Source organism: Macaca mulatta, chromosome 14 (genome assembly GCF_049350105.2).
Source record: "Macaca mulatta isolate MMU2019108-1 chromosome 14, T2T-MMU8v2.0, whole genome shotgun sequence".
NCBI classification, from domain to species: Eukaryota; Metazoa; Chordata; class Mammalia; order Primates; family Cercopithecidae; genus Macaca; species Macaca mulatta.
In genome coordinates this window covers 8552196-8665156 of record NC_133419.1, presented here as the reverse complement: position 1 = coordinate 8665156, position 112961 = coordinate 8552196, and the positions used below count along the sequence as shown (strand labels likewise).

General features: G+C 52.7%; 7 protein-coding genes and 3 long non-coding RNA genes across 43 annotated transcripts; 5 read left to right on the top strand and 5 right to left on the bottom strand.

The window, feature by feature from the left end:
• Positions 1–1488: 1488 nt before the first annotated feature.
• Positions 1489–6181, bottom strand: LOC144334118 (uncharacterized). The gene is made up of 2 exons (XR_013403568.1): positions 5817–6181; positions 1489–4365 (listed from the first exon to the last, which is right to left on the bottom strand). It is a non-coding gene; the product is annotated as an uncharacterized LOC144334118 (long non-coding RNA).
• A 2450-nt stretch (positions 6182–8631) lies between these two features.
• Positions 8632–11985, bottom strand: AP5B1 (adaptor related protein complex 5 subunit beta 1). Its single transcript, XM_015113681.3, has 2 exons — positions 11454–11985; positions 8632–11354 (listed from the first exon to the last, which is right to left on the bottom strand). Exons 1-2 carry the CDS (start codon positions 11601–11603, stop codon positions 8868–8870), a joined length of 2637 nt encoding a protein of 878 aa, XP_014969167.3. The 5' UTR covers positions 11604–11985; the 3' UTR covers positions 8632–8867.
• A 4431-nt stretch (positions 11986–16416) lies between these two features.
• Positions 16417–18627, bottom strand: LOC114672231 (uncharacterized). Its single transcript, XR_003722474.2, has 2 exons — positions 18124–18627; positions 16417–17231 (listed from the first exon to the last, which is right to left on the bottom strand). It is a non-coding gene; the product is annotated as an uncharacterized LOC114672231 (long non-coding RNA).
• Positions 18068–28515, top strand: OVOL1 (ovo like transcriptional repressor 1). 2 transcript variants are annotated; one of them, XM_015113654.3, is made up of 4 exons: positions 18068–18528; positions 25293–25510; positions 25800–25989; positions 26307–28515. In XM_015113654.3, the coding sequence occupies exons 1-4, from the start codon at positions 18366–18368 to the stop codon at positions 26600–26602; spliced, it is 867 nt and encodes a 288-aa protein (XP_014969140.1). In that variant the 5' UTR covers positions 18068–18365; the 3' UTR covers positions 26603–28515.
• Positions 20370–69016, bottom strand: LOC106993192 (uncharacterized). Of its 6 annotated transcripts, none has more exons than XM_077962394.1 (6): positions 66528–69016; positions 60491–60781; positions 59132–59250; positions 36554–36676; positions 35196–35305; positions 20370–20723 (listed from the first exon to the last, which is right to left on the bottom strand). In XM_077962394.1, the coding sequence occupies exon 1, from the start codon at positions 68755–68757 to the stop codon at positions 67123–67125; it is 1635 nt and encodes a 544-aa protein (XP_077818520.1). In that variant the 5' UTR covers positions 68758–69016; the 3' UTR covers positions 20370–20723; positions 35196–35305; positions 36554–36676; positions 59132–59250; positions 60491–60781; positions 66528–67122. The 6 variants fall into 6 exon arrangements, 3 of the variants coding, with proteins under 3 accessions (XP_077818520.1, XP_077818519.1, XP_077818521.1); XM_077962393.1 differs by having other exon boundaries at positions 59132–59257; positions 60495–60781; XR_013403562.1 differs by lacking the exons at positions 59132–59250; positions 60491–60781; positions 66528–69016 and adding an exon at positions 51282–51527.
• Positions 69017–69194: 178 nt separating this feature from the next.
• SNX32 (sorting nexin 32) lies at positions 69195–93903 on the top strand. 5 transcript variants are annotated; one of them, XM_028833223.2, is made up of 14 exons: positions 69195–69354; positions 88570–88674; positions 89029–89139; positions 89259–89380; positions 89533–89656; positions 89847–89951; positions 90151–90256; positions 90422–90497; positions 90733–90772; positions 91555–91641; positions 91720–91879; positions 91959–92044; positions 92361–92463; positions 92820–93903. In XM_028833223.2, the coding sequence occupies exons 1-13, from the start codon at positions 69319–69321 to the stop codon at positions 92412–92414; spliced, it is 1212 nt and encodes a 403-aa protein (XP_028689056.1). In that variant the 5' UTR covers positions 69195–69318; the 3' UTR covers positions 92415–92463; positions 92820–93903. The 5 variants fall into 5 exon arrangements, with proteins under 5 accessions (XP_028689056.1, XP_077818537.1, XP_077818538.1 ...); XM_077962411.1 differs by lacking the exon at positions 92361–92463 and having other exon boundaries at positions 92820–92994; XM_077962412.1 differs by lacking the exon at positions 92820–93903 and having other exon boundaries at positions 88570–88632; positions 92361–92786.
• Positions 74478–84475, top strand: LOC144334126 (uncharacterized). Its single transcript, XR_013403578.1, has 3 exons — positions 74478–74872; positions 82756–83083; positions 83430–84475. It is a non-coding gene; the product is annotated as an uncharacterized LOC144334126 (long non-coding RNA).
• Positions 93898–112658, bottom strand: CFL1 (cofilin 1). 8 transcript variants are annotated; one of them, XR_003722472.2, is made up of 12 exons: positions 111782–112658; positions 111350–111467; positions 111075–111123; positions 110262–110468; positions 109640–109762; positions 109233–109349; positions 108972–109091; positions 107630–107749; positions 107415–107541; positions 106981–107176; positions 105919–106190; positions 105550–105821 (listed from the first exon to the last, which is right to left on the bottom strand). XR_003722472.2 is itself a non-coding variant. In XM_015113672.3 (11 exons), the coding sequence occupies exons 1-11, from the start codon at positions 112171–112173 to the stop codon at positions 106029–106031; spliced, it is 1731 nt and encodes a 576-aa protein (XP_014969158.2). In that variant the 5' UTR covers positions 112174–112658; the 3' UTR covers positions 105550–106028.
• LOC144334117 (uncharacterized) lies at positions 96139–99554 on the top strand. The gene is made up of 4 exons (XM_077962444.1): positions 96139–96289; positions 96402–96512; positions 98749–98864; positions 99305–99554. Exons 1-4 carry the CDS (start codon positions 96254–96256, stop codon positions 99414–99416), a joined length of 375 nt encoding a protein of 124 aa, XP_077818570.1. The 5' UTR covers positions 96139–96253; the 3' UTR covers positions 99417–99554.
• MUS81 (MUS81 structure-specific endonuclease subunit) lies at positions 99556–105548 on the top strand. 17 transcript variants are annotated; one of them, XM_015113669.3, is made up of 16 exons: positions 99556–99967; positions 100052–100181; positions 100429–100514; positions 101083–101181; positions 101334–101402; positions 101567–101652; positions 102182–102322; positions 102527–102619; positions 102717–102838; positions 102921–103018; positions 103609–103725; positions 103828–103923; positions 104125–104253; positions 104328–104431; positions 104920–105003; positions 105095–105548. In XM_015113669.3, exons 1-16 carry the CDS (start codon positions 99833–99835, stop codon positions 105159–105161), a joined length of 1656 nt encoding a protein of 551 aa, XP_014969155.3. In that variant the 5' UTR covers positions 99556–99832; the 3' UTR covers positions 105162–105548. The 17 variants fall into 17 exon arrangements, 14 of the variants coding, with proteins under 14 accessions (XP_014969155.3, XP_028689054.2, XP_077818508.1 ...); XM_028833221.2 differs by having other exon boundaries at positions 104875–105003; XM_077962382.1 differs by having other exon boundaries at positions 102918–103018.
• Positions 112659–112961: the final 303 nt, after the last annotated feature.

Genomic DNA, 112961 nt, shown 5'->3' with positions numbered 1-112961 from the left:
GTTGATCACACTGAGTGAATCTTCCCACATTCCCAGTGGGCTCTTCCAATGTGCAGATTTTTTGCTCCTGGACAGTTTTCTTACAGTGTTAAATATTAGTGCTAGTTTAGTTGTTTATTTTTTCTTCAGGGACTCCAATAACACACATGTGATTCCTTCTTTGAGTATATTCTGTTTCCATTACTTTCTTTGGACCCAGCCTACTTCTTTATCTCATTTTCATTCTCTTGCTTGGTTTCCTATGTTCCTTTAATGCTCCTTATTAAATTTTTATTTGAATTTATTCTCCCTTGGGCATCTTGTAATTTAATCTTTACTTCTAGATAATTTTGTCTGTTTATTCCATTTCTTTCCAGAGTTCAATCAAATCTATTTTCATTTCTTCCTCTATTTTGTCTGTTTCTGTTCTTTGTTTTTAAATTTCCCACCCAAAGTGGTTTTGCATGTCTTCAAATGCTTGTTTTGCATGTATTTGGTTCTGTTTAGTGTTGTATTGCAGCTTTCTTCTTCTTCATGGCTGTTGTTTCAGAGGTTTGTGTGAATTTTCCTTGGTTCATATGTGATGAAGTTCATTTTCTGATATTTTGCAATAACTGTATGAACCTGTCTTTTCATTATTCATTTTTGTGGTATTGGATGTTTTACAAGATCCCTAGATAATGCGCCCTCTTCTGGCAACATTATGAAGTCCAGATGCTTTAGTGAATTTGTTTTGCAGGGGTGGGGGTTGTGGGTCTTCTTTCTTTTTTTTTTTTGTCTTGGAGGGCAATTAAACTTCTCCATTTGCTTCCCTAGTCACACTCAAATGCCAAAGGACACTTTTCCCTTCTTTTGTGGGTAGTTGCTCCCCAAGGATCTATGTGTTTCCAAGACTGTGGCTTCACATTTCACCTGTAACTTTTTTTTTGAGACAAAGTTTTTGCTCTGTCACCCAGGCTGGAGTGCAGTGACAGGATCTCAGCTCACTGCAACCTCCACCTCCTGGGTTCAAGCGATTCTCCTTCCTCAGCCTCCCGAGTAGCTGGCACGTGCCACCACACCTGGCTAATTTTGTATTCTTAGTAGAGATGGGATTTCACCATGTTGGCCAGGCTGGTCTCGAACTCCTGACCTCAGGCAATCCACCCGCCTCGGCCTCCCAAAGTGCTGGGATTACAGGCATGAGCCCCGTGCCTGGCCTCATGTGTACTTTTAAATCCTCCACATATTGTCCCAGCTCTGACACTACTGCAGACACTTTTGAACATTTTCAGGCTCAAGGTGTACTTAAGTGTTTTTGGTGAGGTCTTAGATCAAGCTTAAGCCCTTTACAACTCCCTCCTCTCCTTTGTCCCAGTTTTCCTCAGCCAGTCTTGTGGCAGGTGGGGCTGGAATGGGCATGTGGGAAGAAAAGTCTGAGCTGTCACTTGTTTTTCCTTTTTCTCTCTTTTTTCTTCTCCTTCTCCTTCCTCCTCCTCCTCCTCCTTCTTCTTCCTCTCTCTCTTTCTCTTTCTTTCTTTCGTTTATTTCTTGTCTCACTCACCCAGGTTGGAGTGCAGCCTGGACCTCCAGGGCTCAAATAATCCTCCTATCTCAGCCTCCCAAGTAGCTAGAACTACAGGTGCACACCACCACGCCCAGCTAATTTTTGTATTTTTTGTAAAGACAGGTTTTTGCCATGTTGCCCTGGCTAGTTTCGAACTCCTGGGCTCAAGGAATCTGTCCACCTCAGCCTCCCGAAGTGCTGGGATTACAAACGTTGAGTCACTACGCCCGGCCGGGTAATTTCTATGTTATTTGTTTTTCTTGTTCTTTTTAAGTTTGAGCATTCTTGTCTCCAAGTTATCCTGAGGGCTTGCTGTTGCATAATTTTATCTTTTCTCCTCATTCCATATTGTTTCTCTAGGCGACACTGGGGACCTACGCTGCTACCATTGTCCTCCTACCTGAAAGCCTCTGACAAAATATTGTCTTCCCATTCCATTGAAGGTTTAGAGGCCTCAGTGTCCAAGGGAGAATGCTGCCAGGAATTGACACTGCATGGTTTTTTTGAACTGGAAGGCTGCCCCCGTCGCTTTGCCTGGGGGCCAAGAGCTCTAAAAGGAAGACTGACCCTGACTGTCCACCAAGGAGCTGCTGCTGCCACACAACAGAGACAAGGAGTCCGTCGTACCCAGGGGATCCCCGAGACATCTCTGAGGATTGCTGGGTTCAGTGACAGTGTTAATGAAAGCCTCAAGTGACCCAATACAAGCAGAATAACCAAGGACTCAAGACCCTTCAGGAATGAAGTTTGGGTCACCTCATTAAGTAAAGGAACTAAAGGAACATGAATGGGTATGGAAGAAAGAAGCTGTAAATATCAATCCAGGGTCAACAGATAAAATACAGGATGCTCAGTGTCAAAAAGGAAAACTTTAGCCCAGGTAAGTTTCACAGTGTTTAACTGAGCAAAGAACAATTCAAGAATTGGGCAGCCTCTCATGCCAGAGTGGGCTCAGAGATGCCAGTGTAGCCACGTGGTGGAAGATTTACGGACAGAAAGGAAAATGAAGTACAGAAAACATAAGTGAGATACAGGAAACAGCCAGACTGGTTACAGATTGGTGTTTCCCTTATCTGAACACAGTTTGAACAGTTGGCCACCTTTGATTAGCCAAAACTCAGTGACTGCCACAAGTGTTGGCTACAGTCTGCTTACAAGTCCATTTAGGTTATAGTTCACAATGTACAGAGAAACCTTTAAGCCAGACTTAAAATATGTAAGAAGGCAGCTTTAGGCTAAACATGATTTAACACTGGTGATAGCCCGGGCACAGTGGCTCACACCTGTAACCCCAGCACCTTGGGAGGCTGAGGCAGGTGGATCACTTGAGGCCAGGAGTTGGAGACCAGTCTGGCCATTATGGCAAAACCTTGTCTTTACTAAAAATACAAAAATTAGCCAGGTGTGGTGGCACGCACCTATAATCTCAGCTACTCAGGACGCTGAGGCACGAGAATGGGTTAAACCCGGGAGGCGGACGTTGCAGTGAGCCAAGATCACGCCACTGCACTCCAGGCTGGGCAACAGAGCAAGACTGTCTCAAAAACAAAAACAAAAACAAAAACAAAACAAAAAGCCACCAATTATATCTGAACCTTGGAGAAACACCTATTGGTTTTTTAGTATAAGTATGTCCTATTAACAACTAAAAAAATTCATTGTTTCTCCAAAATTCAAATTTAAATGCAAATCCTATATAATATTTTTATTTGCTAAACCTAGCAACCCTAATTAGGGCCTTGTAACCCATTGCACAAACGATTCATACTTTCTTCCTTCCATGTAAAATAGAGATTAAGCAATATCTTTCCCCTTGTTTCATATAAAGTGTATTATTGATAATTGTTAACTAAAAAAAGAAACTCAATATACACAGTTTATAAATTTTGAAAGGAGGAGACTTTATTTCTTATAAAGGGTTAGGCTGGGCTTGGTGGCTCACACCTATAATCCCAGCACTTTGGGAGGCCAAGGCAGGAGGATCACTTGAACCCAGGAGGCCTTAACCAGCCTGGACAACATAGTGAGACCCCATCTCTACACAAAATTTTAAAAATTAGCCTGGTGTGGTGGCATGCACCTGTAGTCTTAGGTACCTGGAGGCTGAGGCAGGAGGATCACTTTGGCCCAGGAGTTTGAGGGTGCAGTGAGCTATGATCGCACCGCTGCACTCCAGCCTCAGAAAGGGAGTGAGACCCGCTGGGAAGCATGCCTCCAGTCAAGACCAGAGACAGGAACTTCAAAGGAGGAGGGGTTAGGGTAGGAGCTTCATGCTCAATGGATTGACTAAACATACCTATTCAATAGGTTACATGAGGAGCTATGAATATTCATGAAGGTGGTTCTGACACACGCATATTGAACAAACATGCATGTAACATACAACCCATGGTCACTCTGGGGTGAAGACTTAACATTTACATGTATTATAATTAGGCCCTATATGGCAAAATGTCTTTTCAGGACATGAAGACATGCAAGTGCAGGAGCTCTGTAAGCCAGCCAGAACCAGTCCATGGTGGGTGGTCATCTTGTCGGGAAGAAATTACTGAAATCAGTCTTGTCCAACCAAAGCTGTAGTTATGGCTGGTGAAACAGTGGCTAGAGGTCAGTCAGTCAGCATCTGGTGGAGCTGAAAATGTTTTTAATATTGCTTATCTCAAAGCCAGTGCTTGGGCCGAGTGCGGTGGCTCACGACTGTTATCCCAACACTTTGGAAGGCCGAGGCGGGTAGATCACCTGAGGTCATGAGTTCAAGACCAGCCTGGCCAATGTGGTGAAACCCCATCTCTACTAAAAATACAAAAATTGGCCGGGCACGGTGGCTCAAGCCTGTAATCCTAGCACTTTGGGAGGCCGAGACGGGCGGATCACAAGGTCAGGAGATCAAGACCATCCTGGCTAACACGGTGAAACCCCGTCTCTACTAAAAATACAAAAAATTAGCCGGGCGAGGTGGCGGGCGCCTGTAGTCCCAGCTACACGGGAGGCTGAGGCAGGAGAATGGCGTAAACCCGGGGGGCGGAGCTTGCAGTGAGCTGAGATCCGGCCACTGCACTCCAGCCCGGGCGACAGAGCGAGACTCCGTCTCAACAACAACAACAACAAAAATACAAAAATTGGCCGGGCGTGGTGGCGGACACCTGTAATCCCAGTTACTCAGGAGGCTGAGGCGGGAGAATCACTTGAACCCAGAAGGCAGAGGTTGCAGTGAGCCAAGATCACGCCACTGCACTCCTGCCTGGGTGACAAAGTAAGACTCCGTCTCAAACAAAAAAAAAAAACCAAAACACACAAACAAAAAAAAAAGTGTTTGTTTTTAAGCTTTTTAGCTGCTACAGAAAAAAAAAAAACCAAAAAACCCTTGTGCAGTTAGAACATAGTTTATTCATAAGTGGGGGGCAGGGGAGGCAGAGTGTGAAGGGGGGCCCTACATGACTTAACCCTTGCTTGGCATGGCCTTAGGTCCTGTTTACAATTTGGTATCTTATGCCACAGAGTCTGTTCTGTCCATCTCATGATCCCTATTTTGTTCATTCATGCTGGGCAGTTGTGTCTAAACCATAAAGGGATGGGGTATAACAAGTTGCATCTGACCTCCCAGCCTGTCAGGGCCAGGAATTAGGTTTTTTCTGAGGTCCCCTTGGCCACGAGGTGGCGTCTGTTCAGTCGGTGGGGTTTTAGGATTTTTAGTTTACATAACTAATTTGATAATCCAGGGCATTTGTTACAGCGTATCAAGGTGAGATTATGACTCAGCTATTTAGCACCTCCATGGCAACATGTACTTCCCCAACTGTCATGGCAGAGGAAGAGAGGGCTGGAAAAATGAGCACTGGCAATGACATACTGTGCCCCAAAACTGACCCCCTTCACATTTTTCGTTTTTTTCTTTTTGAGAGGAGTCTCGCTCTGTCATTCAGGCTGGAATGCAGTGGCCCGATCTCAGTTCACTGCAACCTCCACCTCCCAGGTTCAAGCGATTCTCCTGCCTCAGCCTCCTGAGTAGCTGGGATTATGGGCACGCCACCACGCCCAGCTAATTTTTGTATTTTTAGTAGAGACGGGTTTCACTATGTTGGCCAGGCTGGTCTCGAACTCCTCACCTCAGGTGATCAACCCGCCTTGGCCTCCCAAAGTGCTGGGATTACAGGCATGAGCCACCCCGCCCAGCCCTTGACCCCCTTCACATTTCATTAGCCAGAGCTGGACTTGTGGCCAGACCTGCCTTGAAGGAGGCAAGGAAAGGTATGTGAACATGAGCAACATCCACACAGGTGGACAAAGTGACCCATGTGACTTTGGTTCCCTCTCTTTAGGAAGAATTTTTGGATGTACTTGGGACAGTTACAGGCATGCTGCTATTGCCATGATCTTCAGGAAGCTGAAGTGATGAGCAGCAGTGTGTGATTCTGAGAACACAGAGGGCTGGGGTCTAGAAGCTATCTCAGGTGGGCTCACTCAGTGCCATCCTCCCTCTTGGTGCCTCCCTAGGAATGCTGAGAAGATGCAAAACCAAAAGCTTTTACTCCAACATTGCTTAGCCAAGCTAAACACATGCATTCCCTATGATTTAACAATTCTGCTCCTAGTATGTATCACAGAGAAATTGTCCCATGGGTCCATAAGGGCATATAAGAACGGCCATTGCAGCACAGTTCTGGTTGGGGTCGGGGGAGCTGAAGGTCATGTGGTGTCCACCACTGGAGGAATGGATGGATAAAATGGGATGGATGCACAGGTGGGCAGATGGGTGAAAGGATGGTCAGTCCTCACGTGGACTAGTTACCTTACTCTTAGGCTAACAACTAGCATCTCCAGGCAAAAAGAAAACGTTTCTGGATTCCCTTGCCACTGGAGTTCTGTGGAAGAGAGAAATGGAGTCCACTAATGAGATGCCCTTTGAAGGATGTGGATGGAGGAAACAGGGCCAAGCAAGTTTGCCCTGCGGGCCCAGCCTTGGGGATATTCAGTCCTTCTGCAGCAGCATCAAGCTTCTGGCTTTGTGGGTGTCAGGAGGCACGAGTGGCAGTTGCACCCCAAGTCCCAGGGCCCAAGCACAGCTTCTGGGGTGCTTAGAGGGGGTGGATGGCAGGCAGGACAGTATGTTCTGATCTCAGCTCCAGTGGGAGCCTCCTGGAGGCGACTTCTCCAGCCTTCCCATGTACTTTGTTAAGTACCCTGATTCCCTTAAATTCCCTTCTGCCAAAAACAGCTGGAGAAGTTTCTGTTTCCTGAAACTGACCCCTTCCTGATTGGGAAATGACTTGCCAAGGTGACAAAGCAAGTTACTGTCACATCTCAAATTTGACACAGGCCTCCTGACTACCTATTAACAGTCCCACTGTCCCAGGCCGGTTTTTTGTTTTTTGGGTTTTTTTTTTTTTTTTTTTTTTTTTTTTTTGAGATAGAGCCTCGCTGCCGCCCAGGCTGGAGTGCAGTGGCGTGATCTTGGCTCACTGCAACTTCCGCCTCCCGGGTTCAAGCAATTCCCCTGCCTCACCCTCCCAAGTAGCTGGAATTATAGGTGCCCACCACCATGCCCGGCTGATTTTTGTATTTTTGTTAGAGACAGGGTTTCGCCATGTTGGCCAGATTGATCTCGAACTCCTGGCCTCAGGTGATCCACTCACCTCAGCCTCTCAAAGTGCTGAGATTACAGGCATGAGCCACCACACCCAGCTCAGGCCCGTCTTTCCTCTCCTAGCCTGCCCCAGTCAGAAGGATCAGGAGGGGTAAAGCTGGCCCATGGGGAACCTGTGGCTGGGAGCCCATGAGGCAGGGGCAGCAGAAGGTGGCAGAGAGGGTTGGACCTCTGTGACCCTGGCTGTCTGCTCTGATGGCATGGTAATGGAAACCTGCTACCAGATGACAAAACACTATTACCAAACAGCTGGGTGACCTTAGGAAAATCACTCAACCGCTCCTGCCTACAGATTTCCTCACCTGCGGGGCCCTGCAGAGCTGTTGCAAGGATGAAATGAGGCAACGTACATGTGCCTGGCAGCAGAGCTGACCCCACACAGCTCAATCCTCAGTGTTGGCATGTTTGGGGAAAAAAAACAACTAGAGGAACTAGTTCTTCTTACCTGGGAAGATTCCTAAGCACAAATTAGATTTCTTAGGGGCTGAGATTAGAAAAAGCTTAGTCTCAGCTCCTAGACCTTATTAGCAGGCCCTTCCTAGAGCTGGCTCTAATCGGCATAGCTTGGGAAGCTCTCTTCCTGGGGAAGAAACCACCTAGCCACTGCGGCCTTTCTGTTTCTGGCTTAGGTCCACTGGCCTGCCTGGCGTGAGCTCCCTGGGGCAGGGAGCCTGCAAACCTTGGGAGTGGAGAAGCGCTGGCTTGGCCGGGTGTGGTGGCTCACACCAGTAATCCCAACACTTGGGTGAGGCTGAGGCAGGAGAGTCGCTTAAGCCCAGGAGTTCGAGACCAGCCTAGGAAACGGGGAGATCCTGTCTGCAAACAATACAGTGGTGACTCACACCTGTAGTCCCAGCTACTCAGGAGGCCAGCTGAGATGGGAGGATCACCTGAGCCTGGGAGGCAGAGGCTGCAATGACCCCTAATCGCACCACTGCACTCCAGAGCCAGAGTGAGATCCTGTCTTTAACCTCCCCCAAAAACAAAGAAAGAAAAGTACTGTCTGATAGGTCAGGAGGTCCACACTAGCTCCAGCCTCCTTCCTAAATCACTGGGAGGCCTTGGGCAAGGCCAGACCCTCTCTGGGAAGCAGAAAGGAGATTTTCCCCCTGCCTCCTGGGCAGGGATTGTGGAGAACGCTAGTGCGTCTGGGTGAGAAGGCACTCTGCAGCTCTGCAGTGCTGGGTTCTGTCTGGAAGCCTTCTCAGGGCCTATGACCCTGCTACGGTTTGAATGTTTGTCCCCTCCCACACTCATGTTGAAATGTAATTGCCACTGTAACAGTGTAAGATTAGACCCTAAGAGGTGGTCAGGCCACGAGGACTCTGCCCTCCTGTGTGAACTCAGGCTGCTATCTTGGGAATGGGTTCGCACTCCCATTCTGTCCAATGTCATGGGATGATGCAGAAGGGTCCTCACTGGGCTCCGGGCCCTCAACTGTGGACTTCCCAGCCTCCAGAGCTCTGAGCCAATACATTCCTGTTTATTATAACTTACCCAGTCTCAGGTATCTTGCTAAAGCAGCAAAAACAGACTAAGACAGACCCTCACCCCCATGAGCCTGCTCCCAACCGGGGCCCAAAAGAAAACAAGCCAGCGAGGGCACTGGGGAATGCAGGGTTTTGGGGAAAGAGCTACAGGAGTGTGCCTTGGCCCCCACAAGGGCCACAGTCCTGCCCCCACCTGGTCTCCCGGGGCTCAGAGAGCAGCCGCCAGCCCACGGAGGTAGTCCCCCGCCAGGGGCAGCACAGCCCAGTCATCAGTCCGCAGGGCCACAGGCACTCCGTCTGCCAGGGCCGCCTCTAGCCGCAGCAGCAGCTTTGAGTTCGGGGGCAGGTGGATCGCTACATAGTAGCTGGTAGGGGGCTGGGCCACCACCACGAAAGGCTCCAGGTGGTGGGACACCAAGCCCTCCAGGCCCTGTGGCCCAAGTGGACACCACACACGACTCTCGGCACCCTCTGGCAGGCAGGAATCCCAGAGCTCCTCAAAGAAACCCAGCCCAGCACCCCCTGGGGGCTTCGGGAAAGGCAGAAAGAGGTCGGCAAAGTTGACGAACAGGGGTGGCAAGTGGGCATGGCACGTGAGACCAGAGGATGTGGTGTAAAGGGCGTGGACATCCAGCCGTGCGGGGGCCGGGCATCGGGGCTGCAGCGGCAGGAGCAGAGGGCGGGCAGGGCGACCAGGACACAGGCAGGGCACATGGACAGCCTCCAGGGGTGCATACAGCTGCCCTTCTACACGGAAGCGCAGCTCCAGAGAGTAGATGGGCTCCAGCGCCTCCGGCTGGAGCTTCAGCACTGGGAGTGGGCCCTTGACCCCATGGGACCCCACGCTCAGCCGTACCAGGGCCGGGGCCTCCTGCACCATCAGTGCTGCCACAAAGCCCTGGTTCTCGGCCACCAGTGAAGAGGCCAGTGCAGGTGGGGCAAGCGAGGGGCCCAGGGCCACCCCCAACTTGGGTCCAGCCAGGTGTGCCAGGAGGATGTAGTAGAGACGGGCATGGTCACGCCCATCAGGGTCCTCCAGCTGCCTGGCCAGCACCTGCAGCAAGTCAACCAGGCCACCCCTCACCCCTGCCCGCAGCAGCGCCCGGCAGACCCGCAGTAGGCCCTGCTGTAGGTCCCAGTTCGTGCAGTGGGCAGCTGCGGCCTGTAGAAAGTTGAGAGTAGCACTCTGGGCATCTCCATCTGCCACCTTTGCCAGCATTTTCAGGTGCCAGCAAAGAGCTTCATCCCTGCCCGGCCTGGACACCACCTCCTGCCGCAACACCACCTTCAGGGGCTCCCTCAGCTCAGAGTCCACCTGATCCAAGAAGTCCACAAAGTGGGAAGCCAGCATGGGCCGGACTCGGTATAGCTGGGCCAGTCCGTGGATCAAGGGGGTCAGCACTGTAGGTTGCCCAGCCAGGCAGCGGGTCACCAGATATGAGGCCTGGAAGCAGACAGTGGCCAAGGCCCGGGGGCCCTCATCCAGGGCTGCCCGCTGCCGCAAGCCAGCCAGCAGCTCTTCCAGGTAGTGCCGTGGGCTTGGAAGCTGGCCTTTCTCCTCTTCTTCATCCTCAGCACAGAGCAGGCATAGCAAATGCAGGCGGGCCAGGAGAGCCATCGGGTCATGCAGGAGACTGGGCAGGAGACCACGGCATAGCTGAGGCCCTAGCAGCAGTGGGGCAGCCTCCTCACCTTCGGGACCCAGCGGCCAGTTCTCAGGGAAGCTCAGGAGGCAGTGCAGGTAAAAGAGATGGGTGGGCGGAGGCAGAGCAGGGTGCTGGGCAGCCAAGGTGAGCCGGCGGAGCAGCAGTGCTTCATCCTGGGCTGTGAACAGGGCCTCACCAAAGGCCGCCTTAAGGGCAAGCACGGCGTGCAGCAGTGTCAGCTGTGCTGTGCCTAGCAGCCGTACCAGCTGCGGCTTGAAGAGTGCGGGTGGCTGTCCCTGCAGACCCCGCAGGGCCCAGCCCAGCAGCCACAGGAGCTGGGCCTGGGCCACAGGAGTGAGCAGATAGGAGGTGTCCAGGAGCTGGATCACCGCAGCCCGCAGCTCCCGCGCCTCCTCAGGGCTGTGCTCTCGTGCTGTAAGACTACGCTCCCCCTCTCCCTCCTCAGCTGCCGGCCAGCTGGGTGCTTGGGGCTGAAGGCGTCCATCGCCCTCCTCCACTAGTGTCCAATCCCAGGGACCACCCCCAGTTGGGGGGACCTTATCCGTGAGCAGTCCCCCTAGGCCAGCCCCAACCCGGGACTGGAGCACCAAGGTGTTGCGCAAAGCAAGGGCCAGCAGCAGGCTGAGCGGCTGGACGGGGCCTTCCTGCCCCAGCAGGCCCCGTAGCAGCCCCAGGGAGCCCCCCAGCAGCCCGGGCTTGCAGCTCTCTAGCTCTCGCAGGCACTCGCAGGCGGTGGCCTGCAAGGGGCGCTGTTCCGAGGCGGGGACAAAGCCTCGCCCCAGATCGCTGCCTGCGGCCAGGCCGAGCAGTAGGGGCAGGAGCCGGCAGGAGGCGCCCGAGGTGGGGCCCAGCGCGCCGCCCGCCGCCAGGGCTGTGGTGGCCGCCAGCAGCAGGGGCCGACGGAGAGCTGAGGGCCGCGGGGGTAGGAGGACCAAGGTGTCCAACAAGGAGATGGCGGCCACCTCGGCCGCAGAGACGTCGGGCCACAGCTGGGCAGGGTACTCCAAGCTCAGGGCCAGCAGGGAAACCTGGATAGGGGATTAGGAGGCAATCACGAAGATGAGGTTCAGGACTCGGCGGGCTGGGGTGACTCTGCGGGCAGGGGCAGGGGACGCGTGGGGGCCTACCTTGGTCTGCTCGCTCAGCTTCTCACTCCTCAGGTCGCCCAGCAGGTCCCGACCCAAATCCTCCCCCTCGGGACCTGCCATGAAGGCGGACGGGCTGGCCCGGAAGGCCCCCAAGCGCTGGGCCCAGGCGTCCCGGCTCAGGGGCCCCATCGTGAGGCGCGCGGGCCCCTGCGCAGGGAGAGGGACCCTCAGGCCGCAGCCACCAGGAGCGCGGGCCCGCCGCCGACCCCGAGGGGCTACGGTCACTCCCGGCCGCCGCGCAGATGCCGACGGGACCCGCGCCCGGCTCCCACGGTGACACCAGGGCTCTCAGGGCCGACGCCGGGGCCCCCGCGGGACGGGACAGGAGCAGGGCGAGGGAGGGTGCGTGCCGAGAGCTCGTTAGGCCGCCGCCCTCCAGCCCGCGGCCCGCACCGAAACCACAGCGCCACCCCGGCCCCCGGCGCCCGCGGTAACGGGCCGCGCTCGCCGCCTGACTCAGCCGCCGCGGGCGCTCAGGCCGGCCGGCTCCTTCCGGGCTGGCGGCGCGGGGCGGGGCGCAGCGCGGGGGCGGCCAAGGCCCGGCGGGGTGGGGTGGGGCGGGGCGTAACGGGGCCACCGCCTCCCGCAGGTGCCGACTCGCCGGTTTCGCGGGGGCTGACTAACTGTCCCGCCGTGTAGGCCCCCTTCCCCGAAACCGCCTCAGGCCCAGGCAGGAAAGGCGGAGGGGAGTGGGTAGGGGCGGCGGAGCGGGGTGGGCCTGGGCCCCCGATGCCGGGTCCCGCGGCGCAGGGCTGGGATCCCGCGGCCCTCGGCGGACAGCGGCCGGGCCCCACCAGCGCCCGCCAAGCCGCGCAGGGCGGCGGCCAGCGCGCCCCCCGCCGGCGCCCGGGCGCACCGCACCCTGCGCCAGATGCGCGGCCCCGGGGGGCGTGGGTGCGGGTCCTGGGGCTCCCGGAGTGGCCGCTGGGGGTGAGCAAGCTGCGGTCGCAGGGCGCCCGCAGGAAGAGCGCCCCAGCTGAACCGGTCCGGCGGGCGCCGCAGGGCTTGGCTTCGCTTCCCTGACGCCTGCCTGGGCCCCCCGCCCGCTCGGCTTGGGGGCGAGGAGCCGGCGCCGCGGTTGCGGCCCGCCAGGAGCTGCTGACCTTTGTTTGCCCGAGGCCGCGCTGGCGGCCCGCAGGGGTCGTGACGGCGACGGTGGGGCAGGGCCCTAAGTCGAAAACAACGGGATCCATACTCGGGAAGTGCGGGCTGTCAGGGCCTGGCCGGTCACGGGGCTCGAGGCATGCCTAGCGATGGGGAAAACAGGCCCGGGAGGAGGGCGGCCTTGCCAACCGAGACCTGGGGCCAAGCAGGGCCGGAACTCAGCACTCTCGACTTCAGTGGGCTGGATTCTGGCTGTTTGGGGGCATTCGGGGGTCTGGGCCGCCGCCTCTCCTAGGCCAGAGGCCCAGGTTACAGGTGCCCCACAGACCACCGGTTTTCCAGGGCACAGAACCGCCGGCGCCCAAACCCCACCACCCACCTCTAGCTCTAATTAGCCGCTTTGAAGATGAAACAGGCCTGAGCCCCCATGCAAGCCACTGCCAACTGGCCTCTCCCTACCCCATCCTGCTCCAGATGGGAGGTGGTGGAGAGTTGAGGGGTGGAGAGTGCCAAAAAGGAGGCTGTCTGGGTGCCCTCGGGGATGGAGAGATAGGGACCCACCCGGAGGGACAGGTCCAGCCAGAAGGCCCGGTCCCGGCTCCTCTAGGCCCTGGCTCCACAGTTGACTCACAGGCGGCAGCCCCAAACCACTTCCCTCTAGGTGCCTCAGTTTCCCCATCTATAAAATGTGAGTGATAACTCCCACCCAAGAGGCTGTGGGGTGAGGCAGCCTGGCTAATTAAACCCAAGATGAAAGAGGGCAGGATGAGAGCAGCCCTGGGGAGGGGAGGCAGCCTGCAGTAGGAGCCAGTCTGGTTTCCCTGTCTGAGCCCAGAGGGTGCTGGTAACTGCACATCCCCGGCCCTCACCACCCTCACGGTGAGGCAGGAATGATTATTAAACCCCTCGCAGAGTTGAGGAGACAGGCTTCCAAGGGTCAGGAGGCCTGACACTGGCTCTGGCCCCGGCTCAGCCTCTGACAGCGTGGCCTCTGCACACCTCCTGCCTGAGTGTTGGCTCCTTGAGGCTGAGGGTCTGGAGGGAGGGAACCCACTTGTGGTCTCCAATGCTGCAGTGGACGAATCTGCATGGACTTACTGAGGCTCACAGCACTCAAGTACCGAGGGTGGGTACCAGATGAGGAAAGGGAAGCCCACAGAGGTGCGGTCACTCAGTCACAGAGCCCCTCAGAGGTGGAGCCTCGACTTTCACAAACAGCCCCTTGTTGCATCTGACCTGGTCCTCCCCCTACACCAGGTACCCTTGGCCCTCTTGGGTGTCCAGGTCCCTGGGTGGGCCCTGTTCTCACCTGACTGTTCCCCTATGGGCGGGTGGTGCTGGCTCTGTCCCTGGCAAAGCCAAGCATGGAGCTGAGCTCAGACTGTCATCAGACTCACCCTCGACAGCAACATGCCAGCCGAGGGCCCAGGTGTGGGCCACTGCCGGATGCTGAGCTGGGAATTCCCCACTCCATGCCCTGTCTCATTTCTCCTCCTGCTGAGTTTCTGTCCTCCCCATGCAGCCCAGTTATGGGCAAACACTAGACACAAGGCTTGGAAAAGGGAAAGTCAGTTTCCCAAGGGTTCTGAGCCTCAGTTTTCTCATCTGTAAAATCGGGCTACAACAAACACACCCTCGCGGGCCTGGCTGCTGGAGATACAGGAAGGCTTAGGAAAGAACGAGTCGATAGGCAAAGTCATGGAGATAGAGCAGATAGTGGGTGCTGGGCCACGGAGAGGGGAGACACAGTGACAGCTAATGAGTACAGGGTTTTCTTTGGGGCGATGAAAATATTCTGAGATTTAGTGGTGCTGGTTGTACAGCTCTGTGAGGTTACTAAAAACCAGTGAATTGTACATTTTATAAAAGGGTGAATTTGATGGTATATGAATTCTATCTAAATAAAGCTATTTAAAATGGCATTTAAAAAGGGGTCCCACGCCAGACCAGCAGAGGCACAAAAAGTAAAAATAAAAAGGGGCCGGGCACGGTGGCGCAAGCCTGTAATCCCAGCACTTTGGGAGGCTGAGACGGGTGGATCACGAGGTCAGGAGATCGAGACCATCCTGGCTAACACGGAGAAACCCCGTCTCTACTAAAAAATACAAAAAACTAGCCGGGCGAGGTGGCGGGCGCCTGTAGTCCCAGCTACTCAGGAGGCTGAGGCAGGAGAATGGCGTGAACCCGGGAGGCGGAGCTTGCAGTGAGCTGAGATCCGGCCACTGCACTCCAGCCTGGGCGACAGAGCGAGACTCCGTCTCAAAAAAAAATAAAATAAAATAAAAAAATAAAAAATAAAAAAAAAATACAAAGGGGTCCCTCAAGTTCAGAACTTGCAGTGGTGGGGAGGAGAACCAACAATAAACAAGGAAGACAAAACAAAATGCCACAGAGTGAAAGTTGTGGCAAATAAAATAGGATAGTGGGACAGAGGTGGCGGGGGACAAGGATTTAGCTGGGGTGGATGGAGAGGCCCCTCAGGAGAGGGGACATTTGGTTGAAACCTGAATGAAGGAAGGTGGCCAGTAATCCAGTAGGGAAATGTGTTCCAGGCAGAAGGAGCATCAGGAGGAGGGCCAGATCTGGGAACAGGCCAAGGCTTGTTCAGGGGATGCAGGAGACAGCAGTGTGACTGGCATACAGGGACCCAGCTGGAAGGGAATTGGGAGGTCAGGGGCGGCCCCAGCACGCCAGGCCTCAGCCTCTTATTCCAGCTGCAGTGAAGCCACTGGAGGGTATGAGCCGAGGAGAGGCCTGGCCTGGGTTTTAACAGCACCTCGTGTGGCCCACCTGCCTCTCCAACCTCAGCTCCCCTGCCCTTTCTTCCCCTCACCGCACAGCCAAGTTGCATTTGGGTTCGTGGCACACACACTAGACTCACTCCTGCTTTGTGGCCTTGGCATCAGCTGTTCCTTCTGCTGGTCATTGTCTTCTCTGCTCTGCACAGCTGGCTCCTCCCTCTCATTCAGGCCTCAGCACCCCTACCTGCCACCATCACATTCTCTTGCCAAATGTTTTGTTTGCGTCTTATGCTTATGCTTACTTGTTTCCTTATTTGTTTGCCTTGCTTTGTAGAATCTCAGTGCCTGGCACAGCAGGTTCTCAGAAATTAAGGGATGAATTTAGGGATGAATGAATGCCATGTAGCTGGCACTGTGCTGCTAGATGAAAAGAGATATGCTGCTAGATGTGAACAGAGCAGAGGGCGCCAGCCTTCATGGCACTCACAGTTCAACTACATGTTTCCCCGCCGTCACATACATCGTCTGTCTCCTGAGCTGCCCAAGAAGACAGCCACACCACACACCGCGGCCTGTGGGTCAAACCTAACCCACAAAGATGTTTTGTTGGACCCATTCCATGTTTTAAATTTTTTTGATTAGCTGGGTGTGGTAGTAAACACCTGTAGTCCCAGCTACTCAGGAGGCTGAGGCAGGAGGATCACTTGAGCCCAGTAATTCAAGATTGCACCACTGTGCTCCAGCCCAGGTGACCTAGTGAGACCCCAACTCTTAAAATTATTTTAAAAATAAAAAAATTGAGCTAACGTTTAAAAATTAAGTCAGTTTCACTTACAAATCTGGACTTCTGGCTTCTCTTGGAAAATGGAAAGCTGTGGCCATGTGAGGTTTGTGCACCTGAATGACAGGATTGTGGCTGCCTTTCAGATAGGCACATTCTCTCCAGTTCCCACCCACTCTCTTCTCCCCCTGACCACCAGGGTCAGTTGTCTTTTGTCACTGAATTTGTAGTATTGTCTTCCTGTATCTGTGTCTCTACCAAAAGTTGGACTGTGAAAGGTGAATGGGTCACGGGAATCAAGAAAAGAGGATATTCATTCATTCAACAAACATTTATTGATAACCCACTTTGTGCCAGGCACAGCTGGGGATATAGCAGTAGACAACACTGCCTCCCACCTCGGGCCCCATTCCACACCCTGTAACCACACCTTGTGCAGGGAGGGGTTCCCTTGGCCGGCTTCACTTTATTTACCCAGTGTCCTGTCCTTCTGGACACTGGAGTTGCTCCCCTGATGGGGAAGACTGCACCTTGTGTCTAGGGACATCTGTGAAGACTTCACCATAGTATCCACCGAGCACCCACTGTGTACCAGACCATCAGGGGGTGGCACGACAAAACTGCTCAATCAATACTTGTTGAACGAATGAACTAACTGCACCTCTCTCCTGGACAGAGAGTGGTTTAAGGTTGTTTCTCCTGGATTCATCTCAAAAGATAGGCACATACCAGGTGTTCACTTAATGTCAGTTGAACTCAAAGGTCTGGCTGGGATCAGAGTGGAGGTCACAGCCCTTGGAAAGGCAGGGGAAGAGGCAAACGCGAACGCCCCATCCCTGCCCTTAAGTAGGTCAGCGAGTGAGGGAAGCCCAGCCAACCCCAAAGTGTCACGATGGGATGGGAGCGTGGGCTTCATGGAGGCCTCTGAGGAGCGGGGGCATCCCTCCACATGGGCCTGGGGCCTGAGGAGAGTATGAAGAGTGGCTGGGGGCGCGGGTCCCAGGCTGAACCTCAGCCCAGGGCAGGCCGTGGGTAGGAAGCTCTCCGCGGTGGCTGTAGCAGGTCAAAGGCGGCTGGGCCTTTCCCGGTCTGAGGTCCCCAGCCCTCCGCACTCCACCAGCCTGGCTGCACCTGAAATCCACCCATTTGGGACAAGGAGAGTTTTTGAGGGTGCATAAGTCCCAGTGGCCAAGACGTGGGGGTCTGTCGGGCTCTCGGCGCACTCCGCGCAGTTGAAGCCACTTCCTCCGTGAAGGCTTCAGGGCAGAACGCGGGTTCTCTGCCGGGTACTCGGTCGCGCGGTCCGCGCCTCCCCACACACCGGCCGGGGACGCTCCTGCGGCCCTGCGTGCTTTTTCGCACGAAGCCGGCGCCCAGCAAACACCCACCGGCTGAGCCACGAGTTGCTCAGCCAGGCCTTTGGGATCCCACGCCGCCTGGGCCCAGGCCCGGTTCAACAAGTGCGGACCGGGCCGCCCGTTCCCGCCCGGCGGCTTCGCGCCTCCCCAGGAGCCTCGGGCGCGCCGGGTTGGGCCGGCCCCAGTTGGACGAGTTTCGTGTCATCACCCGCGGAGCGTGCCAGCGCCGGTGCAAATAACGTTGCCCCCTCCCTCCCTGCTCTGCTCCCTCCGAAACCCCTGTTTGCAAACGCCGGTACGCCTGGCTGGGAGGTCCCGCTGGAGCCGGGCCCGCTGGGCAGCCAGGGGCAGAGTGCCCGACGCCCGCCCCCCGCCCTGCCCGGCCGCCCCGCCCGGGCCGCGAGGCCACCTCACCCGCAGCGGAATGGAAACCGGTTCGACAGGTAACAAATAGGTGGGTTGTCACCGTTATTTCCCAACGCATGCGCCGTCGCTCCCCAGGCCACTCCAAGCTAATTAGATCAGATCACCGCCCCCCACCCCCCCGCCCCAGCCACCAACACACACCGCCGCGAGCCAATAAAGCGTCAACCCGTCCGTCCGGCTCGCACTTTAAGACTTCCCGAGCGGCCGCGGGGACGCCAGTCGAGCCGGGAGACGCTTACCTGCCGCTTCCCGGTGCACCTGGCCTCAAAGGACCTCGTTTGCAGGGAAGACGGCGACACTCTGCGGAGTTGGAACCGGCGCGCGCCGTCCGGGCTCGGACCTTCCCCGGAACGTAGGGGCGCCTTAGCGACTCCTTCCCTGCTGTGCCCCGTTCCCGGCGTTCAGCCCGGCCCCGCAAAGGTGGGACGGTTCCCGGCTTCAGTTACGGAAGCGGCCCGTGTCCAGCGACGAGGGTTCGAAAATGCCCCGCGCGTTCCTGGTGAAGAAGCCGTGCGTCTCCACGTGCAAGAGGAACTGGAGCGAGCTCCCAGACGAGGAGCGCGGCGAGATCTACGTGCCAGGTGAGGCAGCTGCCCTCCGGCCTGGGACGCCCGCCACGGCGTCGAGGCTGCGGGCGGGCGCAGGTAGGTCCGCGGAGCCGGACGGCAGGCGCGGTGTGGGCTCCGGGGCTGAATGCGGCCGCGGCCCAGGCTGGGTGGGCCCGCGGCTCCCGACCCGGGGCACAGGGGGCGGGGGCGGGGCCGGCGGAAGAGCGCCGGTGGGGGCGGGGGCTGCATGGTGGAAGCGGAGCCGCTCCCAGAGTATAGGGGGCGCGGAACCGCTTACCCCCACCCCCTGAACCGCGGCACAGAGGAGGCAGTGGGGTGTGTCACCGCTCAGGCGACCCTCGGCTCCGACGTCGTAAATCCAGAAAACCGGGATTTGCATGAGGCGGGAGGAGGGCACTGGAGCGATGCCACTTTGGGGGGCGGGGAGCGAGCTGGAGTTTCGGCCGAGATTTGTGTTAAAAGACTCTGAGCTCCAGCCGCTCGCACAGGTCCTTCCTCCTCCCCGACAACACTGGTGGCCGGGTCGGAGTGAGGGTCGAGCCGGTGGGGGGTGTGGGCCCCCAAATTTTCGTGGGGCTCCGGCTCCTGGTCCCGCGCAGTGCGCCGAGACGGTAGGGCAGGCGCCCGCTGCGCCCCTCTTGCCCTTAAAGCAGAGGTGGGATCGGGTCTCACGTCTGCTAGAAACGCACTTCCTTCACCTTGGCGGAGGACACAATTGCATAGAAAGCAGCTGAAGGGAGCCCACCCCACAGCGGGGGGCCAGGCCCGGGGAAGCTGGTGTACCCAGTTATTTTTGGCAAACGCCTAGACAGCGTCGACTGTGAATGAGTAACCCGAGTTGCTTCTTCCTCCAGCGGCATCTTCCCCTGGACGCCCCAAGAACACTCCTATCCCTTCTGTCCTCCCCAACCCCCAACAAAGTCTTTGGTCTGGAGAAAGCCTGCTTCCTTCCGAGCGCCCCCTCCCCAGGCCGTGGGGGCGGGGCGGGGACGCTCTGAACGCCCAGCCCAGCCCCTCCGAGGGGGGAGGGGGGAGTAATTAACCAACTGACTTTGACCCTTGATCTGCAGACTCCCTGGCACCGCCCCAGGCCTTGTAGGAAAGTGGGGAAATGAGGGCAGCAGTGAGGGGCCCTGTGAGGGCTCTTGCTCAGTTTCCCTCCTGAATCAGCTGTTGAAGACAGTGTGGTGAGGTCTTTGTGGCCTGTGGTGCTGGCAGGATGTTTCACAGCTTAACCTGATCTCAAGGGGACCCCTCTTTCACAGTTCCTTAAAACAAGGGAATGTGCCGGAAGACCCTGATAACCTCATTGGGGAAACTGAGGCAAAAAGGGACGTGAGTGGCCTTCTCACCTGTGGCAGATTAGGGTGTGGGCTCAGGATTCTGTTTATAGCTTCTTGTTTGGCCACCATCCCTGGTGAACTGGCTGGTTCTCTACCTGGGGGTTTGTGGGGGCACGCACAGGGCCGGAGCCCCCTCCCCGCTCGGCCCTCCGCCCTCACCTATGTTTGACTTGCTGCTTAGCTGCTCCTTGGAATCTGATAAACTGAACTTGGACCGTGGTAAAGGTGAGCTGAACTCCGAGCCAGGCTCAGTGTGATTTTTTTTTTTTTTTTTTTTTTTTTTTTTTTTGAGACAGAGTCTCGCTCTGTCGCCGGGGCTGGAGTGCAGTGGCCAGATCTCAGCTCACTGCAAGCTCCACCTCCCGGGTTCACGCCATTCTCCTGCCTCAGTCTCCCGAGTAGCTGGGACTACAGGCGCCCACCACCGCGCCCGGCTAATTTTTTGTATTTTTTAGTAGAGACGGGGTTTCACCGTGTTAACCAGGATGGTCTCGATCTCCTGACCTCGTGATCCGCCCGTCTCGGCCTCCCAAAGTGCTGGGATTACAGGCTTGAGCCACCGCGGCTGGCCTGTGCTGTTATTTTTAGTTTTATTTCACATCCCAATCAGTAACAGATCATGTGTTGACTTTTACAAAGAACAAAGAAATTCCGTTTGTTGAAATCATTGACTTCTTTGTGTCCTAGCGATTTTCTCCACCACAGTTCTAGTGGCCACAGTGGAAGTGGCAGGGGAGACTTATGCCCCAGGGGCTGTCCCATCAGGTGCAGGGGAGGGCCTCTGGGTGGTCCGGGCCACCGGCTGCCACTGTCCAGGTGAGGGAGACCTGCCGGCTTCTCTGTAGGCTCCTCCAGGATGTGTGACGGGAGTCCAATCTCAAGGATGAAGAGAGAATTTGTCCTCATCTCTCTGGCAAGGAGAGAATCCTGTGGGTCAAGTAAAGGGTAGAAGATAGAGAACTTAATTTTGCCTCTGAAAGCCGTGTGGCCCACTGAAGAGTTTTCCCAGAGTTTTTGGCAATGAGAAAGGGAGTGTCCACAGTCCACGCTCGGGTGCCTCAGATGGCTGGAGAGTGGGGGTGTGTTTTGTGCTGGCCTGTCCCCTGGCGGGGCCATTCCATCACCAGCCAACCATGACCCCAGAGCCAGCTGGGCACGTTTCCGTTCGCCTCACAGATTCCTGGAACGTTGTGACCAGCTAAGCGTTGACCCTATTTCCAGTGGAGGGCCCAGGAACGTGGGAGTGTTTGAGTTCTGACCTTGCTGCCAGGTTCCTCTGAGACCCTCAAAGCCTCCCAGAGACCACCTGGAAGGGGAAGGTTTTACTGGCCAGAGGTGCTGGGCCCCAGCCCGACAGCACTGATTCCAGGGCCCGAGTTTGACAATCACATCAGCCTCTCTCCCCCAGGTAGAGTTCTAGAGCTTCTCATTCCCAGGGCAGAATCTTTCCCCTGGGAAGAGGTGAAGACAGCTCCATGCATGCGCCCTGGAGACTCGAAAGGATTACTGGCTAGGAAGCCACCTTGAGCCACCGCCCCCCCCACAACTGCCCTCCCCTCGCCTTCCTTTGTTATGTCAATATTGACTTGGAGTGACAGGGAGTAATGCCTGGTTCCTTGAGGATAAACCCAGGCACCTGTACCCAGGGGGTAAATTCTACCTCCTGGACTGACCAGGGAAGGGCTCCAGGAACAGGGTTGAAGCTGGTTCTCCCAACCCCCCAGCAGAGCCCCACCCCCTGCTGAGTGAAATCTCCAGGTCAGAAGGCACCTGAGGACAGACTGGAAGCTGGAGTCAAGGAGCATCCCAGGGCCTCTTCCAGGCTTCCCAGCCTCCCCTCTGTCACTGGGCTGGCCACGGTCTGCTCTGCCACTAGCCTGGTGGACACTCGAGCTCAGGGAGGCCAGCAAGCTGGGCGGTGGGACACTGGAGCTTCCTTCAAGGAATGCGGCCCAGCCTGGCTCTACCGCTAGGTAGTGTGGGCACTTGGGCAGGTCTCTTTCTAGCTGGTCAGGAAGGCTGAGAGTGAGCTTTGGGGCCCGAGGATGCGTCGGGGGTGAGGATGGGGAGAGCTCCAGCCTCCGATGGGATGGTTACCCTGTAGTGGTTCCTTGGCCGTGTTTGGCAGCGAAGGAGATGTTTGCTGTGCTTGCCAGGGAGTGGGGCTGGGAGAGCGGACAGCCACACAGTGGATAGAGACAGAGGAGCAGGATGGGCCTGGGCAGCAGCTAGCTGAGACTCCTACCTGTCCGCCGGGATCCTGTCACCCAGGCTGCTAGGCTGTCTGTGCTGAGCTTGGGTGTCCTGAGGCGGAAACCTGGCAGAGGATTTGTCCTGGAAAGAACAGGTGAGGGCAAGTCCTTTGGCCGCAGGGAGGATGGCGAGGGAAGCTGGCCATGGGTGAAGTCGGGGCTCCTTTGTATCATCGGCCATTTCAGCAAGTCCTGGATGGAGTCCCACAGGGACACTGGGCCTGTGCCCGGCTGGGTGGGGGCTGCCACAGGAAGCACTGCCCCCACTGTTCTGGGCGGGCACCCTGGCAGGAGGTCCAAGGCACAGTTTTAACTTCTTTGTGGATACCCAGTGAAAAGTGGTTGGGAAAGAGGGAAAATATACTGTCTGAAGGAACTTCTGGAAGTTCACAGTGGGAACAGAAAGAGCAGAGACTGGCCCATGCGTTTCTGGGCTGGCCTGCCTCTGGCTGGTGCTGGGTCCTTTTGGATGATTTGCTAGCTGACCTACAGAGAACAGAGGAGATGGGCACGGGGGCACCAGCCCTTCCTGATAAGGGTGTAAGGCTGCTGAAAAGCAGCTGCACTGTGCTGACATGCCGTCTCACCTTCAGAACTGGGCTGACCCCCATGTTCCGGGGCAGCACCCATGTGGTCAGCGGGGCCCAGGAGGGGGTCATCCTTGCATCTGCTTCATTTGCTCTCTCCAGACAGCCAGGGACAGGCCTCATGCCCAACATCTGGGCCAACAGCTTTCCATCCAAGAGATGGAGGACTTACAGAGGCTAAGGCAGGAGACAGGCCTCGATGGGCAACTGCCCTGGACACGGTTCCTCGGTGTCCGTGCCTCTGCTCTGGGCCTGGCCCTAAACATTGTCCAGGTAGAGGCAAGTTGGGCTAGCAGGAGGGGACCCATAAGCCCCCAGGCAGTAGGAAGAGGGCCAGGCTAGTTTGGCCTTGCCATACTCCACAGCTGTGGGTGGGTGATGAGTGGTCACAGCGCCACCGCCTTGCCGGAAACATCTAATTAGGGACAGAGAGCACCACAAGCAGGGCCCAACCAGTTCTGCTTCCTGCCTCCTGCCACTCAGCGACACTCAGTGCCAGGTGGCACGCCAGTGCGCACTCCCTGTTCGTGTGGCCACAGGAGGGACATGCTCATGGGGGTGGCAGGGAGACAGGTTTGGCAGGGTGGGTGGGATGAGGCAAACATCCCCACCCTGGCGGCGGGTGGCCGCCCGTCCAGCCTCCTCTGCCCCTCTCTCACGGTGGAGGTGGACCAGAGAGCCAAAGCAGGCAGGCCCACTCTCTCTGGCCCCGGTCTCCCAGCACCAGCTCGGCCAGGTTTGTGTGGAACAGCAGAGGCGGGCAAAGGACACAGGTCTACCTCCCAAATGCATGGATCTCAGGACCCTGACCATGAGCCTTCCCTCTGGTGGAGGAGAACAGCCCAGAGCAGCCACTGTTGTGGGCTCAGCCCGTCCCTCATCTGCTGTCTCCTGCTGTGGTGCGGCTGGGGGACCTCGCTCACACCATCCAGTACTGACAGGCAGAGGAGGGTAGGGGTTCCTGTTTGTCTCCACCTGGATTGAGAAATGGAAAATGTCATCCAGCTTTGAATTCTCAGCCAAGGTCTCCAACAGCTGGTGAGCCTGCATGAGAAGCTCACCATTGCCCCTGCCCACCCCCAGCCAGACAGCTCCTGTGGCAGGGGAACAAGCCGGGGTAGACAGCCAGACCCCGACACTCAGGCTCAGAGAGAGGTGCAATGCCAGCCCAGAGGCCAGGCCTGGGCCAGGCGCTGGTGAATCAACCCTAGGAATGAGGTGGCCCATTAAAGGCCCCCGGACAGACGGACGCCAGTGCCTGCAGGACGGGTTCTGGGCGGCGGCGGGCGCATTCTTCTCTCTCAGACCTTTGTTGTGTTTTGAGGGGGCGAGGGCTGGGGCCTTTCCCGAAACTTCAGCACTGTCAAACGCACCCTTGCTCCACAACCACATTCCTCTGCTTCCCCCACGTCCCTGTCCTCTGGGAGAAGAGGTGAGGGTAGCAGCCCTCCTGCCTGGGCCCTTGCCCGTTCTCTGCCTCGCCGACTGCGGGGCTGCAGGGTGCACAGGGCCATGCTCCTGCTTCTGCAATCCCACATCAGCCTCCCTCAGAAGCTCACTCATCCTGTAGGTCATAGGCCCCTGGTGATTTTTCCTTCTGAAGCTTGGAGGATGTCCTTAGCTTACGGGTTTCAAGTACTGAGCTCAGGCTCTTTGGAAGAAAAATATTAAGTTGAAAAATTTGCCCCAGCTCTGTTGGCTTTGAGAATTGTCTCTCTGTGTCCCTCAAGAGTGCTCTCTTTCTGGTCGTCTGTAGTCAGCACCGGGCTTAGGGTCTGAAGCCAAGCCTCCCTGGCCCGCTCGGTGTGAGGTGCCTGCCGTGGGGCGTGGCTGCATCCAAGGGCTGCCAGGTATCGGTGCTGCCGCTGCTGAGGGAGCCCAGCCCGACATGCCCCAGCGAGCGGTCCTGCCGAGGGGGAGGGTTGCATAAGCCTGGGCAGGCCGCCGAGACTGTTAGGCTGCATCCACCTGCAGCTCCCTGACCTCCTCCCTGTTCCACCCACCTGGCCTGTTTCCCCGCAGAGCTGGGACCAGCTGGGAGTGGAGAGCCTGGAGCCCTGGGCTACAACAGCAGGGACCGGCCTGCTGGGGTGGGGGTGGGAGGCAGGGCTAGGACCACCCACACCCCCAAGACCAGCAGCCAAATCTGTCGGAGGAGAGGCCTGGAGCGGCCCAGACCACCGGGGACCATTCTGATGCAGCTCCAAGAGCTGTCCCTGGGCAGAAGGTCTCCACTGGCTCATGTTCAAAGCCAGGGTGCAGGAAGGGGGTTCGGCCACAGAGGGCTCTGGCTCCCAGTGCCCTTTGTCCCTGTAGGAGAGTGGATGAGGCCTGGAATTCAGAGGGACTGGCCCAGGTGGGGCAGGCAGACAACTCCAGAGGGATAATTGGCAGGGCAATTCGGTCCTCCCAGTTCCGCTAAGACACAAATTACTCAGCGGGCAGTGGCGCTTGGCTGGCATCACCTGCAATTACCTTAATAGGGCAGGAGGGCGGTACAGCAGTGGTGGTCGGGGCAGCCCCGCTCTGCCACACGTCTGCGATGGGAGGGACGGAGTCTCCAGGTTCCAGCCATCTCATGGATAGGGAAGCTTCCAGAAACCCCGCTGGATCCTCTCTTCTCTACCAAGCCCCTCACCTGTGTGTTCTCTCCCCAGTCAGCCTAGGCTTCTGCCCACCACAACCCTACCGGGAGCCGGAGCCCTCTGTGGCCGAACCCCCTTCCTGCCCCCTGGCTTTGAACATGAGCCTTCGAGACTCTAGCTACAGTGTGGCCCCTGGGCCCTGTGTGGTGGCCCAGCTGCCCTCTGAAGACATGGGACCCTTGACAGACCCCCAGAGCAGAGACCATGGCTTCCTGCGCACCAAGATGAAGGTAATGCCACTCACGCTGTCTCTGAGGGCCAGGGGCGTGCGTGTAGACCTGTGTCCAGCTCGTAAGACATGGCACAAATGAGATGTAGGCAGAGACTGACCTGGGACCTGGGCCAAGGTTTCTGCAGAGGAGTGCCGATCTCCGGGCAGATGGCACAGAGCTGTGGCCTCTGGGAGGTGGGCACCACCCTCCTCAGGGGCACTGGGGGCTGGCATCCACGTCTTCCCAGTCTGCCAGCCTGTGGCCCTGACTTCTGGAGGTCTGTCAGCAATGCTGTCCTCACCCACAGGTGACCCTTGGGGACAGTCCCAGTGGAGATCTGTTCACCTGCCACATCTGCCAGAAGGCCTTCACCTACCAGCGCATGCTGAACCGCCACATGAAGTGTCACAACGACGTCAAGAGGCACCTCTGCACGTACTGCGGGAAGGGCTTCAATGACACTTTCGACCTCAAGAGACACGTCCGAACTCACACTGGTAAGCAGAAGCCCGTGGCTGGGAGAAGCACGCCAGATCCACCCGGCTGCGGCCGTGCGGGAAAAGCCCAGCACCCCCGCTCTCCCTCGGTGACGGGCAGCCTGGGAGGGCATCCCGGAGCTCAGGGCCCAAGTCCTCCTGAGCTCATCAGTTAGGAGTTTTGATTTGAGAGTCACTCGGGAAATTGGTGTTGGACAGGCCCCCGTCCATCCCTTGGCCCGAGAGGCAGGGGTCCTGTCCTTTCTGTGTCCAGAAGCAGCTGACAGCCTCCCAAGTCCCTGCCAGGTCTCTGATGCTGGCCCCTGTCCTCCCCGCAGGCGTGCGGCCCTACAAGTGCAGCCTGTGTGACAAGGCCTTCACGCAGCGCTGCTCTCTGGAGTCTCACCTCAAGAAGATCCACGGCGTGCAGCAGAAGTACGCGTACAAGGAGCGGCGGGCCAAGCTGTACGTGTGTGAGGAGTGTGGCTGCACATCTGAGAGCCAGGAGGGCCACGTCCTGCACCTGAAGGAGCACCACCCTGACAGCCCACTGCTGCGCAAGACCTCCAAGAAGGTGGCCGTGGCACTACAGAACACTGTCACTTCCTTGCTGCAGGGCAGCCCCCACCTGTGAGTAGCTCGAGCCCTGGGGGTGCTCCCAGAGGCCCTGAGAGGGTCCAGGGTTGCCTCCCAGCTGCCTGGCCAGCCCACCCTCCTGCGACCTCTCACCCGAACACCAGTGATCAGGACTGGAGCCCCCGTGCCTTGGTCTCCCTTCTGGGCACACGTGCTCACTCAGGCCCAGCAATGACCTCTGCTCATTTCTGCATTTTTGACTTATGGTCTGAGGCTGCTCTGAGCCTGGGAAGATGTGCCTATGTCTGGAGAAGGGATGAGGCCAAGGCTGCCTTCAATTAGAAGCAGCCACCCACAGAGATAGGCACTGTGTGCCTGGCAGCAGGACTTCCTACCCAGAGGAAATTCGAGCTAGGATCCCACTGCCCCCGCCTCTCAGCACAGGGCAGGGGCTGCAGGTCCCCAGTGGACAGCAGAGTCAAAAGCACTGGCAAAGGGCACCTCTGCAAACAACCGCGGTGGGGGCTGGCAGCGAACCCCCCACCTGGCAGGGCTTCCTCTAATGCTCAGGGTTCTGGAGGGCTCTGTCCTTCCGGCAAGGAGAGGCACACATGTGTGCCCAGCCATGTGTGTGTGCGTGTGCTTGTGTGTATGCACTGCTCTGTGTGCGCGTGCATGTGCACGCACAGGAAGCCTTTCCACATATCACCTCATTTCTAAGAAATAAACTGCAAGGTGCCAAGAAGGTTTTATTTCCTTTTTTTTTTTAAAGATGACAAATGTACAGATGTTAATATATTTTTGGTGCCAATGGCGATGTTTTTAAGAGCGGGACGGAGCTGGCTTTTCTCCATTCCCATGCGCTTCTATTTATCCTGGACATTTCAAACCTCCTCTGTGCCTTGGCTCTGGGCAGGGGCTGCCCCAGCCCACCCCCATTCTTTGTACGTGCTGAGACAGTCACTGGAAGATCTTCCTCCAGCGGTGCCCTGGATGGCTGCTCCTGCAAACAGCACGTGGCATCTTCTGCTCTTCCCTCCAGGCTCTGCCCTGCACATCCTGTCAAGGCAAGCCCCAGTGACCTGGAGAGCTGGCCTGATGCTGAGGGTGTGGCCTTCTGGGGCTTTAAGGGGCAGCAGGTGGGACGAATGACGATGTCCATCCACTACCTGAAGCACTAGGACACTCTTGCAGGGCCAGGCTGGAAGGCCGGCCCTTTTCTTGGTTGAGTCAAAAGCCCTAGCACAGTGGCAAAAAATGGGACAGAATGACGACCAGCACCTCAGAAACTTCCAGAGGAAGGAGAGGATTTGATGGCTATCAAATTGTATCTGTTGCCTTTTTTCTGACTTTTTCACCTGGCCAGGCTGGCGTTTGGAGTGCCTGTGGGGAGAGCCATCCTGGCTGGCTGGCTGGCTGGCTGGCTGGCTGGCTGGCTGGCTGGCTGGCTGGCTCCCTTGCTGCAGCTGGGAAAGGGATTCTGGGTATAAAGGGGTGTGTGTCTTGTGGGCCAAACGGAAAGACAGGCAGGGGTCAGAGCCAGCCTGCCAGAGGCAAAGGCAAAAGTAGTCCCCAGAACACAGCCAGCGGGGCAGCCCCTTAAAGCCAAACCCCACCCGAAGCAGAACCACTTTGGCCTCCCCTGCCCAAAATGGGTAGTGTCTACACCTCCCTGGGCTCAGGCTCAAGCCCAGCCCTGGGCTGACCTAAGAGGAAAGCGCCTTCCTGGACTGCCCTCTGAAATGTGTATAGATTGATTCTAAAAACTCTTGTTTCACTTGACTTTAGAGTGTCTGGGGAGCTGCCATATTCTGAAAGTTACATAGCACACAATAATGTTATCTGGAAGCTCTGTTTTTGTTTACATTTCTGTATCCCTGGGTTGACTGCCAATCCGAGGCCGTCATGAAGCTCTGTGTTGTCTGTTTTATTTTATAACCTTCCTCTCAACTATTAAAATTAGAGATCTAATGTTTTCTGTGTTTTGGATGTTTTTGTCTTATGGGTCCCTTTTTCCCCATGCAGAGAAGTAATCGAAACGATTGACGCATTCTTATCCAAACCTTTCCTCGTTTCGGTCACCGGGGGCGCCCTGGTCAAGACAAGAGCCTGGCCCAGATAGCTTAAGTGACCTGCCCAGGGCCTTGGACAGTCACTGCCTGCTGAGTCCTGGTTCAGCATTCACTGCTCTCGGCAGTGGCAGCAGCGGGGTCCCCTGGGCTCCGTCCATCTGCCTCATACCACCCTGCATCCTGACTGGTGGCCTCTGCCAGGCTGAGACCACCAGGCTTTATGTAGTCACCCAGGGATCCAGTCTTGGCCTACCAGGAACCCCCCCCAGGGTTAGACCATAGGAGGAGCCACAGTCCCAAAAAGAGGGTGCAAAGCTCACATCACTTGCGGTCAGACACTTAGGGACAGCCACACTCTGTGTCCACACACCTAGGGACGGCCACACCTCTGCCCACGCACCTAGGGACAGCCACACTCTGCATCCAGTCACCTAGGGACAGCCACGCTCTGCATCCACACACCTAGGAATGGCCACACCTGTGTCCATGCACCTAGGGACGGCCACACCTATGTCCATGCACCAAGGGACGGCAACACCTGTGTCCATGCACCTAGGGACAGCCACACCTGTGTCCATGCACCAAAGGATGGCCACACCTATGTCCAGGCACCTAGGGACGGCCGCACCTGCACAGCACTTGTGCTGTGCCAGGCACACTCAGAAGTGTGTTACGTGTATTGGCTCACTTGACTCAACTCGCTTCGGAGGCAGGTTCTGTGACCACCCCCACCCTGGTAGAGTGAATTTGGGCAGCTGACACAGTGTCTCACGACTGATCAGCAGTGGAGCTAGGATGCTACCCGCCCGGCCTGGCCCAGGGTCTGCTCAGTAACGCTGCTCATGCTATGGATGGAGAAAGCAGGAGGGGACGTAGGGTCCCTCTAGGAAATTCAAACTAGGAGGAAATCTGGAGCTTGCCTGGCTTTCCCTGTCGCTTACCATGATTGCTCTGGGAGACTGATCTCTTTGGGGCCCCTGGTCCCTGAGTCCCAATTTGTTCTTTTCCACCATGGCCTGGCCAGATGGATAAGAAAGCTACAGGCCTGGGACACTGGTCTTGTTCCAGGAGGCGTGAGAAGGGTTGGTACCAGGCGCTGTGAGGTAAGGGAAGACACCCTTTTCCAAGGCTCCCTGTAGTCAGCCCACAGGACTAAAAAGGGCCCTAACCCATCTTCTGTCTCTAAATAGCTGGGCATGAAGGATTTATCTTATCTAGAGAGAACTCTCTGTGAAAGGCCAACTAGATCCCATTTCCTATCCCAAGACATGCAGCCCCGTTGTTGGGAGCCCAGGGGACTGCCCACCACATGAACTTCAGGAGGCAGCACATGCCTCCAGGAAGCCGGGGCAGTGGAGGGGTGGAAGAGGCTCCCTCTGAGCCTCTGCACTTCCTCCCACGCCTCAGATGAGCTCAGGTGGGTGCTGTGCCCTGTGTCACCCAGACGAACTCTTCCCTAGCAGGGTGGGGCCAGTCACATTTCCGGCCCAGAATATTCTCCAGGCTCTGTTGGATGGCGGCTGTGAGGGAAACGAGACGTGTACAGGGCTCTGCTGACTGGGAAAAAGAGAGGAGATTAACCCAGAACAAATGGTGTGGCCAAACTACAAACACTATGGAACCCAAAAGCAGTCTTTTGCATCAGAAAGAACAAAGGCTTCTTGGAAGAGGTGGGTCTGCAGCTGGGCTGGAAGAGCAGGAGGATGTGAGTAGAACAGAGGAGGAGGTGTTTCAGGGAAGGAAAGTGGGCTCAGACACCAGGGGAGAGGAGTGAAGCCAGGAGCGGGGTGGAAGGCGTCCCTGTTTCCACTAAAGCCGATGCCTCTTCATTCAGCCAGTCACACCGTAGGCATTTTTTGAGTCCTGCCTAGGTGCCAGCGAGAACTGGTAACTATACAAGATTCTGAGACACAGGAGAGCTGGGGGATGTAGCCAGACGGCCTTATCAAGGATGAACGGAGAGTCCTATTTTTATACCTAAAAACAAAACAACCAAGTGCAGGGTGGGAAAAACAACAGTAAGTGCCATTAAGATTTATATTCTGGCCCGGTGCGGTGGCTTAAGCCTGTAATCCCAGCACTTTGGGAGGCCGAGACGGGTGGATCACGAGGTCAGGAGATCGAGACCATCCTGGCTAATGCGGTGAAACCCCGTCTCTACTAAAAAATACAAAAAACTTGCCGGGTGAGTTGGTGGGCGCCTGTAATCCCAGCTACTCGGGAGGCTGAGGCAGGAGAATGGCGTAAACCCGGGAGGCGGAGCTTGCAGTGAGCTGAGATCCGGCCACTGCACTCCAGCCTGGGCGACAGAGCGAGACTCCGTCTCAAAAAAAAAAAAAAAAAAGATTTATATTCTATCTTGGAATATTTTCCAATATATATATTTTTTGAGATGGAGTTTCACTCATGTCGCCCAGGCTGGAGTGCAGTGGCGTGATCTCAACTTACTCCAACCTCTGGCTCCCAAGGTTCAAGTTACTCTCCTGTCTCAGCCTCCCGAGTAGCAGGGATTACAGGCACCCACCACCACACCCGATTAATTTTTTGTATTTTTAGTAGAGACAGGGTTTCACCATGTTCGCCAGGCTGGTCTCGAACTCCTGACCTCAGGTAATCCACCCATCTTGGCCTCCCAAAGTGCTGGGATTACAGGTGTGAGCCACTGTTCCCCGCTCCATTTTTTTAATAGTGAATATATATTATTTTTACAATCAGAACAAAAGGTTATAAAACAATTTAGGTTTTTTCAGTGACTTGAAGTTCAACAGGTCAACAGGAAAATGGGGAAGTCCCTTCCCCCACCACCCAAAAAAGAGCTAATGATGGCTGAGAGTGGTGGCTCACAGCTGTAATCCCAAAACTCTCGGAAGCCAAGGCAGGAGGATCGCTTGAGCCCAGGAGTTAGAGGCAAGCCTGGGCAACATAGGGAGCTCCTGTCTCTACAAAAAAAAAAAAATTACAATTAGGCGGGGTGTGGTGGCTCATGCCTGTAATCCCAGCACTTTGGGAGGCTGAGGCGGGTGGATCTCCTGAGGTCAGGAGTTCCAGACCAGCCTGGCCAACATGGCAAAACCCTGTCTCTACGAAAAATACAGAAATCTGCCGGGCATGGTGGCACACTCCTGTAATCCCAGCTACTCAGGAGGCTGAGGCAGGAGAATCGCTTGAACCTGGAGACAGAGGTTGCAGTGAGCTGAGATCGAGCCACTGCACTCTAGTCAGGGTGACAGAGCAAGACTCTGTCTCCAAAAAAAAAAAAAAAAAAAAAAGCTGGGCATGGTAGCATGTTCCTCTAGTCTCAGCTACTCCCAGGGCTAAGGTGGGAAAATCGCTTGAGCCTGGGTGGTCAAGACTGCAGTAAACCGAGATTGCACCACTGCATTCCAGCCTGGGTGACAGAGCGAGACCCTATCTCCCAGAAAAAAAGAAGAGCTAATGTGATTTTGGACAATATCAGAAGTGTGGCACCAACAGCCAAGGCTGCCTCCCTCTGCTTGGTCAGGCACCCATCAGTGGTGCAGGGGAAGAGCAGGGCCTCACATCAGGAGCCTGGTCTGAGCCTAGCCCCTCTGTCACTGTCTGCGCAATCCCGGGCGAGTGACCACCTCTGTTTCCTCATCTATAAAATGAGGTGGGCTCCTAAATCCAAAAGTTCCAGTTCCTCTCTACTCTAAAGACTCCATAAAAACCTTTTTTTTTTTTTTTTTGAGACAGAGTCTCACTCGCTCTTGTCACCCAGGCTGGAATGCAATGGCACAATCTCGGCTCACTGCAACCTCTGCCTCCCAGGTTCAAGCGATTCTCCTGCCTCAGCCTCCTGAGTAGCTGGGATTATAGGCTCCCGCCACCATGCCCAGCTAATTTTTGTACTTTTAGTAGAGATGGGGTTTTGTTATGTTGGCCAGGGTGGTCTCGAACTCCTGACCTCAGGTGATCTGCCCGCCTTGGCCTCCCAAAGTGCTGGGATTACAGGCATGAGCCACCATGCCGGGCCTCATAAAAACTCTTGAAGGCACTTGCTGGCAAACTGGCAGAGGTGAGAAGGCTAAAGGCTGGGAGGCTGCCCTGCAGGAGGGTCCAAGGGCGGGGAGGCCAAGAGAGCGGTACAGGCAGTGGGAGACTCTTCCAAGCGCCCCAAGCCCCAGCTGCTGGGAAAGGCTGCAGGGCTGCTGGCCTGGCTGGGGGTCATGTGCTGGGACTCACTAAAGGGACCTAATTCTGGCGCTGCAGGTGGGACACAGCCACAAAATCCTCTACGGTCAAAGTACGCTGGCCGTGACTTCCAGGCCTGCTCATCAGATCCAAGAAGGTAGAGCTAGGGAGAAAACGCTGGTGAGCCGAGTGGGATGGAAAAAACAGCTGAGCGGACAGCAAGACCTGCAGCAAGGCGGCTCCCTGAGCTGAACCTGGACTCGCTGTGGGCAGGGGCTCCCCTCTCACCCTCTCACTGTTCTCTGGGTCCACTCCCTCGGGCGATGGCAGCCACCTGACCCAGGATGTCCCACTCTTTTCACAGCCAAAGCTCTCCTCCTGAGCTCTGGAGTCTCTTTGGCTCCTGCTCTCCCACCTTAGGCTCCAGGGCCTGGCTCTTTCAGTCCCTGCAACCAACCAGTCAGCTCCCAGTTCACCACCCTCCCCCAACACCCCAGCTCTCCCCTGCAGAGGTGGCATGGGGACAGCGGGGGCGGCAGGCAGGCTGCATGTGGGGGCTCAGGCACCTCACCCCTGTGGCGCCCATGCTGGGGGTAGGTTGACTCAAGTGTGGAGATTGGGGTCTTGGGCAAGGCTGCTCCCTTGTAACTTAGATCTTCCAGGTTCTGTTTCCTGATTGTAAGAGCTGGGTATCAGTGCCTGATTTCCTCCATTCCTCACTTTCTGTCTCTCTGTGAAATGATTCCATATAGTCCTACTTTGATCAATCTTTTAAAATAGAATAAAGGCCAGGCATGGTGGCTCACACCTGTAATCCCAGCCTTTTGGGAGGCCAAGGCGGGCAGATCACGAGGTCAGGAGATCCAGACCATCCTGGCTAACATGGTGAAACTGCGTATCTACTAAAAATACAAAAAAAAATTGGTCGGGCACAGTGGCTCACGCCTGTAATCTCAGCACTTTGGGAGGCCAAGGCGGGCGGATTATGAGGTCAGGAGATTGAGATCATCCTGGCTAACATGGTGAAACCCTGTCTCTACTAAAAAAAATACAAAAAAATAGCCAGGCGTGGTGGTGGGCGCCTGTAGTCCCAGCTGCTCGGGAGGCTGAGGCAGGAGAATGGTGTGAACCTGGGAGGCGGAGCTTGCAGTGAGCCAAGATTGCGCCACTGCACTCCAGCCTGGGCAACAGAGCAAGATTCCGTCTCAAAAAAACAAAAACAAAAACAAAAAAAATTAGCCAGGCATGGTGGCACGTGCCTGTAGTCCCAGCTACTCGGGAGGGTGAGGTAGGAGAATCACTTGAACCCAGGAAGCAGAGGTTGTAGTAAGCCGAGATCACGCCACTGCACTCCAGTCTGGGTGACAGAGCAAGACTCTGTCTCAAAAAATAAAATAAATAAATAAAAATAAAATAAAACAGAGTAAAACACAAAGAAAACAGGTCATTTAAAATGTGCTCAGAGGCCACGTGCAGTGGCTCACGCTTGTAATCCCAGCACTTTGGGAGGCGGAGGCGGAAGGATCACCTGAGATCAGGGGTTCAAGACCAGCCTGGCCAACATGGTGAAACCCCGTCTCTATTAAAAACACAAAAATTAGCCAGGCATGGTGGCACGCACCTGTAATCCCAGCTACTTGGGAGGCTGAGGCAGAGAATCGCTTAAACCCCGGAGGCGGAGGTGCAGTGAGCCGAGATTGTGCCACCACATTCCAGCCTGGGCAACAGTGTGAGACTCCGTCTCAAAAAAGAAAAAAAAAAAAAAGACCAAGAGTTCTTGGGGCAAGATTTGGCTTTGGGGGCAGAAGTAAATAGTCCTGTAATAGCAGCTAATCATGACTTGCACTACCTGAGCTCCTACTACGCGTCAGGCCGAAGCCGCTGACATCACCTCTAGTCCCCAAAACAACCCTAGAAGGTAGCTATTATTGCTGCTATTTTTAGGCAAAAAAACTGAGGCTCAGGGAAATTAACGATCTTGCTCAAGGTCATATGGTGAGCAAGTGATGAAGCTGGGCTCTGACCTGACGCCTGCTAGACTCTAAAGTTTGGGCTCTTGTCTCTCAGGTCCTCAAGTGCTTATGAAACTCCTTCCCATTCAGTTCTTCATTTTGTCTCCAAACACTCAGTCTCTGCACCCACTCTGTGCCAGGGGCAGTGCTCAGGTTTTGAGGATGCCTAAGATGACCTCTGTCCAGAAGGTCACCTTCGAGTGGGGGAAACAAACACGGCCCAGTCCAGGCAGCGGAAGAGGAGGGTAAGAAGTGCAGGCTGGAGGGGGCCAGGTTGCCCCAGGATGCAGAGACTCCACCACCACAGACTCCACCCTCCAGCAGGAATCTCTTAAGCTCCCGAATGTACACCCCATGTCAAGAGAGTTGAGAAAAGACAAAGGAAGAAGAAATACTAACCTGGGTGGGCACCTACCTGCCATCTGTCTGTCATACTGCACATGGCATCTCATTTAATCTTCCAGCAACCCTGAGAGGCTGGCACTGTTACTGTCACTGTCACTTTCTAGACAAGGGCAGTCAAACCTAAAGAAGTTAAGAAACAGCCATGGTCAGCCCACGTTCCCTGCAGAGCAGAGTGTCCCGGCAGCCTGGGCTTTCTCTAGAGCATGCCACTGTCTTCCCAAGAATGTGTGGAAGTAGAAGGAAAGAGAGTGGGGACACCCCGAAGCCCGACTGCAGGGAACTAAACCCAAGACCCGGAGGGAGACCACAGGTGCCCAGGGCTGGCCCCGCCACACCCTGCCAGGTGTGTTTGCTCCTGCTAATGTCTCAGCCATAGCTGTCTCTTAAATGTCCCAGACCTGGAGGAAGGGTGAGACGGAAGTGCAGGAAGGAAGATGCTGGGGGATCCGGAGTGAGCGAGGACATTCCAAACCCACAGGAGCTCTGGAAGGAACTCCCAACGTCCGCCCCCGCCATGCCCTAACTCCTCCCTGCAGTTCCAATTTTCCAAAGTAATGATCTTGGTGGGTAAGAAACTCATCCTGTCCTCACCGCCTCGGCCTTGGCAGGGCTAGTCCAGCCAGCTCCCTCCACCTCTTCCCCTTGAGGACTCCAGGCAGGTAACAGGCCTGAGCGCCTCCCTCCCCAGGCACAGCGGACAGACGGACAGACGAGACCAGGACTGGAAGGACTTGCGTCCCTGTCACCAGTCGCACAAATGAAGCTGCCAGCGATAATAACAGGGCAAGGGCGCGCTCACCAGCTCTCAGGCCTTGCTAGAGCATGGGCCCTGGAGGAGTGGGGTTCCCTGCGTGCCAGACTGGTGCCTCCTGCCCTCCCCAACCAGCGCACTCTCCTCTGACTCAAACGCCCCCTAGGCGTTTGCTCCCCTTCACTCCCTTCCTGGGAGTTCTAAGAGGTTCCTGCCAGGGTTCTCTGAAGCTTTGAGTAGGGACCTCTGTGGGGCCACCACAGCCCTCAGGCCACAGCCCTGTAAGGGAGGCGGTGGGTGCTGGAGTCAGGGCAGAGGGGCTGCTGAGAGCTGCCCTGGCTAAGTTTCGTGCCCAGGTGAGGAGGAAGCATTCCCTAAGGAAGCCAGGAGCCCTCTAAGAAGTTTGATTTGCTTGGGGTTTGAAATTTCAGCCTTAATATAAAGAGTTCCTACATATCTGTAAGAAAAATAAAATGCGGCCGGGCGTAGTGGCTCACACTTGTAATCCCAGCACTTTGGGAGGCCAAGGAGGGTGGATCACCCGAGGTCGGGAGAACATGGAGAAACCCCGTCTCTACTAAAACTACAAAAAATTAGCTGAGCGTGGTGGCACATGCCTGTAATCCCAGCTATTCGGGAGGCCGAGGCAGCAGAATTGCCTTAACCCGGGAGGCAGAGGTTACGGAGAGCCAAGATCGCACCATTGTACTCCAGCCTGGGCAACGAGAGCGAAACTCCATCTAAGAAAGAAAGAAAAGAAAGAAAAAGGAAGGAATGAAGGAAGGAAGGTAGGGAGGGAGGGAGGGAGGGAGGGGGAAGGCAGGCAGGCAGAAAGGCAGGAGGGAGGGAGGCAGGCATGGTGGCTCACGCCTGTAATCCCAGCACTTTGGTAGGCAGAGGCAGGCAGATCACTTGAGCCCAGGAGTTCGAGACCAGCATGGCTAACAAGGCAAAACCCTATCTCTACTAAAAAAAAACCCACAAAAAATTAGCCGGGTGTGGTGGTGTGCACCTCTAATCCCAGCTACTCAGGAGGTTAAGGCACAAGAATTGCTTGAACCCAAGAGGTGCATGTTGCAGTGAGCCAAGATTGCACCACTGCACTCCACCCTGGGAAATAGAGCAAGACTCCATCTCAAAAAATAAAAAAAAAAAAAGAAAAAAAAAAAAGAAAATGTGTACCATGGGAAGCTGGCAAACAGTATGGATTAACTATTCATAAAAGAGCTTCAAATGATAACAATTATATGAAAAAAGTTTTGGGAGGCTGAGACGGGCGGATCACGAGGTCAGGAGATCGAGACCATCCTGGGTAACATGGTGAAACCCCGTCTCTACTAATAAAATAAAATAAAATAAAATAATAAAAAAAACTAGCCGGGTGAGGTGGCAGGCGCCTGTAGTCCCAGCTACTCGGGAGGCTGAGGCAGGAGAATGGCGTAAACCCAGGAGGCGGAACTTGCAGCGAGCCGAGATCCGACCACTGCACTCCAGCCTGGGTGACAGAGCAAGACTCCGTCTCAAAAAAAAAAAAAAGAAAAAGAAAAAAAGAAAAAATTCAACTTCATTCATAATCCAAGGAATAAAAATGAAAATTAGGTATGTTTTACCTATAAACAAGTCTATCAAGGCCCAGTGTCATGGCTCACACTTGTAATCCTAGCACTTCGGGAGGCTGAGGCAGGCGGATTGCTTGAGGCCAGGAATTCAAGACCAACCTGGCCAACATGGTGAGACCCCCATCTCTTTAAAAAAAAAGAGCGCAGTGGGTCACACCTGTAATCCAGCACTTTGGGAGGCCGAGGCAGGCAGATCACCAGGTCAGGAGTTCGAGACCACCCTGACCAACATGGTGAAACCCCATCTCTACTAAAAATACAAAAACTAGCCAGGTGTAGTGGCATGGGCCTATAATCCCAGGTACTCAGGAGGCTGAGGCAGGAAAATCGCTTGAACCCGGGAGGCAGAGGTTGCAGTGATTCAAGATCATGCCATTGCATTCCACCTAGGCAACAGAGCTAGAGACTGTCTCAAAAAAAAAAAAAAAAAAAAAAACCAAAAAAAAGCCTATCATAAAACTAGTTTTAATATTGAAAAAGTAGAAACAATCTAAATATTTAACCTGAGTACATTAAAAATTATAATGAAATAAGCTGGGATTATAGGCATGAGCCACTGCGCCAGGCCAAGAGATCGGTCTTACATAAAAATCAAGGGTTCTGCCCGGGTGTGGTGGCTCACGCCTGTAATCCCAGCACTCTGGGAGGGCGAGGCAGGCGGATCACTTGAGGTCAAGAGTTCAAGATCAGCCTGGCGAACATGGTGAAACCCTCTCTCTACCAAAAAATACAAAAAAATTAGCCGGGCATGGTTGTGTGCTCCTGTAGTCCCAGCTACTTGGGAAACTGAGGCACAAGAATCACTTGAACCTGGGAGACAGAGGTTGCAGTGAGCTGAGATCACACCACTGCACCCTAGCCTGGGCAACAGAGTGAGACCCTGTCTCAAAAAAACAAACAAAAAAAACTATAATGAAATATGTGTAGCTCTTAAATATGATGACATAAAAATATTTCAGGAAAATGCTTACAATATACTAAGTTTAAAAGCAGGTTCCAGCTGGGCATAGTGGCTCACGCCTGTAATCCCAGCACTTTGGGAGGGCAAGGCAGGCGGAACACGAGGTCAGGAGATCAAGACCATCCTGGCTAACACAGTGAAACCCCATCTCTACTAAAAAAAATACAATTAGTCAGGCGTGGTGGCGGGCACCTGTAGTCCCAGCTACTCGAGAGGCTGAGGCAGGAGAATGGCGTGAACCCGGGAGGCGGAGCTTGCAGTGAGCCAAGATAGCGTCACTGCACTCCAGCCTGGGCGACAGAGCAAGACTCAGTCTAAAAAAAAAAAAAAAAAAAAAGGTTCCAAAACTGTATTATGGGGTAGGCACACTTGTCATTTTTATAAACATCAGTCAGTCCACATGTCTGTAGTAAAAATCATGGAATAGTAAACACTACAGTGTTTATAATCTTAAATTCTTGTTCAATGGCAGAATTATGACTTTTCTTTTGTTTTTCTATATTTTGTATTTTTTTCTACAATGTTCCCATATTGCTTTTGTAATGAAACCTTCTTGATGATTTTGAAAGAGTCCTTCAGGAAGGCAACGTTGGAATAATTGGCTGCACGAGGATGTTCTTCACTGAACAGTGAAAATTCTTGCCAATTTAGGCCAGCTGCGGTGGCTCACACCTGTAATCCCAGCACTTTGGGAGGCTGAGGTGGGTGGATTACTTGAGGTCAGGAGTTTGAGACCAGCCTGGCCAACATGGCGAAACCCCATCTCTACTAAAAATACAAAAAAATTAGCAGGGCGTGGTGGCTGGCGCCTGTAGTCCCAGCTACTCAGGAGGCCGAGGCAGGAGAATCGCTTGAACCTGGGAGGCAGAGGTTGCAGTGAGCTGGGTTTGCACCACCGCCCTCCAGCCTGGGTGACAGAGTGAGACCATGTCTCAAAAAAAAAAAAAAAAAATTGCCCATTTGATGGTTATAGAAATGGGCTGGGATGGCAACGGCTGGGAGGAAGGCCAAGGGGATAAACTGCTCCAGATCCAGGAATCCCGAATTTGATGTTACCATGAAATCTAAATGTGTAGAAAGCACAAAGAATCTGGAGTCCCCAGACACTGAATCTGAATGCTACAGCTGCTTTGAGGAAGATGCCTAGCTTTCTGAGACTCACTGTCCATAAAGTGGAAGTAAGAGCAATGTAGGATGATGGTGAAGATTAAATAAGATAATGAGTTGCTTTGTGAAGCAGAAAGCTCTAAACTAATGCTGGATGCAGCAGATAATAACATCTATGTCTGGTTTAGCTTTGGCAAGCTGGACAGCGGCTGCTGTGGTTGAATTTGCCCTGACTGCTGAGAACACTGGGCATGTTGCAGGTGAGAGACAATTTTCCCATAGGGTTCAGGGCAAACTCTTTAATTTTCTGGTCCATAGTACTATAGAATATAAAAATAAACTAGCTGGGCATGGCAGCTCATGCCTGTAATCCCACCAACTGGGGAGGCTGAGGCAGGAGAATCACATGAGCTCAGGAGTTTGAGACCAACATTGTGAGATCTTGTTTCTGCAAAAAGTTTAAAAATTAGCCAGATACAGTGGTAGGGCCTATAGTCCCAGCTACTTGGGAGGCTGAGGTGGGAGGATCACTCGAGCCCAGGAGTTTGAGGTTATAGTGAGCGATGATGACACCATTGCATGTCAGCCTGTGTGAACAGAACGAGACTCTATCCCAGAATTTTTTTTGTTTTTTTTTGAGACAGATTCCTACTCTTGCCCAGGCTGGAGTGCAGTGGCAGGATCTCGGTTCACTGCAACCTCTGCCTCCCAGGTTCAAGCAACTCTCCTCCCTCAGCCTCCCGAGTAACTGGGATTACAGGCATGCGCAACCATGCCTGGGTAATTTTTTTTTGTATTTGTAGAGATGGGGTTTCACCATATTGGCCAGGCTGGTCTCGAACTCCTGACCTTGTGATCCACCTGCCTCAGCCTCCCCAAGTGCTGGGATTACAGGTGTGAGCCACTGCATCCAGCCTAAAAAAATTTTTTTTCATTAAAAAAATTAAATAAACTTATTCAGAGCTCAGAGGAAGGTGTTTGGTGACCTGCTGACTACTCTTTGAGGAGTGAATATATGGCCCCTGATGAGAACCCCTGGTTAGTCGTGTGCTGAGCACTGGGAAGGAGAGAAAATGGCATAAAATGCAGACACCTGTTACCTCCTTCACCTATACCTGCTTACTGATGTTTTGGCGAAATGCTTGGGAGCTGAGTTGGGTGGACCAAGGATGCCAGAGCTTGTCATCTAAGGAGGCTGGGAGAGGCTGGGTGGTGGTTCTGGTTAGATGGGTCTCCACCCTGCACGAGATAGATGGGCAGGCTCATGAATCATGAGCCCCTCGTGTTCATAACCCATTAACTAGTTTGTCGCAGCACCACTCTTGACTTTCCCACAATATGGGCCCAGACATTCTCAGAGGGTACCATGTTCTTCAGTCCACCCAGATGAAATGGATTTACAAATCCAATGATGGGCTTTCTGAGTATTGACTGTGTTTGGAGATTCGTTCTTGACTGTGCCACTCCAAGTCCTTCAAATGAAAGACAACGTTCGCCCTTTTTTTTCCTTCCTTTTCTGCTCCTTCTAGGATACCCCTCGCCACGTTTTCTGTTTTACCTCCTTTTCTTTCAAGGAATCATTTTAATTGTTCTTCCTCTCCTTGTTCCTCAGTTTCCCTCGCCTTCTCCTCATGTCCTCCTCTCTCTGCCTCTGGATCCAGCCAGCGTCTTCCTCTGTGCTCTTCATGTCACAGGCACCTGTCACCAGGAGCCACTGATGCCAGGCTGTCCTGAGCCAACACACAGGGAGGACTGTGTGATGAGGGAATACAGATGGCAAGACAGCCATTCAGCAGCAGAATGGGGGCTGCCCTTGCCACCTAGGCCATCCAGGCTGGGGCTCCTGAGCTGCGTGGTCCTCCCTTCATCACTCACCCCTTCTCTGCCAGCCCTCCTCCCCTGCCCTCCCTCCACAGGAGCCCTTGGATTTATCCACACCTGCTGGTGCCGACATGCCCTAGACTGAAAGCACCGCTCCAGGTGTGGTTTCGCCTGGTGAATGGAGAGGCACGGGGCAGCTCTGTGTCCAGAGGTGGGAGAGGCTGTTCAGGGCCTGCCTTGCGCTTGGGTTCAGCCAGCGCAGCTGCCCCCGTCCATGCCAGGCCGTTCTGTTGATCCCCGCTATCGAGCGGAGCGTCAGGACAGGAGCTTTTGCTGTCTCCTTCCTGCCTTAGAACCCCACCCACTGTGTTTTTTCTCATCTGAATCTCATTTTGAAATCTCCAGCCCAAGGGGTTTCCCAACACCTCCCAGTTTTGAATCAACCGGCTGATGCCAGCACTCCCAGATGAGGAATAGAGATGTGAGGTGTGACCTGGCCTGGCACTGCGCCCTGAAGACACTCCTGTGCCCGCAACAGTCATCCGACTGGTGGCATCTGGACAAACAAACCTAGTTCCCTCCTTAGCTTCCATGAAGGAGAAAAACAAGTGGGTACAAGCTGAGTACAAGGCTGGGAGTGGAACTGTAGGAACAAGGACTGGCCAGATGGGGACACCAAGGCAGTCACGCTCCTCCCCTGGAGCCACAGCTGCAGGTCTGGCCTGCACCAGGTGGTTCTCTTGGGCAGCCAAAGAATTCTCTGCCCCCACCAGTGTCTCGGTGGAAACCATGCCCAGTCTCTCTCGGGGCCACCCCACAGGAATATGCCTTTAGTTCCCCACCTATGGCTTCATGGGGAAGACTTCCGGCAGCAGGGGCCCAGACACGGCAGCAGAGTCTAGAGCAAACACAGAGAACTGGGTCAGTCTTCCTCTTTGTCCTACTGCAGCCTCGGGGTCCGGTCATTCTCCGAATGGGGCTGAAGGACACCAATAGAGCCAGAATGGCAGCCTGGGTCTGTGCATCATGTTCTAGCCAACAAAACATCCCACCTTGGATTTTATTTTTAAAATCTATTCAAAGCTTCGGTTCTGCATCCAATTCCCAGAGAGCCCATCCCCTCATCCAAATGCGCAGAGTGGCATGCCAGCACTGAGCCACCTCTGGAGGGTCGGCACCCTCTCACAGGGGTGAACACCGCAGACTGTAACTGAGCCTCTCTCTGCTCCTCTGATTTGAGGAGCAAGCACACCTGATACCACAGCAAGCACTTGTTCTTGGCACTTGGTGTCACTCTTGCTTCATCTTGGCTCAGCTTACACTCTTCAACAGACTGGTGGCGATCACCACAGAGAACTCTCTTCTTCCCCCTCAGCGCCACATGCACACACGTGCACACTCACACAAGTATACTCACATATGCGCACAATTGCACACATGCACACTTGCACACACACTCACAATTGCACACACATGCACTCACACACGCACTCACATACGCGTGCACACACACACTTGCACACACGCACATTCACACAAGCGCACAATTGCACACACGCACACTCCGCATGCACACTCACACACACACACACGCCCGCCAGGGCAGGAGCCTGGCTCTCCAGGAGACAGGGCAAGTGTCCAGACAGAAGGATGAGCGCCATGTTGTGGCACAGGAGGGCCCCATGGCGGATGGTGGGGAGGAAGGGCCGTGTGGACAGGCAGGGTGGGGTTGGGAGGGGTCCTCATCTTTCCTGAGCAGGGCCCTGGGTGGAACCAAGTCTTCTGCGATTGCTCATTGTTGACTTCATCAGCATATTCTTAAAATTCGAAATTGCTCAGAAGATAATCTAACAGCACAAACATGCACACATAAACAGTAAGAGTCCGTTGGCATCAAATTGGCAAAGTGTGGTGGCAGAAGCACAGGAAGGATCCATTCCAGGTGTGGGGCTTGCTGCCCCTCCCTCTTCAATGCGCTGGCTACCAAGCCTTTGCCAGTCCCCAGTGCAACAGTTCACAGACTTTTTTTCTGCTAAGAACGGCTTTTGGCAACCCCAAAAATGTGATGTGCCCTTTTGGTGGATAGAATTAATTGGCGTAATAGAACGTGTCCTCCTCTCAGCTTCAGCGCTGCTGCCTCTTCGCAGCTTCTCTCAGCCTCAGTTCTGTCACTTTTCCTCACTCAGACAACAACAGGTTCCTCCTAGCGAGGCGGTAATAAGCTCCCACTGGACTTTGGGGTCCTCTAGAATCACCTGCAAACTCCGCTCCTCCCTCCCAACGTTGTCTCTAGAAGATTCCTTTGTCCTCGAGGCTCTCCTTTCAGTGAAGGACCCTCATGGGGACACAGTGCCTCCTCTGGGACACACAGCCATAATATTCTTCTCATAAGAAATCCAACTCCTTGACCGGGCACAGTGGCTCACGCCTATAATCCCAGCACTTTGGGAGGTCAAGGCAGGTGGATCACCTGAGGTCAGGAGTTTGAGACCAGCCTGACCCAACATGGTGAAACCCCATCTCTACTAAAAATACAAAAATTAGCTGGGCATGGGGGTGCATGCCTATAATCCCAGCAACTCGGGAGGCTGAGGCAGAAGAATCACTTGAACCCGGGAGGCGGAGGTTGCAGTGAGCAGAGATCACACCACTGCCTTCCAGCCTGGGCAAAAGAGCAAGACTCCATCTCAAAAAAAAAAAAAAAAGAAAGAAAAGAAAACTCCTCTGCTACCCATGAGGGAAGGTGACTCAGGATGAAAGAGAAGTTTGACAATCCCTAAATATCACCAGCTTAAGAAGAGCCATTACCCAAGAAGTCAGTGTGGAAAGGGCTGCCGGCCTCAGCCACAGCTGTCCTCTACCCACACTGCCGCCTGCCGCAGGCCACAGCACTGTCAGCCGAAAAAGCCCAATGACATCTGGGTTACAGGGCTTGAGGCTGCCCTGATTTCTAGCCAACAGCTGGGCAGTCCTCAGCAAGAGCTCTCCTGGGAATGGGTCGGGGAGATTCCCTGTGCCCTGTCATTCTGACATCTCCCTGCACAAGGGAGCGGGTTAACCATGTCCTTGCCACCTCATCTTTGAAAACATCTCAGCCGGGCACGGTGGCTCAAGCCTGTAATCCCAGCACTTTGGGAGGCTGAGACGGGCGGATCAAAAGTCAGGAGATCGAGACCATCCTGGCTAACACGGTGAAACCCCGTCTCTACTAAAAAATACAAAAAAAGCTAGCCGGGCGAGGTGGCGGGCGCCTGTAGTCCCAGCTACTCGGGAGGCTGAGGCAGGAGAATGGCGTGAACCCGGGAGGCGGAGCTTGCAGTGAGCTGAGATCCGGCCACTGCACTCCAGCCCGGGTGACAGAGCGAGACTCCGGCTCAAAAAAAAAAAAAAAAAAAAAAAAAAGAAAACATCTCATAAAAGCGCATCAGAGAAAACAGTCTTTTCATCCCACCTATCATTAGTTCCCAGAACAGGGGCTGGGGGTAGGCAGCCTCCCTGAGAGTTTGCGGGATGAGGCAACACCGGCGCCTGAACTACCATTTAGCCTATTTCTGGAGATAAGCCTGTTGATGTCAAAGTCAGAAATGACCAACTCCAGCCAATAGCGCCCTGTGGAACTGGGTCTGTGGCATCTCCTTTCTCCCAGGCACCGTCCCCAGGGCAGGAGACAGGAACCCTAGATCGTGGGGGTTTGTGAACTGACCTAGGTAAATAATAACAAGTCGGGCTGCGCTCTCCTTGAGGTAGTTCAAAGTACTTTATCACCATTACCTCACTGATCTCACCAACATCCAAGGAAGGAAGGAAAGAAAAAAGGCAGAAGCTTTCTCATTTCATAAAACAAAAGTGAATGAGGGATGGGCACAGTGGCTCACACATGTGATCCCAGCACTTTGGGAGGCCGAGGCGGGTGGATCAGCTGACGTCAGGAGTTCAAGACCAGCCTGACCAACATGATGAAACACCGTCTCTACTAAAAATACAAAAACTTAGCCAGGCGTGGTGGTGGGCACATGTAATTCCAGTTACCCAGGAGGCTGAGACAGGATAATTACTTGAACCTGGGAGGCGGAGGTTGCATTGAGCCAAGATCTCATCACTGCACTCCAGCCTGGGCAACAGAGCAAGACTCCATCTCAAAAAAAAAAAAAAAAACAAAAACAAAACAACAACAACAAAAAAGTGAATGGGGAGTGGGAGCTTTTAGGTGAACCAGCTCCTATTCACTCACGGTCAGTGAAGAACAGGTATCTCAAATATACACAATAACACTAATGGGGAGGGGGGAGGGCACACAAATGAACTCCAAAGCCCTGACTGGCCCATAGCCAGAAAAAAACAAAAAAATTCCCGATTTGGGTAGAGGAGTCCTCAACTGGGAGTTTGACAGTTCAGACTGATTTCAAAAGACGGGCTGAATTTCACTCCTCTGTGCTGGAAAGGGTATCAAACCATAAATTCCCCCTGCCCTGACTTCACCAAACTGTAAACAACAGAGACGCGCACCTCAGTAATTAGAAGAAAAAGCTAAGTGGCTTGTCAGCTAAGTGGCTTGAGTAGGCATAGGTGTGGCTGGAAGCATTCTGTGTATTTTCTCTACAGCCAAATGTATAAATAGTCAGAAATACTAGTTTAATAAGCTTATAAATTTGGAGTGACTCTTTACATCTGACAGTGAGGTCTGGGGTTCAACTATTTCACCTCTGAAATCAAAGGGGCTGCTATGGAGTATTCATCTCTGACCACTTCTTTTTTTTTTGAGATGGCGTTTCGCTCTTGTTGCCCAGGCTGGAGTGCAGTGGCGCAATCTCAGCTCACTGCAACCTCTGTCTCCTGGGTTCAAGCAATTCTCCTGCCTCTGCCTCCTGAGTAGCTGGGATTACAGGCGCCCACCACCACGCCTGACTAATTTTTTGTATTTTTAGTAGAGATGGGGTTTCATCATGTTGGCCAGTCTGGTCTTGAACTCCTGACCTCAGGTGATCCACCCACCTCGGCCTCCCAAAGCGCTGGGATTACAGGCGTGAGCCACCACGCCTGGCCCATCTCTGACCAATTCTTCCAGAATGTTCCACAGGTTTCTTCCTCACACTTTATGATTCTATTTTACTGACACAAACAATTTGCCCTCCAATGTTTTGTGGAGGGGATAACAACTCTGGGTATTCAAAGATGTTTTCTGACATCTTCTCTCTTTCCTTCCCTTCTTGGTCTGCCCTGGACTACCTGAAATGCCTCCAAAACACGTGCTTCCCTTACCAATGTTCATGAGATGGGTACTTGTCCTGGTTAACTCCTACAAATTCACAAGATTCTCTAATGTTCAAGTTCAAAGCACTTGCATCTCTAGGTAATCATTGTTTGCTATAATGGTCTTTAGTTTTTTCTATCTACAATGTTTCTTTTTCTTTTTTTTTTTTTTTGAGATGGAGTCTTGCTCTGTCGCCCAGGCTGGAGTGCAGCGGCCAGATCTCAGCTCACTGCAAGCTCTGCCTCCCGGGTTCACGCCATTCTCCTGCCTCAGCCTCCTGAGTAGCTGGGACTACAGGCGCCCACCACCTCGCCCGGCTAGTTTTTTGTATTTTTTAGTGGAGACGGGGTTTCACCGTGTTAGCCAGGATGGTCTCGATCTCCTGACCTCGTGATCCACCCGTCTCGGCCTCCCAAAGTGCTGGGATTACAGGCTTGAGCCACCGCGCCCGGCCTTACAATGTTTCTAAACATTAATTTAATTGAACTTAAAAGCGACTGTGCATAATGTGCCGCAACTTGGCACTCAGCTCATGTAAACAGTGTGTTGCTGACAGGGTAGGTCTAGTGCAGGAAATAACCCCGTCAGCAGCGCTGTCCCACATAGGACTACAAATCCATGACAGCCTCAGGGTTCCCCACGAGTCACAATGGGTGATGTCATTCTTCTGGGGCTTGGCTAGGCTATGGCTGGGTCTAGAGGCACTCTCTCTTCCCAGTCCGTTTTTAGAACTAATATTTGCAGTGCTACTTCCACATTTCCCTCTATTTCTGATTCATGCCAGCCTGGGGCCTGAGACAGAATAAGCCTGCAGCTGAACACATTGTTACCACTTTTTTTCCAGAACCTTAGGAAAACGTTGTTAATATCCAGGGCTATGAGTGACCTTGCCGTCCCACATCATGGAACTGTTTATTAAACAGACGGATGGACAACCTTATAATTAGGTCAACTACGTATACTCCGATTCAAGCCCTTGGTTCCATTCCTTTTCTCTCTAAGATTAGGGAATTTCTCAATGACCAATAACGCACAAATGCCCCCCCCTCACATCCCGAGGGAGATTGCTCAGCCTACAGCCACCCTGTGAAGATCCCATGACTTCTGGCATCTGCCCCAATAACCCAAGTCTCTTATCTGTGAGCTTTGGTTTGTCAGACCCTGTTGTTCGCATTAGTCTTCCTGTGCCTGTGAGGACAGAACCCGGACAAAGTGGGAGTCCTGATCCTGCATATGCTGGTTGAATAGGTAAACACCCTCAGATAAGGAGGCCTTGGGAAAACCATTGTGACGTCCTAAGAATGCAAGGTGTAAAAGTTCTGATCCCACTCTCCCACCCCTAAACCAGTTGAGACACAGACCTGCCCTTCCCCAGGTTGACTTGGCCCGAGTAGATAGCATCTGCAATCTACACTCGCTCCCTCCCTCCCAAGTGAATCAGTCCCCAACTGGTTACCTCCCCAGGCTCCTTGGAGACAACGCCAAGTACAGCCTAAGGGGTGACGGCTCCATTTCAGGAGCCTGGCATCTCCGAGAGTGCCACCCCAATCCTCCGCTTTGGGCAGGTGCATGGGGAGGACTCAGGAAAGAGGTGTTCTGCCATGGACCAGTCCAGGTCCAAAAAGTCTCGAGAAGTGCCCGGGAGCCAGGAGAAGAGCCGAGAGATGAAAGGAGATGCCTGAGGTGCCGCAGCCCAGGTCTGAGCCGGGCTAGAAACCGCGTGACAAAACAACGATGCGTTCTTAGCCGTGATGGAACTCCCAGATTAGCTCAGCTTTCTTCCTTTTGTTTTGTTTTGTTTTATTCATCTCTGTAGCATCTGTTTTCCTCTGGGCATGTGACACTTCCACTTTTTCCCTTCTTTGGTCCTCTTCCAGAGGTTCTGTTCTGTGCCGGATTAGGTCAGGAGTGATGGATTGTTCTTATACACACGGGATATGGTGGATGAATGTGTTGATCTGACACTCATTGAGAGTTCTAAACAGGGAATGATAGCAGTGACAAGTGGCGAAAGACACAGCCCCTGCCTCTCGAGCTTCTGTGGGACCCAGCAAGCTGGTGGGGCGCACCCAGCTTTATGCATCTGCCCTCAGGAGAGCTGCACAAGCTCCAATGTTTCTACTTTTATTTTTATTTATTTATTTTTTGAGATGGAGTCTCACTCTGTTATCCAGGCTAGAGTACAGTGGCACGATCTCTGCCCTCCAAGTTCAAGCGATTCTCCTGCCTCAGCCTCCCAAGTAGCTGGGATTACAGGCGCCTGCCACTGCGCCCAGCTAATTTCTGTATTTTTAGTAGAGACAGCGTCTCACCATCTTGGCCAGGCTGGTCTTGAACTCCCGACCTCGTGATCCACCCACCTTGGCCTCCAAAAGTGTTGGAATTATAGGCGTGAGCCACCGCGCCCAGTCTCAGGCTCCGATTTTTCTAAATGGAAGCCTCATCTCTTACTGACCCACTGGGTAACGGAACCCTTGATTTTTTTTTTTTTTTTTTTTTTTTGAGACGGAGTTTCACTTTTGTTGCCCAGGCTGGAGTGCAATGGCGCGATCTCAGCTCACTGCAACCTCCGCCTCATGGGTTCAAGCGATTCTCCTGCCTCAGCCTTCCTGAGTAACTGGAATTACAGGCATGTGCCACCACATTCAGCTAATTTTGTATTTTTAGTAGAGATGGGGTTTCTCCATGTTGGTCAGGCTGGTCTCGAACTCCCGACCTCAGGTGATCTGCCCACCTTGGCCTCCCAAAGTGCTGGGATTACAGGCATAAGCCACCACACCCGGGCAGAACCCTTGATTTTTATGTAAGACCGATCTCTTGGCCTGGCGCAGTGGCTCATGCCTATAATCCCAGCACTTTGGGAGCCCAAGGCAGGCAGATCATCAGTTCAGGAGATTGAGACCATCCTGGCCAACATGGTGAAGCCCTGTCTCTACTAAAAATACAAAAATTAGCTGGGTGTGGTGGCATGCACCTGTAAACTCAGCTACTTGGAAGGCTGAGGCAGGAGAATGGTTTGAACCCGGGAGGCAGAGATTGCACAGTGAGCCAAAATCACGCCACTCCACTCCAGCCTGGCAACAGAGTGAGACTCTGTCTCAAAAAAAAAAAAAAAAACGGATCTCCCGCTGGTAACGACTGGTTAATTAGTCTCTGGTCTTCTGTCCTCCTTCTACTCAAATGCTCCAGAAGAGCTCTGTATTTAAATACGCCCAAGTATGAATCTCTGGTCAAGTGAAGACTATTTCTAGAAAACGAGTAAGTCTTCCCAAATTCATCTGCCTCAGCTAGGACGGGCATAAATCACTTTTTCTTGAATTGGTCTGCATTGCATATCCCCCATTTCCTTTTCATCTTTTCTTTTTTTAATTGCCAAACAAGATGTATGCCACCCAAGCCACAAAATGGTAGACAACCAATTTCTGTCCTGCTACATCCAAAATTCTCTAAGGTTCTACAAATACGAGCAATGATCACTAAATGACTTGTGCTGTAAGGGAAGAAGAGGAACTGGAAATATTCTGGCTAGTGCCAGGAGCTCTGGGGACCCCAGCTCTGCCTGGCTGCCTGGGTCCAGTCATTCCCAAGGAGATAATGTCTATGGCTGCTGACAGGTCTCTCTGGTGACCACACTTTCAGAACTGGAAATTGGTGGTGGCCTGATATGTAGCCTGACAAAGGGCCAGTGTGTCTCTGTCCCAGAAATTGAGATTGTCCCAGAAATCTGAGGCCACATGGTTACCCGCAGGACAGTTCTGACACCATTTAGCTCATTAAAGCAGATGTTCAAACTCTCCAAACCCACCTATCTACTCACAATTTGCATCCCTCCAACCCCCATCAGTCCCCTTTTTTTTTAAAAAAGAGATATGTTAAGCCAGGCATGGTGGCTCAGGCCTGTAATTCCAGCACTTTGGGAAGCTGAGGCAGGAGGATCACTTGAGACCAGGAATTTGAGACCAACCTGGGCAACACAGCAAGACCCTGTGTCTACAAAAAATCAAAATAAAAAAATGAGCCAGTGATGCGTGCCTGTGGTCCCAGCTACTCGGGAGGCTGAGATGGGAGGATTGCTGGAGCCCAGGAGGATGAGGCTGCAGTAAGCTGTGATTGTAACACTGAACTCCAGCCTGGGCAACAGAGCCAGACCCTGTCTCCAAAAAAAGAAAGAAAAAAGAGAGAAATGCTAGCGGTAAAAACAAACAAAAAAACCTAACTTAAAGCCTGCACATTTCCCACAGGAGGTTGTTTATGGCCCTGTATCCAGCTGGCTCTTCCTAGATTCAAAAGTAATTATTCCAAAAGAATGCTTTATGGTTAAAATTAAACCACAGTCCAAACGCTATTAGAACCAGACTTTGAACAAATGCCAAAGAGGACAGTTATGAACATCTTGACAAAAAAAGAGATCTACCAGAAGGAAGAAATCTAAAACAAAAAAATTAAGTAAAATGTTGAAACCTGTTCAACCACCCTACTATAGTTAGTACGCACTTTTTAACCACATTAGGAAAGCGAAACTCGTCGTGGGTGGGGTGGAAACGCTGCCAGGTCATCCTGTCTAAAGAAACTCGGGTCGCGCCTACCTGAGGGACGTGCGGGCGCGGCTCGGCCCCCACGAGGCGCCCCGACACCCCGCCGGCCGCGCGGCTCCCGCAGGCACAGCGCCCGCCCCGGCGAGCACCAGTGCATCACCCCGGTGACGTGGGTCACCTGCCCTGATGCGTTATTCCGACGCTTGATGAAGAAACCAGCATCTAGGAAAACACAGAGGCGCCCATTAGCGTGCACGAAAATGCCCGAGGGAGCTGAGAGCTGGCGAAGTCACGAGTGCCGGGCTCCGGGCGGGAGGTGGGGGCAGGGCGGCGGGGCAGGGCCGGGGCGGGAGCGGCGATCCGCTGCCGGATCAGCAGCGCCCCCTCCTGGAACGCCGGGAGCGCCGCGCGCTCGGGTGCCGCTCTCCTTCCAGCCCGGCGCGCCGCTGCCCCCTATCGGACAAACGCTTTGACCGTTGGCTAAAGCAAGTATCAGACGTCAACTCCTCCAGGTGGCAAGCACGCCTGGCCAAGCCTCAGTTTCTACATCTCTCAAATGGGCGCGATGGCAACACCAGCTACCCTTGCACACCTCAGAGGGTGACCAGGAACAAATGAAGGAAGAGCCGCTGTTTCTCCCTGGGCTGGCCTCACTGCTTAGGCCCGCCTCGCTGCTTAGGCCCTAACAAAATCCAAGTCGCCTCCCTGAGGTCATCTTTCTCCCCCTTGTCTGAACTAGGAGCAGAGTTATAAAACCACAGTCATGTTGTTCTAAGAGTGGTGTCTCTCTTCTAGTAGCTTCAGTAACTACACAAATGTATTTAGCATGATTTTCAAAACATTTTTTCTTATAAGCATGTATCATAATTTAAATTAGTTTTCTGGCAATTAGCCATTCACTGTCTAAATCCCCCACCACACTGTGAGTCCTGGGGATGCAGGGACCTCCCTGCCACTGTCATTGTTGTGTCTCCAGAATCTGCCTAGCATAGTGCCTCCCACACAGTAGGTGCTCAATAAATCACTGTTGGAAAAATACATGGATGAAGCCTAGGAGCTGGAGGCTAGCCAGAAACAGAAAGGACAAAGTCAGATATGGGGGGAAATAGTATTTCCAGAATGGTAACTCAAGTTAATATTAAAAATGAGGCCAAAGGCCGGGTGAGGTGGCTCATTTCTGTAATCCTAGCACTTTGGGAGGCCGACGTGGGTGAATCACTTGAGGCCCCAGGAGTTCGAGACCAGTGGGGCCAACACGGTAAAACCCTGTCTCTCCTAAAAATAGAAAAAATTGGCCGGGTGCGGTGGCTCAAGCCTGTAATCTCAGCACTTTGGGAGGCTGAGACGGGTGGATCACGAGGTCAGGAGATCGAGACTATCCTGGCTAATGCGGTGAAATCCCGTCTCTACTAAAAAAAAAAAAATACAAAAAACTAGCCGGGCGAGGTGGCGGGCGCCTGTAGTCCCAGCTACTCGGGAGGCTGAGGCAGGAGAATGGCGTAAACCCAGGAGGCGGAGCTTGCAGTGAGCTGAGATCCGGCCACTGCACTCCAGCCTGGGCGACAGAGCGAGACTCCGTCTCAAAAAAAAAGAAAGAAAGAAAGAAAAAATTAACTAGGCGTGGTGGTGCGCATCTGTAATCCCAGCTACTGAGGAGACTGAGGCATGAGAATCTCTTCATGCCTCCCTTCATGGGAGGCAGAGGTTGCAGTGAGCCGAGATTGCACCACTGCACTCCTGCCTGGTGACAGAGTGAGACTCTGTGTCAAAAAATAAAAATAAAAAAGGCCAGACACAGTGACTCACGCCTATAATACCAGCACTGGAGGAAGCCAAGGTAGGAGGATCACTTGAACCCAGGAGTTCAAGACCAGCCTGGGCAACAAGGTGAAACCACATCTCTGCAAAAAATACAAAAATTAGCCAGGCGGCCGGGCGCGGTGGCTCAAGCCTGTAATCCCAGCACTTTGGGAGGCCGAGGCGGGCGGATCACAAGGTCAGGAGATCGAGACCACAGTGAAACCCCGTCTCTACTAAAAATACAAAAAATTAGCCGGGCGTGGTGGCGGGCGCCTGTAGTCCCAGCTACTCAGGAGGCTGAGGCAGGAGAATGGCGGGAACCCGGGAGGCGGAGCTTGCAGTGAGCCGAGATCGCGCCACTGCACTCCAGCCTGGGCAACAGCGTGAGACTCCGTCTCAAAAAAAAAAAAAAAAAAAATTAGCCAGGCACTGTGGCGCATGTCTGTAGTCTCAGCTATTTGGGAGGCTGAGGTGGGAGGATTGCTTGAGCCCAGGAGGTGGAAGCCGCAGTGAACCATGATCACACCACTGCACTCCAGCCTGGGTGACAGAGTGAGATCCTGTCTCTAAATAATAATAATAATTAATAAAATAAAATAAAATAAAAATGAAAGGCCGGGCACAGTGGTGAGTGCCTATAATCCCAGCTACTCAGGAGACAGGTTGGAGGCTCACTTGAGCCCAGGTGTTCTAATCCAGCTTGGGGAATGTAGCCATCTCTATTTTAAAAAGAAAAAAGAAAGAAAAGGTAGGGATGATGAAAAAGGTTTTTAAATAGAAAGACGTGGTGGTTGCACAACATTGTGAATGCATCAAATGCCACTGAATGGTACGCTATAAAATGATTAATTATATGTTATACGCATTTCACCTCAATAAAAAAAATGAAAGGGCAGAATTGTAATACAATCATTATGATCCTTCCTGATTTAGACACTGCAAATACTTGATGAAGTCAACATAAAGAGAATAACTTTTATAGAGTGTTCTACAGTTGACATAAATGTTTCATATAAATGATTTCATTTGTCCCTCCCAACAAGCCCATGAACTTGCAGACGAGGAAAACAGGATTGCAGATCAGTGGCTTCCTTCCAACAGGTAGGGCACACTCCCACTCGGGGGCTCTGCCCTTGAGGCTCCCCGCTATGAAAAGACTTCCTCCAAACCACAGCTTCCCCCTGCCCTCTTGCTGGGCTCTGCTTCAAGAGTCACCAGAAGGGCCTTCCTCAAAGAGCGGCCCTCCTCCCCACCGTCATTCTCTCTCCCTTACCCGGCTTGAGTTTTTCTTTAAAATTCTTCAGACATATTATATTGACATTATTTCTTTTTGTCTCCTTCCATGATAATGTAAGCACCAAGAGAACAGGGCTATTTGTGAGTTTTGTTCTCTGTTATAATCCTGACATCTGGAATGGTACCTGACAAATAATAGGTGCTTAATAAATACTGTTAAATGAATGCATTTGTTAATTGGCCAGATCTTTTGAGGAGCCAAGGCTTTTTAGGTCACATCACAAAAACGAAATTACAATGTGATGGAGATAAAATACCAGTTGTGAGAGGCCTGTAACGAAGCGCTACCCAGTTCACTGATTATTCCCTGCGTGTGCTCCCCTTATCCCCCAGGGAGGCACCTGTCTGTTGTATCCCTGGCTTCCAGCACGGTGCTAGACACCTAGTATTAGGCACTGGTCTGCATCAGTAAGCAACAATGGATTCTGAGCAACATAGACAAGAACAGAACTGGCCACAATGCACATCCCAGTCCCACCCTAGGTGTGCACATGGCAGGGAACGGGGAGTCTCTGAGGATCAGAAGAAGGAGGAAGGAGGACATGCAGGACAGGGGTCAGAGTCCAGGGAGCAGCAGAGCATGGCCTTGTGAGCCCCACGTGATCTGTGTAGAAATGGCTACCAAGACCAAGCTGATCTGCCATGCAAACCTTGCACGATTACTTCTTGTTCCCAGGAGAGAGCTTGCAGGGCTAGCATCTCATGAGTGGGGTTGGTGTGGTCTGACAGGATGGATGACCCCTGTGCTATGGACAGTGAGCCTCTGAGAGGCAGTGGCCACTCCATAATACTGTCCAGTGGCCTCTGAGAAATTCCTGGCCAGCAGTGGCCGCCTTCCTCCAGTTCCTGAGCCAGGCAGCCAGGTGTGATTGAAAGTTGTCAGGTATAACTCAAAGAACATAGATTAAGAGTCTAGAGGCTGAGCACAGTGGCTCACACCCGTAACCCCAGCACTTTGGGAGGCCAAGGCAGGTGGATCACCTGAGGTCAGGAGTTTGAGATTAGCCCAGACAACATGGTGAAACCCCATCTCTACTAAAAATACAAAAATCAGCCAGGCATGGTGGCAGACACCTGTATTCCCAGCTACTTGGGAGGCTGAGGCAGGAGAATTGCTTGAACCCGGGAGGCAGAGGTTGCAGTGAGCTGAGATCAAGCCACTGCACTCCAGCCTGGGCGACAGAGCGAGACGCTGGCTCAAAAAAAAAAAAAAAAGAAAAAAGAAAGAAAAAAGAAAAGAAAATAGGCCGGGCGCGGTGGCTCAAGCCTGTAATCCCAGCACTTTGGGAGGCCGAGGCGGGCGGATCACAAGGTCAGGACATCGAGACCACAGTGAAACCCCGTCTCTACTAAAAATACAAAAAATTAGCCGGGCGTGGTGGCGGGCGCCTGTAGTCCCAGCTACTCAGGAGGCTGAGGCAGGAGAATGGCGGGAACCCGGGAGGCGGAGCTTGCAGTGAGCCGAGATCGCGCCACTGCACTCCAGCCTGGGCAACAGCGTGAGACTCCGTCTCAAAAAAATAAAAAAAAAAAAAAAAAAAGAAAAAAGAAAAGAAAATAAAAAAGAAAAAGAGTCGACTCCTGTGCTTTGCTGGCAGCTCTGCTTCCCGCACCTGTTTGAACCTGTATCTCTAAGGGCAGTTTACAGATTGCAAACAAAAACTCACACAAGCATGAAATGTGGTCATTTGTCCAACCTGACCATGGACATAGGGGATTACTGTTACACTTTAAATGGAACAAAATAGGCCAGGCGCGGTGGCTCACACCTGTAATCCCAGCACTTTGGGAGGCCGAGGCGGGCAGATCACGAGGTCAGGAGATCGAGACCATCCTGGCTAACACGGTGAAACCCCGTCTCTACTAAAAACACAAAATCTTAGCCAGGCATGGTGGCAGGCGCCTGTAGTCCCAGCTACTAGGGAGGCTGAGGCAGGAGACTGGCGTGAACCCGGGATACGGAGCTTGCAGTGAGCCAAGATCGCGCCACTGCACTCCAGCCTGGGCGATAGAGCAAGATTCCGTCTCAAAAAAATAAAATAAAATAAATAAATAAATGGAACAAAATATTTAATACAGATAATACCTGTTTGCCAGTGTGGGCCTCACATTTGAACGTTATGGTACAGAAACATGTTTTCATCCTTAATAAATCATAAAAGTTTATTAAAATGTTCTTTTTTTTTTTTTGAGACCGAATTTCACTCGTCACCCAGGCTGGAGTGCAAAGGTGCAATCTTGGCTCACTGCAACCTCCACTTCCTGAGTTCAAGTGATTCTCCTGCCTCAGGCACCCGCCAACATGCCTGGCTAATTTTTGTATTTTTAGTAGAGATGGGATCTCACCATGTTGGCCAGGCTAGTCTTGAAAAAATGTTCTGAAAGTGAAGTTTCCTTCCCTCCCTCCCTCCCCTCCTCCTCCTTTCTTTCTTCCTTTCTTTCCTTCCTTTCCTTCCTTTTCTTTCTTTCTTTTTCTTTCTTTCTCTCTCTCTTTCTTTCTTTCTCTCTCTCTTTTTCTCTCTTTCTCTCTCTCTCTCTCTCTTTCTTTCTTTCTTTTCTTTCTTTCTTTCTTTTTAATGGTCTCGCTCTATCACCCAGGCTGGAGCGTAGTGGCACAATCTCGGCTCACTGCAACCTCCACCTCCCAGGCTCAAGTGATCCTCCCACACCAGTTTCCCCAGTAGCTAGGACTACAGGTGTGGGCCACCAGGACCATCTAATTTTTGTATCTTTTGTAGAAACAATTTTTGTACCTTTTGTAGAGACGCCATTTGCCTCGGCTGCTCTCAAACTCCTGGACTCGAGCAATCTGCCCACCTCGGTGTCCTAAAGTGCTGGGATTATAGGTGTGAGCCACTGCACGCAGACTCTGAAACTGAATTTCTTTCTTTCTTTTTTTTTTGAGACAGAGTCTCGCTGCAGGCTGGAGTGCAGTGGTGTGATCTCGGCTCACTGCAAGCTCTGCCTGCCGGGTTCATGCCATTCTCCTGCCTCAGCCTCCCGAGTAGCTGGGACTACAGGCGCCTGCCACCACGCCTGGCTAATTTTTTGTATTTTTAGTAGAGACGGGGTTTCACTGTGCTAGCCAGGATGGTCTTGATCTCCTGACCTCGTGATCCGCCTGCCTCGGCCTCCCAAAGTGCAGGGGTTACAGGCGTGAGCCACTGCACCTGGCCTGAAACTGAATTTCTGTAGAAAACTCCAAGCTTTGTAAACTGTGGTCCACGCCCCCATAAACAAACATGCACAGGTGCGTGCCCACACGCGCGCACACACACACACAATCTTCCCCCAAAGCTTCCTTATCATATGTCCAAAGTATGCAGCTCGAAATTCATGCAAATTATTTATTACAAAACAAATTTTTTAAAAATCACAACGTGATTTGCATACTGGCAATAGGCTGTTACTTGCCATTTGCCAGGGTATGATTTGTATTTTGTTTTCATTTATGCTGGTTTCAGGAACTCTGGCCATTTGCCGTTTCCCTGCACTACCTGTGCAGAACCCTCCTCCCCGTGGGAACTCAGGCATGGGTGGGCATTTAGTTTTTCTCAATTCCCACAGCATGTTTTCATCTTATATTGCCTAAAATTCAGAAAAGGTATTTAGCCATCAGTGGAGGCCTGGGCTTGGCAGGCATTAAATGCACAAACACAGCCTGGCGTCAAAGCCAAGCTGAGTGGCACACCTCGTGACGGAACAGCACAAGAGCAGACCCAGGTGCGTGCGCAGGTGTCAGGGGCCCCAGGCAGTGGGGCTGGCCAACTGGGGGGCACAGGCCCCAGTTGAAGGAAACAGAGAGAGGCAACTCCAGGTCCTACATGGGCCCAGTGTGGCCAGATCATCTCATTTTCCAAGAAAAGCCAGAAACATACTTTTTAATGTGAATCTCTGCATTTTATAAAGGTACCAATTAATTCTAAATATGGTGTTAAAATATTCTTTGGGGCAAACACAACACGTCTATGGCTGATGTGGCATCAAAGCCACCTGACTGTGAGCTCTCCAGAGTAGAAGATGGTTCCAGCAGGCTTCTGGACCGTTCATTCATTCACTGCTAACTAGGGCGGTCGCTTCACCTCCCAATCACATGGCAATGAAGACCCAGCCAGCTGGTAGAGCTACCACATAGGTCCAAACCCTCCTCACACCACCACTTACTACCAACACATACTAGCTATGTCATTTCGATTGACCACTCTGATGGGCTTCAGTGCCACCGCAGATAGTAATACAATCCTGCTTACAGGGCGGTTGTGGGATTAAGTTAGATAATATGGGCAACATGCCTAATGCAGAGTAAACATTTCACATCAACTACTGCTATCCATGCCCCTGGCGCCTCCTTCCTCACCATCCATTCACATTAATCAGCCAATTCTGTTAAATCGGACTTTTAATACTCTCTCAAGTCTTGTTTTTATTCCTCCTCTCTCTGCTGTAATTCATAACCTCATCCTCTCTACCTTGAACTATTTATTTATTTGTGTGTGTGTGTGTGTGTGTTTGAGACAGGGTTTTGCTCTGTCACCCAGGCTGGAGTGCAGTGGTGCGATCAAGGCTCGCTATAGCCTCAACCTCCCAGGCTCAAGTGATCCTCCCACCTCAGCCCCCTGAGTAGCTGGAACTACTGGCATATGCCACCATGCCCAGCTAATTTTGTTTATTTTTGTAGAGATGGGATCTCACTCTGTTGCTCAGGCCAGTCTGGAACTCCTGGACTCAAGCAATCCTCCTGCCTCGGCCTCTCAAAGTGTTGGGATTTCAGGCTTGAGCCACCTTGCCAGGCCTGAACTACTTACCATAATGATCTAGTAATCGTATCTCCACTTTACTGAGTGCCCGCACACCATGGCCTGGTGACTCCATCTCCGAGCCAGACTTCTCTATGTGAAGCACAGATCTGATGGCATCATCTTCCCTGTCACCTACAGAACAGTCACAATTCCTCCTGCCTTTGAGGCTCCCTCCCAAGTCTAGCCCTAGGCTCATATCCTGCTAGTTTCTTTTCCCTCTGCTCTGGGCCGGGCGTGGTGGCTAACGCCTGTAATGCAAACACTTTGGGAGGCCGAGGCTCAGGTGGATCACCTGAGGTCAGGAGTTTGAGATGAGCCTGGCCAACATGGTGAAACCCTGTCTCCACTAAAAATACAAAAATTAGCCAAGTATAGTGGCACATGCCTGTAATCCCAGCAACTTGGGAGGCAGAGGCAGGAGAATTGCTTGAACCCCAGAGACGGAGGCTGCAATAAGCCGAGATTGTGCCACTACATTCCAGCCTGGGTGACAGAGTGAGACCCTGTCTCAAAAAGAAAAAAAAAAAAAAAAGGCCAAGGCCAAGAGCCTGGTTTTACACATTTTTTGCATTCCCAGAGGGCATACGGTAAGTGCTCACTGTTTGCTGAATGAATTAATTGGACCAACTAAGAATGCATTTTAGCCAAAAGTTAATGTTACTTATTTCTTTGTTTGTTTGTTTTGTTTTGTTTTTTGTCTGAGACGGAGTCTCCCTCTGTCACCCAGGCTGGAGTGTGGTGGCATGATCTCTCTTCACTGCAACCTCCACCTCCCAGGCTCTATCGATTCTCCTGCCTCAGCCTCCCTAGTAGCTGGGGTTACAGGTGAGCACCACCACACCTGCTTAATTTTTGTATTTTTAGTAGAGATGGGGTTTCACCATGTTGGCCAGGCTGGTCTCAAATGCCTGACCTCCAGTAATCTGCCCGCCTCAGCCTCCCAAAGTGCTGGGATTACAGGCATGAGCCACGGCACCCAGCCAAAAGTTAATGTTACTTTAACACATTATGTTACAAGAAACAAGACTGGGACTATACAAAGAATAAAATAAAAAAATTTTTTAAATCATCCAGGCTTGAGCCCAGGAGTTTGAGACCAGCTTGGGCAACATAGTGAGACTCCATCTCTATTTAAAAAAATATACATATGTATATACACACACACACGATATACATATATTTTTAAAATATATATATGTTTATTTATATACATATATAAATGTATACATACACATATAAAATATACATATATGTATATAAAATCACTCAGGAGCCCTGGAATGTGTGTGTTTTGGTTAATTTTAGTAGAAAAGGGTATTACCTATGCAAAGCTCTAGTTGCCTAGATAACTGAAAATATCTGCACTTACCAGGTTGTTGGCATTTGTCTCGGTATCTTGGTCTTCATTTCTCTTTCTGTGGCCCTGGTGAAATGCGTCTGATATCTCAGGAGAAAATGTAATCCAAAGAACGAATGTGGTTGTCTGGTTTATCATTTGTATACTGTGCAGTGCAATCTGAGAGATTTTCACAAAGCCAAAAAGTGCCCAAGTATGACCTTGTGCCTGTGCAGGCCTCTTACAAAAAGAGACGATTCTCTGGCTCTCAGAGAGTTTCCAGAGGAGGCGAGGAGTGATGATCTCAGGATGGCAGAGATCTAGGAAAGAAAATAAACTTCATTTTTTTTGACATATATATATATTTATTATTATTATTATTGGAGACAGAGTCTCACTCTGTCACTTAGGTTGGAGTGCAGTGGAAGGATCTTGGCTCGCTGAACCTCCACCTCCAGGATTCAAGTGATTATTGTGCCTCAGCCTCCCAAGTAGCTGGGATTACAGGTGTGCGCCACCATATCTGGCTAATTTTTGTATTTTCAGTACAGACGGGGTTTCACCATGTTGGCCAGGCTGGTCTTAAACTCTTGACCTCAGGTGATCCGCCCGCCTAGGCCTCCCAAAGTGCTGGGAGTACAGGTGTGAGCCACCACACCCCACCAAAATTTATATTCTTAAATACTTGCCACCGAAGTGCTCATCCAGCAAGCATGAGCCGAATGAATGGAAAGGTTGCTACATAGCCTCATTCCCTACCCCCATGCAGGATCCCAGGCCTTGCTTTGGCAGGTGAAGAAGCCGAGGTTCAGGGCTTGTCTGGTAGGAATAGAGGAGGCCATTCAGCAGACAGAGCTGTTTCCAGCTCAGCTATGGAGTCAGGCTGCCTGGCTCTGGCAGTGTCTAGTGGGTAGAGTCAATAGAGTAATAGTTCCTGTCTCAAAGAGCTATTAGACTAAATTATAGAGAACATGTAAAGTGCTTAGCATGGTGCTGATTAAACTACTCTGGTTATTACAAGAATTCAGTAAACGCTAGCTATCATAATCATTTGTCAAAACGATCCTACCATGAGGCTTGAGCCATCTATAGCTTATCTTTACAACTCTGCCCACACCTTATTAATATCTCCACTTTATTGTCTAACAATGGGATCAGAGTTCCTAGAAAATGGAAGAACAAGCTCTCAGCTTCTGCCCAATAAAGAAGCAGAAATAGCGGAGCTGTGGAGAAGCAAACAGGTCTCATACACAGAACGCCTGGTTGTGCAACTGGCTTGGCGTAAAAATAGATCTGGACTCTCAATGGCCATGCAGGAAGGAAGAAAACAAAGGCGCAAGTCTTCAGGCTGCTGAGGGAAATTCTATACCCAGAAAAATCTCAAGTACAAGTATGGAACAAAGACAGTTTCAGGCTTTTGAGGCTTCAAAAAATGTGACATTCAAAGAAACGGGGTAAATTATTATAGCAATTTCTCAATAGATATTAAATAGTACTGAGACTGATAAAGTCACTGAATATGACGGGTTGATTCATTCTGCAAACACATGCTGAGTGCTACTATGTGCTGGTTACACACTGGACTAGAGAGGGTAACCAGACAGACACATATTGCTCCCCTCATAGAGCTCATTTACATCCTAGTGGGGACAGACAAATGTAAACAGCTACAGTAGGAAAGCTCTGAGTCAGAAGGTGATGAACGAACGTGATGGAGAAAGAGAAGTCAGGGCCTCTAGCCTCAACTTCCAGGAACTGGAACTACAGAACTACAGGAACTACAGCAGACAGAAGAACGAACTATGGCCGGGCGCAGTGGCTCATGCCTGTAATCTCAGCACTTTGGGAGGCCGAGGAAGGCAAATCACGAGGTTAGGAGTTCCAGACCAGCCTGGCCAACATGGTGAAACCCAGTCTCTACTAATAAATACAAAAATTAGCTGGGGATGGTGGCGGGCGCCTGGAGTCCCAGCTACTCAGGAGGCTGAGGCAGGAGAATAGCATGAGCCCAGAAGGTGGAGCTTGCAGTGAGCTGAGATCGTGCCACTGCACACCAGCCTGGGCAACAGTGTGAGACTCCATCTCAAAAAAAAATTACCAGCAACTGATGGCTTAAAACAACAGAGGTTTATTCTCTCGCAGCTCTAGAGGTCAGACGCTAAAACCAAGGTGCTGGCGGAGGCCACACTCTCTACAGAGACTCTGGGGAAGAATCCATTCTGTGCCTTTTCCAACTTCAGGCGACCATCGGCACTCCTTGCCTCATAGCTGCATCACTCCAGCCTGTGCCTGGGAGATCACACCGCCTCCTGCTCTCTGTGTGTCTGTTCTCCTTCTCTTCCTCTCTCTTATAAGGACACTTATAATGGCATTTATGACTCACCTCTAAAGTGGGCCCTTCTCTCGAGATCTTTAACTTAATTACATCTTTTGCCATTTTAAGGTAATATTCACAGGTTCCTGGGATTAGGAAGTGAATAGTGAATATATGTTTGGTGGACCACTTTTGTGCCTACCATAAGGAGCAAGAAAAATGGGGCAGTCACTGGAGGGAAATGTAGGGTACAGAGAGGTTTTTTGTTTTTGTTTTTTAAGATGGGAAAAGTTGGCAGTGTGCAGTGGCTCACGTCGGTAATCTCAGTACTTTGAGGTAGAGGCAGGAGGATCGCTTGAGCGCATAAGTTCAAGACCAGCCTAAGCAACATAGAGAGATCTCATCTCTACTTAAAAAAAAAAAAAAAAAAAAAAAAAAACTAACCTGGTGTGGTGGTGTGTGCACCCGTAGTCCCAGTTATTTGGGAGGCTGAAGAGATTGCTTCAGCTCAGGAGGTTGAGGCTGCAGTGAGCCATGATCATGCCACTGCACTCCAGCCTGAGTGACAGAGTGAGACCCTATCTCAAAAACAACAACGACAAAAAAAAAAAAAAAAAAAAGAACAACAACAAAAACGTTTGGAGATGGAGTGGGAACCAACTTGGCAGAGTGGAGGTAGCTGGCACTTAAGTACTTAAAGATAATAGAAACAAAAAGTTAACAGCTCACTCTACTTATCCCAAAAAAAGTTCAGGACACTGAGGGACCAGATACCTCAGATGGAAGGAAAAAGGCATAGATCTGAGAACAGAGAAATTGTTTAAGCATCTGTATATAAAGCAGTTAAGCTCACAAATCCCCCCAACCTTTTTTAGCCGGGCACCAACTCCCGTAGCACAGTAGAGGGTTTCCTCTCTGGGGAAATTGAATCTCAGAAGCACCAACTCAGGGACACCAGGCACAGCTGAAGATGGAGTGAGCACTGAGCTGAAAACAAGGGACTGGGTGAAAACATGTGTACCAAGTGGTGGCTCCACAACCCTCTCTCCCCACCCTGCTGCTATAACCTCTATAGCAGGGGCCATGCAGATATCCCCCAGACAGATTGGAGAATTCTCTGGAGAAACTAGATGGTCCCTTCAGTGAGATTTACAGATTCTGATATTTGGGTGTACCCAGTAAAATATCCTGCTTGCTTCAGTCGCCACAGAGTGGAGCCCATAGATCAACAAGCCCCAAATTGTGCTTCCAGTTGCTTCTGCTTAATGCCTCATTCTTAAATATGGACAGTCAGGCCGGGCACGGTGGCTCAAGCCTGTAATCCCAGCACTTTGGGAGGCCGAGACGGGCGGATCACGAGGTCAGGAGATCGAGACCATCCTGGCTAACACGGTGAAACCCCGTCTCTACTAAAAAAATACAAAAAACTAGCCGGGCGCGGTGGCGGGCGCCTGTAGTCCCAACTACTCGGGAGGCTGAGGCAGGAGAATGGCGTGAACCCGGGAGGCGGAGCTTGCAGTGAGCTGAGATCCGGCCACTGCACTCCAGCCTGGGCGGCAGAGCGAGACTCCGTCTCAAAAAAAAAAAAAAAAAAAAAAAAAAAAAAAAAATATGGACAGTCGAAGATCAAACATTTGAGGAAAACTTCCAACAATACACACACACACACACACACAAACAAAAAGGAGCGGGGGGATGGGGGGGAGCAGGGGGGTAGGGGGGAAGCCAGGGGGTGGAGGGGAAGCAGGGGAGGGGAACTCAGGGGGAAACAATAAGAAAAGCAGAAGAAAACTCAAAAACTGGAAAAATCCTTGGAAAGTTAAGAGAACAGACTCATGAAACAAGAACAGAAATACTATATATACAAAAAGAAGCATGGCCAGGTGCGGTGGCTCATGCCTGTAATCCCAGTCTTTGGGAGGCCGAGACAGGTGGATCACCTGAGGTCAGGAGTTCAAAACCAGCCTGACCAACATGGCGAAACCCCATTTCTACTAAAAATACAAAAAAATTAGCCAGGCGTGGTGATGCATGCCCGTAATCCCAGCTCGTGCAGGGCGCACAGGACGCTGAGGCAGCAGAACTGCTTGAATCGGGGAGGTGGAGGTTGCAATGAGCCAAGATCACACTATTACACTCCAGCCTGGGCGACAGAGTGAGACTCCATCTCAAAAAAAAAAAAAAGCAATCAATGAACAAGACAGCTAAAATGTAAAATTTCAATAGAAAGGATAGAAAGATATAGTTAATAAAGTTGAAAGTGGATCTCATGAAAATAGAGATGAGATTGGTGGTTACTGGAGACCAGGAAGGGTGGAGGAAATAAAGACATGCTAATGAGTAGAAATGTACAGGTAGATGGAAGAAATGGGACCCAGTGTTCTATAGGGTGACTGTAGTAAACAATAATCTGTTGTACATTTCAAAATCGCTAGAAGAGAATGATTCAAATGTTCCTGGCATAAAGAAAAAATAAATATTTAAGATGATGGATATCCCAATTACCCTGATTTGATCTTTACACATTATATGAATGTATCAAAATATTACATGTACCCCCAAAAATGTTCATCTATTATACATCAGTTGTTTTAAAGTTAATGAAATTGTCCAGAGAGTAGAATAAAAAGAGACAGACAAAAGGAGAAAAAAAGATAACAGCTATAATTCTGGGTCCAACATCCTCTAGTAAAGCCAGAGAAAATGGGATGAGGATATAGGTTGAGTTAGGGAGTGGTAGCAAACAGGTAATTTACATAGAAAAGAAAAATGCTCTCTATACAATTAAAAGAAAAGAACAAAAAGACTTATAAATAGCAATACTTGGAAGTTAGAAGATAGTGAGGGAATTAGCCAGGCACAGTGGCACATGTCTGTAATCCCAGCTACTTGGGAGGCTGAGGCATGATAATTGCTTGAACCAGGAGGTGGAAGTTGCAGTGAGCCAAGCTCATGCCACTGCTCTCCAGCCTGAGCGACAGAGTGAGACTTTGTCTCAAAAAAAAAAAAATTAATTAAAAGGAAAAAAAGAAGAAGATAGTGAGGAAATGCCTTAAAAAATCTAAGGGAAAAATATTTCCAGCCTAGAGTTCTATACCTAGCTAAACTATCAGTCAATTATGAACAAAGAATTGAGATTTTCAGACAGATAGTGTCCCAAAGTTTACCTTCCATAGTCACTTTCTCTAGGAGCTATTAAATGATGCAGTTGACCAAAGTGAGGGAATAAAACAAGAAACAGGAAGATCTAAGATCCAGGCAGTAGAAGCTGCAACACAGAAGAGCAAAAAGAGGTGGTATTGACATAGGGATTTTGTAGGACTAGTTTCCCAAGACACAGGTCACAAGACCCCACTAATAAAAAAGGATACAGCAGGCCAGGTGGTGGCTCACGCTTGTAATCCCAGCACTTTGGGAGGTCAAGGCAGGAAGATCACTTGAGATCAGGAGTTTGGGACCAGCCTGGCCAACATGCTGAAATCCCATCTCTACTAAAAATACAAAAATTAGCTGGGCATGGTGGCGGGAGCTTGTAATCCCAGCTACTCGGGAGGCTGAGGCAGGAGAATCGCTTGCACCTGGGAGGCAGAGGTTGCAGTGAGCCAAGATTGTGCCACTGCACTCCAGCCTGGGCAACAGAGCAAGACAGTCTCAAAAAAAAAAAAAAAAAAAAAAAAAAAAAAAAAAAAAGAAAGAAAGAAAGAAAAGAGAAGAGAAAGGAAAAGAAAAAAGAAAAGAAAAGAAGGACATACCTACCAACAAACAATCACCATTATGGCATGTGGCTTCTTATGTTTTTTCTCACTTCTTTCTTATCTCCTCTCCTGCTTTTGTCACTTGCGACCCCTTCATTCTTCAGGCTCCTCTTTCAGAAATTTTGCACACTTCAGCCTGCACCTTCTTCCACAACCCTCAAAATCTACCCTTTATCCTGCTGCAATTATCCCCCATCTCATACACCCCATCATGTGTCAGACAAAATCCTTCTAGCCCATCTTCCATCCTTTTCTCAAACATTTCCCTATGAGCTCCCAGTCAGCTTTTCTCCCAATACCCAAGTTTCCTCTGTCAACACGTTACCAACACGTTCTCTTTCTCCTCCATATGTTCCCACTCCCTCTGAACCAGCCACTCCTCTTTACTTCCTTTGATCCTGGCCTCCACCTTCAGCCCCAGTAGCTTTTCTTCCTCACTTCCACTCTCTTTTATTTTAGGCTCAGACTCTCTCCATTCCTCTCTCAACTTTACCCCTTCAGTGTAAAGTTGCCTGGCTCTAATTTCTCCTCTGACTTCCAGTACTTCCCTTGTCTGCCTCTTTCCTTGTTTGGTGTCAGTCCTTCATCTGCCTCATTCACTGGTACCTTCACCTATAATATCTTTATTTTCCATAGAAACAGATTCATCAGTGATATCTTTCACTTCACGCAAGACGCCCCCGTCAACTCCCACTCCTTTCTCAGTCCCTTGTAGTTCCTCACTCCCTTTGACACTTTCAAAAGGAATTTCCATCTCATCATCAGTAAATGCCATCACTCTTTCATCACCAGTAACTTCTACCACTTTTTCAATGTTCTCCTCATTTATGCTCCCCATTCTTGAAACCTCCAATTTCTCCCCACTGGTCCCCAACTTCTCCTCGCTAGATCTCAGCTTCTCTGCACTTGACCCCAACTTCTCTCCACTCAACCTCAGCTTCTCTCTGCTTGATCTCAGCTTCTCTTCACTGGTTCCCAGCTTCTCTTCGCTTGATCTCAGCTTCTCTCCACTCAACCTCAGCTTCTCATCACTGGTTCCCAGCTTCTCTCCACTCAACCTCAGCTTCTCTCTGCTTGATCTCAGCTTCTCTTCACTGGTTCCCAGCTTCTCTCTGCTTGATCTCAGCTTCTCTCCACTCAACCTCAGCTTCTCTCTGCTTGATCTCAGCTTCTCTTCACTGGTTCCCAGCTTCTCTCTGCTTGATCTCAGCTTCTTTCCACTCAACCTCAGCTTCTCATCACTGGTTCCCAGCTTCTCTCCACTCAACCTCAGCTTCTCTCTGCTTGATCTTAGCTTCTCTCCACTGGTTCCCCGCTTCTCTCCATTTGATCTCAGCATCTCTCCACTCAACTTCAGCTTCTCATCACTGGTTCCCAGCTTCTCTCCACTCCATCTTAGCTTCTCTCTACTTGATCTCAGATTCTCTCCACTTGATCTCAGATTCTCTCCACTTGATCTCAGCTTTCTGCCACTGGTCCTCAGCTTCACTCCACTGGACCCCTGCGTCTCTCCCCCGGACACCAGCTTCTCACTACTAGACCTCAGCTTCTCTACACTTGATCTCATCTTGTCTACACTCGACCTCAACTCCTCATTCTGCCCCAGTTTATATCCACTGGATCTCAAGTCCTCTCCAGTGGTCCCTACCTTCTCCCCAGCAGACCTCAACCTCTCTTCAAACCCAGACCCCTTCATAGGCCCTGCTGTCATCCCTGCACTCTTAGATTTAGCCCTTATTTCGTGTTTGACCTTTTGCTTTCCCCAAATCTCCCTTGGGCTGTCTTTCCCCAAATCTACTGAAGCATGTGATGCACTTGCTCCATGGTGCAGCAGCTTCACATCCGTCCTTTCCTGACTCGGGCCTGACTTCCCTTTCAAGACCGTCTTTTCCACATCTTCCAGTCTCCAGTACTCAGACTCCAGCTTCGGTTTTTGAGTGTTTCTACTCAGGAGCTCCACTCTTTTCCCAATCACCATAAGCTCGTTCCAAGGTTCCCAGGTTTTCTCTCGCAGCAACGGCACCCCCTTGCAGCCCCGCTCCATTGGCGACCGTCCGTGGACCGCGGCCTCGCTTGGGGCGCCCTGGCCGCGGGCCTTGTGGAGCCCCCTAGTCCTCCTAGGCTGCTTACCCCGCCGCTCCCTCCCGCCCAAGGGCGGAAACCTTAACAGACCCCCCTTCTCCACAGACACTGTCCCCTGCCCTCGCCCCTGGTCTACCACCCACATCCCCACCACTGCTCCCCATTTCCCGTCCCCACCCTGCCACCCTCACCCTCTTCCCCTTCCCCTTCCCCACTGCCTGGTGGGCGCCAAACTGGGCGAGTGCGCACGCGCAGGCCGCACGTGGCCGTTGGAAGGAGGGGCCCGGAACAGCGGCACAGGGTTGTGGGGGTTCAGTCCGCCGGGGACTGGAGGGAGACGCGGCACGCGGCCTCTGCGACCCTATGAGCTCTGACCCCAGCTCCCACACTGTAGCCTATCACCGGACCACTCTCCGTGCCGCGTGCCCCTTAAAAGCTGGGGCCTGGGACAAGAACGACAGACATTGCAGCCAATGGTGTCACGCACGGTGCCCCGGTACCCAATCGAAAGGCGCGGCTGAGGGAAAGGCGGTGGGAACCGCCCCCGACTCCAGGCGACTCCTTGGCCGGGCGGGGGAGAGCGTCCTCGTCAGCTGAGAGCACACTCACTCGGTCGGTTCCTTGGGCGAGTTACGGGGACGACCTGCGGGAGCACGCAGGCAGTGGCCGGACGCTGAAGCCGTGTGTGCTGCAGCCCAGGAGAGCGATGGAGACGCATGCGGAGGCTGGGAAGGAGGGCAAGGTAGAGAAAGGATGAAGAACACCCCCACCCCCAGCCTCCCCTCTCTCCATGAGAGCCCGTGATGCCCAATCATGCGGTGGTGTGTGTATGTCTGTGTGTGTGGTTGGCTGTCTCTGTGTGTTTGTGTGTGTGTGTGTGTGTGTATAGTCTGCATGTGTGTGTCTCTGTGTGTCTGTGTGTGTGTATGTCGATGTGTCTGCATATGTCTGTGTGTGTCTGTGTGTATCTGTGTATGTCTTTGTGTCTGTGTGTCTCTGTGTGTCTCTTTGTGTGTCTGTGTGTCTGCGTGTCTGTGTATGGCCTACGTGTGTCTGTGTGTGTGCACGTGTGCGTCCGTGTGGGTCTGTGTGTGTGTGCGCATGTCTGTGTGTGTGTGTCTGTGTCTGTGTATGGTATGCGTGTGTCTTTGTGTCTCTGTGTGTCTGTGTGTATGGTCTGTGTGTGTGCACGTGTGCATGTGTGTGTGTGTCTGTGCATGCATGTGTCTGTGTGTGTCTGCGCATGTCTGTGTCTCTTTGTGTCTGAGTGTGTGTGTGTGTGTGTATGGTCTGCGTGCATCTTTATGTCTGTGTGTGTGTCTCTGTGTGTATCTCTGTGGGTGTCTGTGTGTGTGTGAGTATGGTCTGCGTGTGTCTGTGTGTGTGTGTGTGTGTATTTCTGGATCTGTGTGTTTGCATGTGTCTGTGGGTGTGTCTGTGTGTCTGTGTGTGTTTGTGTCCGTGTGTCTCTGTGTATCTGTGTGTGTCCATGTCTGTGTGTCTGTGTGTTGGTGTGTCTGTGTATCTGTGTGTGTTTCTATATGTCTGTGTGTGCCTGTGTCTGTGTTTGTCTCGCGTGTCTGCGTGTGTGTGTGCCCATGTGTCTCTGTGTGTATGTGTGTGTCTGTGCAAGTGAGAGAAGGGAGACTTGAGCAAGGGAGTGGGTAGCCTCTGTGGCACCTGTGTGGGGACTGATGAGGATGCCAAGGGAGGCGGGGTTTTGCCTTTGTCCTGACAGATGGAAAGGGACCGTCACTGTCACTCTTACCCTCCCCAGGACCAACTCATGCTGGCTTGATGGGGGTAGGGGGTGGGAGGTGGGGGCGGGGAGAAGGGCAGGATGTTAGGGATTGAGCAGAGGCTGGCATCCTCTTCTCCTTTCCCAAGGCGAGAGAATCCTGTTCAGCCCTAATGGCTTCATTTGTGTTCTGAGTTCATATAATCATAAGACTATTTCTTCCTTTTGACTTCATTCAGCAAAGAGTTGAGTATCCACGTTGTGCCAAGGATGGTTAGAGCATGGAGAGGTGCACCCTTTTGGGAGATGGAGGCATATGCACAGTGGGCCATGGCTAAGGATGAGGATGGAGCAGCTGTGGTTCACCTTTGAGGCCCATCTCCCTCAAGCAGCTACCAAGCAGTGTAGGTCAGAGCAGAAATACTAAGGCAGCAGGAAGGAGGCTGGGGACTAGGGAACCTGCTGCACCAGTTAGCCAAACTGCATGTGTTTGGGTTCTGGGGCAAGTGGGAGAGGCTGCCTTGGGAGTGTCAGAGAAGCCAAGAAATGAGGAGCAAGGTTCAAGTGGTTTGGAGGGACAAGAGGGGCTGAGAGACACAAAGCATGGAACAGAATGGTCTGCTTCAATGTTTATCTATGTTCATCTTCATGGTTAAAGGAGTTAACATATATAAAATGCTTAGGGCATATATATGAAATGGTTAGAGTCGTGCCTAGCATATTGTAAGGGCCAACATAAGCGTTAGCCATTATATTATTATTACTGTTATATTATTATTGCTGTATGTTCTGAGGATGTGCTGAGCTATTGAACAGATGGATGCACCCCCCAGCCTTTGCAGGAGCCATACTCTCTGAAAGTTCACTACCAATACTTATCCTCTAGGTTAGGTATTGCCTTCTCTAAGATCTTCCTTTAAATATAGAGACATTAAAAGAATATATAAACAAAAATATAATAGAGGAGAAAATGAAATAATATAAAATACTAGCCAAGCATGGTGGCTCAAGCCTGTAATCGCAGCACTCTGGGAGGCCAAAGCAGGCAAATCACTTGCGGTCAGGAATTTGAGACTAGCCTGGCCAACATGGTGAAACCCCATCTCTACTAAAAATCCAGAAAATTGGCCAGACATAGTGGTGTGCGCCTGTAATCACAATTGCTTGGGAGTCTGAGACAGGAGAATCACTTGAACCCGGGAGGCAAAGGTTGCAGTGAAACGAGATCACGCCATTGAACTCCAGCCTGGGCAACAGATCGAGACTCTGTCTCAAAAATAAATAAATAAACCCAAAGGATTATAAATAATTCTACTATAAAGATACGTGCACACATATGTTTGTTGCAACACTACTTACAACAGGAAAGACTTGGAACCAACCCAAATGCCCATCAATGATAGACTGGATAAAGAAAATGTGGCACATATACACCATGGAATATTATGTAGCCATAAAAAAGAATGATATCATGTCCTTTCCAGGGACGTAGATGAATCTGGAAGCCATCATTCTCAGCACACTAATACAGGAACAGAAAACCAAATACCACATGTTCTTACTCATAAGTGGGAGTTGAATAATGAGAACACATGGACACAGGGAGGGGAACAACACACACTGGGGCCTGTGGGGGACTGAGGGGCAAGGGGAGGGACAGCATTAGGACAAATACCTAATACATGTGGGGCTTAAAATCTAGATGACGGGTTGATAGGTGCAGCAAACCACCATGGCATATGTATACCTATGTAACAAACCTGCACATTCTGTACATGTATCCCAGAACTTAAAGTTAAATTTAAAAAATAAAATAAAATAAATAAATAAAAGAAATAATATAAAATACTATTTAAATAATTCAAAAGAAGACAAGAAAGAAAAAATACAGGAATAAAAACAGATGGGACAAAGAGAAAGCAACAAGCAAGGTGACAAGTTGCTAGCCTGCTACATCAGTAATTACAATAATTATGAATGGACTAAATTCTCCAATATAAAAAAAACATCGTCAGATTGTATTTTGGAAAAAAAAACAACTAGAGTCTGTTAAAAGATACGTATTTTAAATATAAGGACACAGAAAGGTTGACATAAATGGGTGAGAGCTGGGCATAGTGATGCACACCTGTGGTCCCAGCTATGTGGGAGGCAGAGGTGGGAGAATTGCTTGAGCTCAGGATTGTTTGAGGTTACAGTGAGCTATGATTGTGTCCCTGCACTCCAACCTGGGACACAGAGTAAGACCTTGTCTTTTTTTTTTTTTTTTTTTGAGACAGAGTCTCGCTCTGTCGCCCAGGCTGGAGTGCAGTGGCCAGATCTCAGCTCACTGCAAGCTCCGCCTCCCGGGTTCACGCCATTCTCCTGCCTCAGCCTCCCGAGTAGCTGGGACTACAGGCGCCCGCCACCTCGCCCGGCTAGTTTTTTGTATTTTTTTTAGTAGAGATGGGGTTTCACCGTGTTAGCCAGGATGGTCTCGATCTCCTGACCTCGTGATCCACCCGTCTCGGCCTCCCAAAGTGCTGGGATTACAGGCTTGAGCCACCGCGCCCGGCCGACCTTGTCTTTAAAAAAAAAAAAAAAAAAAGAAAAGGGTCAGGCCCAGTGGCTCACACCTGTAATCCCAGCACTTTGGGAGGTCAAGTTAGGCTGATCACTTGAGGTCAGGAGTTCGAGAGCAGCCTGGCCAACACAGTGGAACCCCATCTCTACTAAAAATACAAAAATTAGCTGGGCCTGGTGGCATGCACCTGTAATCCCTGCTACTCAGGAGGCTGAGGCAGGAGAATGTCTTGAGCCCAGGAGGTGGAGGTTCCAGTGAGCCAAAATCACGCCACTGCACTCCATCCTGGGCAACAGGGCAAGACTCTCTCTCTCAAAAAAGAAGAAAAAAGAAGAAGAAGAAGGAAGAGGAGGAGGAGGAAAGAAGAGGAAGAAAGAAGAGGAAGAGGAAGAAGAAGAAGAAAGAAGAAGAAGAAGGAGGAAGAAGAAGAAGAAGAAGAAGAAGAAGAAGAAGAAGAAGAAGAAGAAGAAGAAGAAGAAGAAGAAAGAAGAAGAAGAAGAAAGAAAGAAAGAAAGAAAGAAAAGAAAGAAAGAAAGAAAGAAAGAAAGAAAGAAAGAAAGAAAGAAAGAAAGAGAGAAAGAAAGAAAGAGAATACTAGAAATAAAGAAGGATGGCCGGGTGCAGTGGCTCATGCCTGTAATGCCAGCACTTTGAGAGGCCAAGGTGGGTAGATCACCTGAGGTCAGGAGTTTGAGACCAGCCTGGCCAACGTGGTGAAGCCCTGTCTCTACTAAAAATACAAAAATTAGCCAGGCGTCGTGGCAGGCACCTGTAATCCCAGCTACTCGGGAGGCTGAGGCAGGAGAATCACTGGAACCTGGGATGCAGAGGTTACAGTGAGTCAACATCACGCCATTTCACTCCAGCCTGGGTGATGAGAGTGAAACTCTGTCAAAGGAAGGAAAGAAGGAAGGAAGGAAGGAAGGGAGGGAGGGAGGGAGGGAGGGGAGGGGAGAGGAGGGGAGGGAGGAAGGAAGGAAGGAAGGGAGGAAGAAAAGGGAAATAAAGAGGGACATTTTGGCCGGGGGCGGTGGCTCAAGCCTGTAATCCCAGCACTTTGGGAGGCTGAGATGGGCAGATCACGAGGTCAGGAGATCGAGACCATCCTGGCTAACACGGTGAAACCCCATCTCTACTAAAAAAAATTCAAAAAACTAGCTGGGTGAGGTGGTGGGCTCCTGTAGTCCCAGCTACTCAGGAGGCTGAGGCAGGAGAATGGCATAAACCAGGGAGGCGGAGCTTGCAGTGAGCTGAGATCCAGCCACTGCACTCCAGCCTGGGCAACAGAGTGAGACTCCATCTCAAAAAATAAATAAAATAAAATAAAAAGGGACATTTTATAATGATGAAAGATTTCATTCCACAGAAAAATAATCCTAAATTTATATGAACCTAATAATATAGCATCAAAATATGCAAAATAAAAGATGACAGAACTAAAAGGAATAATAGGCAAACCTACAATTAAATAGTAAGTAATTGTATTTTTTTTTTTTAGAAATGGGGTCTTTTATGTTGGCCAAGCTGGTCTCCAATTCCTAAGTTCAAGTGATCCTCCCACCTTGGCCTCCCAAAGTGCTAGAATTATAGGCATGAGTCACCATGCCCAGCCCAGTTAGAAATTTTAACACAATTCTCAACAACTGTTACAACAAGCAGACAAAAATATCAGTAAGGATTTAGAAGATTTAAATAACATGATTAATCAACTTGATCTAATTGACTTATGTAGAGCTGTGTACCCAACAACTGCAGAAAATATATTGTTTCAAATGCACGTGAAACATTTACCAAAATAAATGATACCTTGAGCTATAATGCAAGTATAAATAAATTTTAAAAGACTGAAATCATATAGATTGTACACTCTGACCCAGAATTAATGTGGAATCAAAACAAAAACATAACTAGATTCCAAACTATTGGAAATTAAGCAACATGCTTCTAGATAACCCATAGGTCAAAGAAGAAATTATAATGGAAATTAGAAAATATTTTTAAATTGATGATTATAAAAATATGACATATCAAAACTCATAAGATACACAGTTTCCAGAGGGAGATGTATACCACTACATGCATATTTTAGAAAAGAAGAAAGCCGGCTGGGTGCGGTGGCTCACGCCTATAATCCCAACCCTTTGGGAGGCTGAGGCGGGCGGATCACGAGGTCAGGAGATCGACACCATCCTGGCTAACACAGTGAAACCCCATCTCTATTAAAAATATAAAAACTTAGCCGGGCATGGTGGCGGGCGCCTGTAGTCCCAGCAACTCGGGAGGCTGAGGTAGGAGAATGGCATGAACTTGGGAGGCGGAGCTTGCAGCAAGCTGAGATCTCAGCACTGCACTCCAGCCTGGGCGACAGAGCAAGACTCCATCTCAAAAAAAAAAAAAAGAAAAAGAAAAAAAGAAAAGAAGAAAGCCTTGAGTATACAACACTAAAGAAAATAAGTAATTATTATTATTTTTTTTTTTTTTTGAGAGGGAGTCTTACTTCCTTGCCCAGGCTGGAGTGCAGTGGTGTAATTTCAACTCATTGCAACCTCCACCTCCCAAGTTTAAGCGATTCTCTTGCCTCAGTCTCCCAGGTAGCTGAACTACAGCTGTGCGCCACCACACCTGGCTAATTTTTTTGTATTTTTAGTAGAGACAGTGTTTCACCATGTTGGCCAGGCTGGTCTTGAACTCCTGACCTTAGGTGATCCATTAGCCTCGGCCTCCCAAAGTGCTGGGATTATAGCGTGAGCCACCGCATCCAGCTGGAAAATAAGTAACTAAAAAAAAAAAAAATTTTGGCCGGGCGTGGTGGATCATGCCTGTAATTCCAGCACTTTAAGAAGCTGAGGTGGGCCTGGTGCAGTGGCTCACGCCTGTAATCCCAGCACTTTGGGAGGCTGAGGTGGGCAGATCACAAGGTCAGGAGATTGAGACCATCCTGGCTAACATGGTGAAACCCCATGTCTACTAAAAATACAAAAAAATTAGCCAGGCGTGGTGGCGGGCACCTGTAGTCCCAGCTATTTGGGAGGCTGAGGCAGGAGAATGGCGTGAACCCGGGAGGCAGAGCTCGCAGTAAGTAGAGATCGCGCCACTGCACTCCAGCCTGGGAGACAGAGCGAGATCTCTGTCTCCAAAAAAAAAAAAAAAGCAGCAGCAGCTGAGGCTCAGGTGGATCATCTGAGGTCAGGACTAGCCTGGCCACCACGGTGAAACACCGTCTCTATTAAAAATACAAAAAAAGGCCGGGCGCGGTGGCTCAAGCCTGTAATCCCAGCACTTTGGGAGGCCGAGACGGGCGGATCACGAGGTCAGGAGATCGAGACCATCCTGGCTAACACGGTGAAACCCCGTCTCTACTAAAAAAAATACAAAAAACTAGCCGGGCGAGGTGGCGGGCGCCTGTAGTCCCAGCTACTCGGGAGGCTGAGGCAGGAGAATGGCGTAAACCCAGGAGGCGGAGCTTGCAATGAGCTGAGATCCGGCCACTGCACTCCAGCCTGGGCGACAGAGCGAGACTCCGTCTCGGGAAAAAAAAAAAAAAAAATGGCCAGGCACGGTGGCTCATGCCTGTAATCCCAGCACTTTGGGAGGCCAAGACGGTCGGATCACAAGGTCAGGAGATCGAGACCATCCTGGCGAACATTGTGAAACCCCGTCTCTACTAAAAATACAAAAAATTATCTGGGCGTGGTGGCAGGCTCCTATAGTCCCAGCTTCTCAGGAGGCTGAGGCAGGAGAATGGTGTGAACCCGGGAAACGACGGAGCTTGCAGTGAGCGGAGATCGCGCCACTGCACTCCAGCCTGGGAGACAGAGCGAGACTCCGTATTAAAAAAAAAAAAAAAAAAAAAATTAGCTGGGCGTGGTGGCACACGCCTGTAGTCCCAGCTACTCTAGAGGCTGAGGCAGGAGAATCGCTTGAACCTGGGTGGTGGAGGTTGCAGTAAGCCGAAATTGTGCCACTGCACTCCAGCTTAGGCAACAGAGTGAGACTCTGTCTCCAAAAAAAAAAAAAAAAAAAAAAAAAAAAAAAAAAAAAAAAAAAAAAAAAAAATTAAAGAAAACAAGAAAGGCTGAGAAATTAATGATACATTCATTCTCAACAAGTCAGAAAAAGAAGAGCAAGTTAAACCCTAAGAAAATAGAAGAATAAGAGGATAAGCACACAAATCAACAAAGGCCGGTTGTAGTGTCTCACGCCTGTAATCCCAGCCCTTTGGGAGGGCAATGTGAAAAGGGGAGGATCACTTGAGAGTAGGAGTTTGAGACCAGCCAGGGCAACATAGTGAGACCTCCTCTCTACTAAACAAACAAACCAAAAAAAAAAAAAAAAAAAAAAGAAGAAGTCAACAAATAGAAAATAAACATACCAATAGGGAAAATAAATCAATAATGCCAAAAGTGGTTTTATGAAAATGTTAATAAAATTAATAAACTAGCAAGACTGACAAAAGAGAGATTGAGAGAGCAGGAGAGAGATGGAGAGGAAGGAGAAGAATACTAATTACCATTCTCAGGAATTATAAAGGCGACATCACTAGAAATACTACAGACAAAAAAAGGAGTAGATATGAACAAGTTTTTGGCAAACAAATTAGGTAATTTAGATGCAATGGACAAATTTATTGAAAAAGGCAACTTACCAAACCTGAAGCAAGAATATAAAATCTATGTAGTCCTATACATATTATAGACATTTAATCTGTAATTTAAAATATTTCCAAAAATATCTTTCTAGCACAAATAAAATCACATGTAAATTCTTCAAAACATTACGGGGGAAAATATCATTTTTATATAAATTATTCCAAAAAACAGAAGGCACAGTTTCTGTCTCATTTTAGGAGGACAGCATAACCTTGATACTAATATCTGTCAAGAGGAGATACAGATGGTGAGGATTGCACAACAATGTGAATGCACTTAATGCCACTGAATTGTGTGCTTAAGAATGGTTAGGCCGGGCGCGGTGGCTCAAGCCTGTAATCCCAGCACTTTGGGAGGCCGAGACGGGCGGATCACGAGGTCAGGAGATCGAGACCATCCTGGCTAACACAATGAAACCCCGTCTCTACTAAAAATACAAAAAAATTAGCCGGGCGAGGTGGCGGGCGCCTGTAGTCCCAGCTACTCGGGAGGCTGAGGCAGGAGAATGGCGTGAACCTGGGAGGCGGAGCTTGCAGTGAGCCGAGATCGCGCCACTGCACTCCAGCCTGGGCGACAGAACGAGACTCCGTCTCAAAAAAAAAAAAAAAAAAAAAGAATGGTTAAAATGGGGGGGCACGGTGGCTCACACCTGTAATCCCAACATTTTGGGAGGTTGAAGCAGGTGGATCACCTGAGGTCAGGAGTTCAAGACCAGCCTGGCCAACATGCGAAACCCCATCTCTACTAAAAATACAAAAATTAGCTGGGCATGGTGGCGGGTGCCTGTAATGCCAGCTACTCTGCAGGCTGAGGCACGAGAATCACTTGAACCCAGGAGGCAGAGGTTGCAGTGAGCCAAGATTGTACCACTGCACTCTAGTTGGGCAACAGAGTGAGGATCCGTCTCAAAAAAAAAAAAAAAATGATTAAAATGGTAAATTTTATATTATGTATATTTTATCACAATAAAAAAATTGTTAGGAACATTACAAGAAAGGAAAAATACACGTTAATATCTCTCATGAACATAGATGCAAAAATCATAAAATATCAAGTTGCAGCTGGGGGCCAGGCATAGTGGCTCATGATTATAATCCTAGCACTTTGGGAGGCTGAAGCAGGAGGATTGCTTGAACCCCGGAGTTCAAGACCAGCCTGGGCAACATAGAGAGACCCCCATGTCTACAGAAAAATTGAGAATTAGCCAGGTGTTGGCCGGGCGTGGTGGCTCATGCCTGTAATCCCAGCACTTTGGGAGGCCAAGGCGGGTAGATCATGAGGTCAGGAGATCGAGACCATCCTGGCTAACACGATGAAACCCCGTCTCTACTAAAAATACAAAAAATTAGCTGGGTGTGGTGGCGGGCGCCTGTAGTCCCAGCTACTCGGGAGGCTGAGGCAGGAGAATGGCGTGAACCTGGGAGGCAGAGTTTGCAGTGAGCCGAGATCGTGCCACTGCGCTCCAGCGTGGGTGACAGAGTGAGACTCTGTCTCAAAAAAAAAAAAAAAAAAAAAAAATTAGCCAGGCATGGTGGCACATGCCTGTAGTCCCAGCTCCTTGGAAGGCTGAGGCAGGAGGATCACTTGAGCTCAGCAGGTTGAGGCTGCAATGAGCTGTGATCATAAACACTGCACTCTAGCCTGGGCAACAGAGTGAGACTCCGTCTCAAAAATTAAAAAAAGAAAAAGGTTGAGGCTGGCCACAGTGGCTCATGCTTATAGTCCCAGCACTTTGGAAGACTGAGGCAGGAAGATTGCTTGAGCCCTGGAGTTTGAGCCTACGGTGAACCATAATCACACCACTGCACTCCAGCCTGGGTGACAGAGCAAGACCCTGTCTCAAAAAAAAAAAAAAATTATCAAGCTGAATAAGCAATATACAAAAGGATAACACTTCATGAACAAGGCCTTCTTCCAGGAATGCAAGGTAGTTTAACATTTGCAAATCAATCAAATGAAATTCAGCACATAAACAGATGACAAGAACATCCATATGATTATCTCAATCAAGGGAAAAACGATTGATAAAAATCAATACTCTCATCAAATTAGGCATAGCAGGGAGTTCCATTAAGCTTCATTAAGATACCCTTGATTAAAAAATATATATCTAAAAACACTTTGGGGTTAAATTTTAAATGCAGTCCCTCTGAGATTAGGAACATGTCATCATATCACTTCTACATTGTACTGGAGGTCCTGGCGAGTATAATAAGGTGGTAAAAAGAAATAAAGGTTGGAAAGGAAGAACTAAAACTGTCATCATTTTAGATTATAGGACTATATATGTAGGAAATCCAAAAGAACTGGCCAGGAAGGTGGCTCAGACCTGTAATCCCTGCACTTTGGGAGGCCTAATTTAGGAGATCTCTTGAGCCCAGGAGTTCGAGACAAACCTGGGCAACATAGTGAGACCCTATCTCTACGAAAAATACAAAAATTATCCAGGCATGGTGGCAGATGCCTGTAGTCCCAGCTACTCAGGAGGCTGAAGTGGGAGGATCCCTTGAGCCTGGAAGTTCAAGGCTGCCATGAGCCAAGGTGGCATTACCACACTCCATCCTGGATGACAGAGCAAGACCCTGTCTCAAAAAAAAAAAAAAAGGATCCACAAACAATTAAATTAATAAGTGAGTGAGTTCAGCAAGATAGTTAAAAAATTTATTAAAATTAACAAGTAAATTTGCGTGGACACAAAGTAAATATATAAAAATGTATGATTTTTTTTCTTTTGTTCTTCCTTTTTTTTTGAGATGGAGTTTCACTCTTGTCACCCAGGCTGGAGTGCAATGGGGCGATCTCGGCTTACCACAACCTCTGCCTCCGGGTTCAAGGGTTTTTCCTGCCTCAGCCTCCTGAGTAGCTGGGATTACAAGCGCCCCCCCACCACACTTGGCTAATTTTTGTGTTTTTAGTAGAGACGGGGTTTCACCATGTTGACCAGGCTGGTCTCAAACTCCTGACCTCAGGTGATCCACCAGCCTTGGCTTCCCAAAGTGCATGAGCCACCTCGCCCGGCCTTTTTTCCTTTCTTCTTTTTTTTTTTTTTTTTTTTTTTTTTTGTTTTGAGGCAGGGACCCGCACTGTCATCCAGGCTGGAGTGCAGTGTGTGATGGTGTGATCATGGCTCACTGCAGCCTTGACCTTCTGGGCTCAAGTGATCCTCCTGCCTCAGCCTCCTAAGTAGCTGGGACTACATGTCTTTGCCACCACACCAGGCTAATTTTTGTATTTTTTTGTAGACATGGGGTTTCGCCATGTTGCCCTGGTTGGCCTTGAACTCCTTGGCTCAAGTGATTCTCCTGCCTCAGCCTTCCAAAGTGCTGGGTTCACAGGCATGAGCCACCATGCCCAGCCTATTGTTTTTCTGTATACAATTAGAAGATGAAACTTTTAAAAATATAATTTAAAAAGCAAAGAAAGGGCGCCTATAATCCCAGCTGCTTGGGAGGCTGAGGCAGGAGAATCGCTTGAACCCAGGAGGCAGAGGTTGCAGTGAGTCGAGACCATGCCATCGCACTCTGGCCTGGGCAACAAGAACAAGACTCTGTCTCAAAAAAATAAATAAATAAAATAAAAATAAAAAGCAAAGAAAAAAGAGAATCATCAAATACCTAGGAATAAATCTCACAGAAGACATGCAAGACCTTTACACAGAAAACTACAAAACATTAAAGATGACCTAAATCATTGGAAAGATATTACATGTTTTTAGATTGGAAGATTAAAAATTATAAATTATAAAATTACAAAGAGATCTAGTCTTCCCAGATTGATCTATATATTTGATATAATCACAATCAAAATCCCAGTACGTTTTTTAGGGGTAGAAATTAACAAGCAGAATATCTGTAGAAATGTAAAGGACTAGGCCGGGCGCGGTGGCTCAAGCCTGTAATCCCAGCACTTTGGGAGGCCGAGGCGGGCGGATCACAAGGTCAGGAGATCGAGACCACAGTGAAACCCCGTCTCTACTAAAAATACAAAAAATTAGCCGGGCGCGGTGGCGGGCGCCTGTAGTCCCAGCTACTCAGGAGGCTGAGGCAGGAGAATGGTGTGAACCCAGGAGGCGGAGCTTGCAGTGAGCCGAGATCGCGCCACTGCACTCCAGCCTGGGCAACAGCGTGAGACTCCGTCTCAAAAAAAAAAAAAAAAAAAAAAGAAATGTAAAGGACTTATTTATTTATTTTTTTTTTTTTTGAGACGGAGTCTTGCTCTGTCGCCCAGGCTGGGGTGCAGTGGCCGGATCTCAGCTCACTGCAAGCTCCGCCTCCCAGGTTTACGCCATTCTCCTACCTCAGCCTCCCGAGTAGCTGGGACTACAGGCGCCCGCCAACCCGCCCGGCTAGTTTTTTTGCATTTTTTAGTAGAGACGGGGTTTCACCGTGTTAGCGAGGATGGTCTCGATCTCCTGACCTTGTGATCCGCCCGTCTCGGCCTCCCAAAGTGCTGGGATTACAGGCTTGAGCCACCGCGCCCGGCCATGTAAAGGACTTATAATAGCCAAAATTATTTTGAAAAGAAAGGATAAAGTTGGAGGCTTTGCACTATGTGATTTCAAGTCTCGCCTGTCAAGTTACGGTAATCAAGACAGTGAGATATTATCATAAGGATAAACATTTAGAGCAATGGAACATAGCAGAGAGTCCAAAGAGTGACACTCTTTTTTTTTTTTTTTTTTTTTGAGACGGAGTCTCATGCTGTCACCCAGGCTAGATTGCAGTGGCAAGATCTTGGCTGACTGCAAGCTCCACCTCCCGGGTTCATGCCATTCTCCTGCCTCAGCCTCCCGAGTAGCTGGCCCTACAGGCGCCCACCACCGCACCTGGCTAATTTTTTTTTTGTATTTTTAGTAGAGACGAGGTTTCACCGTGTTAGCCAGGATGGTCTCAATCTCCTGATCTCGTGATCCATCCACCTCAGCCTTCCAAAGTGCTGGGATTACAGGCATGAGCCACCGCGCCCGGCCTGTCACTTTTAATAGGTCAATTGATATGTGTACACCAAAGCAATTCAATAGCAAAAGGAAAATGTTTATAACAAATAGTGCTCAAATAGCTGGCCACATGGCACAATGAATCACAACCCATACCTCACACTGCATATTCAAAACAAATTGAAAATCGCCAGGCGTGGTGGCTCATGCCTGTAATCCCAGCACTTTGGGAGGTTGAGGCAGGTGGATCATATGAGGTCAGGAGTTTGAGACCAGCCTGGCCAACATGGTGAAACCCCATCTCTACTAAAAATACAAAAATTAGCCAGGCGTGTGGTGCACACCTGTAATCCCAGCTACTTGGGAGGCTGAGGCAAGAGAATCGTGTGAACCCAGGAGGCGGAGGCTGCAGTGAGCCAAGATCACGCCACTGCACTCCAGCCTGGGTGACAAAGCGAGACTCCATCTCAATAAATTAAAATTAGGCCAGGCACGGTGGCTGATGCCTGTAATCCCAGCACTTTGGAAGAACAAGGCAGGTGGATCGCCTGACGTCAGGAGTTCGAGACCAGCCTGGCCAACATAGTGAAACTCCATCTCTACTAAAAATACAAAAATGAGCTGGGCGTGGTGGTGGGCACCTGTAATCTGAGCTACTCAGGAGGCTGAGGCAGGAGAATTGCTTGAACCTGGGAGGCCGAGGTTGCAATGAACTGAGATCTGCCATTGCACTCTAGCCTGAGCAACAAGAGTGAAACTCCATCTCAAAAAAAAAGAAAGAAAGAAAGAAATTAAAATTAAAATGAAGAGAATGAATTGAAAATAGATCATAGCCAGGTGGGGTGGCTCACACATGTAATACCAGCACTTTGGGAGGCCAAGGAGGGTGGATCACTTGAGGTCAGGAGTTTGAGACCAGCCTGGCCAAAAGAGTGAAACCCCATCTCTACTAAAAATACAGAAATTAGCTGGGCGTTGTGGCGGGCGCCTGTAATCGCAGCTACTCAGGAGGCTGAGGCAAGAGAATCATTTGCACTCCAGCCTGGGCGACAGAGCAAGACCCTGTCTCAAAAAAAAAAAGAAAAAAGAAAATGGATTATAGACTCAAGTGTAAGCTTAAACTGTAATACCTCTAGAAAAATAAATAGAATATCTTCATGACCTTGGGGTAGGCAAAGATTTCTTCAACAGGACATAAAAAGCCTTAACCATAGAAATAAAGGACTCTTATGTTGAGCTTGTAACATTTGAACCATTAAGAGAGTCAAAGGCAAACTATAGACTAGGAAAAGATACTGACAAAATGTATAATCAACAATGGACTTGTCCCCAGGAACTGAGTTCCTACAAATTACTGAAAAACAGATAATCTGATCTTTCAAAGAGGTGGCTGGAAAGAATCAGAGAACTGAACAGGCACTTTACAAAAGAAGATATGCAGATGACTGATAAATACAGAAAATGCCGCTCAACATCATTCCTCACCAGGTAATACCAGTTACACTCCCATGCACAATTACCATGCCTTGACTAACAGGGTGGAAGTAAAAAAGACTAACAATTCCGAGCCGTCACAGTGGTTTGTGCCCAGACTGATCTGTATATTCGATGCAATCACAATAAAAATCCCAGTACGTTTTTTAGGGGTAGAAATTAACAAGCTGAGTATGTGTAGAAATGTAAAGGACCTATAATTGCTAAAATGATTTTGAAAAAAAAGAATAAAGGTGGAGGCCTTACACTGTCTGATTTCCAGTCTCACCTGTCAGATTACAGTAATCAGGCCAGTGAGATATTATCATAAGGACAAACATAGACCAATGGAACAGAGAGTCCAAAGTTTATCATACTTAATCGGTCAATTGATACGTGTACACAAAAGCAACTTTCAGCTACTCCAGAGGATTGCCTGAGCCCAGTTCAAGGCCAGCCTGGACAACACTAGTGGGACCCCATTTCTTTAAAAAAAAAAAAAGAGAGAGAGAGCGAGAGAAAGATAAAATGACTAACAACTCTTAAGTATTGGCAAGGATGTAGTGCAACTGGAACTTTCATACACAGTGCTGCTGGCAGTGTACATTGGTTTAGTCACCTTAGAAAATTGTTTGGCAGTATTTACTAAAGTGTTTTAAACATATAATATGCCTTCCCTGTGAACAAGCACTTCTCATACCCAACAGAAATGGGGACTTAGGTCAAAAGTCCTCAAAAGATGGCTGGATGCGGTGGCTTACACCTGTAATGCTAGCGCTTTGGGAGGCCGAAGCAGGCGAATCACTTGAGGTCAGGAGTTCAAGAGCAGCCTGGCCAACATGGCAAAACCCCGTCTCTACTAAATTACAAAAATTATCTAGGCATGGTGGCAGGCGCCTGTAACCCCAGCTACTCAGGAGGCTGAGAAGAATCACTTGAACCTGGGAGGTGGAGGTTGCCGTGAGCTAAGATCGCGTCACTACACTCCTGCCTGGGTGACAGAGCGAGACTCTGTCTCAATAAATAAATAAATAAATAAATAAATAAATAAATAAAGTCGGCCGGGCGCGGTGGCTTACGCCTATAATCCCAACACCTTGGGAGGCCGAGGCGGGTGGATCACCTGAGGTCAGGAGTTTGAGACCAGCCTGGCTAACGTAATGAAACCTTGTTTCTACTAAAAATGCAAAAAATTAGCCAGGCATGGTGGCGCGTGTTTGTAATCCCAGCTACTCGGGAAGCTGAGGCAGGAGAATTGCTTGAACCCAGGAGGCGGAGGTTGCAGTGAGCTGAGATCTCGCCGTTGCACTCCAGCCTGGGTAACAAGAGCAAAACTCCGTCTCAAAAAAAAAAAAAAAAGAATTGTTCATGGCAGCTTTATTCATAATAGCCAAAAACTTGAAATAATCCAAATGATAATCAACAGTAGATACATGCATTATGATATAATCATGTAATGAAATAAGACACAGCAATGAAAACAACTACTTCTCCACTCAACAACATAGAGAGAGCTCTCTAAAGAACAGGGGCACAAAAGAATACACAATGCATAACTGCATTTCTGTGAAGTTCAAGAATAGGCAGGCCAGAATAGGCTGGGTTCAGTGGCTCACACCTGTAATCCCAGCTCTTTGGGCGGCCAAGGCGGGTGGATCACCTGAGGTCAGGAGTTCAAGACCAGCCTGGCCAACATGGTGAAACCCCGTCTCTGCTAAAATACAAAAATTAGCTGGAAGTGGTGGTGTGCGCCTGTAATCCCAGCTACTCAGGAGGCTGAAGCAGGAGAATCCCATGAGCCTGGGTGGTAGAGGTTGCAGTGAGTTGAGATCACGTCACTGCACTCCAACCTGGGTGACAGAGTGAGACTTCGTCTCAAAAAAAAGAATAGGCCAGGCCTGGCCGGGCGCGGTGGCTCACGCCTGTAATCCCAGCTCTCAGGGAGGCAGAGGCGGGAGGATAGCTTGAGCCCAGGAGTTCAAGACCTGCCTGGGTAATATAGCAAGACCCTGTTCTCCACAAAAGGGGAAAAAAAAAAAAAAAAAAAAAAGACAAGAATAGGCCAGGCTGGGCACGGTGGCTCACGCCTGTAATCCCAGCACTTTGGGAGGTGGAGGCGGGCAGATCACCTGAGGTCAGGAGTTCGAGACCAGCCTCAACATGGAGAAACCCCATGTCTACTAAAAATACAAAATTAGCCAGGCGTGGTGGTGGATGCCTGTAATCCCAGCTACTCGGGAGGCTGAGGCAGGAGAATTGCTTGAACCGGGGAGGCTGAGGTTGCAGTGAGCCAAGATTGCACCATTGCACTCCAGCCTGGGGAACAAGAGCGAAACTCCATTAAAAAAAAAAAATTAGCTTTAGTTTTTTTTGTTTTTGTTTTTTTTGTTTTCTTTAGACAGTTCCTCACTCTGTCACCTAGGTTGGAGTGCAGTGGCAAGATCCTGGCTCACCGCAGCCTGCACCTCCCAAGCTCAGTCTTCCCACCTCAGCCCCCCAAGTAGCTGGAACCATAGGCATGTGCCACCACGCCCAGCTAATTTTTAAAGTTTTTTTGTGGAGGTGGGCGTTGAAGGGTGTCTCACCATGTTGCCCAGGCTGGTCTCAGACTCCTGGGCTCGAGCAAAATTTAGGTGGGAGTGGTGGCACGCGCCTGTAATCCCAGCTACTCAGGAGGCTGAGGCAAGAGAATCTCTTGAACTCGGGAGGCAGAGTTTGCAGTGAGCCGAGATCACAGCACCGCACTCCAACCTGGGTGACAGAGCAAGACACTATCAAAAAAAAAAAGAGGGAGAAACCATGTAGAGATAACCCTGTAAACAGTGACCAGTGACCTCAGGGTCAATTCCTTCATGCCGGACAGCCAGGCGGAGGGGACAGATACAGGGATCTCCATCCGGGAAGGAGACATCACTAGACCAGCTGCAGATGGGCCACCATCAGGCAAGGTCTTGCCTGTTTCTGGACCCACATATCACCAAGCCCCATCTCAGGGACCATCTCCAAAGTGTGCCAAAATCAGAGAGAGGAGAGAGTGAGGAGGCCTCCAGATTGAGAGGTGGGACAGGTGCCTCTTGTATACTGGTGAGCAATGCTGAAAGGCAGAGTGATTCTTAAGCCTCTTCTCTTCCCCCTAATATCACTTGGCACTATGGTGTGGACACAGTAGGTATTCAATAAATGCATATTGCTTCCGGCCCTTTGGGAGGCTGAGGTGGGAGGATTGCTTGAGCCCAGGAGTTTGAGACCAGCCTGGGCAACAGAGCAAGACCCTGTTTCTAAAAAAAAAAAAAAAAAAAAAAACACAAAAAAAACTTGGCATGGTGGTACATGCCTGTAGTCCCAGGTACCTGGGAGGCAGAGGCAGGAGGATCACTTGAGCCCAGGAGTTGGAGGCTGCAGTGAGCTATGATGGCACCACTGCATTACAGCCTGAGTGACAGAGCGAGACCCTATCTCAAAAATAAATAAATACATATTGAATAACTCAATGCAAGAATGAGCTAGTAGCTTGGTGTCTTGTTGATCTTTTCACTTGAAGAAATACACGTGCTTTGCATGTAAGCTGTTGCCTCTTGGCATCAAAAGTAGTAAATGGAATGGTTTTGGCAACCCCCCCCCAAAAGAGGTGAAACTGTCTCACCCAACTCACTTGAAGCCCTGGTTAAGGGATGCCTGAGTAGCCGACTGGGGAAGGGGTGGGCAAGTAACTGAGAAAGTACATGGGGTTGGAAATTAAGAAACTGGGTTTTGCTGGGCACAGTGGCTCATGCCTGTAATCCCAGGACTTTGGGAGGCCGAGGCAGGTGGATCACTTGAGGTCAGGAGTTTGAGACCAGCCTGACCAACGTGGTGAAACCCCATCTCTACTAAAAATACAAAAGTTAGCTGGGCATGGTGGTGCACGCCTGTGGTCCCAGCTATTTGGGAGGCTGAGGCAGGAGAATCGCTTGAACCCGGGAGATGGAGGTTGCAGTGAGCGGAGATCGCTCCACTGCACTCCAGCCTGGGCAGCGTAAGACTCCATCTAAAAAAAGCAAGCAAACAAACAAAAACAACAACTGGGTTTCGACCTGGCACCGTCGCTTTGCAGCTGCATAACCTTAGACAATTTACTTCCCCTCACGGCACTGCACTCCAACCTGGGTGACAGAGCAAGACACTATCAAAAAAAAAAAAAAAAAAAAAAAAAGAGGGAGAAACCATGTAGAGATAACCCTGTAAACAGTGACCAGTGACCTCAGGGTCAATTCCTTCATGCCGGACAGCCAGGCGGAGGGGACAGATGCAGGGATCTCCATCCGGGAAGGAGACATCACTAGACCAGCTGCAAATGGGCCGCCATCTCTGGTTGTCTCAGCTTCAATATCTGTCAAATGGGAAGCTTTCTGCCTGCCTCCAAGGATGGGAGGGTTAAAATGTTTTGGCAGTTGCAAAGCTCAGGTCAGTGCCTTATCAGGACCCCTCTCTGGTGACCTGGGGCATTGCTGAAGCAGTGCTGCTAAAGAGGGTTCTGCAGGTGGACCAGAAGGCCTGCAGGGTGAGGAAGGGCAAAGGGGCCATGCTCAGCTAGGCCAGAGACCTCCCCTCCTCCGCAGCCTTCCTGTGCATCGGTGGATCTGCAGGGAGACAGCTCCTTACAGGTGGAGATCTCTGACGCAGTGAGTGAGCGGGACAAGGTGAAATTCACTGTTCAAACCAAGGTGAGGCAGTGCGGGGCTCGAGGAAAGGTCCTGGTGGCTGCCCGCAGGAGGCATCCCCCAGGGATGGTAGGCACGTGCCAACACAGCCTGTGGGCACTGTTCCTCCACCTGGCACTTGCCCTCAGCCCTTCCTGGAAAGCAAGCATCTTAACTAGGCTCTGGGTGCCTCTTCCTGAGGCCCCGAGTCCTAATCATCCCCATCCACGATTCTAAATGAAATCACGCACACCTGAGCTCTAACTTGGTCCTCCCTGGGATGTGGGATGAGGGGGGCCCAAAAGTGGGTGCCCAGGAGACTTGCTGAGGCAGGGCTTGGGGCAGAGAGGGTACCTCAGACGGCCTTCCTGCTTCCAGAGCTGCCTCCCTCACTTCGCCCAGACCGAGTTCTCAGTCGTGCGGCAGCACGAGGAGTTCATCTGGCTGCATGACGCCTATGTGGAGAACGAGGAGTACGCCGGCCTCATCGTGAGGAGGGGCCGGGCAGGGGCTGGGAGGGACAGGCAGAGCACTTGGGTGAGGACCAAAGGCTATGGCGGCCGTCTCGGCAGTGAGAGGTCTCCTAGCTCCGTCCCTCCTTTGAGCAGATCCCCCCAGCCCCTCCGAGGCCAGACTTTGAGGCTTCAAGGGAAAAGCTACAGAAATTGGGCGAGGGGGACAGCTCTGTCACTCGGGAAGAGTTTGCCAAGATGAAGCAGGAGCTGGAAGCGTGAGTGCCCCCTCCTTTCCCAGCCCTCCCCAGCTATCTTCGCCAGCTATCCCCCCATGAATGTCTAGAGACCCTGACCTCTGACCCCAGAAAGGGGGCAGGCAGGATGATGGGGGCTGAGGAGGGCCCGTGAGCCGCTGCCACTCTCGCAGGGAGTACCTGGCCATCTTTAAGAAGACAGTTGCGATGCACGAAGTCTTTCTACAGCGCCTGGCGGCCCACCCCACCCTGCGTCGAGACCACAACTTCTTTGTGTTTTTGGAATATGGACAGGATGTGAGCTGGGCCGAATCCCTGGCCCTGGGGCCGGAGTCTAGCTTGGGTGGGGAGGCACCCAGGGGTGGCAGGGCTGGAGAAGGGGCCCCAGTGGGCCCAAGCCTGTGTCACAGCTCCGTGAGTGGCTTGTGACTCGGCATGGGAGGTGAGAACGCCCACCCCAGCATCATACCCTCCCTGTGTGCCTCAGCTGAGTGTCCGGGGGAAGAACAGGAAGGAGCTCCTCGGAGGGTTTCTGAGGAATATCGTGAAGTCTGCGGATGAAGCCCTCATCACGGGCATGTCAGGGCTCAAGGTAACCCCTGGAGCTCCTCTCCAGATTCAATCCAGCACCTCAAGTCCACAGTACGGATTGAGGCTCAGGCTGGGTGTGGGAAGGAAGCCACTGGTGGGGCCTGGCCTGGATTGGAAGGAGATTTTGCCAACCCTGCGTGCCTGTGCTGCCAAGCTCCTTGGTGACCCAGTGTAAATGGGGTCCTGCCTGGCTCCCTTAGGAGGTGGATGACTTCTTTGAGCATGAGAGGACCTTCCTGTTGGAGTATCACACCCGTATCCGAGATGCCTGCCTGCGGGCCGACCGCGTCATGCGTGCCCACAAGTGTACGCAAGGTCCAAGGGGTCCTGGATCCCACAGCCCCTCTCCCCAGTGGTTCAACTCCTTGGGGGAGAGAAGAGAGCAGGGCATGCCTTGTTTGTCTGTGGCCACAGGCACCAGGGCTTGACGTGCAGATGTAGGGGCTCTGATGGGGGCTGTTCCCCCAACAGGCCTGGCAGATGATTATATCCCTATCTCAGCTGCGCTGAGCAGTCTGGGAACACAGGAAGTCAACCAGCTAAGGACGTGAGGACTCCCTCCACCCCTACCCTCTCCCTATGCCTGTAATACCATGTCTTCCCATGAGGGGTCACTCTGTAGATGTCTACTGTCAGCTCTAGGTGGGAGGTGTAGGCTCTCCTGTTGGGGGAGGGTGTTGGGAGGGAAAGGCGAGAGGGAGACTCTCAAGGAGGGGCTGAGACAGATAGGCTTTGGGCTGTTCCTCAGCCCCCTACCCTAACTCCTCCCTACTACTTCCTAGGAGCTTCCTCAAATTGGCAGAGCTCTTTGAAAGGCTGAGGGTGAGTACTGCCTTCTGTGCTCAAAAGCTTTCCTGGTGATCTTTGCAGGGAAGATGAGTCCTAGCAGAGGGAAGAGCTCCAGGATCATCCTGGGTTCAGTGATAACTTGGGCCCAGTGGCAAGTTGGGCTCACACTCCAGACTAGTTTAACGAGAGCTGGGCTGAAGACAAGGATCCAGCTTCGTGTGTGTGGGGGGGGGGGGGTGCGCACGCGTGTACATGCGTGTGTGCAGCAGGGGAGAGTTGGGAGGCACAAGGATGTGCCCAAATCTCTGGCAGGCTGCACCCAGCTGCCAGCACACTGCCTGGGTACACACATCCCCCACTCTTCCCCAAGAAGTCACTGGAGTGTTGCTGTCTTCCTAAAACGTCTATTGGACTGCATCTCTTCCCTGCTCAAGGCCCTTCAGAGACCCTGCCCCTTCTGGAAGCTCCCAAAGTCCTGAGCTTCCACTTTCAGCCTCTTGTGCTCCAGCCACTGCCTCCCTTCCCTGCTTTGCCCAGGTGCCCTCCCTGAACTAAAGGTTCCCTGAACACATAGCCGCGTTTGCACAGCTGCCAAGCCCTCGGCTCCCTGTCTGGCTCTTACTTAGTCCCTGAGATCCAGATTAGATCCCACTTCCTCTGTGAAGCCTTCCCTGGCCTGCGCCCCTCAACACCAGGCCTGACCTGGAACAGTTACCTAAGGCCTCTTTGTTGGATATTTACATGAAACGGTGCCTCCCACCCCTTAGCTGCCCCTCTGACAAGCTCCCTTCCCAGTGCCCACCTTTCTGATGCAGAAGCTGGAGGGCCGAGTGGCTTCCGACGAGGACCTGAAGCTGTCAGACATGCTGAGGTATTACATGCGCGACTCACAGGCAGCAAAGGTGAGAGGCAGCCCCAGAGCAACGCTCAGGCCTGGAAGCCAGGACAGGGAAGCAGTGACCCTGTGCCCGTGGTCCTAGGACCTGCTGTACCGGCGGCTGCGGGCACTGGCCGACTACGAGAATGCCAACAAGGCGCTGGACAAGGCGCGCACCAGGAACCGGGAGGTCCGCCCCGCCGAGAGCCACCAGCAGCTGTGCTGCCAACGCTTCGAGCGCCTCTCCGACTCCGCCAAGCAAGGTGAGCCCGCAGCCCCCCGGCCCCAGCCTGGGGCCACATGCCCTGCCCAGGTTCCCATGCCTCTTCCCCTCCTCTCCAGAGCTCATGGACTTCAAGTCCCGCCGGGTCTCCTCTTTTCGAAAGAATCTCATTGAGCTGGCAGAGCTGGAGCTCAAACACGCCAAGGTGAGCCCTCCCACCTCCCTCCCTCCCCCAGGCACCAGGGTGTGCGTGCACGTGTGGATGTGCACACGTGTATGTGCATATGTGGGTGTCTGCATGTACATTCGTGCGTGTGTGGATGAGAGCAGCCTCAGCTAAGGCTTGGGGTCATGCTTCCCTGGCTCACGACCCATGCCTTCTCGGTAGGAAGACCCAATTAACAGCAACTGTTATTGCACAGAGCAGGGGTGTGGGGAGCAAGGGGGTATCTACAGTGCAGAAAGAATGGCAGCCTGACTCAAGGAGCAGAGTACTTCAAGGACCTGTTTCTCCTCTGCAGGCCAGCACCCTGATTCTCCGGAACACCCTTGTCGCCCTAAAGGGGGAGCCTTAGAGCAGCCAGAGCTCAGCCAGACCCTGCTCTGGGATCTCCAGTGACCAGGGTATCCCAGACCCCCCTCTCTGGCAAGATGTCTCCTTCTCTAGCACAGTGCCACTAGCCACACCCTCACTCTGCCCCACATCCTCCCAGGGAAAGCCCAAACCCCCTACCACTACCACCACCAAAGGTGCCAGGCCCTGCAAGACACAGGGCAGCATAGGCATCATGATTGGGCACAGGTCAGCAGAGCCCCAGGGACCCCGACACCCCTCCCCAAGAAGCTGAGGAACAGCCTCCTCTCTCACCCAGGGCCTTGAAGGAATCATAGCTCTCTTGATGCCAGCCTGTTCTCCTTCACAAATAAAAACCCTGGTTTTGTAGCAAGGAGGCCTATTGTCCTTGCTTCCCTTCCCACAGCTCAAGGGTCCACCAGGTACACCTTCTGCCAAGGCAGTATGATCAGATCCTGGGGACACCAAGGAGGGCACCCCGCAGTATCCTCAGCCCTCTCTCCAGTGACAGCAAGCTCCTGTGGGAAGGCGCGACACCCAGAAGTTGGGATGCAGGAACCCCAGAAGTGTCTTCCAGGTTTGCCCCCACCCCCATAAACGCTAGCACAAGAATGAATTGCAAGTTCTCCACACGTTATTTCCTAACCACAAAAGGGATCTAGCCCTTCCTCCCAGAACCACTCACAAGCTCCTGAGAGGTAAGGAGCCAACTGTAACACCAGGCGGCCTCTTCCCTTCTCGGCTCAGTTAATTAGGGAGGAGATATAGATGCCCCATTACCACTCCCAATTCACCTCACCCTAGGGCCAGATTTCTTGGATGTCTTTGCCTGCTGGGCAGGTGAATGCCCAAAGTACAGGCTGGAAACAACCCATAGCAATGCTGGCAAAAGGCTCAGGGTACCGGCAACACCCTTTTGGTTAAACATAGGGAGGCGGTTCTCAAGACACCTGGGTCTGAAGTCCTGGGCTCCACCTGGCTGGCCCCACCCTGAAAGGACTCCAGCCACATCTAGAGGAGGTCAAAGGCTCAACTTGGGCTGACTCACAGCAACCACTGAACCTGACCCTCATAAACCTGAGTCAGCCATGCAGGGAAGACAGCAAACCAAACCGACCCTTTAAGCTACCTGTGACTTGCCTATCAGCCTACACCTAGGAAGGGACAGAAAAGACTATCAGATGGACCTCACTGCCCATCCAGGCAAGGCTACAGAGCACCCAGTTCAGGCATAAACCACTTCCGCTGGAACACCCCTGTGGCCAGCACCACTCCTTAAACAGCCAGTCCAGTGTCGATCACAGCCCCACCAACAGAATAATGGTGACCATCAGAAAGGTGTCTCAGCCAATCACTGGAGCCAGATAAGGGTGTGCAGGGACTGGTTGGATATGGGGTACAGAGAAGAGAGATAGCACCATTCTCCCAGTGCACCCCCCCCCCCCGCCAAAGTCTCCTGGGCCCCAACCTTGAAATACACATCCCATTAATGAGCCTTTTTATTATTGTCTTTTTTAATCGAAGGTCCCTTACTGGTCCTGCTTCCATGAGTAGCAGTGACCAGGGGAAAAGGGAGAGGAACCAGCCGGCACAGGGAGGGGTCATCTCCACAACATTCCATTTATACACAGAACTAAACAGACAAGCACAGAGTCACTATTGCGGTTAGAAGTTGGCAGCATGGGAAGGGGGAGGACCAGGTGGGGAATGGGGATGTTGTTAAAAAAAAATACAGGCTCCCCCACAACTGGGGTACCTGGGGGGAACTTGGTCTGCTTCAACCCAAGAGGAATCAGAAGATCAAAAGCAGTTTGGGAAAGCCAGAACCGTCAGGGATGGAGGGAAAAGGAAAATCCAGGGGGTGGGGGGGTCTGTTTGGCAACTGGGGTGAAGGGATTGCCCTCCCCCTGCTGGGATCCCCCCAGCCCCTCCGGTCTGGCAGGAAGGGGGCAGCCTGCAACCCCCGAGGGCAGGTGTGGGGCTGCCAGATGCTCCAGGCAGGGGGCCAGAAGGGGCTCACAAAGGCTTGCCCTCCAGGGAGATGACAGCACTGCCCCCCAACTTCTCTGCCAGGGTGCAGCGGTCCTTGACTTCCTCATAGCAGTTTGCTTGCAATTCATGCTTGATCCCTGTAAGGAAGAAAGGGGAGCATCTGTGAGCAGTAAGCACTGGGGTGGGGGTAGTTTCTGTGGCTGGGAAGGAGCCAATCAAAGCAGATGGAAGGAACAAGCAGGCAGTGAAGGGGGCGGACCCTCTCTGGGTGCTGTTCACCCTACCCTGCAGCCAAGGTCACAGCAGAAAGGCACTCAGCACCAATGCTGGCCCTTACCTGTCAGCTTCTTCTTGATGGCATCCTTGGAACTGGCATAGATCATTTTGCTCTTAAGGGGCGCACACTCAGGGGCCCTGAACAGAAACATGAGTCAGGCAACTCGCAGCAACAGCAAAGCCATAGGTGACTTTTGAGAAACCCTTGGGCTGGCAGTGAGGAGTCTTTTGTTACAACCCCCTCCCAATCCAAACCCACACCTCTGGGTTGACCAGGATCCACAGAAGTTCCCATCATGGGAAAGAGGGTAGGTGACAAGAAGTAGTGCCAGAATGAGCTCACCAGAAGATAAACACCAGGTCCTCCTTCTTGCTCTCCTTGGTCTCATAGGTTGCGTCATAGAGGGCGTAGCGGCAGTCCTTGTCTGGCAGCATCTTGACAAAGGTGGCATAGGGGTCGTCGACAGTCTGGCCCACATCGCCCACCAAGATCTCCTTGCCCTCCTCCAGGATGATGTTCTTCTTGTCCTCACTCAGGCAGAAGAGCACCGCCTTCTTGCGCTTCTTCACCTCCTCTGGCGTTGAAGACTTACGCACCTTCATGTCGTTGAACACCTTGATGACACCATCAGAGACAGCCACACCGGAGGCCTGGGAGACACGCCACGTATACCTCATCAAGAAAAAGACCCTAGGGAACTGCCCCTTGTTTTCTCAGAAGATCCCAGTCCGCGTCTTGAGTGGTCACTAGTGCCCTTCCCAAGGCAAGTCACTAGTTTTTCCACCCAAGCCACTCTCAAAGAACCAGATGGGACACAACCTCAGAATGGCAGCCATGGCCTCTGATCACCTAGTTCAACAACCCCTTCCCTCATTTTACGGGACAGAAATGGAAAACTCGTGAAAAGCAGAGCCTTGACCAAAATGTGAACCCAGAATTAAAAGATCCACCGGCTACTGACTCACTTGCTACTCACCGTATTTGCTCTCAGCCTTTGGATAAAACTGGTGACTTAGAACTTCAGATATGGAGGACCCAAACACCTGAGCCAAGACTCCTCTTCAGAAAGAGCCAAGACCCCACAATGCTAGATGGGACCCCAAGGACACTAACAGTTACAACAAACCCACCAGAACTGCTTGATGCAGTGTTACTACACAAACGACCCCTGTTCCCTCTTAGGGTCTTTCCCAACCAAAACAAGAATCACAACCCCCAGTAAGGACCCTGCCCGACAACTCCCTTCTTCCGGGAATAGTGCTAGGCCCCAGAAGTCGCTGGTAAAAACATGCCAAACTCAAGTGCCCAGAAGCCTCGCGATCTTTAAATTCCTACTCTGCGTCGTGCTTGGCAGTACCCGAGCCAGGAGGGGGGGGCAATCCACGGTAAATCTGGTCCCCCGAACTCCCCGGAACTGCAGAGGAAGCCGGCCACGTGACTCGGTAGCTTCCGGAGTAGGCGGGGAAAGGAGATCGGCTAGGTCCGGCCCCCTCCCCAATAGAGAACGGCGTACCCGAAAAGCAGCAGCATCTCCAGGTCCCTAACCCTGTGGAATCACCTTAAAACAACGGATGTATCAGACCTATCTGCTGCAGGCAGGAGCCTGGGTACGCTACATAACCTTCGGTTTTCTCAGCCCTCGGGCCGTATACAGGGGGCGGGGTGGTTTCCGGGCGGTGCCCGACTGGGTCACTTCCCTAAACTCGGCTCCACCCTCAGGCCCATCCGGGAAGGCCTGGCTGGCCCAGGGCTTCGGCACCCGCGGCCGGGCCTGAGCGTGCGCGCACGCGCCGGCAGACAGCGCCGTTCCAGCCCTCGCCCAATGCACGGGTGAGAACGCAGCTCGTTAGATGTGCTCCCGAAGGCGCTGCGGTCTCTGCGATGCCCCCTCTAAGCCTTGCGGTGCAAGGCCCTAATCGCAGGCACCCACGCCCCAACCGGGACCCCGTCTTCCCAGCATCCCCCCTCGCCGCGCCAGCGCCCGCCCCTCCCGGGCGCAGGCATCCCTGCCACCTGCTCCCGAGACGGACCCGGCTGCCGAGGGAGGGTGACGCGCAGACAGGAACAGCCTTGGGTGGGGCGCGCGCGCCGAGATCTCTCGCGCGCTTTTCCCTCGCCGCCCCCGGGCCGGGTTTGGACGCCGCGTGCTGCAGTCGAGAGCGCGCCCCTAAGAAACGCACGACGCTGGTCGTTCCGCGAGGGGCGCGCCAGCGCGCGCCCCGGACCCCTCCCCCCACGGCCGGTTTCCGCGCGGGCGCACCAGCGGGTGGGGGAGGGGAGCCCAGGGGGCGCGCGAGCGACGTCCAGACCGGCCCTCCCCGGCGCCCACGGGCGCGCACGCGCATTCCGGCACCGCCCGCCCCTCCGTGCGAGACCCTCATCCCGCCCGGGGCGCTGGGGGAGGGGTTGCGGACATCGCTCCCCCGTCGCCTCCTGCGCGCAGGCGACCGACCCGCAGCCGCCTCCCTCGGGCGTCGTGGCTTGCCGCTCACCATGTTTCCGGAAACGAAAAGGAGCGGGCACCGAGAGCCGCAGTAGACAAGAGCGCTGCAGACGCTGCCGGGACCCGACTGAACGCGGCCTCTCCCGGCCCCTTCCGTTTAGTAGGAGCCGCACAATGAGGGGCGGGGCGGGCTTCCGGCGCTCCCTCCGCGGGCCGACGGGAAATGGAGTCCGCGGGCCCTGCGCCGCCGCCTCGCTCGCTCGCTGGGTAACGGAGTCTTCCCGCCGGCCAGCCCGGAGCTGCAGTGCATGCGGGGAAATGTAGGCCCGGGTTCCGGGCGGCACCGCACCGCGCAGCGCGAGCCCATTGGTCCAATTTCCCAGGAACCGCTCTGAACCCGGCGAGGTGGCGCTCAGTAAAATGACCCGAAAACGATCCCCGACTAAGCGGCTCTTTATCCCGCAGCAAAACGGCTTTCTTAAGACCCATCTGGTATTATCTGGATCCGTTGGCCTGAAATTCTTGAGTGAGGTTAGAGTTTTGCTTTTCTGAATCGAAGCAACTATTGATTAGCCTGGAATCCCGACCTAAAGCAAAGAAAATCACAAGTATGAAGGCGTCATCGGTCGGATAACACTAGTACTCCACATGTGCAAAGCCACTCGTCTCCTGAAAAAAAAGGCCATGTGCAACGTCAGTAAAATAAGAATAGGAGGAAAAGGCACAGGGGAAAGGTACAAGCAAATCTTTGAGAGCTTTGTTCTTGTTTAAAGATGTTTGGCAAAGTCATGAGGCGATAAAGGGTAAAGACGAGGCTTTGTGCATTCAATTCAAAGCTTCTTTATGTGCCTTTTACGTGCCACTGAGAAAAAATAGATATTAAGCCAGACTTGCACCCAGCTCTCGAGTTGATAGCCAGATACGTGGTTATTCTAACACCTGAAAAACTGAGACAGGATCTATGGTAGTATATTCCTTAAAAAAAAAAAACGAGCGGGGGACTCCGGGATGATTTTGTTGTCCTAGAACAGTGATCACAGCCTCACACTCTGCAGGAAGAGAAGACTGGGTCGCAAACAAGCCAGAGGCAAACCCAGAAAGGGAACTGGGGACTCTAATCCTATAAACGGAATTAAGGGTGTAAACGGAGAGCGATGCCAGGGAGTGGAGTACCTTGCAGAGCATGCCGGGGGTTGTAGTCGGGGACATTCCACTGCACCGCCCCCGCCTGGGCTCCCGGCGCTCCAGGTGGAGACAGCAGCTTGACCCCCGCCCCCCGCGAGCGGCCCTGCATGAAGACGCTAGCGCCCCCTTTTCCGAGCCTTAGAGTTTCCAAGAGCAACAGGGAGAGGGAGGGGGGCTTCGCAGTTACCCTGGAGACGCGCTCCCGCCCGCCCCCAGCCGCGGGATGCCCTAGATGTCCTTATTAGGACATGAGACTCGAGGGGGCGGGGTCAGCCCGACCGCCGGCTTCAGGCTCCTTATAAGGCCGCGGCGGGCAGGAGGCGGGAGCCGGAGCCCATTGGTCCAATTTAGCCCGGGTGGGGCTACTGCGCCGTGGGCTAGGCACAGTCCTGAGGGGCGGGCCTGGAGCTCCGGCGCCCACCTCTCCCTTCCTCACAGCCTGGAGACCTGCGTCTCACGACTTCCGGTATAGCAGCTAGATGCCGGGTGCTGCTTCGAACCCTGGCGGGTCGCCTGTGTCCAACTCAGTTATACGTGTCCTTGAGGCTTCTCAGGTTGAAACCCTTTGTAGGGTTTCCATCTTCAACCTCCCTGGGGGTCTCCCACTTCCGATTAGCCACAAAAATGACGAACTGTTCTCCCCTCTACCTGTGTCTGGGCTTCTTAACCCGCAGCCTGCTCCTCCGCCCCGGAACCCAACCACGTGCCCATCTCAGGCCTCCCCAACTGCCAGGGTGCCCAAGCACCTCTTACTTACAGTCCTCCTTCCTCTAGGCCTCTGACCCCCGACCTTCCGAGTCCTATTTTAGGCCTTCTCTGCACGTCCCCGACTTCCTTTCCACCATACACTCTTTGCCCTGTATCCCGGGGATGAGGATGACCATTTCCTCCAAGGATCCTGCAGCTCCTCCTGCCTTACCTTTGTGTCCTCATCCCCAGCACCCATTTCTGGGTGTCCTTCCCACCAATACGTTTGCACCCGTTTGTCTCCCAGCCCTCGCCTCTCCTGGACTCTTTTCAAGACCAGTCTCCATCTCCAGCCTCCTTCAAGCTTGAGGCTGAAACTGGCAATCTTAAGAGACTTAGAGTGGCCAAGTTCAGGTTAGTCCGTTAAGCGCCGCCCAACCAGTCCTCCCCGTCACAGGGGGCGCTGTCCGCCTTCCTCTCGCCTACACAAAAATGACCCCGCTCTCGAATCGGGTGACAGGAAGGAGTCGGTCCAAGCTCCGGGGGCTGGGATTGGGCGCGTCCCAAAGGCTAGCTGGAGTGGTGCCGAGGGGAAAGATCGTTTAAGAGACAGCGCCCCTCACCAACCACTTAGAGCAGCGCAGGGGCGGGAGGGCGGCAGGCTCTCCTCTCGTTAGTGCCCCGTGTGTTTGGGGCCCTGTGATCTCAGCGGTCCTGCCCTCGGCCTCCCTCTTCTCCCGCCCCGCCCCGGGCCAGGTGTTCGAATCCCTACTCCAGAACTGGCGGCGTCCCAGTCCCGCGGGCGTGGGGCGCCGGAGGACCCGCCCTCGGGTTCATGGCTGCCCCGGTCCGCCTGGGCCGGAAGCGCCCGCTGCCTGCCTGTCCCAATCCGCTCTTCGTTCGCTGGCTGACCGAGTGGCGGGACGAGGCGACCCGCAGCGGGCGCCGCACACGCTTCGTGTTTCAGAAGGTGGGTCCTGGCGTGGCCCGATGGGAAAAGCTGCTGGCCAGGTCGGGCCTGCCCTGACCAGGAACCCTACCCCTGCCCGGCCAGGCGCTGCGGTCCCTCCGACGGTACCCACTGCCGCTGCGCAGCGGGAAGGAAGCTAAGATCCTACAGCACTTCGGAGACGGGCTCTGCCGGATGCTGGACGAGCGGCTGCAGCGGCACCGAACATCGGGCGGTGAGCGTCTGGGAAAAGGGTCAGTGATCCCCTGCCTCCCCCCAGGTGCAGCTTCCGTACTCACCTGGAGGCCCTTAGCTTTAAGCTCCCCACTCCTGTCCAAGTTGCCGTTCGGTCTCGGGCTAGTGGCTGGCGCTCCCTGAGCCTCCCTCACCGGTTCACTTACCATCTGAGCAGGTTGCATCCCAGACCTTCGCAGCTGCCGGATTCCGTGGAGTGTGGAGTTGACTCTCTTCTGCTCCCGCAGGTGACCATGCCCCGGGCTCGCCATCTGGAGAGAACAGTCCAGCCCCTCAGGGGCGACCTGCGGAAGTCCAGGACTCTTCCATGCCAGTGAGGAAGGGGCAAGGGGAGCGGAAGGCAAAGTGGGAGTGCGGGAGTATGATTTTCTGGCTTGGGAGATTTGGCAAGCCTGAGTCCAAATCTCACCAGTGATTCCTGGCCTTGAGCAAATGACTTACCCTCTTTTTGACTTTTTGACTTACCCTCTTTTTGACCCTCTTTTTGACTTTTTGAATTAAATTCACATTTAATCTGTGAATAGGAATATTGGTAACAGCCAACGAGAGAATTCCATAATCAAGCTACTTAGAGAGCCCAGCTCAGTTAGTTACGGGGTCACTATTGAGTTTTTTATTGAGTTTTCCTGTCTAATCACACGTGTTCTGCAGCGCGTGGTAGAACTGAGGCCAGGCTGGGCAGACACCCCCACCCGCTGCCCGGAAACTGCCTGCTGTCTCATCGCACATTTGCAGTGGGTCATCCCATCACCTGGCCCGTTTTACAGATAAGGAAACTGAGAGATAACTGAGTGACTTACCCAGGGCCACAAAGCCTGCTGGGGACTTATTCGAAAATGACTGGCTGGCTTTCACGTTCATAGTTCCTCTGTACCTTTCAGGTTCCTGCCCAGTCCAAAGGAGGAGGCTCTGGCAACTACTGGCCAGCTCGGCACTCAGGAGCCCGAGTGATACTGCTGATGCTCTACCGAGAGCACCTGGTGAGCACTGGGTGGAACCATGGCAGTGGGGTGGGAAGTTCCCAGAGGTGCCTAGCCCTGGCAAGGCAGGCAAAGATTATCCCAGCCACCTGAGCGAGATGAGGAGGGTCCCTGGCACTGAGCCTACCCTGTCTCTTCTACCTTGGTTTCAGAATCCTAATGGCTACCACTTCTTAACCAAGGAGGAGCTGCTGCAGAGGTGTGCTCAGAAGGCCCCCAGGGTGAGCACAGGGATTGGGGAAGACAGGCCCAAGTGGCTCTGGAGCCCACCAAAGACTGCCTTTTCTTGCAGTGGGCCCGTGTGTGGCCCGTGGCTGGGGACACAGGGAACATGGACTTGTGGTGGTACCAGGTGCTCTCTGACGGTCTCTTTTCTGATCCACAGGTAGCCCCTGGGAGTGCTCGACCCTGGCCAGCCCTCCGCTCCCTCCTCCACAGGAACCTGGTCCTCAGGACACACCAGCCAGCCAGGTGGGGCCAACTGCAGGAGATACAGGAAAGCACACGTGAACTTCTTAGTGGGGCCTTAGAGTCACTCAACAACTCCCAGAGCTGATGCTGTTGAGGTTGGGGGCCTTTCCTCAGGAGCCCCCACTGTTGGAGTACCTGGAGGGTGTGAAACCGCAGGTGCGGGGGTGGGAGGGTGCCGTGGTTATTGGAGGAGTAGAAAGACTTTTCAGAGGAGATAGCGTTTGACACGTTTTAGGATTTGGCAGGTAGAGATTCAGGATAAGTATTTCGAGGAGGAGGAAACAGCATTAGTGAAGATAGGAGAAAGGAAATCGTCTGAGACACACTTCTTGCAGACCTGAGAATGGAGCTGAGCAGGTCCAAGGAACTGCTCTAAGAGCCAAGAAGACCAGGAGCAGCAGGAGACACTGGGGTCATTTGTGCAGGGCGCCAAGGGGGCGGTGAGGCCGGCCCAGCTAGGGGCAGGCAGGAGAGCCTGCCAGGAATGAGTGAAGAAGGGAGAGCTGTATTTTTCCCCTCTGCCTCCCAGGTACTCATTGACCCCAGAGGGCCTGGAGCTGGCCCAGAAGTTAGCCGAGTCAGAAGGCCTGAGCTTGCTGAATGTGGGCATCGGGCCTAAGGAGCCCCCTGGGGAGGAGGCAGCAGTGCCAGGAGCAGCTTCAGCAGAGCTGTGAGAAGGAGGGCGGAGGAGGGGGGAAAACAGGGAGGTGGGGATGGGAAATGAGGCCAAAACCCCACCTCTATCCATCACCTGTAGCTGAGCTGTGGCTGCCTCCCTACTGTAGGTGGGTGGTGGGTGTCGGGTGGCATGGGTGTGGGGCAACTGCCCTAGCACAAGGGGTTCTGGCCTCACATACCGATACCCCCCACTTAGTGCCAGTGAAGCAGGGGTCCAGCAGCCACCACTGGAGCTGAGGCCTGGAGAGTACAGGGTGCTGTTGTGTGTGGACATTGGCGAGACCCGGGGGTGAGTGAGGTGGGGAGAAATGAGGTAGATGATCGGAGGAGGCTGGGGGGTAGGCACTGCCCTGCCCTGATCTAGGATTCCTTCCTTGCCACTCCAGGGGCGGGCACAGGCCGGAGCTGCTCCGAGAGCTACAGCGGCTGCACGTGACCCACACAGTGCGCAAGCTGCACGTTGGGGATTTTGTATGGGTGGCGCAGGAAACCAATCCTAGAGACCCAGGTGAAGGGCCGTGGGCAGGCTGGCGCCAGGGGCAGGGCCTGGTGGGTGGGGGATCACAAGCTAACGGCTGGCTTGTCAGCAGCGAGCCCTGGGGAGTTGGTACTGGACCACATTGTAGAGCGCAAGCGGCTGGATGACCTTTGCAGCAGCATCATTGACGGCCGCTTCCGGGAGCAGAAGGTAATTTTGCTGGCTTTGCCAGGCTTCCCTGACTGCTCTGAGGCCCCCCTTTTCAGCCCAGAGCAATCCAGGGGCACTTCTGGCAGCCTCCTTGAGGCAGAGCCCTTTGGAATCCAGCCACATCCACCATGTGGTTGCTCCAGAATCAGACCCCCACAGGCCTGTCCAGGCACACAGTAGGAAGCTAGGTACCTGCATTTTTGGGCTGAGCTCAGGAGCATATTAAAGACCTCTTGGGTACCGAGCCCCTGCAGTCTTGGATAAACAAGGCTTAAACCTCCAGAATTGGAAATACAGAGGCCGTACCTTGGTACTTGCTGCTGGGTGGACCCCCTAGTCACAGAGGCCATGTACCGGCCCAGGGGAGGCTTGAAGGATGTTGAGAGATGGAGGAAGGGCTTTCTAGACAAGAGTGTCAGCATGAACAAAGCTGTGGAGGCCCTTCTGAGGCAGGTGGAGAGGCTAGGGAGGATGCAGAGGCTAACTGGTGGGAACAGGGTCGTAGCACCATTTTGAGTGTGACATCATGGACGCCCAGGCATGTGGTCATCCAGCCTGACCCTCCCTGCCCACTCTGTCCACTTCCCCAGTTCCGCCTGAAGCGCTGTGGCCTGGAGCGCCGGGTATACCTGGTGGAAGAGCATGGCTCGGTCCACAATCTCAGCCTTCCTGAGAGTACGCTGCTGCAGGCTGTCACTAACACTCAGGTGAGCAGGGAGGGCAGGGCCAGGCAGGCAGGGGCCGCTGTGGTCCATGGTTCATGGTCTGGGCCAGGAACCACCTTCCCTCTCTTGGGTCCTCTTCCCCAGGTCATTGATGGCTTTTTTGTGAAGCGCACAGCAGACATTAAGGAGTCAGCTGCCTATCTGGCCCTCTTGACGCGGGGCTTACAGAGACTCTACCAGGTGAGCAGAGGCCCCTGTCCCAGTGTCGGGACACAGCCCACAAGGAATTCACCTTGCCTGGGCCCTGTGCATCCCCAAAAGAAGCAAGGTAGGTGAGATCCCCATTTCTCAGGCTGGCCCCCCGAGGCTGAGGACTGGGCAGGGGCTGGCTGGAGTTGTCCCTTTGAGCTCCAGCCTGGCCTCAGTCCCTTCTTCCCTCAGGGCCACACCCTACGCAGCCGCCCCTGGGGAACCCCTGGGAACCCTGAATCAGGGGCCATGCCCTCTCCAAACCCTCTCTGCTCACTCCTCACCTTCAGTGACTTCAACGCAGGAGCCATCAAAAATAAGGTACCGTCTCTGCCCAGCTTCTCGGACGTGGCCTGGCCCAGACCCCCACTGATCCAGCCCTTCCCCAAACCCAGGCCCAGTCAGTGCGAGAAGTGTTTGCCCGGCAGCTAATGCAGGTGCGCGGAGTGAGTGGGGAGAAAGCAGCAGCCCTGGTGGATCGATACAGCACCCCTGCCAGGTAGGCCCTAGAGGGCCCTTAGGTGTCCTCAGCCCCTGCTCTCCGTGCATGGAATTCACCTTAATCCATGCTTTGTGGAGGGAGCTTGGCCTTGTGTGGGCTGTGCAGACCAGAGATGGACAGATCCCAGGGTGCTCATGGAGGTCAAGCGGGGAGGAAGCCAGCAGACCCACACAGTGTCCCAGGCATTGGAGGCCACAGGAGGGAGGGAAATGTCCCACGTGGTGGCGAAGAGGCTTCTTGGAGAAGGGGGCTGGGCCATTAAGGGGAGTGAGGGTGATGGTTTGGAGCCTTTGCTGGTTTTGCCCCAGGGTTCCCACAGGGAGGGAGGACAGCCAGGCTGGCCTGGGGCCTTGAGTGCCAGGCTCAGGAAGTGGGGCAGTGTCCCAACTCTTCTATCCCATGCTGACCCCTCTGCCTGGCCCCTCATGGTGCTGGCCCAGAGTGGGCCACCGTCAGCCTCAGAAACTCAAGCCCCTGTCCCCCAGCCTCCTGGCCGCCTATGATGCCTGTGCCACCCCCAAGGAACAAGAGACACTGCTAAGCACCATCAAGTGTGGGCGTCTACAGAGGTGAGGGCAAGAGACGGAACCTGGAGGGAGTGGTGGGGACTGGGGCTGCCCTAGGCCCAGGGCGTGACCCTCGCTGCTTCTCTTCCTGCAGGAATCTGGGGCCTGCTCTGAGCAGGACCTTATCCCAGCTCTACTGCAGCTACAGCCCCCTGACCTGAGCTTATGCTGTGAAACAGCCCCCAGCCCCCATCTGTACCCCCACGCAGGCTAGCCAGCCTTTTAACAACATCTTTTGTGGTAAAATTAGAATCTAAGTGTTTGCAGCCATATGTGTTATGTAGAAGATGCCTGGCCCTGGGGACCTTGTGAAATACGCAGGAACCAGGGATACCGTCTGGACCAGTGGTTTTTAAACAAAGCTGCTTAGGACCTGGGATTGCCTGGTCAGGGAGATGGAGTCAGTGGGGCACTGCAGCTTTGAATCGATTTTATGTCATCAGTTGGTCCTCATCAAATAAAACTTCCTTAGGAGTGCAGAGGGCTCATTGGGAAAATAAAAATAATAAAAATAAATAAAACTTCCTAAAAGAAAAGCTTGAAAACCACTAACAGTCCAGTTGCCTCTTTTTATAGAAAAACAGGCCCAGGGAACTACTAGGGCTTATCCAAATGTACAGTTTGAGGCAGAGTTAGGACTGGAACCCAGGGCCTCCTGGCGCTCTCCGGAGTAGAGTTTCTTAGGACCCCTGCAAGCCAGCCAAGTCCACATCTCTGGGCCAGGGCCTGGAGTCCGCCCTCCTCGTTACCTCCTCTCCTCTCGGGGTGGCTGAAGCTCGTGGTACAGAGCTCCCAGCTCCTGTCAATGGGGCCCCCTGGGCCTGAGCATATAGAGACCCCCATTTAGGTGAACTTGGCCTGCCCCTCCAAGTCCCACCCTGCCCCAGCCTGAGGCTTGCTGCAGTGTGACCCGCCCACCTCAGCCACCAGGACTCCTTCTTTCTCCCTTTATTGCCTTTCTCGTTCTACCCTTCGTAACAGGCTCCTCAGCTAGGGTAGCTGCAGGGAGGGTGGCTCCCTCCTGCTCCTCAGAAGGTGTAGGCCCCCACAAAGACGGTGAGCCTCAGTACAGAGCTGGCCCGGTAGCTCATGAGGGAATTCATGGTGACCATCTCCAGGTCCAGCACGTACTCCCGGGGGCCTGTCACCGGCCGGGCGAGGACCAGCATGGCGCTGACGTTGTTGATTTGCTGCAGGGCAGTGGGTGGAGGGATATATGTTGTGTCAGCCTGTGTGCTAGGCCCCTGCCCCAGCGTCACCTCCCTGCCCCGTGGCTGTGAGGTGGAGGGACAGCCCTGGCCAGGCTGCGACCCCAGACTCTCATCCAGCTTTTTGACACCCTCAACATCTCTCCTCCCCAACCCAGGCTCCTGCCTTCAGAAATCTCCTGCTGGGGCTCTTCCCACCCTTTCCAGCTCATTCTGTCTGACCCAGGCTAACTGATGATTCAAGGTCACCATGTGGCTCTTGGGAGTGGTGGGACCTTTGGTGACCCAAAGTCAGCAGACTCCCTTCAGAGCATTCAGTTTCAAAATGAAAGAGAAGCGCTGGTTCTAGACAAACCCCTTCTCCTGGTGAGACCCATGCATGCCGCTGCCACTCACCGTGAGCAGCTCACTGTGAGCCACCCCTGGCCCCCTCCCACCTAACACATCCACCAGCAAGGAGTGGACTTTCTGACTCCAGGCCCCTGCACACGCCATTCCCTTGGTTTGTGGGTGAAATTGAGATCAGATATGGAAAACTAGTACCAGGACTCAAACTCCCGTGTCCGAGTGCTTCGTTAGAATTGCATTTAACCATCTGCCCTTTGCACCATGGGAATTTAGAATATCCCTGTTGTCCTACAGAAATCCCGCCTCCCGGGGGCGGGGCTTTGGGGAGGGGAGGGGCATAGCAGCCTGGCCGAGTTCCCCCTTAAGGCGTCCTGGAGTTCAGTTTTAGATTGTGCATGTCAGTTGAGGGTTGCAGAAACCTTACCCTAATGTAGAAGTCCCCCTGCGAGTTTCCGGCACGGATCTGAAAGGCATTGTAGGCACCGGGGTAGACAGATGTCGCCTGGATCTGGAACACGTCAGCGGGCACGCTCCGCTCCGAGGTGATGGTCATGTACCGGTGCACAATGGATGAAGGCTGCTCTCGACACAGAGGGTTGGAGGCTGGGCAGAGGCAGCGGCTAGAGACCCCGAGGTGGGGGACATGAATGAGCTCCTTGCCTGTCCCCCCAATTTCTCCTACCCTACAAAGGAAGGGAATTCCAAAAGGACCCTCCCACCCCTGTGACTGGTTGTCATGAAGGACTATGGTTCCCATCAGCCCTCAGGGGCACTCACTTGTCCGAATAGATGCCAGTCAGCCCCAAAGCCCCCTGGGAGACGTAGTTTCTCTTGGGGCCTGGCATCAAATTGACTCACTTGTCAGAGACCTGGACGTAGGGCTCCACACAGCGGTTGGTGTCCACACAGCGGTAGCCCCCATGGAAGTTGACACAGGTTTGGGCCTCAGAGCACTGGTGCGCACCAGACTCACACTCGTCAATGTCTGTGCCAGGGGAGAGGGGCTAGAATCGGGGGCGTCAGGCTGCCAGCTCCTGACACCATCCTGCCCATCCCACCCAGGCAACCTGTACCTTGGCAGAGGCGTGTGGCCAGCAGCTGGTACCCCTGTGGGCAGTGGCAGGAGAAACGGCCTGGCTCGTTGATGCAGCGGTACTGGCAGAGGTAGCTGGAGTAGCTACACTCATCAATATCTGAGGAAGCATGGGGATGGGGACCCCGGGTCAAGGGCAGTCTTCACCATTCAGTCCCACAAACATTTCCTAAGAAGGCCCAGCCCCGTGTTAGGCTGAATGTAGGAAGACAGGGGGATGAGACAAGCCACAAGCTCAGCCGGGAGATGGAGGGTTCAAACAAAGTTCTGCCCAGGCTGCCCCAGCTCAGACTTCTCTCTGCCCAGAACTGGAGGAAACACTGAATAAAGTTAGTGGGAATCTAGAGGCTTGGGTGTGAATCCCACCAGCTGATTTAGGGGAATCTTATTTTCCCAATCAGTAAAATGAGTGTCTTAGACTAGATGAGTCTCGTGGGTCTGCCCTGTGCTGTAACCTGCCCAATTCCTGCAACCCACAGTCAGCCCGAGCACCCAGCGGTCACCTCCAGCTAACTGAGCTTCACAGGCAGACCATTTCCCTTCTCTTGTTCCACTCATGCTGCCGGGTAGCAGTGAGGCCTCATCCCGCAGCAAAGCATAACATAGAGGGTATGTGCCAGTTGACAGGGTGTGAGAAGTCTAGGATCGAGCCCTGGCCCCATCTCATCCTGGCTGTATGAACTCGGGCAGGTCACTTAACCTCTTTTAGCTGAATAATGAAAGTCACCATTTACCCAGGACTTTGTGCTTATTTTAATGTAATCCTCTCAACAAACCTGGAGGGAGATCTGAATGTCCTCATTTTGTAGAGGAAGGAGAAAATCATACCTCCTAGGATTCTTGAGAGGAAGAAGGCCAAGTGTGTCAGGGAACACACTACGAGGGCAGGTTCTCATTAAGTGGCAGTCAATTCACTTTAAAGCACTGCAGCTTGAGACGGGCTGGAGCCCATCTATCACACTCTCACCTAATCCTCAACACAACCCACTATAGAAGCAGAAACAGGCTCAGAGAGAAGCGACTTGTCCTAGTGCAAAATTCAAATGCAGGTAAATGCAGGTGAGCCTGACACGTGGGACAAGTGGCACCCACATCCTCAGTCTCCCCAGTAGGCTTCAGTAGGGACCTAGCTGCCTCTTCTTGTGCCTTCCCCACTGGTCTGGGAGTGCTCCACAGCCAGCCTGAGTGGAGTACCAGGAGGCAGCTGGGTGCACAGTGACGGGACGCGGAGGCCTCAAATGGAGAACTGTGTGGCAGGAGGCACGGCATAGGTAGGGCCTGGGGGCTCATGGAGGAGTACGCAGCAGGGGTGGAGCTCTCACCACTGCAGGAGAAGCCATCCCGGTGCAGCTCATAGCCCTGGTGGCAGCGACACAGGAAAGTCCCATAGGAGTTGAAGCAGCGCTGCTCGCATGGGGCCCCCATATCACACTCGTTCACATCTGGGGGTGCCAGGTAAAACAGGGATGAAAGCAGAGGAGCAGCCCAGAGCCTCCACTCTACCTGGGCTGGTCAGGAAGGGAGCGCCCCCACCTCACACCTCCCTGCCCAGGACCCAGGAGCCTGGCCCGGCCCAGCCTCACCCACACAGGAGCGGTTGTTAGGCCCCAGCTGGAAGCCCGGCTCGCACTGGCAACGGAAGGAGCCAGGCAGGTTCACGCAGCGATGCTGGCAGTAGCGGTAGCGGCACTCGTCTATGTCTGGGATAGAGGCAGAAGAAGGAGGGCGGAGGGCAGAGGGCAGGTGGGCTCGAGCCAGGTGGGACTCAAGGCTTAACCACCCATAATCCTGCCTGTGTCCAGGGAGCTGAATTGGGCAGGGTCAGCCAGGACACCTCCCAAATACACCCCCATACAGTCCTCTGTGTCTGATGACAGGAGGGTGAGGTGGCAGGGGCTGAGGGTGAAGCGTGGGTTGAATGGGGGTCAGGTGCTAGAGCAAGGGCCAGACCAGGGTCACAGAGCCTAGAGAAGCTGCTCCCTGGACTCACCCACACACTCGGGCCCGATCTTGCGGTAACCATCAGGACAGGTGCACTGATAGGAGCCAGGCAAGTTATGGCAGTCCTGGCTGGGGCGACAGTCGTGCAGGGCCTGGGCACACTCGTCCACATCTGTGAGAGACACCACTCAGCCCCCGCCTGGGATCCCGCACACCACCCAACATAACACATAGATCTAACACTTCAATTCAGTTCTCTCAACAGCACACGTAAGAGTTCACCAGCCTGGAGCCAACAGGAAAGGCACCCCTAACCTCTAAAACCGCATGTTGGGGGTTCCATAGGAAATAAGGTCCTGTCCACACCCCCAGAAGCACTGATTCCTGGACTGTCCTTCCTCCAAGGCCTGTGGCTCCCAGGGGACAGACACTGGAAGGCAGAGTTCCTGCAGTGTCTCTGCAGCAACCAAGGGGAGGGGGCCGGAGCTGGCTGGAGCAGTGGCACACAAGCTGGGGCCACCTGTGGCAGGTCGCAAACAACATGAGTGTCTGGATGAGGGTGTGGACGTCACCAGCGGCCCTTTTGAGCCGGGAAGGAACATGAGGTCTTTTAAGTTTAAGATGCTTGGTGAGAGGACTGGAAGCCAGGCACCAGAGCAGTCCCCACTCACCCACACAGCTCTCCTGATCGTCGGGCTCATAGCCTGGTGGGCAGGGGTTGGGGTGTTGAGCAGGAGGCACTGGTGGCGGGGGTCCCTCGCCATGTAGGTCGTTGATGACGGCAGCGGAGCGGGGCAGGCACAAGTAGCCCCCGTAGTGGTTGATGCACTTCATTTCTCCCTTGCAGGCCTCAGGGATGGTCAGACACTCGTTGACATCTGCAGAGAGGGGCCTGCTGGGCACAGCCAGTCTCCTGGGCTGGCCCTGGAGGGAGCGGAGGCAGGAGCCCAGCTCGGCCTTCTCCAAGATGTGTGGCCCCAGCAAAGCCTTCCCACTCTGCTCAACAAGCTAAGTCTGCCTGCCCGGGACCCCTTCCCAGGGTTGGTCAAGGCTGGAGGTGGGGCAGCTGTTCCCACTGTTGCCCTCATTCTTGGCCTGCAAGTGGGTCTCTATCCCTCCCCACAGCCCTAGCCCTAGCTCAGCCCAAGAGTGGGGGCCTCCCTACCCACCCCTGGGGACACTACCCTCCCAGGTTGTGATGAGACAAAGAGCTGGGACAGGAGAGTGGTTCAGAGAAGGCGTACAGGATCCAGCTCTTCTGAGGGGTAGGGGCAAGGTTTCCTGGGTTTCTGGGAGAGGGCGAGGCCACCCCTAGCTGAACTGGCCTCCAGAGAACCAGGGCTGGCCTCGGTGTAGCAGAGCTGGGCAGAGGACGAGCTGCTGGGCTCCCATGGCAGCTCTCGGATGTGGGGCTGTCCCTTGGAAAGCAGCTATCAATCCCCTTCTGGGTTCCTGGGGGTGTTTGGTCCCCCAGGCACACACACCCCGGCAGTGCTGGCTGTCTGGGTCCCACTCATAGCCATCTGTGCATTCCTGGAAGGGAACCAGAAGTGGCCAGTGGTCACCCAAAGATCTCCTCCAACTGACCAGGCCAACACTAGGGCCTGAGCCTGGCCACCCTCCGGCCTGCTCCAAACAATGGCCCCCAGCCCTCCCCCAGCCAGGAGAAGGAGACTTCCCCGGCAGCAGCCACCCCGGGGTCCCGGTCTCTTCCTCCCTACCCTCCCCATCCCAGGCCAGCGGCCCTCACTGTCCCCACCGTGTAGCTGTCGGGCTCTTCGGAATCCTGAGGAGAAGCTGATCCCAAGAGCAACAGCAGCAGCGCCCAGAGCAGTAGAGACCCGGGTAGGCAGGAGGCACAGGGGAGCATCCTGGGGCTGTGAGATGGTGGACACCGGTCAAGGGCCTCTGCCGCGGCACCCCGCTCCCTGTGCCGGGAGTCCGAGCCCAGCCCCCGCCACTGCCCGCTCAGGAACGTGCTTGGGTCTCGGGGCCTCCCAGGGCTGGGGGCCGACTCCTCACAGGCCCAGGTCCCAGGCCCCGGGTCCCAGGCCCACCCGCCCCGGCCACCCCGCCCCGCGCCCCTGCGGCGAAGGCCGAGGAGCGCGGGCCTCTGTGGGCGCTACGCTGCCGCAGATTCGGCCGAGACTCCGGCCCGCGCTCTCCCCCACGGACGGTCACAGCCACTCACTTGGGCCCGCGACGCCCCGGCCTGCGGCTCTGGCGGCTCGGCTGGCTCCGGCAATGCCTGCGGGCAGACGGACGGGCGGACGGCACAGCTCCCTGGACGCGCGGCCCCAGGAAGCGCCCCCCGCCCGCCAGCCCGCCGCGACGCGGCCCACCCCGGCGCCTCCGCCCGCCCTTCGGCGGATTCCTGAGCCCGCGCCAGGGGGAGGGACCCCGACCCCCCGCTTCTCCGCCCCCGGCCAGCCACAGGCCCCCACCCGGTCCCCCGCGGCGCCGCCCGGAGCCGCCTCCCGACGCCGGTCCAGGGTCCCCCAGCGCTCGATCCTGGGGCCCTGACCTTGATACCAGGCCCCCAGACTCACCCGGGGGCCCCCAGACGCTCACCAAAAATGTCATCCTGCTCGCCTAGATCCTACCTAATCTGCGCCCCCAGAATTTCATCCTGTGCACCCACACCGTAATCCTGGAACCCCTAGATTCTCATTCTGCGCCTCCCGAGATCGTCCTGGGTACCCAGAGCCCACCTCACCCAGTCCTCCAGACCCTCAATCTGCTCCCTTCAAAATTTTATTCTCTGCCCCAGACCGTCATTCTAAAACATCCTAAAACTTCATCCAGGGTCCCCAGACCCTCGCCCAGGAATGAGAGGCTCCCAGGTGCAGAACTGTCCTTCTCGCTCCCTCCTGCCCTCCACCCCCAGGACCGTCTTCAGCCAGGTGGTCTTCACTGCACACGGCGTCACCCACACCCTCCATCCACAAAGCTACAAGTTTGGGGGCGAGGGCGGCAGTTCCCTTTTGGCACAAAATGAATGGAAGCCCCTGAGAAGGAGGGCAGGGCTGATGTCGGACGTGCAGGATGCCAGGGTCGGGTGCCAACGCGCCTCCTCGACCTCCTCGCACCCGCGTCCCCCGCCCGGTTTCCGCCTCCGCCCCAAGTGGGGGAGTGTCCTTGGAGGCGGAGTATGGGCGGTGCTGGCTCCCAGGAAGGGGAGTGCCCTCTGTTTGCCCACGTCTCTGGGCGGAGTCAGGCGGGAAAGCGCTGCGTGTCCGGGGATCCCCCGCCTGGGGCCCGCCCTTCCTTTCCCTTTGCCATCCCTGCTTATCCCCACAGTCGCCCTCCACGTGACCCCAGCCTGCCGAGGAGGGGACGTGCTGGTGGGTCCCGAGGCGAGCGCCTGGGGT

Excerpts from the sequence above, each read along its gene's own strand:
- LOC106993192 (XM_077962394.1), bottom strand. The coding sequence starts at position 68,757 with ATGTGGGTGGTAGACCAGGGGCGAGGGCAGGGGACAGTGTCTGTGGAG.
- OVOL1 (XM_015113654.3), top strand. The coding sequence starts at position 18,366 with ATGCCCCGCGCGTTCCTGGTGAAGAAGCCGTGCGTCTCCACGTGCAAG. Across the intron at positions 18,529-25,292 it reads GAGGCTGCGGGCGGGCGCAG|TCAGCCTAGGCTTCTGCCCA; the intron begins GTAGGTCCGCGG and ends TTCTCTCCCCAG. Across the intron at positions 25,990-26,306 it reads ACACGTCCGAACTCACACTG|GCGTGCGGCCCTACAAGTGC; the intron begins GTAAGCAGAAGC and ends TCCTCCCCGCAG.
- CFL1 (XM_015113672.3), bottom strand. The coding sequence starts at position 112,173 with ATGACATTTTTGGTGAGCGTCTGGGGGCCCCCGGGTGAGTCTGGGGGC. Across the intron at positions 109,350-109,639 it reads GATCGGGCCCGAGTGTGTGG|ACATAGACGAGTGCCGCTAC; the intron begins GTGAGTCCAGGG and ends CCTCTATCCCAG. Across the intron at positions 107,177-107,414 it reads TACGTCCAGGTCTCTGACAA|CCGCTGCCTCTGCCCAGCCT; the intron begins GTGAGTCAATTT and ends CGGGGTCTCTAG.
- SNX32 (XM_028833223.2), top strand. The coding sequence starts at position 69,319 with ATGGAGACGCATGCGGAGGCTGGGAAGGAGGGCAAG. Across the intron at positions 69,355-88,569 it reads AGGCTGGGAAGGAGGGCAAG|CCTTCCTGTGCATCGGTGGA; the intron begins GTAGAGAAAGGA and ends CCTCCTCCGCAG. Across the intron at positions 90,498-90,732 it reads GAAGTCAACCAGCTAAGGAC|GAGCTTCCTCAAATTGGCAG; the intron begins GTGAGGACTCCC and ends ACTACTTCCTAG.
- LOC144334117 (XM_077962444.1), top strand. The coding sequence starts at position 96,254 with ATGTATCAGACCTATCTGCTGCAGGCAGGAGCCTGG. Across the intron at positions 96,513-98,748 it reads AGCCCTCGCCCAATGCACGG|CCTGGAGACCTGCGTCTCAC; the intron begins GTGAGAACGCAG and ends CCTTCCTCACAG. Across the intron at positions 98,865-99,304 it reads GTGTCCTTGAGGCTTCTCAG|CCCTCGCCTCTCCTGGACTC; the intron begins GTTGAAACCCTT and ends TTTGTCTCCCAG.
- MUS81 (XM_077962380.1), top strand. The coding sequence starts at position 99,833 with ATGGCTGCCCCGGTCCGCCTGGGCCGGAAGCGCCCGCTGCCTGCCTGT. Across the intron at positions 100,182-100,428 it reads GCGGCACCGAACATCGGGCG|GTGACCATGCCCCGGGCTCG; the intron begins GTGAGCGTCTGG and ends CTGCTCCCGCAG. Across the intron at positions 102,839-102,917 it reads AACCAATCCTAGAGACCCAG|CAGCGAGCCCTGGGGAGTTG; the intron begins GTGAAGGGCCGT and ends CTGGCTTGTCAG.
- AP5B1 (XM_015113681.3), bottom strand. The coding sequence starts at position 11,603 with ATGGGGCCCCTGAGCCGGGACGCCTGGGCCCAGCGCTTGGGGGCCTTC. Across the intron at positions 11,355-11,453 it reads AGCTGAGCGAGCAGACCAAG|GTTTCCCTGCTGGCCCTGAG; the intron begins GTAGGCCCCCAC and ends TCCCCTATCCAG.